This window comes from Photinus pyralis, unplaced genomic scaffold (assembly GCF_008802855.1).
Source record: "Photinus pyralis isolate 1611_PpyrPB1 unplaced genomic scaffold, Ppyr1.3 Ppyr1.4_LG10, whole genome shotgun sequence".
In the NCBI taxonomy this organism is placed as follows: Eukaryota; Metazoa; Arthropoda; class Insecta; order Coleoptera; family Lampyridae; genus Photinus; species Photinus pyralis.
This window is the reverse complement of record NW_022170250.1, coordinates 7,266,870-7,411,048: the sequence shown is the minus strand read 5'-3', so window position 1 is coordinate 7,411,048 and position 144,179 is coordinate 7,266,870. Positions and strand designations below refer to the sequence as shown.

Here is a 144,179-nt window from a genome sequence, read left to right as displayed (position 1 = left end):
ATTGACCTTTAGTGGCCACGTACATGTAACTTGAGGTCGCAATGCATGGATGGTATTGACCTTCTATGCCCTTGAAAAGGTAATTTGATACCGCAAAAATGGGTTTATTGACCTTGGATAACCTCAAGATTGTGATTAAACACCACATTAAAATGATGTCATTGTCCTCCTATGACCTTGAAAATACAATTTGACAACGTCGAGAATGTAATTTGACACTACAAGAGATAAGATTTATGACCTTGAAAATGTAATAAGACATCACAAAAAGTGGGCCCATTGTTCGAAAATTTGACACAACATAAAAATTCAGTAATCGACCTTGAAATTATAATTTAACACGACAATTGAACTTGAAAAACATTGAAAATGTATTTTGACGCCTCAATTAAAATCATCGACCTTAGATGACATTGAACATTTAATTTGACACCACAATTGAGGTAATTAACCTTGTATGTCCTCGAAAATGTCTTTTGACGTAGCAAACAGGGGGCCATTGTAGACACTATAACAATGAGGAAATTGACATTGCTTGACCTTAAAAATTTATTTAGACACCGCAAAAATGTGGTCTTGGCTGGCCTTGAGTGTAATTAGATACCACATAAAAGTGATATCATTGACCTTGTATGACCTCGAACAAATAATTTGACACCTCAAAAAAAAAGACCATAATAATTTAACACCACATCAATTATTGATTTCCAAGGACGCCGCTCACGTGGCACATAACTTTCCAAGGTCACCGCTTCGTGACCTTGACGTACTTTTTAAAACCTCTGGTTTTTAAAATACAATTAATGGATTTCAAAGCGTCCCCAAAGGCTTTAAAAGCTCATTCTGGGTTCCACATTCAGCGTTGTGGATTTTGGCTTTTGGATTATGAACTATTAATTATGTATTCCGGACTGTGGACTAGGGACCACTACGGCCTACGGTCTAGAGACTAAGGGCCGAGGATTGTGAACTGTGGAATATTGACCAGGGACGCCTGATGATGGTCCACGGATTACCGACCATGGACTAGGTGTTTTATAGATTATGGACGAACCACGGACTAGGGAGTGTGTGAACTGTAGGCAATCGACCATGAACGTTAGACCGCGGAAAACTGCTACTACGGACTGTAGATTGTAACACTCCAGACTGTGGACTGTCGACTAACAACTATGGACGATGGACCAGAGACCGTAGACCCTAGATTTCGTAGTCGATGTCGAACTCTGACCTTTTGCTCTGAGTAAATTGTGCAAAACTACAACAACAGTCTTTTGGGCTGAATGTGCTGAGGAAGAATGTAGCACCGGGAGATCTGGAGGTATATAGAACACAGAATCAATTACCTCTCATGGAAGAACGTTTTAATATCCTTCTATTATTTCGAACCACTCGCGTTCTGGTGGCCCAAAACTGAATGCCCAACCGATATTTCTCCTGGACGCGTCCTTACTCTTTTTAATTTTCTAACACGCCTACAAAATGACGTTAACAGCTTCAATCGACATTTTTAATCAAATTCATTCATTTTTCTTACTCCAATCAAATGCGTATAAAGACCATCTGTCAAAACTCAGGGTCGCTTACTGCAAATTCAGCACCGCACATGCTGCTCAATGAGATCACTACGAGTATTCAGATGTTTCGGTAACGTAAAAGACATTAAGATTGTGTTATCGCCCGTCAGACTAGTGTCGATTGTTTTTCCCAGGCGTAGATTGCAGAATAGGGATTCAGCCTGAGTTGTCTGAGAGTTGGGTTGGTGTTGCGTGCCAGAAAACTGTGTCGGCGTCATTGTCACGAGTGACATTTAATCTTGACAGTCTGAACAATGGATACCCGCCTTGAGTGTCTTGTTTTTAAGTGGAGAAGAACGTTTCAAAGCTATCACAAGAGAATAAAGAATTATAAAACAAAATCTGACTAGTGAATTACAAAGAAGTTACCTAGATGGCGCGGCGTAAAGATTTAAATAAAAGGTCGCATTCAAATGAAAGCACCGAGCAAGGGTTAACAAGCGAAATCCAGATCGACAAATCGTCACAAATCATATTAGGTTCCAAGTCTACCAAGTACTTCCAAACGTTCAAACCTTCGGCGCTGTAGGCTTGTAAATTTGAGGCTTCTGGTTCAAATATTGGACTACGACCTAGGCACGTGTCTATTGGGGAAGAATTTGCATGTTCACGTATGCACCTCAATAGTAAACGGGTTCATGAGGTCAATATAATTCTATAACGCCGTTTGTTTCAATGTTAGGCCATGGTCTGCTTTAATAAAGTACTCACCTTTTACGTCAAAATTGAACGTTCAGACACTTTTATCCCGAAAAGAAGCTTTTCGGCACCTCGTTTTCATTAAACCTTTTTTATCGGCAGGATGTCATGTGCTCCTAAGATGCTAGAGATTCTTTTGACGCATGGGTTGAATGCCGGACACTCGTCATCAATAATTGTGAATTCAATCGTGGAATCTAATTTTTATGCAAATGGAAACTCATTGTTATATTTGGGAAGTAATGGCCCGGTACTGTACTTAGTATCTAACCGGGAGTAGTTTTACCTCGACGTTGGGTGCACGAGACTGAAAGACCAAATTGCAATCATTCTTCGGTCTCTTTGGCTTTTATCGACATAGTTAAGTAGCATGGGATTCCAAACGGATAAACAACAAGGTTTCAAAAAGACCCAAGACTCAGATGATGAGTTGGTAATATCAGGTAATGTGATCTACATAATCTTCACGTTGGGCTAACCCTGCAACAGGTATGGCGGGGTGCTTCGCCGAATCCGCGAACGTCTACGAGTACAGGGATAACCTCGCGAACAAAGTCGACATGGTGACTTGCGATGAGAGACGTTGGGTGACGAACCATCCCGAAATACCCAAACGGGCCGGAAAGATGAACTTTATCGAAAAATTCGATTCGGGTTTCTTCGGTAAGTCAACCGGCGCGCGATTGGTTGGTATCTGAGTCGATCGGTTTACGCAGGGGTACACGGAGCGCAGGCGCACTCCATGGATCCAATGGCTCGGATGCAACTCGAAAGGACAATTGAAGCCATTTTGGACGCAGGATATCACCCCGAAGAGCTGAAAGGAACGCGGACTGGCGTTTTTATCGGCATGAGCGAGTCGGAGGCGGACGAGATGTTGTTCTACCCAAACTTGACGTCGCCCAATTTCGGAGGGACCGGGTAGGCTAAGTCGCAACGATGGAATTTAAAACCCAAACTTCTAGCTGCACCCGATCAATGCATTGCAGCTGGATCAGTCATATTTTGCACCTTGATGGGCCATCCGTTTCCATCGATAGCGCATGTAACAGCTCCCTAACTGCTATCGAGCACGCATTTTCCGCGATCCGACTGGGAAAATGTGACGCCGCCATTGTCGCAGCTGGACATCTCTGCTTGAAACCAAAGAAGACGTTAGAGTTCTCCAGGTTCGTATGCAGATGTTAATTGGCGGTAATGTAATCGGTGCTACTTGCAGATTGGGCGTACTAAGCGGCGATGGTCGCTGCAAATCCTTCGATCAATCGGCCAATGGATACGTACGATCCGAAGCAGTTGGCGCCCTATTCGTACAAAACGTAAAGGCGGCGAGGCGCATTTACGCCAAGGTTTCCTAAACTAAAGGCGCCACCTGTTCGTTGAATGTTGTTTTCAGATTATTAACGCGAAAACTAACTGTGACGGATACAAGGAGCAAGGCATTTCGGTTCCTGCCGAGAAAGGACAGAAAGCGCTGTTGATGGAATTCTATCGGGAATGCGGGGTTGAACCCTCCAGTATCGATTTCTTGGAAACGCATGGTCCAGGTAAGTTGACATCAGATTACGCCCAAAGTCGACTTTGCCGCCCCGCAAAACAAATTTTTCAATTCGGCATTTGTTTTGCTTTTGTTCGAGGTGCGTAGATACAAAATTTCATTTAAATACCTTAACCAATAAAAAACAACTGCGCATGCGCAAAACAAAATTTTCAATTAGGCATTTGTTTTAGTTTTATTCGAGGTACCTAGATACAAAATTTCATTCCAATATTTAACAAATAAAAAACCTACTGCGCATGCGCAAAACAAATTTTTCAATTCGGCATTTGTTTTGCTTTTGTTCGAGGTGCCTAGATACAAAATTTCATTTAAATACCTTAACCAATAAAAAACATCTGCGCATGCGCAAAACAAATTTTTCACTTCTGCATTTGTTTTGCTTTTGTTCGAGGTGCCTAGATACAAAATTTCATTTAAATACCTTAATCGATAAAAAAAAACAACTGCGCATGCGCAAAACGAATTTTTCACTTCGGCATTTGTTTTGCTTTTGTTCGAGGTGCCTAGATACAAAATTTCATTTAAATACCTTAACCAATAAAAAACATCTGCGCATGCTGCGCATGCGCAAAACAAATTTTTCAATTCGGCATTTGTTTTGCTTTTGTTCGAGGTTCCTAGATACAATATTTCATTTAAATACCTTAACCAAAAAAAAACTGCGCATGCGCAAAACAAAATTTTCAATTAGGCATTTGTTTTAGTTTTATTCGACGTACCTAGATACAAAATTTCATTCCAATATTTAACAAATAAAAAACCTACTGCGCATGCGCAAAACAAATTTTTCGATTCGGAATTTGTTTTACTTTTTTCGAGGTGCCTAGATACAAAATTTCATTTAAATACCTTAACCAATAAAAAACAACTGCGCATGCGCAAAACAAATTTTTCAATTCGGCATTTGTTTTGCTTTTGTTCGAGGTTCCTAGATACAATATTTCATTTAAATACCTTAACCAAAAAAAAACTGCGCATGCGCAAAACAAAATTTTCAATTAGGCATTTGTTTTAGTTTTATTCGACGTACCTAGATACAAAATTTCATTCCAATATTTAACAAATAAAAAACCTACTGCGCATGCGCAAAACAAATTTTTCGATTCGGAATTTGTTTTACTTTTTTCGAGGTGCCTAGATACAAAATTTCATTTAAATACCTTAATCGATAAAAAAAACAACTGCGCATGCGCAAAACGAATTTTTCATTTCGGCATTTGTTTTGCTTTTGTTCGAGGTGCCTAGATACAACATTTCATTTAAATACCTTAACCAATAAAAAAAACAACTGCGCATGCGCAAAACAAATTTTTCAATTCGGCATTTGTTTTGCTTTTGTTCGAGGTGCCTAGATACAAAATTTCATTTAAATACCTTAATCAATAAAAGAAACAACTGCGCAGGATCGTTAATGAATCCTACTGTTGAGGTGGTGGAGTTGTCGGTGTGGATAGAAAAGCGTCCAGTATGTCCACTGATCAGAAGTGCTTTTAACTATACACTTAATCACAGGACTATACAGGCTGATACAAATTCGAGGGCCACCACCAGGGGGATCTCGGGAGTTTAAATTTGGTAAAGTTTTACTACTATCCGGAAAAACTGATATTTCGCAAAATCGTTTTTTTTACTGAAGTTATTAAAAACATTTTTTAAAATAAATAACACATTATTATGGCGCCACTTTTTTCCCTCTACAAGATGCTAGATTTAAATTTCAAATGCGACGTTTCGTTACCGGTTAATCATCATCAACTTTATTTTTTCTTATGGAAGTCATTTTTACTTTTTGTGTCATTTGATAGAGAATTTTTTTCTGATTTCAAAAATGTAAACATAACTATTTATTAGATATTGTTTAAATATCTTCTTTTTTGCTTAGAAAATTTTGCATAATCTAAAACTTTCGGTCCAAAGGATGCGCATTGATCTTACTAAAGGATTCACCCTAAGTACATGTACCGGGTGACCCACTAAGACTGTTCCTCGGCCATATCTCGGGAATCGTTCGTCGTATGACCTAGGGGTAATAAAAATTATTGGGTAAATTGGTCATGAAGAATCGCTGGAAAATATTTTCAAGTTCTAAGAATGACCACCAGAGGGCGTAACTGTCATCTTAAATTTTAAAATTGCATTTTCTTTAAATTTCGCATAATAAACTAAAAAAAAAATTTTTTACATTTTTAAAGAGAATCATTTTCGTAAAAACAAAAACTCAGTTATTTCGAAAACAAAGATGGCGTGGGGCGTTCAATTGTTTTTGCAGTAACCTGCTTTAACTTCTTAACCGTTTGACCGATTGTAACAAATTTGGTATGGTTGAAAGGAGCATTCCTTGGGCAATGAGAATCAACCAAAATATAGTTAATTTAGTTGAATCCTTTTCCTCCAGGGGGCTAGCTTTGACACTATGACCCAAAATCCTAAAAAATCAAAAAAATGAAATGGAGTTATATGACTTTTTCTTTATGAAAAAGTAGCCAAATAACATCCAAAGAGGCCAGTGAAAACCGTTTTTCAAAATCTCGTTCCTAACCTAAAATATTGGGAAAATGAGATTAATTAATTAATTAATTAATTAAAATGCTTAAATTGTATCTTAAATTTACTTTTGACGTATTTCCGGTATTTGTCGATTTGTCGACGTTTCTTAGTAGGTGTTTATTCCTTGGTACGGGCCAATATTGGATCGCTATTGTCTTTTCCGGGTCAGCAGATACTCTGACACTGGTGCAATTTGTCCCAAATATCTCACGCGGGGTCTGAAGAGATTAGTCCCATTGGTCGGTAAAAAGTGACTGGCGCATTTCACAATCCGAATGGCGGTGAGTTGCCATAATCCTGGTCCAAGGGTAAAACCAGTCTTCTTCTTATCTTCTGAAGCTAACTCAATTTATCCATAGCCACTTTTTAAATCTAAGATTCCGAATACTCTTGATCCAGGAACAGTATCTAAAATGTCGGCAATTCGCGGTACCTCCCTTCCTATTCCTATTTTGGGTACTTCAGAACCTGACGACAAAGTTCCTGGAAAATGAATGTGACCAAAGCTGCCCAAATCAAGTCTAGTTTAATTGTAATTTCGCTAGTTGGCCATTAGTTATTCAGCGTAATGGAGAGGGGAAGCCCCAACATTGTCTGATTTGAGAACCGCTGGACTATATGCAATGCACTAGTATTTTACTACGCTCAACTGTTTATCTTTCTAGGTACCAAAATAGGAGACCGCGTAGAAATTTCGGTCACCGACTCCATGTTCTGCACCTCCCGCCAAAAGCCTCTCTATGTGGGTTCGGCCAAGTCCAACCATGGGCACGCCGAGGGAGCGTCGGGATTTTGTGCGGTTGCAAAGGTGAGACGAGCAATGGTTCGAGCTAACGTTGACGTATTTGGGGTAGGTACTTCTGAGTATGGAGGGAGACATTCTTCTGCCGAATATTAACTTTTCGAAAACCAACTACGAAGCGTTCGTGGCGGGTCGAATGGCCGTCGTGACCGACGTGATGCCGTGGCCCGAGAAACGGACGGGTCTGGTGGCCGTTAACAACTTTGGATTTGGAGGTGCCAATGCTCACCTTCTCTTGGAGCGGCATACTAAGGTCAAGGTCAATGGGGGAATTCCCGAGGATGATTTGTCGCGGTTGGTGTGCTTTAGTGGGCGTACCGGGGAGGCCGTCGACGCGTTCATTGCCGATTTGGAGCGAAGGGAACTGGATGCGGAGTTTGTACGGTTGTTGCACGAAATTTTTAGGTAATGCTCAGTGGGTAACGTCTCCATTAAGAACTAATCTTCCAGTAAGCCAATGGATGGCCACCTGCATCGAGGGTTTGTTATAGTGACAAAGTCAGCGATTATGGAACGATCAAGGAGCTACAACGGTATGCAAAGAGCTCCCCTCTGCTTACTATTTGGTGGCCCTAACTCAACATTGGTCAAACACAGTCAGTCACTTCTGAAATTTCCAATCGGCGCCTTGACACTAAAACGGTAGGCTGACAAGTTTCGTCCATATTCCTTTATACTCCTCATAGGATTCAAACTGAGTTGAATTCTTCTATACCCGAACTAACCGACTTTTTGAACAAAGGATGGCAAAATTCCCAAGCCGACTTCGTACTTGGAACGGTACTGAGTCAGTTGATTTTGGCAGAACTTTTGAAGTGCCTGAAGTTGGACGTGGCCCACGTCGTAGGGTATTCCACCGGAGAGATAGCCGCAGGTTACATGACTCATTCCTTGAGCTTGGAAGAAGCCGTCGCTCTTGGTTTTCACTTAGCCGAAAGCCTTAGAACGTTCGACAACAACGGCCAGACGTATTTGAAAGAAAATGTAAATTTGCTACCTTACACCACAGATTGCTTTATCGAAAAGTTCTTCAGATACCCGCCATACCATCAGCTAATGGTCACCAAGACTTGAATATTGAAAAGATGGGCGACAATTCCGTCACCCTCCTCAAACACCAACAGAAGTTAGGTGAGTCCAATGAAAATTACTGGGAAATTGTACGCGTTTGTGTCAGTTTCAGACTTGAAGAGCCGTCTAAAGCCGTCGGTGCGTTTTCCCAAAAAAAGTTCGGCTCATAATGGAGCAAACAGGAAATTTTCCCCAGAGGTTTTAATTTCCTCCATGTTTACTCCCTGCCGAGATCTACACCCAAAGCTGAATCTTTTCTTTTTGCACGCCGAAGAAGACTTATCTCATTTTGGAAACGTTTCGACAGAGATGCAGTTAAGAATGGAACCAGATCAACATTTCCTCGTCACTTTGGGAAAACTCTACGAGCGTGGGTATAACGCGACACTCTCCGAATTATATCCCCCGATTTCTTGGCCAATCAGCGCACGTACTCCATCCATTTCGCCATTGATTAAGTGGAACCATGAAGACGATTGGTTTGTGGCACTCTCTAGCGTCAAGGAAAACGCGCACGCCAACGGATGCCCGGTTGTTGTGAAAGCTAAAAATAAAAATTGGCAGTTTATAACTGGACACCTCATTGATGGTATGTGCCTTATTTTATTTCTTCTTAAAAACCGTGGCATTTAGGTCGCTGCTTGATACCGGCGACTGCATACCTGAAGATGGTTTGGGATATCTACGTGGAAGTGCAGAAGGAAGGAACGTTAGATTTGCGTATAGTCTTTGAAGACGTCCAATTTAAAAAGGCGACATATTTCTCGGAAGAAGACGAAGTGAAATTATTTGTGTCGGTCCACAAGACAACTGGAGCATTTGAGGTAATTACAAAACTCCAAAGGTGGCCTCTCAGCGTTATTTGCAATATTTATTACTCGAAGCCATTCCTAAAGGCTTTTGATTTAACATGATGAGAACAATAGACAGGTTAAGAAAAAATAATGCTTTGGTTCAAGAATCCCACCTTTGTTTACGTTTTTATGTTCTTAACGTCCCTGAAGTTCTTCCTTCTTGTTCTTCACGTTTTTCGGGCATGTCGAATTCACATGGTTCACATTCTTTACGTTCCTCCCGTGCTTAGCGTTCTTCGCGTTCTTCGCGTTCTTCCCATTCTTCACATTCTTGACATTCTTGGCATTCTTGACATTTTTGTCATTTTTGACATTTTTGACATTCTTGACATTCTTCACATTCTTCACATTCTTCACATTCTTCACATTCTTCACATTCTTCACATTGTTCACATTCTTCACATCCTTCACATTCGTCACATTCTTCAAATTCTTCACACTCTTCACATCATTTCCTTCATTTCTTCTACCCGTTGCCTTGACCACTGCGTCGTCCACGTATGTCAGGGACCATATCTTTCTTCTTCTCACTACTATCCCCCCCACCTTGGCCCCATCCTAATACTCCAAAACACACAAACTCCTTCCCTTTTATTCTTACCCTCAATCTTGCCTCTTCATATGGTTCCTTGATTCTGTCCATCATCTTCCATCCGTTTTCCCTTTCACTTTCCAAACGCCGCCTTTAAGTCCATGAAAAACGCACACACCTTTCCGCCCTTTTTTCTAATTCCTTTTCCACCAGTCAATCGTTCCCCTCCCTTTTCTGATGCCCGTTTGTGTTTCCCCCACCCCATTTCCCTTTCCATTTTTTCGTTCAGTGTCATTGAATAGATTCTACACGCGGTAGTCATTACAGTAATTCGTTTCCCACACAATCCTTGTTCCCTCCTTTGAAGATACACATCATCACCCCTTTCCTTCCCTTCTTCGGGTAAACCTTATCCTTTCCATGCCTACCTTATTTACTAGACGTCTCATCCTATCCTTAACCTTATCAGTGGCAAAAATCCAAGCCCCATTACCTATCTCGCTTCTCTCTGTCGCCTTCTCTTTCTTTAGTATTTTCTTGTAGTAACTTTTCTCTTTTCCTTTGTTTATCACCTTCCAAAAATTCTTTTCTGTTTTTATTTCCTTGATGAGGGGTATGCCTTTTGTGAGAGAACGTCTCTCTCTCTCTCTCTCTCTCTCTCTCTCTCTCTCTCTCTCTCTCTCTCTCCTCTCTCTCTCTCTCTCTCTCTCTCTCTCTCTCTCTCTTCTCTCTCTCTCTCTCTCTCTCTCTCTCTCTCTCTCTCTCTCTCTCTCTCTCTCTCTCTCTCTCTCTCTCTCTCTCTCTCTCTCTCTCTCTCTCTCTCTCTCTCTCTCTCTCTCTCTCTCTCTCTCTCTCTCTCTCTCTCTCTCTCTCTCTCTCTCTCTCTCTCTCTCTCTCTCTCTCTCTCTCTCTCTCTCTCTCTCTCTCTCTCTCTCTCTCTCTCTCTCTCTCTCTCTCTCTCTCTCTCTCTCTCTCTCTCTTCTCTCTCTCTCTCTCTCTCTCTCTCTCTCTCTCTCTCTTCTCTCTCTCTCTCTCTCTCTCTCTCTCTCTCTCTCTCTCTCTCTCCTCTCTCTCTCTCTCTCTCTCTCTCTCTCTCTCTCTCTCTCTCTCTCTCTCTCTCTCTCGCTTCATACCAACTTGCCTTCTTCGGACCAGGATTGCGACCGTGACCCCCCCCCCCCCTTTTACCCTGATGATTTTAACAGTTTTGTACTCACAGGTAGCGGAATCGGGCGTTGTAGTTGTGACCGGCAGGATGCGCACGGTAAGCAAAAGTGATTCTCCCATGTTGTGCGCTCCAATCACCGGAAGAAACGAGCTACGATTGGACAAAACTGATATTTACAAGGAACTCAAACTGCGAGGTTACAACTACAGGTAAGTTACGTATCATCTTTGTATCTTAAATCAAACGAGGGTTTCCGAACACCGACTGTGTGGCGTTGGGCTACATAGCCGGAGGTCGGGTGTTCGAACCTGGTCTGAGGTAAAAATTTTTCATCTGTGGCAGAGATGGGAATCTTTTAGACCAGAATTCTGCCGGCTACTCCGAATTAAGTTTTCCTGCAGTTTTTCTAATTCGTAAAGTAAATACGGGAGTAGTATAGACCGACTTAAGACCTTCTGCAGGGGCACTTCTAAATAAGAATTATGCGGGGCACTCTGGATGAGTGAATGAGTGAATGAGGGAATGAGTGATTGAGTGAATGAGTGAATGACTGAATTAGTGAATGAGTGAATGAGCGAATGAGCAAATGAGCGAATGAGTGAATGAGTGAATAAGCGAATGAGTGATGAGTGAATGAGCAAATGAGTGAATAAGCGAATGAGTGAATGAGAGAATGAGAGAATGAGTGAATGAGTGAATGAGTGAATGAGTGAATGAGTGAATGAGTGAATGAGTGAATGAGTGAATGAGTGAATAAGTGAATGAGTGAATGAGTGAATGAGTGAATGAGTGAATGAGTCAATGAGTCAATGAGTGAATGAGTCAATGAGTGAATGAGTCAATGAGTCAATGAGCCAATGAGCCAATGAGTCAATGAGTGAATGAGTCAATGAGTGAATGAGTGTGTAGTGTGGTCACTATTCCAGCGGTTATTACCTGGATAATATTCACACTAATTTTATAATATAATTAATTACCACTAATAGCATTTGTTTAATAATTGATTGACATTTTCTGATCATCACTATGTAAACTCAACTGTTCCAAATCCACCCATGGATCGCCACAAGTGAATGAGTGAATGAGTGAATGAGTGAATGAGTGAATGAGTGAATAAGTGAATGAGTGAATGAGTGAACGAGCGAATAAGTGAATGAGCAAACGAGCTAATGAGGGAATGAGCGAACGAGCTAATGAGTGAATGAGCGAACGAGCTAATGGGAGAATGAGCGAACGAGCTAATGAGTGAATGAGCGAACGAGTGAATGAAGAATGAGTGAATGAGGGAATGAGTGAGCGAATGAATGTAAAAACGTAAAACGTAGAAATATCCAGAATGTCCTCAAAAGCACTTAACTTTTTGAAAATTCTGTTGTTTAGCTTTCGAGAAACCTATATGCTCTTTCCAGAACTTGACAGATCATTGATACAGATCAGATAGATCTGGAAAGCTGTGGAGTGAGCCTAGAAAGTCAAAGAGTTCGTAGTAGCTTTACGGATTTACCAAATGTTTACGTTTCAGCGGTTTATTCCGCGGTGTAGATTCATGTGCCTTGGACGTAACTGATGGTTCGATCGAATGGGCCGATAACTGGACCACGTTCATGGATAACATGCTTCAGATGAAGATACTCCACAAGGACACGAGAAGCCTGTATGTTCCGACCTACATCGAGCGGGTGATCATCGATCAGGATCTGCACCGGAGGTGTCTATACGATGGCAAGCTACCAGTGCGCTTATGCGCCCATTCCGATACCGTTAGGTGAGAGATGCTCACGTGGAATTTCCACCTAGCGCTCTTCTTTTTAATTCAGAGCTGGGGGCGTCGAAATAAAAGGACTCGGGACAAGCGCCATTTCAAAACGAAAAATATTGGACGAGCCGGTTTTGGAAGCGTACAAATTTGTACCTTTCGAGGGGCGTCTAAATTTGGTCGATGCAGTGAGGGTGAATACTCAAATTGTCATTGAAAACTCGAGACAACTCACATTTAATTGCGTGGAAGTGGTGGACGACTCTCGGTCTTCGGAACCGATTACTCCGATACTTCAACAGGCACTCGGAGAGGAACCGCTCATTCAACCCAATTTGGTTGTACTCTCCAGTCGAGACCTCGCATTTGATGCAATCGACGTAAGAGACCAGAAACTCGCGGAGGGGCCCGGCGATCACTTGCTGGTGATAGTGGCAAATGCACTTCGAAGCCCTCAGGTACCATTTCAGTAAACTACAGGGGTACTGTAACGCGATCCTTTTTAGCTTCTTGAGGAGGCGTTGATGGTTTTAAAGGACGGCGGCTTTGTATTATCAAGGGAAGATGTAGGTTTCCACCAGGATCCCGACGGTGTACCAGACGTTGAGATGATAAGCGTCTATGAGACGGAAGCCGAAACCTTGGTCTTATTGCAAAAGCGGAAGCCAACCGGGAGTCTCACAATCGTCGACTTAGACAATGTTGCCAATTTCACCTGGTTGCCAGCTCTGCAAGCGCTCGTCAAATACAACAAGAACGTCATGCTAGTCGCTCAAAACGACTCGACCACCGGAGTACTGGGGCTATTCAATTGTCTAAAAATGGAACCTTATACGGAAAAAGTGCGCTGCATGTATATTGCAGACGAGTCGCCCAAATTTGACGTGAACACCCCGTTGTACGCCACCCAATTGAAAATGGGCTTAACTGTGAACGTCTACAAGGGTGGGAGGTGGGGCACTTACCGCCATCTACCGTTGGCAAGATCACAGCCGGTTCCGCGCGAACACATCTTTAGCCATGCGTTGACTGTGGGCGATCTTTCTAGTTTGGTATGGTCCGAAGGACCCTTGAAGAGGAATGATGCGCTTCCACCGGGTGAAAGTTTGGTTAACGTAAGTCGGACGTTGTTGCGCGACGGTTTTGTAACGTTTGTGCGTAGGTCGATTACTCCGCGCTCAATTTCCGCGACGTGTTGACGGCATCGGGGCGAATCAGTGCTGACGTCTACACTGCGGATCGTTTGGAGCATCAAATAGTGCAAGGCGTGGAATTTTCAGGAAGGCTCTCTAGGTTAGTGTTAACTCTTGGTGGGCTGCGAGCTTGATGAGGTGTTGTAGTGGCGAACGTGTGTTTGGAATGGTTCGAGATGGAGCGTTGTCGACTTTGGTATTGGCTAATCCCTCCATGATGGTAACTGTACCAGACGATTGGTCCGTAGAAGACGCGGCTACTGTCACTGTTGCATATGCAACCGTGTTACTGTGCTTAGAACATGTGAGTACCTTTTCTGATATATTTTTTTGTGGATTCAGTGGAGCATTTTTTTATATCTGTTCCAATTCCCCAAATATTGTAGTATTTTTCACGGTTGGAGAACCAAAAAAACACATAGCAAAGTTAAATTGTATTGCAGGAAGCCCGCATTAAAAAAGGTCAAAGTATTTTGATACACTCCGGAACTGGAGGCGTAGGGCAAGCGGCCATAAACGTCGCCGTCCATTACGAGTGCGACATTTTCGTAACCGTCGGAACCGAGGAGAAACGCAACTACCTTCGGCAACGCTTCCCACAGATACCAGGTGAAATCCACTCCTCGAGGATAGACCTAAAACTGCACTTTTAAGATCGCCACATCGGAAGCTCGCGCAGCACCACATTCGAGCAAATGATTCTGAAGGAGACGAGGGGACGCGGCGTAGACTTGGTCCTCAACTCCCTATCGGAGGACAAGCTCCAGGCCTCGCTCCGCTGCCTCGCGCGCGGGGGGAAGTTTCTAGAGATTGGAAAGTTCTACATGCAGAACAACTCGCGGATGAAGTGTGAAACGATCCGTAACGGCTGCAGTTTTCACTCGGTAATGCTGGACATGTTCTTCGGTGAAATTCCATCGCGCCAAAAGTTCGTCTTTGATCTTCTGAGGAGAGGCATCGAGAAAGGGGCGGTGAAACCCTTACCGCGCGTCGTATTCAAAAAGGAACAAGTTGAGGAAGCCTTTCGTTTCATGGCCGGCGGTAAGCATATGGGAAAAATTCTGTTGAAAATTTCGGACGACGGAAAATCGCCGTTGTTCTATGGAGTACCGAGGTAAGCACATTACTTCTCAGAGCAAACTGATTAAAATTGCATCTAGGGCCGCTAAAACCCTTGAAAAGTATATAAAATCGAAATGTTTAAACGTCTTCAAATTTTTTTCATTCTGGTTCTGCAGTCATGCCATCGGAATTACATTCTTCTTGAGGCGCTACTCCTACTGCAGATCTTCTCCACCATTACGGACTTCTGGAGGTCTTCAAATTTGGATATCTCCATTAACAGGATGCCTCTTATTCTTTGAATTCTCCTGACTTCTCGGATTCCTCCAACTATTTTGAATTGCTATTTCGCTGTTTTGTATTTTCTAACCTGTTTTGATTCTTTGCTTAATTTTATTACTGTTCTCGTACATAGGGAATAAGACACTAACCCCCCCCCCCCCCGCAACAATAATATGTGCTCTGTCATCCTCCTGCAATGCGTTAACCTTGAAACCTCCCCAACACAAACAAAAATCTCAGTTCCTGAATCGGCTCCCGTTACGGTACCCCCTCCGACTTATTTTTTTAACAAAAATAAAAATGTTCTACTAACAGCCTCTTTATTCATTATCTCTTTTTTTTTAGATAATGATGAATTATTTCTCATTATGAAAGAAAACTTGACTACTTGTTGACAATCACACCTAACCTTCGAACACTTAATTCCTAGTTTCGTATAAAAACAGTTACTCATTTTTGGATATTATTCGGCACATACGTTAGATCAATATCCTTTTCCGGTTTACAGTTCAAGTGATTCCAACTCCGAAGCTTTAAGTTGGTTTCACGCGTCGACATTTTGATATCTTGGGCATTAAAAACGATTCGAAACTGCGAATAGTTTCGATTTTAAAGGCACGGATTCTAATGGTTTTTCCGTAGGCTTCGGGTTTCAGGTTTACAACCTTTTTCCTTTCTGGTTTACGGTTCAGGTGGTTTCGTCAAAATCTTGAGAATCTAAGAGGGGACCACTTTCCAAATTGTGAAAAGTTTAGGTTTAAAGACTCGAATGCTCGGGGTTACAGTGATACGACGTAGGTTTTGGGGTTCAGGTGGATCAGCGTGAGGTTTCAGAATGGAAGCGTGATCGATTTTAATGTTTGTAGTCCCGAGATTTGCATGTTTCAGAACACAACCAAGTAGTAACCTTGGACCTTGCCCCTGAAACCTCAATCAAGGTGCATTAACGCTAGCGAAAAAATCTTTCTTAGATTCAATCGGAAAGTGCGTAATGGCCGATTCATTAACTGTTCTTCAAAGCGCACATTTTGATGAGACTGTAATCAAGTCCGACATTCTTACCTGGATAGCAGTGTTTCGGGGAGATAAAGGCTGTCGTTCTTGAGATTTATCATGAAATAAGTCTACTGCATTAAACACCTTGTATTAGTTTAAACGACACTCACTTTACAAATCAGAAGGTCCTAGAAGCTCGTCTCGAAACCAGAATTTTGCTTCTGGAGGCTCATCAAGAGGGTGGCCGTGTCATTCAAAGGCACGGTCATGAAGCTGAGTATTGTTGGAAAATATTTGTTGTTAGCGTTGGGATTCGAACCAACGATACCTGACATATGCACTGCATGCGCCAAGTTCAAGGACTGTTTTAACGCCATTGACCATTGAACCAGTCTGCAACAATGATATGCGCTCTGTCATCCTCCTGCAATGCGTTAACCTTGAAACCACCCCCACACAAAGAAAAAATTTCAGTTCTTGAATCGGCTCCCATTACAGTACCCCCTCCTATTTAATTTTTTCACAAAAACAAAAATGTTTGTTCTACAAACTGCCTCTTTAAATTCCTTATCATTCTTTTTCTTAAATAATGATGAATTAATTCTCATTATAAATAAAACTTGTTGACAATCACACCTAGCCTTCAAACACCTAATTCCTAGTTTCGTATAAAAATAGTTACCCATTTTTGGATAGTATTAGGCACATACGTTAGATCAATATCCTTTTCCGGTTTACAGTTCAAGTGATTCCAATTCCGAAGCTTTAAGTTGGTTTCACGCGTCGAAATTTTGATATCTTGGCATTAAAAACGATTCGAAACTGCGAATAGTTTCGGTTTTAAAGACACGGATTCTAATGGTTTTTCCGTAGGCTTCGGGTTTCAGGTTTACAACCTTTTTCCTTTCTGGTTTACGGTTCAGGTGGTTTCGTCAAAATCTTGAGGTTCTAAGAGGGCGTCACTTTCCAAAGTACGAAAAGTTTAAGGTTAAAAACTCGAATGCTCGGGGTTACAGTGAGACGACGTAGGTTTTGGGGTTCAGGTATTCAACCTAACAACTGAGGGCCGAGACGGTGATTAGCGTGAGGTTTCAGAATGGAAGCGTGATCGATCTTAATGTTTGTAGTCCCGAGATTTGCATGTTTCAGAACACAACAAAGTAGTGACCTTGGACTTTGCCCCTGAAACCGTTAACCTCAATCAAGGTGCATTAACGCTAGCGAAAAAATGTTTCTTAGATTCAATCGGAAAATGCGTAATGGCCGATTCATTAACAGTTTTTCAAAGCGCACATTTTGATGAGACTGTAATCAAGTCCGACATTCTTACCTGGACAGCAGTGTTTGGGTGAGATAATGATTGTCGAAGACAATGGTTTCTTTAGATTTATTACGAAATAAGTCTACTGCATTCAACACCTTGTATTAGATTAAACGACACTGACTTTACAAATCAAAACCCACATAGCAGACCTATATACATTGCATATACCATGTACATTCTACATGGGATATTGTATATCCATAGAATGTATATCCGTAGAATGTGCATGGGATATAAGTTTGGCAGACTTCACATAGTATATACGTTTTGGATGTCTTATGTATATGCTTCAGACATGCTGTATATATTGGTATACTGACTGGATATACCATGAATATTCCTGTAATATGCAAAGATGTTCAAGAGGATATTCTATGTATATTGTATACATTCAGAATGCATGTTCTATAGAGATTCCTCTAACATTCGGGAAATTTACTAGCATCTATACCTACATAAATAAATTCTTTTCACTGAGTGAAGCTTTTTGTTTATTAAGTTTACTAGTATACAATGGAAAATGTGCTTTCATAGAAAATGAGACGCTAACGTTTGTAACGTCGGTAATACAGAAAACGCATGTATCAAATCCAAAACGTATATACAAAACATATAATCCCATGTATATACATAGGACATCCAAAATGTATATTTATAGAATATCCATACAAATACATACAGGGTGATTCCTATAGTACCTGCCACCGTTTGGGAGCGTGTAGGTGGTGCGTAGGGGAGTATTTTGATATAGGACACTTGGGGTCGGAAATCTAAAATAAGGTGCCAGAGCCAAATTTACCTTCTGGAATTTCGCGCCTGTAGGTAGTCAACCCAACCGGCCGGCGGTGCACACGGAGCGATCTCAGGCGGCGATGTGTGGCTGACACTTGATCAGAATTTTGTTTAAACCCACGAAATCCCGTCTGCAACGACGCGAAATAGGAGGAGGTCGGACCGTCGGTGTAAACAAACAAACTTTTCGAAATGGGTGCTTAAATGACCCAAGTATCGATGTGCATCACGAATCTATGTGTAAAGTTAAGCCTCCGTCAGCTTACCTGCAATTGCCCTGTCTCGCACAGTCGGAAGTGAACTTCTTGAAAGACCTGTCTGCAGGGTAACTGACGGTTTGGATACCGCTCAGCGTACCCTCGTCGTGCAGCTCGTGCGTTACCATTTGCCAATCCGTACATGAAGTGCATGTCCGCGTATTCCGTGTTAGTAAAACGTGCCATAGTGTTTATTCACTTAATACGCGTCGTTGCAGACGGGATTTCGTGGGTTTAAACAAAATTCTGATCAAGTGTCAGCCACACATCGCCGCCTGAGATCGCCCCGTGTGCACCGCCGGCCGGTTGGGTTGCCTACCTACAGGCGCGAAATTCCAGAAGGTAAATTTGGCTCTGGCACCCTTATTTTAGATATCCGACCCCAAGTGTCCTATATCAAAATACTCCCCTACGCACCACCTACACGCTCCCAAACGGTGGCAGGTACTATAGGAATCACCCTGTATGTCTACATTATGGATTTAAAATGTATATGCATAAGATATCGAATGCTATGTGGGAAGCTCGTCTCTAAACCAGGCTTTTGCCTCTGGAGGCTCACCAAGATGGTGGCCGTGTGATTCGAAGGCACGGTCATGAAGCTGGGCACCTCAGAGATGTGGCATGCTAAGACCTGATAAGCGGGACGATCCTCTCCAACCAGTCCAAGGTCCACTGGTCCTCACATTTGGTCACTGTTGCTTTTTACGGATTCCAGCCTAGTGAGAGGTTCTGAATAGCGTCAACGACGACGCAGCGACTGGCCCATAGGTTATTAGAGACCCGCGAATTTGGTTGCTCTGAGCCAGACCCCGGAGTGCTCCCCTCCGACCTAAAATGTCACCCATCGCGAACGATCTACGTGATCTAGCCGACGTCTCCTGGCCGTAGCTTTCTGTGCGCTAATCTCAGACGTTGTGCCCCTCCATCCCATCAGGTCATGCGTTGGAGCTGTTCCGTTTTTCGAGAAGGTCGCTCCGTTGTCAACCCGTTTTGAAAGCTCAGCCGATAGCTCCCCTTTGACATCTTCGATCTTAGATTTTGTTTACACCGAGAATCAAATGCAAGTAGTAGTGGGGAAGTTTTTGGACCACGAGACAATACTTGGGCTGTTGGCCCGGGTCAAATTTTGACAGTTGGCCCGGGGTGCAAGATCATATTTTGGCAGTTGGCCCACCATCTTGGACCCTCCACCTTGCTCCTCTGTATCTGTGATTGTTGGAGAATACTTTTTGTTGTCGTTGGGATTCGAAAGGACTGCTTTAACGTCATTGACCATTGAACCAGATCACTAATCTCAGTGGTAGAGCGTTCGGCTGCATAGCCTGAGGCCAAAGCATTTAAGGTCATCCCACCGTGTCGTTCCGAGATCTGCATGTTTCGCAAAAAAACCAAATAGTGATCTTCTACCCCGCGCCTGAAAACATTTCCCTCAATCAAAGTGCATTAACGCTAGCGAAAAAATACTTCTTGGAATCAATCGGAAGGAACGATTTTTAAAACGCACAATTTGACGAGACTGTAATCAAGTCCGAAATTCATACCTGGACAGCAGTGTTTTGGGGAGATAATGATTGTCGGAAACAATGGTCTCTTGAGGTTTAATATGAAATAACTCTGGTGCGTTAAACACCTTGTATTAGTTCAAACGACACTCCCTCTACAAATCAGAACGTCCTCCAGAGGCTCATCCTGAAACCGGGATTTTTCCTCTGTCATCCGAGGGCATGTTTAGAACGGCATTAAATCTGATTACCCTAGGGACGTGTTTCTGACAATTCAGGGACCCGCCATACTAAGACCTAATAAGTGGGACTATCCCCTTCAGCCAGTCCAAGATCTACTGATGCCCGCATTTGGTCACTATTGCCCTTTGCGGATTCTAACGAAACGCCTTCAGTCTAGAGAGCAGCAACGACTGCATGCAGTGCAGCTATGACGAATTTGGACTGGGACTCAGTTATCAGTGTACCTTTAGCTGTGACCAACAGAATGATCATTCTGAGCTCCGCCGCAGCGACTAGCCCATAGGTCCGTGGCGCACTCGCAAATTTGGTTGCTCAGAACCAGACCCTGGACTGCACCTCTCCGATCTAAAGCTCCCTCACCAAACGTTCCCGTGGCCGTGGTCTTCTTAGCGCCAGTATTATGAAGGCGAGGTGGCCCACCACCAAACCCTTGAATGAAACCTTACGTCGGAGTCTGTACCCAATGCAAGGCAGCAGGTATTTATACTATAAATGTGCGGCAGTCGACCAGCAGGTTTCAGAGCAAAACCAATTAGTAATCGTTAAACGTCTTTTAAAACGCACATTTTGATGAGACTGTAATCAAGTCCTGGCCCGGGTCAAATTTTGGCAATTGGCCCGGGATGCGAGATTTCGGCAGTTCTCCACTGTGATTGCTGGAGAATATTTTCTGTTGGCGTTGGGATTTGAACCAGCGATACCTGACAAATTCACTGCATGCGCCATGTTCAAGGACTGTTTAAACGTTATTGACCACTGAACCAGACACTAATCTGAACACAATTTTAACGGAAACAGGTCAGTTGAACAGAAACAGACCTATTTCTCACTAAAACAATCTTTTTTATGAACAGACTTTATTTAGGTGATCAGATCTGTTTCTCTTAAACTGACCTGCTTCCGTTGAATTTGTGTGCAGGTTAGGGACCTGATTCCGCATTTATAAAGGTCAGTAACCCTTTAGCGTGGGTGTCGGATCAGCCTTACAGGGGGGTCCGTTAACTTGGCCCCCCCACTGAGAGATTTGATAGTCGCATTATTTTGAAATGAATGCGCTCGGTATGCGCCCATATGCGCCACCGATAATAACTCTTGCGCCATTATCGTTTTTTAGAAATCCGAAAAAACATTTGGGGGGGGCCAAGTGAACGTAGCCCCCCCCCCCAGTACGTATTTTGTCCCTTGTAACTAGGTCACCTGATACATTTGGTTATGCGCTCAATTGCGCCACTTGAATTAAAGCTAGCGCCATTACGGTTAAGCCGTGACAAATTTTCAAAAAGTGGGGGGCCAACTTAACGTTTTTAAAAGTTACTTTTTTTAACATCTTTTCATACGAAATTGTACTCTCAGGTATGCGCTGAAATGCGCCGTAAAAAGATATCTTTGCGCCATTATTGTTTTTTGGTTATCCTTAAATATATTTGGGAGGGGCCCAGTGAACGGAACCCCCCATAACGCATTTTGCTACCGGTATTTCTGCCACTCGATACATCTGGTTATGCGCTCAATTGCGCCACTTGAATTAAAGCTAGCGCCATTACGGTTAAGCCATAAAAAATTTTTAAAAAGGGGGGGGCTAACTTAACGTTTTCAAAAGTTACGTTTTTTAACATGTTTTTTCTACTACATCGTACCTTTCATCATGCGCTAAAATGCGCCGTAAACAAAAAACTTGGCGCCATTATAGTGTTTCAGAAACACTATACAGGGTGTTTTTTTGGGAGCTTTAGTTAAACGATTCTGAGAAAGTAAAATAGGTAGGTTTTTAGAAATTTGTATTTAGGAGTTACTCCGAAGGCCGAATCGATGTAAAATATTTTCAAAATGGACGCACTTCCGGAAATAACTTTTGAAAACGCTAAGTTAGACCATCCACTTTTTAAAAATTTTTTATGGCTGAACCCTAATGGCGCTAGCTTTAATTCAAGTGGCGCAATTGAGCTCATAACCAGATGTATCAAGTGGCACAAATACCGGTAGCAAAATGCGTTATGGGGGATTCCGTTCACTTGCCCCCCCCCCTCAAATATATTTAAGGATAACCAAAAAACAATAATGGCGCAAAGATATCTTTTTACGGCGCATTTGAGCGCATACCTGAGAGTACAATTTCGTATGAAAAGATGTTAAAAAAAAGTAACTTTTAAAAACGTTAAGTTGGCCCCCCCACTTTTTGAAAATTTGTCACGGCTTAACCGTAATGGCGCTAGCTTTAATTCAAGTGGCGCAATTGAGCGCATAACCAAATGTATCAGGTGACCTAGTTACAAGGAACAAAATACGTACTGGGGAGGGGGGGGGCTACGTTCACTTGCCCCCCCCAAATGTTTTTTCGATTTTTCTAAAAAACGATAATGGCGCAAGAGTTATTATCGGTGGCGCATATGAGCGCATAACGAGCGCATTCATTTCAAAATAATACGACTATGAAATCTCTCAGTGGGGGGGCCAAGTTAACGGACCCCTTACAGGGTCAGGTCGTAAAAGCCTCTAATATTTTTAAAACCACTTTCTAAATTTTCCGAATATTTTGAGGTGCCTAAAAGGTCTTTAAAGTGCTCAAAGCCTTTACGGTAGTAACGTTTGTAAAATACCTAAACTGCCACACCCTTTTAGATTCTACGGAAACTTCGAAAACTGCTCGATAATCGTTGGTGGACTAGGCGGGTTTGGTTTGGAGTTGGCGGAATGGTTGGTGCTGAGAGGCGTGAAGAAGTTGGTTTTGGTGTCCAGGGCCGGTGTCAGGAACGGTTACCAGGCGGCCAAAATTAAAAATTGGGAAAGATGCGGTGTGACCACCTTGGTTTCGACGGAAAACGTCGCCACCAGAGAAGGGTGTGTAGAGCTGCTCAGAAGAGGAAACCAGCTGGGACCGGTCGAGTCTATTTTTAATTTGGCGGTTATCCTGAAGGACGCCATTTTGGAAAACCAAACCGTGGAAATGTTCGAAGAAGCGTTTCGTCCAAAGGCGGTTGTCACCAAGTTTTTAGATGAGATGTCAAGAGAGATGTGCCCTAAATTACGGTAATCCGTTCGTATCTCGGCACCTACACATCTTTTAATTCTAGGCAGTTTGTTGTGTTCTCATCGGTGATCTGTGGAAGGGGAAACGCCGGACAGGCCAACTACGCTATGGCAAATTCAGTTATGGAAAGAATATGTGAGCGAAGAAAAAGGGACGGGTACCCGGGTTTAGCGATTCAGTGGGGGGCGATTGGAGAGGTACGTGAGGTGGAAAAAGATTTTGATTGAGATTGGCGCTAGGTGGGGTTGGTCGCGGAGAGGGAAGGTTCTATTCGAGGTACTCTACCGCAAAAGGTCTCGTCGTGCCTAGGCGTTTTGGACACGTTCCTGAGCCAAGACGAGCCTGTAGTTTCCAGCATAGTAGTAGCCGAAAAAACGAGAGACTGCAGGGGTTCCCAGAAAATTGTTGACTCCATTATGAGGATCATGGGTTTGTACAAAGGTTGCTCATGGTCATCACGTGACATTTGCTCTACAGGCATCAAGGATTTGAAGAGTGCTGGGATGCACAAGTCATTTTCCCACATGGGATTGGACTCAATTATTGCTGTTGAACTCAAACAAACTTTAGTGCGCGAATTCAACGCTGACTTTAGCGATCAAGAAGTGCGTGACCTGACATTTGCAAGGTAACGGATCGATTGGTCCATAAATGTTAACATAATTTGCAGATTACAAGCAATGGAAAGTGGAAAAGCTGTAGATTTTAAAAATTCGAGCGTTATGGCGAGAGTAATTAGCGAAATGTACATGCTACTTCCGAACGTAGATGAAAACATGGAGGAATCTTCATTTATCGTTAAGCAAAAGAGTTTGGTGAGCGAAGCCAACAACGCACCGTCTGTCTTTCTTCTTCCTGGCTTAAACGGTGTGTGCACAATTATGGAGATGTTATCTGCAAACCTAAACTGCCACGCCTACTGTTTACGATACGATGAATCCGCCACTATGATTGAGGAGCTCTCTCAGCAAGCTCTCCTGGTAGGTCGTGAACACCCACATCTAAAGCACTACTGTTCGATTGCAGCACTTACCTTCCGCCAAAGAACCGTTTACTGTAATTGCCTACTCCTTCGGCTGCATAGTCGCCTTGCACCTAGTCTCTCAGCTCGAAACTAAAGGCTACAGAGGACAGCTGATTCTGATAGATGGATCTCACTCCGTTTTCAAAAGGCGAATAGCTGCCTTGATTCCCAACGTACAGGATGAGACATTCCTGCAGACTTATATTCTTGCAGCGCTCGCAAAGTCGTTTGTGCCCTTAGACCGCCTATTAAGGGTGGAGGTAGTCGATCACTGAACCGCCGATTTCCAGCTCTCACCGGAAACTTTTTAGGAGACGCTGCTACGCTGTCAAGCCTTGGAGGACCGAATCGATGTGCTACTACGCCTTTCCGACGAAACAGAATTGGTGAAAAAACGTCGAGGAGAAATTGTGAAATCGTTCTATGGACGGGTTAAGAGCGGCATTGAATTCGAACCGAAATTTGAGAAGATAAAGTCGTCGATAACGCTGTGTAAGCCGACCGAGTCCATCTTTCCAGGGAGTAGCGAAGATTACGACGTGGAAGAATTGTGCGAGGGTTCGGTTTCGGTCCATACTTTCAGTGGAAATCACTTTACCATCCTGAAGAATACATGTATGGCAAATGAAATTAATAAGATAATTAGTAATAGATAAAGTAAGTAGTGGTAATCATTTACAATGTAATAAATGGAGGTATTTCAAGTCATTTGATTACATTTCAACCTTACCGATTGCAGGGGAGTCTTATCCATTGCCTTTCATAAATGATAGGCTAGATACGCTTACTGGCTTTAAATACCTTAGATAGAAAAAGCGGTTACTGGCAAGTTGATTTGGATCCCGAACATCGCGAGAAGACCGCCTTTAACATATGGCCGGATTTATGGCAATATTTTCAAGTTATAAAAATGACCAACAGAGGGCGTAACTCCCATCATAAATTTTCAAATTGCATTTTCCTTAAATTTCGCATAATAAACTAAACATTCTTTTTTCATATTTTTTAAGAGAACCATTTTATCTATCATTTTCGTAAAAACAAAAACTCAGTATTTCAAAAACAAAGATGGCGTAGGGCGTTCAATTGTTTTTGCAATAACCTGTTTAACTTCTTAACCGTTTGACCGATTGTAACAAATTTGGTATCGTTGAAAAGAGCATTCCTTGGGCAACAAAAATATAGTTGATTTAGTTGAATCCTTCTCCACCAGGGGGCTAGTTTTGAAACCATGACCCAAAATCCTAAACAAAATAAAAAAAATCAAATGGTATGATATGACTTTTTCTTTATGAAAAAGTAGCCAAATAACATCCAAAGAGGCGAGTGAAAACCGTTTTTCAAAATCTCGTTCCTAACCTCAAATGTTGGGAGAATGGAGTTTAATAAATAATTAATATCTTAAATTTACCTTTTACGTATTTCCGGTATTTGTCGATGGCGCGAAAGGAAAGCACCCTACACTTTTAGGTAGGCCTTGGAAAATTAAACAAATGAAACACGATGCATTATAAAATAATAACAGCCGTAATTTGTAAATTATTCTGCTGTGTTTACATTCAGAAAGTGCAGTTTTTTTGAATTTGTAATCTTTTCTAAAATGCCGATTTTTAACCAAGAAGCATTTAATATTCGCGCCATCGACAAATACCGGAAATACGTTACGTAAAAAGTAAGTTTAAGATACAATTTAAGCATTTTGTTAATTAATTAATTAATCTCATTTTCCCAATATTTGAGGTTAGGAACGAGATTTTGAAAAACGGTTTTCACTCGCGTCTTTGGGTGTTATTTGGCTACTTTTCATAAAGAAAAAGTCATATCATTTCGTTTGATTTTTTTGATTTTTATAGGATTTTGGATCATGGTGTCAAAGCTAGCCCCCTGACGGAGAAGGATTCAACTAAATTAACATATTATGGCTGATTTCTTATTGCCCAAGGAATGCTCTTTTCAACGATACCAAATTTGTTACAATCGGTCAAACGGTTAAGAAGTTAAACAGGTTATTGCAAAAACAATTGAACGCCCTACGCCATCTTTGTTTTTGAAATAACTGAGTTTTTATTTTTACAAAAATGATAGACTGGTTCTTTTTAAAAATGTAAAAAAAAATGTTTATTATGCGAAATTTAAAGAAAATGCAATTTTAAATTTTAAGATGGCAGTTACTCCCGCTGGTGGTCATTTTTAGAACTTGAAAATATTTTCCAGCGATCCTTCATAACCGATTTACCCAATAATATTTTTTACCCCTAAGTCATACGACGAACAGTTCCCCAGATATGGCCGAGGAACAATCTTATTGGGTCACCCAGTACATTTTTGTAAAGTACTACCCTAGCACATAGCACCCTCTTCACCCGGAAAACAACTATCACCCTACCCATATTGTCAGTTGGATTTCTCCTTTGGACGGCAGCAGCAATTTGGAAAATTGAATAGTGGAACGTCTGAGGCAATACGAATGGACCTCCCGTATTACCAGTTGCATTGGGTTGCCTGTTGAAAATTAATTTCGAAAGATAATTGACTCAATTTTGATTCATGAGTAAACCGTGCTGCAGACTTACTTTCATTTAATTAGATGAGCTTTGAGTTACTCACCGATGTATCCGCAATGTCAAAAATGTGCCCCCGCAACTTAGGGTTTTAAGAGCAAACAAAGCTTGAGTTAATTGTCTTCAACCTTTTTACCCGCAACCGCTTCCTTCGTAAATTTGTTGCACTTCATATAAATAAATTGGATCCACAACTTTGATTAATAATTTTTTACGTGATGATTTCCAAAATGCACGTTTGAAAATTATAGCAGCCATCTCTCCCGTAACGAAGTGCTCTTTCTGCATACACCAGCCACGTATTAACTTACTTCTGCCGGCAAAAAAGTAGTAGCACCCGACCGGCACAGATTCTCTTCGAAAATTTCAGTAAGCATTCCGCTCTCCCATCAGATTTTTACTTAAATAGTAACGTAACGGCTGCACTGTAGCGGTGTTGGTTTCGATGCACCTGCCGCGATCTTCGCACGTGGATCCACGTTCGCCACTCTTCCGGTCTGGTCAGGTCGTAACCCAAGAAGGCCTTGCTTCGGGTGACGGCCGTGGCTGCGAACGGCATTACTTAAAACTGTTAGCAGCTCTCCGTAGCTCCTGAAGTGTCTAGGATCGCCTCGTTGCGAAGCAGCCAGTTCTGAAACAGGAAGGTGGGTGTTGCGAGATCGTTGACAACCAGGAAGGTTCCTTGTTGCCTAACTCCCATGGATAGTAGGATGCTGCCAAGAATGTCGAGGGTCTTGCCGGCGGCGGTGGATAGGTGTGCTGTCGTGGGCTTGGTACCTTCGTGGATGTGGTTGGAGAACAGACGATCGACAAATTTGTGAGAAGCCTCAGTGTCTAAGAGGGCGAGGCGATGTAGGCCCCCGAGCTCTACAGCCATATTTGGCAGCCCGATTTGTGATGGCTCGTGTATCTAGTGGATGATAGCCGTGGAAAAGGCGGCACCCCGGCCGCCTAGGCGGTTCCTTGTCTTGGTGGACAGTCGCGATGGACAGTAATAGCAGGAAGACAGGGAAACTTCCTGTAAGGGCTAGCGTCTGGTGGTCTGGTGATTTCTTCGATAACCTCCAAAGACTGCAGCATCTCGATCGCATTCTGGGAGAACGCAGACACCCTAGGTCCGAGGGAAGTGGTATGTTTCGTTGATGTTGACGTAGCTGGGTATACCGCTGGAGGAAGAGCAAGCCGAATTCGTTCTTCTGATCAGCCTGGATTTGATAGTCGGCTGTCGTAGTGCTCCGTAACCCACCACTGTCTCACTTAGGGGTAAGTCATGGGGAGGTAGGTGTGCTGCGTCCGTCAGCTGGCGGCCGCCTTCTGGGGTTGCTGTTCAGTCAGGGCGCGCTGGGCACTCGATGAAGCGGCGGTTTTGGCGAAGTACTTCTCCAGGTCGTCTTCAGAAGGAAACGTGGTCTTCGGGCGGGTCCTCGATGAGGTTTAGGAGGCCGGTTGTGGTGCTCTTCAATGATTGGAGTAGAGTCAACGTGATTAAGATCGATTGCTCTGCGATCGCGCTGGTAATAACAGCCGATGGCGACGAAATTGCTGTAGGAGTCGGAGAGGTGCTGGTGGAAGTGGGAGTCCTGCTCTATTTAGTAGCGTTTTTTTATGTGCCGTGCACAAAAAAAAACAAAAGTTGGAAATTGTTGGTTTCAACAGGACGGCGCACCCGCCCACAACGCCATAATCATGCGAAATTTTCCACTTTCCGGGAAATCTCGTATTCGTAATAAGAAAAAAATGCTACTCAGTACAGTATGTTCTTTATTTATGGGTAATAACATAAATTTGATGATGACCGGCTGCAGGATGGCGCGGCGGTGAGGTGGTCTCGAAATCAAAATGGCGGATCCAAATCCGACGTAGGTATTTATTAAAAGATGCCAAAGTAGATAGTGATGTACAGGTACAAAAACAAAGAAAAAAACAGGAAGAACCAAAAGGGTAGTAAGCAAATCACAAAGAAAATTAAATCCTTCAAGTAAAAAAATGGTGCGCTATGTCTTTTACAAGTAAATCGTATAACTACTTTTCCTCTTCTGAAGGTAAACGGGATTGTTCTGCGCAACGAAAAATGGAATAGTAAGGGAAATTATTATTTTAAAAAAAATGCTACTATGCATGACCTCTATTGGAAGAATAGGAAACTACGAAATGAAATCGATTGCAACTTACACGAACTTACAAAAGAAATACACAGATGGCGTAAGGAGTGACTGATTTAAAGTTTAAAGTTGACGGGTGAAAAAATGGATTATTGGGCAAAGTTACAAAAACAGAAGATGCGAATCCCTGCGAAACAATTGCGCAATGTGGCAAGGATTTTTAAAAATCAGTTTTCTGAGGTAGTGGGGAGGTTATTTAAGAATGTAACAGTAATCGATTGTGTGGCATAAAATTATGTTCGACAATAAATAGAATATTACTGTTTAAACATTAATGAACTGCTGTTTTGAATACACACCTGACCTATACCCGCATAGTTTATTCCATTATTTGACCATTGATCACAAATTTCCTTTATCGTCTGCCAAAGCATGCCCATTAAATAATCATGATGGAATATTTGCATGAGAAATTTAAAAAAAACCTTACGTGCTCTATGAAGAGCCGGAAATATCTTTATTGATGACAATCTCGCAGTTGTTCGGCAGATTTTTCGTATAATTACTTACCATCGTTTCTGAGCAAGGTTTATTTGGACTGGAATTTGGGGATAATTATCGAGCAGTTGTTTTTTTCCACAGGTTCAGGAGATCAATGTCGTTATCTACGGCGCCTTTGTTAATACCTAAGCCAAGGTCTACGTCAATAATCATATTTAACGCACAATCGAGTACACGTGTGTACCAAAAACTACGTATCCTATGCGAGATATGTCGCTATTGTGTAGTGTATATTAATTTGTTTACTATAATAATGACCAGCGCTACGCAAAACGTATCCATGCTGGCAGAATTCACAAACCTGCATTAAATAGGCAAAAATCTTGCCCCTAATCATCTAGTTCTGAGAAAATGCTCACTTATACTGCGAACCACGTATTGTTGAATATGACTCATTTCTAAAGTCGAGTAGTTTTACAATTCCATTATTCCACATATCTGAAAACACGCATTAGACTTGGAAATAGACTGGCATAGTTGTACTCTAATTCAGAATAAATGAGGTAAAGTCTGTAAACTTGCTGCAGTTCTTGAATAGTATAGAAAAATACTCAATTAAAATCAAATCCGGGTGTTGACCGACATTAAAATAGAAAACTTGTTTAAATCGAGAGCACGAAGCGATTCGCAGCTTTAGCCACCTCTCCACAAGTCCAAATAATTTAATTAAAGCACTAACGGAAAAATTTGCCATGAAAACTCAGATCTTGGGTCGTAATTTGGCCTCCATTAAATACACAGCTTATCATTTGCACAGTGCAGAAATTTATTCGACAAAAACCAATCGATAATGCTGTAAAAACGCGCACTCAGAGCCTACAAAAAATGCGATCGATTCAAACACACTGACAAAAACAGGCTGGATTTGTTGTAATTTAAAATGTAAAAGTGGCTTTTTGGTGGTGGATAACTTTATCGGGTACATGGAAAAACCTTTAAAAAACGGCGCACCTATGCGATTACTGCTCAGTGGGCACAATGCTTGAGCTTAACTCGATCTACAACGTTCACTTTTAAACCGGTAGTACGACCAAACTTTGAGCTTTGAACAACTGCCAAGCTTTGGACTTTGAACGGTGAGCAACATTCGGACTTTAGGCGGCGATCAACCTTTGAACTTGACACTGACTTAGTTTTAAAGATCACCAGATTATTAACCTTTGAGACCTCTAATTAGTTTTGAAAGTCTTCGTCAGGAGGCGACCGAGATAACATTTGACGGCACCCAAACATGGAGTTGGGTTAGGATATCTCTATTGTCCCTCTATGGCCATCGCTTGCTTTGGTGACGAGTGGTAAACATACGCTATCAATGGCGATCAAATACACCACACACTCCCTTCTAAGACCTCGCCGCATCTTCCACAAATCGGTCGTTTATTTGGTTTTCAATGTCGTAGGGTCGTTAACCATTATGACCTTTATTTAGTTTTAAAGTCAAATGACCTTGACACTAGAAAATTGCCTTTTGGGAGTTCAGATAGAATCAGCACTTTTCGGAGCTACCGCTTGGTACTCGAGTATTTACATAAAGTGCTCGGCGCTCGAGCGGTTTTTTCAGTCCTTGAGCGGTTTTTCCGCTCATAAGCGTTTATTTCCGCTCGCGAGCGTTTTTTCCTTTAGCGAGCGCTTTTTCCGCTCCTGAGCGTTTTTTTCGTTCGTGAGCGCTTTTAACCGCCCTCAAGCGCTGAAGGATTAAGCACCGCTCGCGAGCGTTCTTCCGCTCCTGAGCGCTTTTTCCGCTCTTGAACTTTTTTCCGCTCACGAGCACTCCCACGAGCACTTTTAGGAGTGCTCGGAACTCGCAAGCGGTTTTGCGAGCATTTTTGAGACAATTAGAGCGCTCGTCGCTCGTCGATCGAGCGGTTTTTTAGAACGCTCGACCCAACTCTGCGCCGAAGCAACTCCAAGGATACGTTCAGACACGGCGATAATCGCGCGGTTCGACTGGGACCTTATTTATGTCCATGAACCTAGCAGAGCAGATCAGAAGAAGACCATCAAACATATTGCATAATTAGGTGCTGATTAAGTGCCCTATTCCCGAATTAAATGCACCTTTTTTTTAAAATTAGTACATGTTCTGCCAGCTGCATATGAGGTCAGCAGAACACTACCTCAAAAATCCAAGAAAATGAAAAGTGAACTAACTATAATTAGGTGCTAATTAGGTGCTAATTAAGCGCCCTATTCGCAAATTAAATGCTCCTTTCTTTTTTTAAATTATTACATGTTCTGTCAGGTGCATATGAATTTATCAGACCACAACCTTCAAAAATTAAGAAAATGAAAAGTTAACTAACTATAATTAGGTGCTAATTAGGTGCTAATTAAGTGCCCTATCCCCGAATTATATGCTCCTTTTTTTAAATTATTACATGTTCTGCCAGGTTCATATGAACTCAGCAGAACACTACCTTTAAAACCCAAGAAAATGAAAAGTGAACTAACTATAATTAGGTGCTAATTAGGTGTTAATTAAGTGCCCTATCCCCGAATCATATGCTCCCTTTTTTTAAATTATTACATGTCCTGCCAGGTGCATATGAACTCGGCAGAACACTACCTCAAAAATTCAAGAAAATGAAAAGTGAACTAACTATAATTAGGTGCTAATTAGGTGCTAATTAAGTGCCCTATCCCCGAATTATATGCTCCTTTTTTTTCAAATTATTACATGTTCTGCCAGGTTCATATGAACTCAGCAGAACACTACCTTTAAAACCCAAGAAAATGAAAAGTGAACTAACTATAATTAGGTGCTAATTAGGTGCTAATTAAGTGCCCTATCCCCGAATCATATGCTCCCTTTTTTTAAATTATTACATGTTCTGCCAGGTTCATATGAACTCAGCAGAACACTACCTCTAAAACCCAAGAAAATGGAAAGTGAACTAACTATAATTAGGTGCTAATTTGGTGCTAATTAAGTGCCCTATCCACGAATTAAATGCTGCTTTTTTTAAATTATTACATGTTCTGCCAGAGGTTCAAAATTAAAAAAAAGGAGCATTTAATTGGGGAATAGGACACTTAATTAGCACCTAATTATAGTTAGTTCACTTTTCATTTTATTGGGTTTTTAAGGTAGTTGTTTGATTGCGTTTTGCTGACCTTGCTCTGCTAGGTTAATGGACATACCTCTTATTTACATGGAAATGTTCCAAATCGTTTAGACGCAACGGCCTGAGACCCACGTGAGAATCGGGCGATTATCGCCGTGTCCGAACGCAGCTTAAACTGTAAAGTACATAACGTCCCAAGATCACTATTTAAAGGGCAATATTGAACTCATTTTTGGGGGTGAACGACCAAACGGCTACTCTCCACCTTTCCACGACCGATCTAACGGGTCTTTGACTCATTTTCCCAGGAGTCCTAAAGTCACCTCTAAGAGGCGAATGACCTTTGAATTTCACTTTGAGCTATTCTCCCAGTTCACCATCAGGTGGTGATTTACCTTGAACTGGTTCAGAACCGACCCTACATGACTACACATAACGACGAGTTAAAATCTCCTAGAACACCGCGTTTAATCTACCAAAACTTTACAACCACCATGACCGACTGTCTTTCACCAAGAAGTCATTTTTAACGTCCGATACGCCTCTTTAAAACATTCTTTTCTTCTATTCCTCCCTAACTTACTTCTTTAGCACACCATGCTGCATGGGGGCGGCACGGACACCTTCTCGAGTACTTGCAAACAACTGATTCCTCCTTTGAGTGTCTGATGAGTCGTCGCTTTCGGACCACAGGCCAGCTTTGGCCATTGAGGCATTTTTGGGACTAGTGCCTTTACACTTAGTTGTGGAGGCAGAGGCTCGGAAGGGTTACATACGGCTAAACGATTGGGACGAGTGGAAGGATCGAGGCAGCTTTTGGGCACGGGCGGATCTGAGAGGAAACCCTCAGATCCGATATCCTCCTCGCAAGAAGGCATGTGATCCGGGATGTCTTCCTAAGACCAAAGAGTTATAAAACCACTCTCTCGAACATGGACCAGTGACTGAACTCCCTAACGGAAAGGGGAACGAGCACGGGTATACAGGGTGATTAAAAATTGAGTTCGAAGATTTTAAGGGCGTATTTCCCAACCAAAAGTAAAAATTGTTTCATATAATCGTATGTCCTAACTTGCATCGTTTTCTAGATACAGGCTGTAAAAGTTTTGTTTTTTTAAGTCGATTTTTATTTACTTTATTTCTACCAAAGGAAGGCCCTTATGACGATAAATAACTATACCAAATTTTATTTAAATCGGCTGAAATGTTTTTAAATAATGGATAAAAAACCGATTTTTTTACACCCTGTATCTAGAAAACGAAGCAAGTTAGGACATACGTTTGTACAGGGTGTTTCGAAATTCGCGCACACGGACTGTGGGATGGTGTTATACAACGAAAACTGAATAAAAAGTTCCTCTACCAGTTTTTGATCAGACCGGCACTTTTTTTTCGACGTGCTGAATCTTGTTTACTAGCAGACGGCGGACATTTTGAACAACTGTTGTAATTACGTACTCGTCATAATTATAGTTTATTTTGAACCTTCTTTTGTTTTTAAAAATGTGTTATTATTATGTTTAACCAGTGGCGCAGCGTAGGGGGGGGGCCGAGATTTTTAAAACCGCGGTTGCTCGAAAAATAGGTAAAACTGGTAGAGGAACTTTTTGTTCAATGTTTGTCGTACACCATGCCATAGTCCGTGTGCGCGAATTTCGAAAAACCCTGTATGACAACATTTTTTAATTTTTGGCTTACGCTTTTCAAATCTTTGCACTCACCTTGATCGACTGAGAGCTGACATCAGCTTCTTTCTTGGTCATCGTATGACCAGTGCACAGGAGAACCTCCGTAGAGGTTACCGTAATAAGCATATACAGAGTCGCTGATAAGTTTGTAAACGGTCGATTATCGAGGAATATATACAAGATATGGAGAAAAGTTCTATGAAAAAGGTTTGGGGTTTTTTAATACCTACTAGGTAATAATAATTTTAATTATGCAGGGTTGGTCACACCAAAATTGCATTTTGTGTTGCCCCGATAATCGATTTAACAGCGTTTATTTTTAAAACTCGATAACCCGTTAACGATTGAACTTAGGTATATGTTTCTTACAAATTTTGCTTAAAATTGAAAGAAGAATTGAAATATCGAATGATATATAGGGAATTCCATTTGAAAAAGCTGTTTTGGTTGTGCCACGCCTTTATGACCAACCCTGTATAACTAAACTAGTTGTGCGCGTTTACAAGAGCTTTCCAACGACACCAATCTGAAAGCAATCGAACCAAAACTGTAGAAGCAAATAGGAAAAAACTGAAAAATCTTCAGGTTAATACGGGCCCGCATTTACTGCCATCCAGTCAGCCAGGCAGCCAGCCAGAGCGAGATTAAAAGCTACCTTTATAAGGCATTTTTGCAAATCTATTTGTAAAAAGGTAGCTTTTAATCCCATTTTGACTGGCTGGCGTAAATGCGTCGGCGACATCTGGGCGCCATCCCCGAGCGTGTTATACCAAGCTGGAGACTTTTCAGTTCTTTTCTATCTTCTTCTACAGTTTTTCTCCGATTATTTTCAAATAGGCGTCTCCGAAAGATCTTGTCAACGCGCACAACTCCTGCGTGGCGGAATTTTGTTTCGCTTCGAGGGGTATTCGACTTTGGGGGCCCAAAAGTTTCTTAGATCTCATATCACTGTCTCTCGTCGCAACAGAAGCTCGAGCTATGAGAAGTATCCAAAAATTGGGTACTATTTTGTGCCGGCTTTTTAGCGAAATCCGCCAAAATTGCAAGTGAACGGGACGTCGGAAGTGGGTACCGACAAAGTGAATGTGGTAACCTTCGACAAGATCTTATTGATAGTCGAGTCAACACTGGCTAATAAAACACTGACCTGCCACACAAAAATGCGCTAAAGTCCCTTTGATCTCACACAAGGACTTTGATAGGTTTTTTTATCTTATTTTTTTTCCTCGATAATCGATTGTTTCCAGACATATCAGCGACCCAATACATATGCAGTTATAGTCAGGCGGCGCGGAGAGCCCTATCAGCAGACAGGTTCCGATAGGCTAAGACGTATCAGACGTTAAAAATAGCTTCTTGGTGAAAGACAGTCTGTCATGGTGGTTGTAAAGTTCTGGTAGATTAAACGGTATTCTAAGAGATTTAATTCGTCGTTATAGATAGTCGTGTAGGGTCGGTTCTCAACCAGATCACCACCTGGAAGAATAGCTCAAAGTGAAGTTCAAAGGTCATTCGCCTCTTAGAGGCGACCTTAGAACGTAGGTCCCGTTTCACTCCTCGGAAAATGAGTCCAAGGCTCTTTCGATCGGTCGTGGAAAGTGGTTGTTCACCTCCAAAAATGGGTTCAATAGTGACCTTGGGGCCTTATGTACTTTACACTTTAAGCTGCATTCGGACACGGCGATAATCGCGCGATTCTCACGCAAGTCTGAACGATTTGGAACATTTTCATGTAAATAAGATCCCAGTCGAATCACGAGATTATCGCTGTGTCCGCACGTAGCCTTAGGGTTGCTTTCGCGCTTTTGAAAAGCCTGACCTGACCCTACGACATTGAAAACCAAATAAACGACCGATTTGTGGAAGAGGCGGTGAGGTCTTAGACTGAGTATGTTTTGCACTCGTCACCAAAGCAAGCGATGGCCATAGAAAGACAGTAGAGATATGCTATCCCACCTCCATGTTTGAGTGCCGTCAAATGTTATGTCGCGCGCCTCCTGACTTTCAAAACTAATTAGAGGTCTCAAAGGTTAATGATATGGTGATCTTTAAAATTAAGTCAGTGAGTTCAAAGGTGGGTCGCCGCTCAAAGTCCGAAGTTTGCTCGCCGTTCAAAGTCCAAGGGTTGGTTGTTGTTCAAAGCTCAAAGGTTGGTCGTACTACCGGTTTAAAAGTGAATGTTGTAGATCGAGTTAAGCTCAAGCATTAGGTCAAGTTTGAGTAATCGCATAAGTGCCGCCGTTTTTTAAAGGTTTTTCCATGTACCCGATAAAGTCAGCCACCACCAAGAAGCCACTTTTACATTTTAAATTACAATAAATCCAGTTTGTTTTTGTCAGTTTCAATCGATCGAATTTCTTTGTAGGCTCTGGCTGCTTTTTTTTACAGCAATGCAATATCGATTGGTTATTGTCGAATAAACTTCTGCACTGTGTAACCGATAAGCTGTGTATTTAATGGAGGCCAAATTACGACCCAGTATATGAGTTTTCATGGCGAGTTGTTTCGTTAGTGCTTAGGGTTACGCCAGTTCTTTAATTAAATTATTTGGACTTGTGTAGAGGTGGCTAAAGCTGAGATTCGCTTAGTGCTCTCGATTTTAACAAGTTTTCTGTGTTAATGTCGGTCAACGCCCGGATTTGATTTTAATAATTGAGTATTTCTCTGTACTATTCAAGAACTGACGCAAGTTTACAGACTTTACGTCATTTATTCTGAATTAGAGTGCAACTACGCCAGTCTATTACCAAGTCTAATGTGTGTTTTCAGATATTTGAAATAATATTTGGGAATGTTGAAAATTTGGGTAAATCAGTATTAATCTTACTTGGAGATACGTTGCGTAGTTGTAGGTACCGGGTGACCAAATAAGATTGTTCCTCGGCCATATCTCGAGAGCCGTTCGTCATATGACTTAGGGGTAAAGAAAATTATTGGGTAAATCGGTCATGAAGAATCGCTGGAAAATATTATCAAGTTCTAAAAATGACCAACAGAGGGCGTAACTGCCATCTTAAATTTTAAAATTGCATTTTCTTTAAATTTCGCCTAATAAACTAAAAAACATTGTTTCACGTTTACAAGTTTATCTATCATTTTCATTAAAAAAAACTCAGCTATTTCAAAAACAAAGATGGCGTGGGGCGTTCAATTGTTTTTGCAATAACCTGCTTTAACTTCTTAACCGTTTGACCGATTGTAACAAATTTGGTAGGGTTGAAAAGAGCATTCCTTGGGCAATGAGAATCAACCAAAATATAGTCAATTTAGTTGAAGCCTTCTGCGCCAGGGGGCTAGTTTTGACACTATGATCCAAAATCCTAAAAAAAATCACAAAAATCAAATGGAATGATAATGACTCTTTCTTTATGAAAAAGTAGCCAAATAACATCCAAAGAGACTAGTGAAAACCGTTTTTCAAAATCTCGTTCCTAACCTCAAATATTGGGAAAATGAGATTAATTAATTAATTAATTAAAATGCTTGAATTGTATCTTAGTTGACGTATTTTCGGTATTTGTCGAAGGCGCGAAAGATTGTTTGGAAAAGCACCCTACACTTTTAGGTAGGCCTTGGAAAATTAAACAAATGAAAACGATGCATTATAAAAAAATAACAGCCGTAATTTGTAAATTATTCTGCTGCTGCGACCATCGCTGCCCGCATCTTCTATTTGCGTTACCCGAATCAACCACGAACCGTCGCCGCCAGCATATTAAATGCTTCTTGGTTAGAAATTGGCATTTTATGAACATGCTCTGACCGTGACTTGACCGATAATGTAAATCGGTTTTAAGAAATAGACACTTTAATAATTTACCGCACCGTGATCTGACCGTGACGTGACCGATAATGCGAATCGGGCGTGACGCAACTTAAGGCTGAACAGGGTCCTATCCCTCATTGAAAGGAACGGGGTCTGAGGCTAGTTGCGAAACAAAGGGGATAGGCACAATGGGCCCGTTAAGAAGATTGATGCCGACGTCAGCCTTTCCACTTGGGACACCCTGCACGTAAGAAGAACCCGCAATGAAAATATTAGCCGTCCAACTCCAACTTCTCCCTTGGGTTGGGGAGGGTAGTGCACGTGCCGTTTTAACCCACGGTTCTGCTGACGCGGACGTTAATAGCCAGACGTGCGCCTACGAAATTAAAAAGGATGATGTCATCTTACACGCACTACAGGTAAAAAGGAGCTTCTTCGCAGTAGTTTGTTCTCGAGGTCAAGGTTTAACTTAAGCTGACCTCTCACCTACACTTGTGAATTCAATCGTATTTGTAAGTTCGCAAATTTTGCCAATGAAAACGTTCCCCTAATATTTATGCAAATGTAAACTCATTGTTATATTTAGGAAAAAAACCCAGTGCTCTACTTAGTATCTCACTGGTAACAGTTTGACGTAGTTGAGTGAATTGGGTGCTGAATAAACTACGACATTCTTTTGTCAATCAATTTGAAAGCCCAAAGCAAAAAAATACCTTGAAATTTATTGGATTATTCAGCAGTATGGGTTTCCAAACGGATGAAGAACAAGATGAATTGGTAGTATCAGGTAATGTGATCTACATAATCTTCCCGTTGGGCTAACCCTCCAATAGGTATGGCGGGGTGCTTCGCCGAATCTGCAAACATCTACGAATACAGGGCTAACCTCGCGAACAAAGTCGACATGGTGACTTGCGATGGGAGACGTTGGGTGACGAACCATCCCGAAATACCCAAACGGAGCGGAAAGATTAACTTTATCGAAAAATTCGATTCGGGTTTCTTCGGTAAGTCAACCGGCGCGCGATTGGTTGGTATCTGAGTCGATCGGTTTACGCAGGGGTACACGGAGCGCAGGCGCACTCCATGGATCCATTGGCTCGGATGCTACTCGAAAGGACAATTGAAGCTGTTTTGGACGCCGGATATCATCCCGAAGAGCTGAAAGGAACGCGGACTGGCGTTTTCGTCGGAATGAGCGAGTCGGAGGCGGACGAGTTGTTGATTGGTCCAAACTTGACGTCGCCCAATTTCGTAGGGACAGGGTATAGGCTAAGTCGTAACGATGGAATTTAAAACCCAAACTTCTAGTTGCACCCGATCGATGCATTGTAGCTGGATCAGCCATATTTTGCAACTCGAGGGGCCATCCGTTTCCATCGATAGCGCGTGTAGCAGCTCCCTAACGGCCATCGAGCACGCATTTGCCGCGATCCGACTGGGGAAATGTGACGCGGCGATTGTCGCAGCTGGACATCTCTGCCTGAAACCAAAGAATACGTTAGAGTTCTCCAGGTTCGTATGCAGACGTTAATTGGCGGTCATGTAATTGGTGCTACTTGCAGATTGGGGGTACTGAACGGAGACGGCCGTTGCAAGTCGTTTGATGAAGCTGCAAATGGATACGTACGATCCGAAGCGGTTGGTACCCTATTCGTACAAAATTTAAAGGCGGCGAGACGCGTTTATGCCAAGGTTTTCCAATTTAAAAACGTGACCAGTGCGTGTAACTTTGGTTTCAGATAATTAACGCAAAAGCGAACTGTGACGGGCACAAAGAGCAGGGAATTTCGGTTCCTTCGGGGGACGAACAAAAAGCACTGTTGGTAGCATTGTATCGCGAATGTGGGATTCAACCCTCAAGTGTCGATTTCGTGGAAGCGCATGCTCCAGGTAAGCTGAAGGTGAATCTAATTTGAATGGCCGTCAGATGTCTCTTTAATCGGAGCCGTAACAATCTTCCTTTGCTAAAGTGGAACACGTTTCGGTCCCAGTTCATATGCTGATGCGGGTGTCTTATTTGAGCGGCCTCTTCTCCGAATGGGTAGTGTGAATGGAGTTGATTGGTCTCCTGATCCATGGAAGGGAGTTAATGTCGGGTCCGTGAAGTTAGAGTGCCGACTTGAAAGGAATTAAGTTCCAAGTATCTCATAATTTTGTGCTTATTTTGTGCTAATTTGTACTGCTAATTAAAAATTTTGTACTCATCAGATTAAGGAGTAATTCAACTTTTTCTGATGACCACTCCAACTTCAAGCTATAGTATTCTGGAAGTGGTTTTATATTACTTTAAATCGTTTAATTATTAACGAAATGAGTATACGGACAAATTTCCCATTTCACTTTCATATTAATAGGTAAAATATTTTACTGTACAGGGTGGCCAAATAAGAATGCGAGGTACTGTATCTGGGAACCTGTCCATCGTAGAGGCTTGCGGTAAAAAAATTTATTACTAAAATGGCCACGAGAAAAACCAGGAAAATATAAAAAGTTTTTGCAATGGCCGCTAGGGGGCGTAACTGCAATCTGGAATCTAAAAAAGTGATGTTTCTGTGAATTCCGCTATATTAACCTAACAAAAAAATGTCCGGTCTTTGAAGTCGAAGTTTTTGTTTGACAATTTTTCCTGTATCTCTAAAAATGAAATAGAGGGGGGTATTCAAAAGTTTCCGTAAAGAACACCTTGTATCTTCGAAACGGTTCAGCCGATTTTAACAAACTCGGGTTAATTGAAAAGAGTTATTCTTCGGCTACAAGCTCGCGAAAACCGCATCTCGATATCTTGTTCCTAACCTAAAATTTAGGGCAAAGAAAATTTTATACCCTCAAAATTTTATTTTTTTAAGCTAATTTTTCAGTCTCTGTCGGAATGTCGAAAAAAGCCCTCCAGCAGTGATATGTAAAATTAACAAAACTTCAAATAGTATAATATTTGTAGCTGAAGAATAGCTCTTTTGAACTAACCCGAGTTTGTTTAAATCGGCTCAGCCGTTTCGAAGATACAGGGTGTTCTTTACGGAAACCTTTGAATACCCCCCACCACTTCATTTTTAGAGATACAGGAAAAATTGTCAAAACAAAAATTGTTCAGATTATCGTCAACTTCAAAAACCGGACATTTTTTTGTTAGGTTAATAACAGAAACATCACTTTTTTAGATTCCAGATTGCAGTTACGCCCCCTAGCGGTCATTTCAGAAACTTAAAAATATTTTCCAGGTTTTGCTCGTGGCCGTTTTAGTAATAAATTTTTTTACCGCAAGCCTCTACGATGGATAGATTCTCAGATACAGTACCTCGCATTCTTAGTTGGCCACCCTGTACAATGCATATTAACGAAGGTATAAGGTATATTCCATACTTTTGACTAACCCTGTATATAATATACTCCAGCGTGAAGTTGGAGTGTTCTCTGAAAAAGTCGAATTGCTCATTAACCTGATGAGCACACAATTTTTAATTAGCAGTACAAATTAGCACAAAATGAGCACAAAATTATAGTAAAAGAAAATTTTGAAAATATCGAGGTTGACACTCCAGCGTGAAGTTGGAGTCATCAGAAAAAGTCGAATTGCTCATGAACCTGATGAGCACACAATTTTTAATTAGCAGCACAAATTAGCACAAAATGAGCACAAAATTATAGTAAAAGGAAATTTTGAAAATATCGAGGTTGACACTCCAGCGTGAAGTTGGAGTGTCATCAGAAAAAGTCGAATTGCTCATTAACCTGATGAGCACCCAATTTTTAATTATCAGCACAAATTAGCACAAAATGAGCACAAAATTTACGTAAAAGAAAGTTTTGAAAATATCGAGGTTGACACTCCAGCGTGAAGTTGGAGTGTCATCTGAAAAGTTGAATTACTCATTAACCTGATGAGCACACAATTTTTAATTAGCGGCACAAATTAGCACAAAATGAGCACAAAATTATAGTAAAAGAAAGTTTTGAAAATATCGAGGTTGACACTCCAGCGTGAAGTTGGAGTGTCATCTGAAAAAATTGAATTACTCATTAACCTGATAAGAACACAATTTCTAACTAGCAGCACAAATTAGCACAAAATTATAGTAAAAGAAAATCTTTAAAATATCAAGGTTGACACTCCAGCGTGAAAGCGTGAAGTTGGAGTGTCATCTGAGAAAGTTGAATTATTCATTAACCTGATAAGCACACAATTTTTAATTAGCAGCACAAATTAGCACAAAATGAGCACAAAATTATAGTAAAAGAAAATTTTGAAAATATTGATGTTGACACTCCAGCGTGAAGTGGGAGTGTCACCTGAAAAAGTTGAATTACTCATTAACCTGATGAGCACACAATTTTTAATTAGCAGCACAAATTAGCACAAAATGAGCACAAAATTATAGTAAAAAAAAGTTTTCAAAATATCGAGGTTCACACTCCAGCGTGAAGTTGGAGTGTCATCAGAAAGAGTTGAATTACTCATTAACCTGATGAGCACACTATTTTTAATTAGCAGCACAAATTAGCACAAAATGAGCACAAAGTTATAGTAAACGAAAATTTTGAAAATATCGATGTTGACACTTCAGCGTGAAGTTGGAGTGTCATCGGAAAAAGTTGAATTACTCATTAACCTGATGAGCACACAATTTTTAATTAGCACCACAAATTAGCACAAAATGATCACAAAATTATAGTAAAAGAAAGTTTTCAAAATATCGAGGTTCACACTCCAGCGTGAAGTTGAGGTGTCTTCAGAAAGAGTTGAATTACTCATTAACCTGATGAGCACAAAGTTTTAAATTAGCCTTGCAGAAGAAACAACGCGTGTTCTTGCGGGGCTTCCGGAACCTTGGGTGTCGCAGGAAAACCATCGTTTTCGATCTTTCCAAGCTCGCGACGGCCCATCCTCTTTCTGATCCGTCGGTGTAGCAAGCCGTACACCACATCGCGTCGGACTGCTTTCTTGAAATGAACCATTCGGTCGGGCTGCTGGGGCCCTGTTCCCGTTTCCGTCTCAAATAGCCCTCGAAGTACCTTGTGGGGCAGTTTCTATAGTCCATAGGTCTTCTGTAGAAGAGTGGCGCCGTCGTTCCACGATGTGACTGTGCTTGTCCTTGTCATCAGATCAGCAGGTTCGACATAGCTCTTAGAGTGAAGTCAACGTGAAGGCTGTGCCTGTGCGTCGTCTTCCCGGCACCGAATGAATGTCCCTCTCCCTTCATTTCTTACTGATTAATGAACTCCTACAAAATAACTTCTTATTAATAAATCGGACATCTTTAGTCATTGATTCGCTACGAATCAAATAAGAGATAGGGCCGGAAATCAAATTCCACCTACTTCTGAAATTGCTTAGTCAGTAGTTTGGAGTGGATAAAGCCAATTAAGACACCCACCCTAGTCTCCAGACATCCACTATGAAAGCAATGCTTTACAGAAATTAAAAGATGCCGGAAAGACAATTTCCATTTCCACCAAATGCTTACAGATTTAGTCTTAAGATGTCACTAGCCACGTAAATAAATAAATACTGACACCCTGTAAATTGTCTAAGATATTTAATGCTCTAACTCTTGAATCTCCACAAAATTTCAACTTGACCTATCTCTCTAAATGTCAAAAAAATTAATCCAAATTTAGAACTACCAATTAATTAACGGTAAGTACAAAGGGGGTGTGTCCCTTACAATTTTGGATGTAGGATGCTGAACACTTCTCATTATAAAACGAAGATCATTATCTGGGATCCCCAAGTGCTTTTAATTAATTAAAAATTACCGCAAATAAATTCCAATGTATTTAAGAACCGTGATTATTCGGTATTTCATTAATTAGACTGCTGATTAATTGACTTTAATTAATGAAACATAAAGTCTAATTAAGAAAAAAAATTTCCAAAACTCCAAGTACGGCAAACATGTGTTAATTAATTAAAATTGCCCAACAGCGTACACTAGTTCATGCTGTAGGCATGCTTGAACTGTCAAAAATTAGGTCATGCTCGAATTGAATGCCCCGAACCCAACATTGTTATAAATGTGGAGCTACGGGGTGTGCAGTGAGGGTTTGTCCAAAAACCAATATGATGAAGCTTGCAATTCAGGGATCTTTCTGCCAATATAGCTCCCAATTTTTCCGTACCTGCGTTTATGCGGCTAGCTCGGATAAAAGGGTTCAAAATAGGAAATTATCCTCCTATTTTTCTTGTAGTACATAGACTCTCCACTGTTTATAGGTACAAAAGTAGGAGACCCCGTAGAAATTTCCGTCATTGACTCCATGTTTTGCACCTCACGCCAAAGGCCTCTTCATGTGGGTTCTGTCAAGTCCAACAATGGGCACACTGAGGGAGCGTCAGGTTTTTGTGCCGTCGCCAAGGTGAGACCAGCAATGGTTCGAATAGACAATAACGTCCTTTGCCTAGATACTTTTGAGCATGGAAGCGGACAGTTTTCTGCCAAACATTAACTTTTCGAAAACCAACTACGAAGCGTTCGTGGCGGGTCGAATGGCCGTCGCGACCGACGTGATGCCCTGGCCCGAGGATGGGACGGGATTGGCGGCCGTTAACAACTTTGGATTTGGGGGTGCCAACGCTCACGTTCTCTTGGAGCGTCATACGAAGGTGAAGGTCAATGGCGGAATTCCCGAGGATGATTTGCCTAGGCTGGTGTGCTTCAGTGGACGTACCGGGGAGGGCGTCGACGCGTTCATTGCCGATTTGGAGCGAAGGGAACTGGATGCGGAGTTTGTACGATTGTTGCACGAAATCTTTAGGTAATGCTCAGTGGGGAAACGCCTCCATTAAGAACTATCTTCCAGTAAACCAATGGATGGCCACCTGCATCGAGGGTTTGCAATAGTGACAAAGTCAGCGATTATGGAACGATCAAGGAGCTACAACGGTATGAAAAAAGCTCCCCTCTGCTTACTATTTGGTGGCCCTAACTCAACATTGCTCCAACATTGTCAGTCACTTCTGAAATTTCCAATCGGCGCTTTGACACTAAAACGGTAGGCTGACAAGTTTCGTCCATATTCCTCTATACTCCTCATAGGATTCAAGCCGAGTTGAATTTTTCTACACCTGAACTAACCGACTTTTTGGACAACGGATGGAACGATTCCCAAGCTGATTTGGTACTTGGAACGGTGCTGAGTCAGTTGATTTTGGCAGAACTTTTGAGGTGCCTGAAGTTGGACGTGGCCCACGTCGTAGGGTATTCTACCGGGGAGATTGCCGCAGGTTACATGACCGATTCCTTGAGCTTGGAAGAAGCGGTCGCTCTTGGTTTTCACTTAGCCGAAAGCCTTAGAAAGTTCGCTAACAACAACGAAAATGTAAATTTGTTTCACTAATCGCATTTTACTTAAACGCAAGTTTTTCAGACACCTGCAATACTCCCCAATGGTTTAAAAAACATCGAACACCCTTGTAAAAAATCAGGCTTAACAGAAAAGGTGCGTGAAAAGCGAAGCATGAATATTGAAGAGGTGGGCGACAATTCCATCGCCCTGGTCAAAAACCAACAGATGTTAAGTGAGTCCGATCGAAATTACTGGAAAGTTGTACGCGTTTGTTTCAGTTTCAAACTTGAAGAACAGTCTAAAGCCGTTGGTACGCTTTCCCAAGAAAAGATCGTCGAAATGGATTGCGGCTCACAACGAATCCAACAGGAATTTCTCTCCAGAGTCCTTAATTTCTTCTATGTTCACTCCCGTTCAAAATCTCACCTCGAAGCTTGACGGTTTCATTTTGCACGCCGAGAAAAACCATTTCGGACACGTTTCGACAGAGATGCAGTTAAGAATGGAACCAGATCAACATTTTCTCGTCACTTTGGGAAAACTCTACGAGCGTGGGTATAACGCGAAAATATCCGAATTGTATCCCCCGATTTCTTGGCCAATCAGCGCGCGTACTCCGTCAATTTCGCCATTGATTAAGTGGAACCATGAAGACGATTGGTTTGTGGCGCTCTCTAGCCCCAAGGAAAACGCGCACGCCAACGGATGCCCGGTTGTTGTGAAAGCTAAAAATAAAAATTGGCAGTTTATAACTGGACACCTCATTGATGGTACGTGCCTTATTTTATTTCCTCTTAAAAACCATGGCATTTAGGTCGTTACCTCATACCGGCGACCGCGTACCTGAAGATGGTTTGGGATATCTACGTCGAATTGCAGAAGCGAGGAACGCTAGATTTGCGTATAGTCTTTGAAGATGTCCATTTTCAAAGGGCGACACAGTTTTCGGAGGAGGACGGAGTAAAATTGTTTGTGTCACTTCAGAAATCAACTGGGGATTTTGAGGTGATTACCAAACCGTGTCTAAACGTCACCTTTCCACGTTACGAACTCAATATTTACATAAGTCAGGAAAATGACACATTACTGGCCCTTGGGGGCCGAGTACTTTAATCTTCGAGAATTTATTGATTGATTTTACTTTCAACTCGCAGGTATCGCAATCGGATCGTGTCCTTATGACCGGCAGGATTCGTACGTTAAGCGAAATTGATCCTCCCATGTCATGCGCTCCAATCTCGATCACCGTAAAGAACGAACTACGATTGGACAAAAATGATATTTATAAGGAACTCCAACTGAGAGGTTACAATTTCAGGTAATTAACGTATTGTAATTTATTTACAATTAACTATAACTCAGTAATAATTATTTATCACTTACAATTTATAACATAACTGAAGCGCATCGATGTTGGAACTGACTCGAAACACAATTCGATTTGCTTATATAGCAAACTTCGGTCTTTTTCGTAGTCTTCGTCGCATGTTCTTCATTTTCATGTCTTCCATTGCCACTATCGTATCTTTTTTTCCTTCGTGGTTCTCCTCGTTCTCCCCATTTTCATCGTTTGCGTCGTCTTCCTTGCCTTTCGTGTACTTCACTGTCTTCTCCTTGACTTCTTTGTAATATTTTTTATTCTCGTACCTTTTTTTATTCTTTGTCTGTTTCGCCTTATTCGTTTTCACCTCTTTTGCTTTGTCTTTTTCTCGTTTTTTTTTCTTCGTCTTTTTCGCTTCATCGAAACTTTTTTCTCATATTTCCTGTGCTCTCTCTCATTTTTTGCCTTACCATTTTAGTCAGCTCATCATAATCGGTTCTCCTTCATTGCCATCTCCGTCTTCTTCTCTTTTTGTTTGTTTCCCGTCTTTCCCCTCCTTTACTTCTTTCTCTCCTATATTGTCCTTTCATTGACTTTTCCTTCGTTCTCTTTTTCGTTTTCTCGATTTCTCACTTCTTTGTCTTTTTCCTTTTTTATATATTTTTCATCGTCTCCTTGCTCGTCTTTTAATTAGACTACTTTCACTATTTTTACTTCCTTTTTATTCGCCTCCTTTATCCTTCTCTATCTGATTTTTCATACCAATAATCTTTATCGTCTTTGTGGTACACCCCACCCCATTCACCCCATTCGTGTATCCTTCTCTTTTGCCCTTATAACCTACTCCTTTTGAGCATTTCTTCCCCTTCATTGACATTGTATTCTTCAGCTTTCCAGCCTCCTTGTCCCGTTGCTCGCCTTCACCTTTTTCACCTCGTTTACTACCTACTTTACATATCGTTCGTATAAAGTCTTCTTGTTCTAGGGGGTATTCCACACCCCCCAGACCCCCCCCGTTGGTAGCGTTTTACTTAAAACTGTAATGAGAGTGGTCAGGAAGGTGGTTTTGTGGGAGTCTTTTTTGTAATTTTACTTTTTTCAACTTTTTCGCTTACCCGGTCTCCTTCATCCCCTTTGTCTCCTTCGTTTCCTTTCCCGTCTGCCTTGTCTGCCATGTTTTTCGTTTATTCGCGCCTTTTCCTTCGTCTTCTTTCTCGCTTTTTCTTCGCAATTTGCTCGTCTTTTTTCTCGCCTTTTCATCCTCTTCATTGTCTTTTTTCCTTTTTCTTCTTTATCTTTTTGGTAGTTTCATCTTCATTGTGCCTTCTTCTTCGTCTTTGTTTTCTGGCTAGTATACTTTGTTTCCATTATCGCCTTTTCGTATGCTTTATCATGTCTTCTCTTAGCGTTCTTTGCCTTTTTCCCTTCTTCCCCGTTTTTCGGTTCTATTCTTTGTTATTCTAGGAATTTTTTTGTTTTGATGTACAGGGTGTCCCATTTTCGACACTTTTGTAGGCGTTATCTGCCGTTTTCAAAATAAATATACAGCATTGGGTAAAAAAGTTATCGAATCTAACCTCATTTTTTTAATGGCACATCCTGTATATTTTAATCTAAAAATAGCATATTAAATTCTTTTTCAAAAATATAGCATTGGAAAACTATCGATTCAAAAAGGGTAGAAAGGATTTCTTAAAAAGTCCAAAAATTTCTATTTGGAATTTTACATAGTCTTTGATGTACAGGGTGTCCCATTTTCGACACTTTTACAGGCGTTTCTACCGTTTCCAACTAAATATACAGCATCGGGTAAAAAAGTTATTGGACCCAACCTCATTTTTTTAAGCGCACACCCTGTATATTTTAATCTAAAAATAGCATATTACATTCTCTTTTCTAAAATATTACACTGGAAAAATATCGATTCAAAAAGGTTCAAAAAGGATTTCTTAAACATTCAAAAAATTTCATTTTGGAACCTTACAATAGTCTTTAATGTACAGGGTGTCCCATTTTTAACACTTACAGGCGTTATCTGCCGTTTTCAAAATAAATATACAGCACCGAGTAAAAAAGTTATTGGATCTAACCTCATTTTTTTTTAATAGCACGCTTTGTATATTTTAATCTAAAAACAGCGTATTAAATTTTCTTTTCAAAAATATAACACTGGAATAATATCGATTCAAAAAGGTTCAAAACGGATTTCTTAAAGATTCAAAAAATTCCATTTTGGAATTTTACATAGTCGTTGATGTACAGGGTGTCCCATTTTTGACACTTTGCAGGCGTTATCTGCCGTTTCCTAATAAATATACAGCATCGGGTAAAAAAAAGGTATTGGATACAACCTCATTGTTTTTAAATAACACGCCCTGTATATTTTAATCTAAAAATAGCATATTAAGTTCTCTTCAAAAATACAACACTGGAAAAATATCGATTCAAAAAGGTTCAAATAGGATTTCTTAAAAATTCAAAAAATTTCATTTTGGAATCTTACAATACTCTTTGATGTACAGGGTGTCCCATTTTTGACTTTTACAGGAGTTATTTGCCGTTTTCAAAATAAATATACAGCACCGAGTAAAAAAGTTATTGGATCTAACCTCATTTTTTTTAATAGCACGCTTTGTATATTTTAATCTAAAAACAGCGTATTAAATTTTCTTTTCAAAAATATAACACTGGAATAATATCGATTCAAAAAGGTTCAAAACGGATTTCTTAAAGATTCAAAAAATTCCATTTTGGAATTTTACATAGTCGTTGATGCACAGGGTGTCCCATTTTTGACACTTTGCAGGCGTTATCTGCCGTTTCCTAATAAATATACAGCATCGGGTAAAAAAGGTATTGGATCCAACCTCATTGTTTTTAAATAACACGCCCTGTATATTTTAATCTAAAAATGAGCATATTAAAGTTCTCTTTCAAAAAATACAACATCTGGAAAAAATATCGAATTCAAAAAAGGTTCAAAAATGATTCTTAGAAATTCAAAAAATTGATTAGTGGAATTTTACAGTCTTGGATGTAGCAGGGTCTCCCATTTCGACACTTTTAATAGGCCGTTATAATGCCGTTTCGCACATAAAATATCAGTGTCGGGTAAAAAAGTTATTGGATTAACCTCATTTTTTAAATTGCCACACCTTGTATATTGTTAATCTAAAAATATCATATTTACAATTCTCTTTTCAAAAATATACCACTGGAAAAAATTCGTATTCAAAAGGTTCAAAAAGGATTTTTTTAAAAAATTTCAAACAACTTTCATTTTGGAATTTTTACGATAGTCTTTTAATTGTTCCCATTTCGAAACTTTTATAGGCGTTATCTGCCATTTTCAAAATAAAAATTTAGGTACAGCATGGGTAAAAATGTTATTGGATTCTAACCTGCATTTTTTCTAATGCACATCCTGTATATTTACTCTAAAAATGGCATATTGTATTCCTCTTTTCAAAAAATTATAGCAACTGGAAAATGTCGATTCAAAAAGGGTTCAAAAAAGATTCTCTTAAAAAATTCAAAAAATTTCGACTTTGGAATTTTACAATAGTTCTGGATGTAACAGGGTGCCTCAATTTTTGAACTTTTAAGGCGTTATCTACCGTTTTCAAATTAAATATACAGCATCGGGTTAAAAACGTTATTGGGATCCAACCCTCATTTATTTAAATAGCACACCCTATATAATTTTTAATCTAAAAAAAGCATATTGATTCTTTCAAAAATTAACGCTGGAAAAATAATCGATTCAAAAATGTTCAAAAAAGGATTTTCTTAGATTCAAAAAATTGCATTTATTTTGAATTTTACATGTTCTTTGATGTACAAGGTGTCCCATTTTTCCGGACACTTTTACCAGCTTTCTGCCGTTTCCTAATAAATATACAGCATCGGGTAAAAAAAAGGTATTGGATACAACCTCATTGTTTTTAAATAACACGCCCTGTATATTTTAATCTAAAAATAGCATATTAAGTTCTCTTCAAAAATACAACACTGGAAAAATATCGATTCAAAAAGGTTCAAATAGGATTTCTTAAAAATTCAAAAAATTTCATTTTGGAATCTTACAATACTCTTTGATGTACAGGGTGTCCCATTTTTGACTTTTACAGGAGTTATTTGCCGTTTTCAAAATAAATATACAGCACCGAGTAAAAAAGTTATTGGATCTAACCTCATTTTTTTTAATAGCACGCTTTGTATATTTTAATCTAAAAACAGCGTATTAAATTTTCTTTTCAAAAATATAACACTGGAATAATATCGATTCAAAAAGGTTCAAAACGGATTTCTTAAAGATTCAAAAAATTCCATTTTGGAATTTTACATAGTCGTTGATGCACAGGGTGTCCCATTTTTGACACTTTGCAGGCGTTATCTGCCGTTTCCTAATAAATATACAGCATCGGGTAAAAAAGGTATTGGATCCAACCTCATTGTTTTTAAATAACACGCCCTGTATATTTTAATCTAAAAATAGCATATTAAGTTCTCTTCAAAAATACAACACTGGAAAAATATCGATTCAAAAAGGTTCAAAAATGATTTCTTAGAAATTCAAAAAATTGCATTGTGGAATTTTACAGTCTTTGATGTACAGGGTCTCCCATTTTCGACACTTTTATAGGCGTTATATGCCGTTTCGCAAATAAATATACAGTGTCGGGTAAAAAAGTTATTGGATCTAACCTCATTTTTTTTAAATTGCACACCTTGTATATTTTAATCTAAAAATATCATATTACATTCTCTTTTCAAAAATATAACACTGGAAAAATGTCGATTCAAAAAGGTTCAAAAAGGATTTTTTAAAAATTCAACAAATTTCATTTTGGAATTTTACATAGTCTTTTATTGTCCCATTTTCGACACTTTTATAGGCGTTATCTGCCATTTTCAAAATAAATATAGGTACAGCATCGGGTAAAAATGTTATTGGATCTAACCTCATTTTTTCTAATGGCACATCCTGTATATTTTACTCTAAAAATAGCATATTGTATTCTCTTTTCAAAAATATAGCACTGGAAAAATGTCGATTCAAAAGGGTTCAAAAAAGATTTCTTAAAAATTCAAAAAATTTCACTTTGGAATTTTACAATAGTCTCTGATGTACAGGGTGCCTCATTTTTGACACTTTTACAGGCGTTATCTACCGTTTTCAAATTAAATATACAGCATCGGGTAAAAACGTTATTGGATCCAACCTCATTTATTTAAATAGCACACCCTATATATTTTAATCTAAAAATAGCATATTGAGTTCTCTTCAAAAATATAACGCTGGAAAAATATCGATTCAAAAATGTTCAAAAAGGATTTCTTAAAGATTCAAAAAATTGCATTTTTGAATTTTACATAGTCTTTGATGTACAAGGTGTCCCATTTTCGACACTTTTACAGGCGTTTCTACCGTTTCCAACTAAATATACAGCATCGGGTAAAAAAGTTATTGGACCCAACCTCATTTTTTTAAGCGCACACCCTGTATATTTTAATCTAAAAATAGCATATTACATTCTCTTTTCTAAAATATTACACTGGAAAAATATCGATTCAAAAAGGTTCAAAAAGGATTTCTTAAACATTCAAAAAATTTCATTTTGGAACCTTACAATAGTCTTTAATGTACAGGGTGTCCCATTTTCGACACTTTTACAGGCGTTATCTACCGTTTTCAAATTAAATATACAGCATCGGGTAAAAACGTTATTGGATCCAACCTCATTTATTTAAATAGCACACCCTATATATTTTAATCTAAAGATAACATATTAAATCCTCTTTTCAAAAATATAACACTGGAAAAATATCGATTCAAGAAGGTTCTAAAAGGTTTTGTTAAAAATCCAGCTGAGGGTGGTTCGATTATTCTTTGACTGTCCATGCCGCTGATGATCTTCATAGTTTCGTCGTGTTTGACCCATGGCAGTCCTCTTAATAAGTTGAACATTGTCCGTATTGATATTATCTGTTGCTTTCGTTCGACGGGTCTCTTCTCTGAATGGAACACGTCTTGGTAGCGGCAAATTAACCTTTTAGCTTGGTCCTCTTGGTTGAATTCACACAACGCGTAACTATAGCGCACACGTCCCAATCTCAGTGTCCTTCTTTAACTTGCTCAAGTTAATCCACCGGAACAGGCGTTACTTGTTTAACATTTACTAGCATTTTCATTTCATTGTAAAGTACGAAGAGCCACAACGTCCTTAGTGCTTTTAGTAACTGTGCTGTACAACTTTAAGGGTCTAGCAAATGTGTACGTTTCAGCGGATTATTCCGCTGTGTAGATTCATGCGCCTTGGACTTAACTAATGGACTGATCGAATGGGCGGATAATTGGACCACTTTCATGGACAATATGCTGCAGGTCAAGATACTCGAGAAGGACACAAGAAGTCTTTATGTTCCGACCTACATCGAACGGATAATCATCAATCAGGACCTGCACCAGAGGTTTCTATCCGACGGAAAGGTACCGGTGTACCTATGCGCCCAATCCAATACCGTTAGGTGAGTGCTGCTCTCGTAGAGTTTCCACCTAGCGCTCTTCTTTTTCAGAGCCGGAGGCGTCGAAATAAAAGGACTGAGAACAAGCCCCATCACCAAACGAAAGGTATTGGACGAGCCGGTTTTGGAAACGTACAAATTTGTACCTTTCAAAGGGAGTTTAAATTTGGTCGAAGCAGTGAGGGTGAATACTCAAATTGTCATTGAAAACTCGAGACAACTCACATTTAATTGCGTGGAAGTGGTGGAGGACTCTCGGTCTTCGGAACCGATTACTCCGATTCTTCAACAGGTACTCGGAGACGAACCGCTTATTCAACCCAATTTGGTTGTACTCTCAAGTCGAGATCTCGCATTTGATGCAATCGACGTGAGAGACCAGAAACTCGCGGAAGGGCCCAACGATCACTTGCTGGTGATAGTAGCAAACGCACTTCGAAGCCCTCAGGTACCATTTTAGTAAACCACAGGGGTACTGTAACGTGATTCTTTTTAGCTTCTTGAAGAGGCGTTGATGGCGTTAAAGGGCGGCGGCTTTGTATTATCAAGGGAAGGTGTAGGTTTCCACCAGGATCCCGACGGTGTACCAGACGTTGAGATGATAAGCGTCTATGAGACGGAAGCCGAAACCTTGGTCTTACTGCAAAAGCGGAAGCCAACCGGAAGTCTCACAATCGTCGACTTAGACAACGTTGCCAATTTCACCTGGTTGCCAACTCTGCAAGGGCTCGTCAAAGACAACAAGAACGTCATGCTAGTCGCTCAAAACGACTCGACCACCGGAGTACTGGGCCTATTCAATTGTCTAAAAATGGAACCTCACCCCGAAAAAGTGCGTTGCATGTATATCGCGGACGATACGCCCAAATTTGACGTGAACGACCCGTTTTACGTCACGCAATTAAAAAAGGGCTTAACTGTGAACGTCTACAAGGGCGGGAGGTGGGGTACTTACCGCCATCTGCCAGTAACAAGCCCTAAGCCGATTCTGCGCGAACACGTATTTACCCACGCGCTCACAGTGGGCGACCTTTCCAGCCTGATATGGTCCGAAGGGCCCCTGAAGGGCAACGATCCGCTTCCAGCCGGTCACCATTTGGTTAACGTAAGTGGGACGTCGTCGCGCAACGGTTTTGTAACATTAAGTTTAGGTCGATTACGCCGCGCTAAATTTCCGTGACATTTTGACGGCATCGGGACGAATCAGCGCCGACGTCTACTCCACGGATCGTTTGGCGCAGCAAATAGTGCAGGGTGTGGAATTTTCAGGAAGGCTTTCTAGGTTAGTTTTAACGCTTGGTGGGGCGCGAGCTTGATGACGTGTTGTAGTGGCGAACGTGTGTTTGGAATGGTTCGAGATGGAGCGTTTTCGACTTTGGTATTGGCCAATCCTTCCATGATGGTAACTGTACCAGACGATTGGTCCGTGGAAGACGCGGCAACTGTCACTGTTGCATATACAACCGTATTGCTATGCTTAGAACATGTGAGTGCCTTTTTCTCTTATATTCGTCTATCGTTATGAATTAAGTGGAGTGTTTTCAATTTCCCAAAGATTCTGTTTCTGTTCATTACTTCCAGAACTAGTATTTGAGTTATTAGTGGAAGATCAATGTATGTTCTAGACCAGAAAGTGACGTCACGCTAATCCGAGACGAGATCGTGACGTCACAGTCGTAGCCCTCCTACGCCACGCCCTTTCTGGTTCGTGAAGCGGCCCAACAGATTTTTCAACTGACCCAAAAGCTTCGTAATGCGATCCAACAGCTTTTCCAACAGGTTCAACAGCTGTTTGGACTGGCACCGGTTCTCAAATCTGTTGGACCGCTTCACGAATCTGAAAGGGCGTGGCCCGGGAGGGCTGTGGCTGTGACGTTACGACCTCGTCTCTGATTGGTGTGACGACACTTCCTGGCCCAAAACATACATTGGTCTTCTACACTTTTACACGGTCCCTGACCCTTTCCATGTTCTTATGTACCTACCCTATCGTGATATATATATATTCATCATCACCTGCGATGCGCTCTCCAAGTTTTCATCTAAACTTGAGGTCAGGAATCCACCGGATTATGGGTGCAATGGAGGTGTCTTGGAACAACAAGATTTCTGCCCTCTAAATCGACGAATCCATCCCCTCATAAAAACCTCCTCAACGGTGGCCAAGCGTATATCTCTACCGATTTGCAAAACTAGTCCATCACAACCGTAATGTACTTGTTTCCTCCGTCACTTTCTGGGAATGTTCCAGCTATGAATTCTCTTAACCCCGTCCCATCTTGTAGCTCCCTCAACACTTCTGTAACTTTCTTTCTAGGAACCAAGAGCTGTTTTCTTTCCCCTTGTCTCTAATAATAGAATCCCATTGCGGCCAATAAGATTTGAGATACGATGTTTTCAAATCCATTTGCAGGCCAATCTTGGATCTCTACTGTCTTTTCCGGACCAACTGGATACAATCACAGCTTTAAATGTAGGTACTACAGATGGATCAGCCCATGTTAAATTTGGGTCCGTTACCTCTCCCCCCGCCACTGAGAGATTTGATAATCGTATTATTTGAAAATGATTGCGCTCGTTATGCCCTCATATGCGCCACCGATAATAACTCTTGCGCCATTATCGTTTTTTAGAAATCCGAAAAAACATTGGGGGGGGGGGGGGGGGGGGAGGGGAGGGGGCCCCCCCCCCCCCAGTACGTATTTTGTCGCTTGTAACTAGGTCACCTGATACATTTGGTTATGCGCTCAATTGAGCCACTTGAATTAAAGCTAGCGCCATTACGGTTAAGCCATAAAAAAATTTTTAAAAACTGGAGGGGTTAACTTAGCGTTTTCAAAAGTTACGTTTTTAACATGTTTTTTTGTACTACCTTGTACCTTTCACCATGCGTTTAAATCCGCCGTAAACAGAAATGTTTGCGCCTTTTAGGACCCCTTTGCAGTACCTATACACTGTGCCCAAGATATACTTACACATCCAAAATTATACAAGATATGACGATGGTCAAATTAAATTCCGATTATTTCCGATGACATGTCACAAAAACCGAGATATGGCCAGTTTCTCCGTCCGTCCGTCTATCCAAGGCCTTAACTACTACAGTTTTCAAGATATTTGGTTTGTTCCTTTTGCATTCGGTAGCTAATAGCTTTGGCACCTCAACCAAGAAAAATCTTGACGATTAATCTGCGCATGCGCAATGGATAGAAAATCAGATATGCGCATGCGTAAACGGTGCAATGTCAATTTTCTTATTTATAGAGATATTTCTTTGAAAGTTTAAGCACAGATAGTTCTAGTAAAGCCCAGCATAGTGTATATTGTCAAAATCAGATGGGCGCATGCGCGAACTGCGCAATGTCAACTTACATTTATAGATATTTTTTTAAATTTTAACCGAAGATTCTTCTATTAAAGGCGAACATATCGCATACTTTAACCATCAAAGATTTTTGTTTACGGCACATTTTAACGCATGATAAAAGGTACGATGTAGTAGAAAAAATATGTTAAAAAACGTAACTTTTGAAAACGTTAAGTTGGCCCCCTCCCCACTTTTTAAAAAATTTTTATGGCGCAATTCAGCGCATATCCAAAATGTATCACCAGGTGACCTAGTTACAAGCGACAAAATGCGTATTGGGGGGTACGTTCACTTGCCCCCGCCCCCCATGTTTTTTCGGATTTCTAAACAACGATAATGGCGTAAGAGTTATTATCGGTGGCGCATAGGAGCGCATAGGAGCGCATTCATTTTAAAATAATACGACTATCAAATCTCTCAGTGGGAGGGGGGGGGGCAAGTAAACGGTTCCCTTATACAGTGAGTTTTTTTAAATGCGAACATAGGAGTTTGCATGCAATGTAATTTCCCTATGTTCGATTTTAAAAAAAAACACATCAATCTATGAGGTGTGCGCGGTTCACATTCCCAAATCGCGCAACTTGTGTGACTATGAACAGCGACTCTATAGTCTTTATGATGAAGAGCACTCGGTAAGATTTTTTTTAAGAAGCCATGTGAGGCCATAGCAACATTAGGAAACATTTTTCTTAAACTTACGATAACTTGACCTCACAGGCCACGCACTGACACCACAACTCATTGTGAACCAACCTTCAATTATTTGTAGGTCATGTGCACCTGGTATTGTACTAATTTGATATATTCAATACATAAACGAAGAAAATAAGAAAATAAATAGCGAAAACAACTACAATAAATGTTCAAAGTGTCCTCTTTGACATTCTAAGCAATAACTTAACCGATTTCGTAATTAAATTGGACGGCGGTATTTTTAAAAATGTGACAGCCGTCAATCATTGTATCTACTACTCATTTGAACTACTCAATAGATTGATGTGTTTTTTTTTAAATCGAACATAGGGAAATTACATTGCATGCAAACTCCTATGTTCGCATTTAAAAAAAATTCACTGTATANCCAAGATTTTTGTTTACGGCGCATTTTAGCGCATGATGAAAGGTACGATGTAGTAGAAAAAACATGTTAAAAAACGTAACTTTTGAAAACGTTAAGTTAGCCCCCCCACTTTTTAAAAAATTTTTATGGCTTAACCGTAATGGCGCTAGCTTTAATTCAAGTGGCGCAATTGAGCGCATAACCAAATGTATCAGGTGACCTAGTTACAAGGGACAAAATACGTACTGGGGGGCTACGTTCCTTGCCCCCCCCCCAAATGTTTTTCGGATTTCTAAAAAACGATAATGGCGCAAGAGTTATTATCGGTGGCGCATATGAGCGCATAACGAGCGCATTCATTTTAAAATAATACGACTATCAAATCTCTCAGTGGGAGGGGGGGGGGCAAGAAAACGGTTCCCTTATATATGCTGGTTGTTCACGACAATCACAAAAGACCAAAAGGGTTTTATTTCTAAAACACATATGGTTTTCTGAAAAAATGCGGTATATTGATGGATGATGGATTTCAAAAATATTGCAACAAATGGACTGAGTGAGATGCCTCAAAGCAGGGCTCTACAAAATAGTTTCTTGTCTTCGTCGATTATTTTTTACCACAGAAGGACGCGTTTTAGAAAATTGCCATGGCATCGCAGATTATTGAAAAAGATGCGGGATTTATTTTTCCAATTTTCCGTCTTTATATGAAAAATATTGAAAACTAATACCGTTAATTGGCGTAAAAAAATTCTACAAAAAACTTTAATACATTTTTGCTCTAAAATGATTTGGGGAGCCAATAATCGCATGTTATGAATTTTACATTGAAATCTCTATGATGCGTTACGCAAGTTACCACCCTGTATATATTTTTATATCGTGATGGCCAGCATTTCAAGCATTTACGGCGACATTAAAAGCTTCCTTTTTTAAATCGATCCACCTTAGGGCCACAAATTATATAATAAAGATAAATCCGGAAAAATTAAAAAAAAAAAATTTTTGAGGGTATAAAATTTTCTTTGGCCTAAATTTTAGGTTAGGAACAAGATATCGAGATGCGGTTTTCGCGAGCTTGTTGAGGCATTTAGCTACTTTTTCATGAAAAAAAAATCAAACCAACGCATTTAATTTTTTTGAGAAAATTAACCATTTCTGTCGGAATGTCGAAAAAAGCCCTCAAGCGGCGATATGTGAAACTAACAAAACTTCAAATATTATCGTACATCTTCAAACATTCGCGCCACTTATTGTCCGGTCCAGAACTGCAGTTACAATTCAAATTTTCAAAAACTAACTTTTGTTTCGTTATTTTTCTCCTAAAAGAGACGCAGATACCAAATTTCTGTGAGACCGAAAATGTCGCAGCCCTGTTGAGACCCTATATTGGGAAAGTACCGCAGCAGACCCCCACGATATGAACGTGGAACCATTCTGTTCTTGGTATAGTCATGAATTTCTAAGGTTGCATGATAATGCGGAACAAAATAGTGAAAAAAGTACTGAGATCCCCCAACCTTAGCAACGTCCTGGGAATATGATTGTCGATACGAAGCACCCTAAACATCATGTTAGTTACACAAGCTGCCAACCGAAATCTGGTGGGATTACAGAAAATGGAAAGAGAGCAATGGAATTTCTTGGAAGACCACATGTGTTTACCATTTCAAACACCTGCAGTCCAGTTTTTTTCCTAGAAATGCGTCAAATGCAGGGAATGGGCGATTTTCGGGTGGTTTTTAGGGGTGTTAAGAGATCAAATTACAGAGTCTCTTGGGGCAGTCAATAAATACGATTTAACATGTGTGTTCAGGGTCTTTTTCTTGTAACCGGCTTAAGTGTAAAGCACGGCTTATCTTGAAATATTTTGCTATACCTTAATCATTGCTGTGTGCTTTTGCTTTTTATATCAGGTGAGGTATTTGCTTTATTCAATTAATCTATAAATGTGTGTAACTTGAATGCAGATTGTAACCCTTTACTTATGTACTTACTGGACTCGATCACTTGTACCTCTTAATGTGTAACCTTTGTTGGTATTGGCAATCATATTTCATTGTCGGGAGGGCTGTATCTCTGCTGTACATACTTGCATGTGTACATATATTTTGTGTATTGTGCTTTTTAGTCACTCTCGATTATTTCATTGCATTTCATTATATTTGCTTATTTGGGGCTGTGAGTAATCAAGAGGGAAGTGTGCTTGTTTAGAGGGGATCGAGTTATTCAAGCTTATACGGGCCTTGGTGAACCTAACACTAACATTTTCACTCGTTCCGAAACCCAACAACTTTAGCCCACGTCTACACGCACCCCACTGGGCCTGGGTAATCCTACCGTCCGGCGAGGCATATTTAATATCTCTTAGTTTTGTCTAATGTATGCGTTGTAATACCTGGGGAATGGCTCGATTCCATTTTGGTTACTCATAGCGTGTAGGTATGTAGTATTTACCCCGGTTTCGAGAGGGCTCAAAAGTGCTGTACATTAGATGTTAGCTGTAGGCTTTGTTCAGGACTACTCCGAATTAGGTTTTCCTGAAGTTTTCCTAATTCGTAAGGTAAATGCCGGAGTAATATAGAACCCCTTAAGACCCTCTGCAGGGGCGCCGTATTGGTATTAGCTTCAATATAATCTTAATCAGCTATTGCTTTTGGTGTTCCCCTTAAACCCCCTCAGTGCCTGCTGAGAACCCAATTATTACACAACGTAAGTGTCCTACATGACGATCAGGATCTTAGTGCACTCGGAATGGCCCCCGAGTGACAGATTCTTGCGGGAAACTTAAGCGAGAATATTCAAATAGGCAGCCATGTTAGTTTGGCATTCCCGCTACTACAGAATATGGTTCAATATTCCGGCGTGACGAAGTTGGCGTTAAGACCGCCAAGATAGTAGGGGGCTAAGATCATTACGGTACTTAAGCGCGGGGTCATTAGCACATTTTTATCTTCTTAGTCTGAGCTAGGTGGCTATATTGCGATTAACGTTTTTGGACGTATCAAAATTTCATCAAACGTCAACGTTTTAGATCATTTTAAGTAACTTTTAAAGAATACAAATTTTTACCGTCTGTTTTAACGCGTATGAACGTAGGTTGGCCAATATTTTTTGTCGGCAAAACAGTTTCCTACTTTGATTTTGCAAATGCAGATTAGGTATAAAGGATGTAAAACTCTCAAACACTTTTTTTTTCTATGAGTTTTTAGCGCCGTGCCGTCATACTATGTTTTTAAATAGCAATAACGTAAAATTTTTATCAAATTATTCGAAAGACTTTCTTTTTCTGTGTACAACCTACACAAATTATGCTAGGTTTTATTACAAATAAACTTTTTTTTTCAAATACAATACAAAAAGCTGTCCTGCAAGAATTTGACACCTGGTTTCAATTTCATTTGGCGATGCCTTGAATGAACGTATAGACATCAAAACTTTCGATTCATAGTAATTGATTACAGAATGTTAATTTTCAGGCTGAAACTGAAACTACCATTCTATAGAAAAAAGTCCGTAACTGTTCTTGGATTTTATTAATTTAAATTAAAGGAGAGAGAACGGCCACAGATACGCCCCACGCAAGGTCGTAATTGAACACAAACACACAATACAAAGACCCATTGTTTTAATTACGAGGAGAAAATTCATATTACATTTCAGCACCATCAATAGTAAAAACCTTGTCCTCGTTATACAGACTTCTGTTGATTATTTTAAGCTGAGACGCAAACCTTTCGATTTAATAAAATGCATATAGGTACCAGCTGGAGCGTTTTAAAGTCACTAAATATAGAAAGTACCGCAATCCATTGGGCTCGTGTGTTAGAAAGAGAACGCATGATTTTTGCCCAAAAATGGCGGAAGTTACCAGATTCTAGTAACTTTAATGTTAGGGATTGTTCCACCTGTTTGGAGATATCTGTATATATTTTTATAAAACATGGCAGTACGATGAAGTTAGGTTATAGAAAATTACAGCTATTCAGATTTTATTTGTCAATTTTTTTAAGTTGGCAGCACATTTGCCCAAAAATGGCGGATGATTGCGGTACTTTCTATATCTAGTGACTTTAGAACGTTTGCTATGTTTCCACAATCGCGTATCTCATGATCAATCTGTAGTAAGTATATTTTAAGCTTCAAATATTACACGTTGCGTCGGAAGAAATTGCACTTTTTGGGACTCCAAATAAACCAGGCAAGTCTTCCATGATAATCCCTTAAAGATCGATTCCATTAGTCGCCCAAAAGTGGCTGGTGCATTGCACAGTCCAAACGGCATGACGGTGAATTGCCATAATCCTGGTACCGGGATAAAAACCGTCTTTTTCTCATCACCTGCCAATAGCCACTTTTTAAATATGACAATAAGGTGTCGTCAATTCTCGGTAACCGACAGCTTATTTTCTTAGGGCCGATTCTACACTATACCAAGTTTATCATCTTCACATTTTTCCCATCCGTCTCTTGGAAAATCTTCTCCGTCTCCCTTTCAGCTAACGGCCGTCTGATAGGTGACATTGAGAGGATTTATTGCAAGCACTTTTCAAAGGCCCGATTCTCCGCAGCTCCAACATCGAGGGCCACTCTTTTCACGCTTTTCTAGATTGTCTATCTTCCTCAATGTCTCTTTAATTGTGGTCTGGAAATCAGTTTCTTCCGTCGCGGTTTCAATTTATAGTGCTTCTAAGCTTGAGGATTCAATAATTTGAAAATATCAGTGTCAATAACTTAGAACAGCAGCATGGCCTTCTAAAATCTCGCACGATTACAATTTTAGGATAATTTAAGTGTTGGAAAACCAGAAAGCAAGCACAGCAAAGGTTAAACTCTATTACAGGAAGCCCGCATAAAAAAAGGTCAGAGCATTTTGATACACTCCGGAACCGGAGGCGTGGGGCAAGCGGCCATAAACGTCGCCATCCATTACGAATGCGACATCTTCGTAACCGCCGGAACCGAGGAGAAACGAGACTACCTTCGGCAAAACTTCCCGAAAATACCAGGTGAGGCGGACTCGTCGAGGAGACGCCTAAAACTCAACTTTTTAAGGTCGCCGCATTGGAGACTCGCGCAGTACCACATTCGAGCAAATGATTCTGAGGGAGACGAAGGGACGAGGCGTCGACTTGGTCCTCAACTCCTTATCGGATGATAAATTCCAGGCGTCGCTCCGCTGCCTGGCGCGCGGCGGAAAGTTTCTAGAGATTGGAAAGTTCTACATGCAGAGCAACTTTCGGATGGAGTGCGAAACTATCGGTAAACGCTGCAGTTTTCACGCGATAATGCTGGACATGTTCTTCGGCGAAATTCCATCGCGCCAAAAGCTCGCCTTTGATCTTTTGAGGAGAGGTATCGAGAGAGGTGTGGTGAAACCCTTACCGCGCGTCGTGTTCAGAAAAAAACACGTCGAGGAAGCGTTTCGTTTCATGGCCGGCGGTAAGCATATGGGAAAAATTCTGTTGAAAGTTTCGGACGACAGAAACTCGCCATTGTTCTATGGAGTACCGAGGTAAGCATATCACTTTTTAAAATAATTTTAATATAATGTTTCGTGCTCTGCCCCAAAAGCCAACACGGAATTCTCATAAGAAGTCACTCCACCAATGACATACGCCCCATAATCTCCTACAAACATATCTCTTGAAACCACTCAAAAATGGGAAATAGGAAAATCGCAATTCTTAAATGGACTCCTGTTACAATACCCCCCTTTAATTTTTCATTTTTTGTGAAAATCAAAATTTTTATAAATTTCAATTTCAATAAAAGATAAGACCCTGTTTAGCCTAAGTTGGTTCACCCTCCCCGGTTTCAAACAACTGTCACCAAGGAGCTCATAACTGTATCTGACCAAGCAGCTGATAATTGACCATCCAGTATTCTGCATTCTGCTGATTAGGAGAGAAACTCTCGGTCGAGCACCGTATACACCCTCCTCTTGTTAAAGGCCCATCTCTATACCAAACAAGCCTCCCACCCTCCAGGTTTGAGAAATGGGCGATTAGCTTAACCACTGTCACTTGCCCGGGAGAGTGACTTTATAACCTTTTTTTTCCTATACTGGTTGTGACCTTCATAATTATGATCTTTTTAATTCTTTTAATCTTTCTGAAATTTCCAGATTCTCTGTGTCCTTATCATGATGGGTCTGATTCCTTGAATTTTTCTGGTTTCTCGGATTGCTCCAATTATCTCGTCATTTGCGGAAGCTTGTTTTCACCCTTTGGTCTCTGTTGGTTTTTTGCATACCTCTCTCGTTATTCTGAATTTTTTAGCATTCCTTCTTCAAAGGACGTTTCGTATTCTATTCCAAAAGCTAACACGGCAATTCTCATAAGAAGTCAATCTACCTCTTTATAATCTCCGACAAACCTATCTCTTAAAACCACTCTCACACAAAAATAGAAAAATGGCAATTCTTGAACGGGCTCCCGTTACAGTACCCCCTTATTTTCATTTTTTGTGAAAATCAAAATTACTGAGGCTCTCAATAAAAGATAAAACCCTGTTTAGCCTTAGTTGGCCCCCCCCCCGCCGGTCACAAATAACTGTCGCCAAAGTGCTCATGTCTGTATCTGAGGCGTCACAGTGGGCTCGTAGGGCATTCAAGCCCAATTTTGTGTAGCTGATAGTTCACCACCGAGTATTCTGCATTCTCCTGATCAAGGGAGGAGCTCTCGGGCGAGCACCATATACACCCTCCTCTCGTTAGCGGCCCATCTCTATACCAAACGAAACCTCCACCCTACATCATGTGAGGGGAGGGGCCCTTGGTCAGATCGATAACGCACTGCAGAAAGGCTACCTCGTCTATCAATCCTTATGCCCCCCCCCCTGTCTTCTGCTAACGTCCCCCTGTCAGAGGTAAGAATAGCCACAGGACCTAAGCTAGTCGAGAACCCGACCTCTTTTCGGGGTTAACAGCGAAGGATTGGCCTTCCTAGGTACCGCTGCACAGGTGTAGCCCTCGCCCCGTTGTCGTCATGCCGGAAGGCAATGAGGACCCCGCCAGGCTCCTACTGGAATCCATCGGAAAGTGCCTAATGGCAGGCGATTTTTAACACGCACATTTTGATGAGACTGCAATCGAGTCCGACATTCATACTTGGACAGCAGCGTTTTGGGGAGATAAAGATTGTTGATTGGTTTCTTGGGTTCTTTATTATGAAATAATTCTGTTACATTCACGCTACAAATCAGAAGGTCCTCCAGATGCTCGTCCTGAAACCGGGATTTTGCCTCTGGAGGCACTTCAAGATGGTGTTCGTGTCACCCGGTGCATGTATACCACGGCCATCACCTTGATTACCATAGAGATAAAAGGGACGATTCTCCCCAGCCAGTCCGTGGTCCACTTGTGACCAAAATAAAATTGCACCTTGCGGATTCCAGCGGAACTGTTCCAAAAGCCAACACGGAATTCTCATAAAAAGAAGAACCTATCTCTTGAAACCACTCCCACACAAAAATAGGAAAATCCCAATTGTTAAACGGGCTCCCGTGTCAGTACCCCCTTTTATTTTTCATTTTTGGTGAAAATCAAACCACGCAGGCTTTCAATAAAGGATAAGACCCTGTTTAGCCTAAGTTGGTTCACCCTCCTCGGTTTCGAACAACTGTCGCCAAGGAGCTCATAACTGTATCTGACCAAGCAGCTGATAGTTGACCACCCAGTATTCTGCATTCTACTGATTAAGGGAGGAACTCTCGGTCGAGCACCGTATACACCCTCCTCTTGTTAAAGACCCATCTGTATACCAAACAAGCCTCCCACCCTCCAGGTTTAAGAAACGGCTCCTTGCCCGGAAGGGTAACTTTATAACCTTTTTTGCCTATTCTAGTTCTAGCCTTCATACGATCTGTTGGATTCCTTTAATCTTTCTGAAATTTCCAGATTCTCTGTCTCCTTGTATCATGATGGGTCCGCTTCCTTGAATTTTTCTGGTTTCTCGGATTCCTCCAATTATCCCGTCATTTGCGGAAGTTTGTTTTCACCCTTTGGTATCTGTTAGTTTTTTGCATACCTCTCTCGTTATTCTCAATTTTTTGGCATTCCTTCTTCAAAGAATGTTTCGTTAATGTTCCAAAAGCTAACAGGGCAATTCTCATAAGAAGTCTACCCCTTTATAATCTCCTACAAACCTATCTCTTAAAACCACTCTCACACAAAAATAGAAAAATCGCAATTCTGGAACGGGCTCCCGTTACAGTACCCCCTCTTTTGAATTTTTTGAGAAAATCAAAATTACTAAAGCTCTCAATAAAAGATAGCACCCTGTTTAACCTTAATTGATCCCCCCCCGGTTCCAAATAACTGTCGCCAAAGAGCTCATGTCTGTATGTGATCAAGGCGTCACAGTGGGCTTGTAGGGCATTCAAGCACCATATACACCCTCCTTTTGTTAGGGGCCCATCTCTATACCAATCAATCGGAAAGTGCCTAATAGCAGGCGATTTTTAAAACGCACAATTTGATGAGACTGCAATCAAGTCCGACATTCATATTTGGACAGCAGCGTTTTCTTGGGTTCTTTATTATGAAATAATGCTGTCACATTCACGCTACAAATCAGAAGGTCCTCCAGAGGCTCGCCCTGAAACCGGGATTTTGCCTCTGGAGGAACTCTGGAGGAAAGACTCAGAGCCTTTGAGGTGGTAATTTTTAAGTTCTACGCCCTTTTAGATTCTACGCTAATCCACAAAACTGCTCGATAATCGTTGGTGGATTAGGTGGGCTCGGTCTGGAGTTAGCCGATTGGTTAGTGCTGAGGGGTGTGAAGAGGTTGGTTTTGGTGTCCAGGGCCGGTATCAAGAACGGATACCAGGCGACTAAGATTAGAAATTGGGCGCGGTACGGTGTGACCACCTTGGTTTCGAGGGAGAACGTCGTCACAAGGGAGGGGTGCGTGGAGCTGCTCAGAAGAGGAAACCAGCTGGGACCGGTAGAGTCGATTTTTAATCTGGCGGGTATCCTGAAGGACGCCATTTTGGAAAACCAAACCGTGGAAACGTTCGAAGAAGCGTTTCGTCCAAAGGCGGTTGTCACCAGGTTTTTGGATGAGGTGTCACGGGAGATGTGCCCCGAATTGCGGTAATCCGTTCGTCTTTCGGCACTTAGCAATCTTTTAATTGTAGGCAGTTCGTTGTATTTTCTTCGATGATGTGTGGAAGGGGAAATTCTGGACAGTGCAATTACGGTATGGCAAATTCCGTTATGGAAAGGATATGCGAGCGGCGAAAAAGGGACGGGTGCCCAGGTTTAGCGATTCAGTGGGGCCCGATTGGCGAGGTACGTGACGTGGAAAGATATTTTGACTGATATTGGCGGTTAGGTGGGGTTGGTCGCGGAGCGGAAAAATCCGGTTCGAGGTACTCTACCGCAGAAGGTTTCGTCGTGCCTAGGCGTTTTGGACACGTTGTTGAGCCAAGACGAACCCGTAGTTTGCAGCATGGTTATAGCCGAGAAAAGGAGAAACTGCAGTGGTTCCCAGAATATTATTGATACCATTATGAGGATCATGGGTTTGTCCAAACTTTGCTCAATGGCATCTCTAATGACGTTTGTTCTACAGGCGTCAAGGACTTGAAGACTGCTGGGATGCACACGTCATTTTTGCTTATGGGAATGGACTCGATTATTGCTGTCGAAATTAAACAAATTTTAGTGCGCGAATTCAACGTTGACTTCAGCGATAAGGACATGCGCGAACTGACATTTGCAAGGTAACAAAACGATTAGTCCATAAATTTTAACATAATTTGCAGGTTACAAGCGATGAAAAGTGAAAGAAGTGGGGAAGATTCTGGAAATCCGAGCCTTATGACGAAAGTAATTAGCGAGTTATACATGCTACTTCCGGTCGTAGCGGAAAACACGGAGGAATCTTCATATATCATTAAACAAAAGAGCTTGGTGAGCGACGCCGACAACGCCCCCTGTGCCTTTCTTCTTCCCGGAATAAGCGGCACGTGCACACTTATGGAAAATTTAGCTCGCAATTTAAACTGCCACGTCTACTGTCTACAGTACGAAGAATCTACCACAATGATCGAAGAGCTGTCTCAGCAAGCTCTCCTGGTAGGTCGTGAACACCCACATCTAAAGCACTAATTTTCGATTGCAGCACTTACCTTCCGCCAAAGAACCGTTCACTGTAATTGCCTACTCCTTTGGCTGCATAGTCGCCTTGCACCTAGTCTCTCAGCTCGAAAGTAAAGGCTACAGAGGGCAGCTGATTTTAATAGATGGATCGCACACTATTTTCAAATGGCGAGTAGCTGCTTTAATTCCTAACGTACAGAATGAGAGATACGTGCAGACTTACATTCTTGCCGGGCTCGCGAAGTCGTTTGTGCCCCTAGATCGCCTATTAAGGGTGGAGGTAGTCGATCACTAAACCGCTGATTTTCAGCTCTCATTGAAAACATTTTAGGAGACGCTGCTACGCTGTCAAGGCTTGAAGGAACGAATCGACGTGTTACTACGCCTTTGCAACGATGCAGAATTGGTGAAAGAGCGTCGAGGGGAAATTGTGAAGTCGCTCTATGGACGAGTTAAAAGCTTCATGGAATTCGAACCGAAATTTGAGAAGATAAAGTCATCGGTGACGCTATATAAGCCGACCGAGTCTCTCTTTCAAGGGAGCAGCGAAGATTACGACGTGGAAGACTTGTGCGAGGGTTCGGTTTCGGTACATACTGTCAGTGGAAATCACCTCACCATCCTGAAAAATACAAGTATGGCTAATGAAATTAATAAGATAGTAATAAATAATAACAATCATTTACATTGTAGCAGATGAATGCGCTTTTACTTGTTCAATTACACTCAATAAAATTAAGGTAGTCATGTTCAATTAATTAATTAAATTTACCTTCAAACGAAACAATTCTTCCTTAAGATTCTTTATTCCCTTGACTTTGGAATTGTCCAGATTGAAACTGACTGAAATTTGGCCCTCTCAATAGGCGTGTAGTGAACGTATAGGGGCCCAAAACCGAATGCCTCAATCCTCCCTTCTCTGGACCCGTCCCTACCCTTCACAAGACCTCGCACAAAATGGCGCTAATAGTTTAACGCGGACATCTTAAATCGTTAGGTAATCTGATTCGTTTAGACGCGCGCTCTAGGGCACCAAATCAAACCCACACCCGATTTTAGAACTGCAACCCTCGATCTTATTTATGGGTTATCCTTACTGAGAGGTTTTGTCCACGTAACCCCGTTTAAGGTGGCATTATCTCTTACTAACAGACTAACACCCGACGGTCTGTCGCTAGTAACTTGTACAGGGTGGCCAAATAAGAATGAGAAGTACTGTATCTGGGAACCTGTCCATCGTAGAGGCTTGCGGTAAAAAAGTTATTACTACAACGGCCACGGGAAAAACCTGGAAAATATTTTTAAGTTTCTGAAATGGCCGCTAGGGGGCGTAACTGCAATCTGGAATCTAAAAAAGTTATTTTTCTGTGAATTCCGCTATATTAACCTAACAAAAAATGTCCGGCCTTTGAAGACGACGATAATCTGAACCTTTTTTTTTGACAATTTTTCCTGTATCTCTAAAAACGGGGTGGTGGGGGGTATTCAAATGTTTCCGTAAAGAACACCCTGTATCTTCGAAACGACTGAGCCGATTTTAACAAACTCGGGTTAATTGAAAAGAATTATTCTTCGGCTACAAATATTATAATATTTGAAGTTTTGTTAGTTTCACATATCGCCGCTTGAGGGCTTTTTTCGACATTCCGACAGAAATGGTTAATTTTCTCAAAAAAATTAAATGCGTTGGTTTGATTTTTTTTCATGAAAAAATAGCTAAATGATGCCTAAACAAGCTCGCGAAAACCGCATCTCGATATCTTGTTCCTAACCTAAAATTTAGGCCAAAGAAAATTTTATACTCTCAAGATTTCATTTTTTTAAGCTAATTTTTCCGGAATTATTTTTATTATATAAAAGCCCTAAGGTGGATCGATTTAAAAAACGAAGCTTTTAATGCCGCCGTAAATGCTCGAAATGCTGGCCACCACGATAGATATATATATCGAGATGCTGTCTTCGCGAGGTTGTTTAGGCATCATTTAGCTACTTTTTCATGAAAAAAAATCGAACCAATGCATTTAATTTTTTTCAGAAAATTAACCATTTCTGTCGGAATGTCGAAAAAAGCCCTCAAGCGGTGATATGTGAAAGTAACAACATTTCAAATAGTATGCTATTTGTAGCTGAAGAATAGCTCTTTTGAACTAACCCGAGTTTGTTTAAATCGGCTGAGCCGTTTCGAAGATACAGGGTGTTCTTTACGGAAACCTTTGAATAACTCCCCACCACTTCATTTTATAGTTACAGGAAAAATGGTCAAACAAAAATTGTTCAGATTGTTGTCAACGTCAAAGACCGGACATTTTTTTTTGTTAGGTTAATATAGCGGAATTCACAGAAACATCACTTTTTTAGATTCCAGATTGCAGTCACGCCCCCTAGCGGCCATTTCATAAAATTAAAAATATTTTCCAGGTTTTGCTCGTGGCCGTTTTAGTAACAAATTTTTTTACCGCAAGCCTCTACGATGGATAGATTCTCAGATACAGTACTTCGCATTCTTAGTTGGCCACCCTGTACAAGCTATTACCCGGTCACTACGATACCGGAAGCGAGTGAGTGACCCATACAATTATAGATAGACCAATTCATTCGCCTTCTAAAACTTTAAACACGAGAACATTTTGAAATAAACGGTTGATATCTCTAAGACATCACAGAGCCACGTTTTTCTGTAACTAATTTTATAAACCTTTGTAAGGAAAATTGGTAACATGGAAATAAGTGTCGTAAAATTCCTCCGGTAGATGCCGCCTATTATCGTCCCCATTCTTTGGAATCAAATCCCTTTTTAGTTCCCCATCTGTTTGTGCTCCTCCTTGTCCCTATAAATGGAGAATCTTGTATTTCGCAAAAAAGGTTTTTTCCACGACCTTTACCAGAGCTCACTAACCAACCAGATCCTAATTCACAACCGTATTCTGTGTATTCCAGATCTTTATTAATTATTCCTGGACATTCTCGACCAGAATCACTTTTCCGTTTCTTTTCCAATCGCCCGATGGCTTTTCGTTTCCTTTGCCCATCTTACATGCGTTGCTATAGCCGTAACGACAATTTGGGTAGGGCGCCGATTTCCGTTACCTAGTATTGCGCGGATCTCGAACTCGAACACGAAGGCGGAAAGATTCAACTTGCTTATAATCAGGGTTATTTGAATCGCTCGGAAGAATCCTTTTAAGGGACACATTCCCCTTCAAATAAGTGTCGTAAAATTCCTCCGTTAGATGCCGCCTGCTGTCGTCCCTATTCTTTGGAATCAAATCCCTTTTTAGTTCTCCACCTGTTTGTGCTTCTCCTTGTCCCTATACAGGCAGGATCTTGTATTTCACAAAAAAGTCTTTTTCCGAGACCTTTACCAAAGCGCCCAGATACTAATTCAGAACCGTAATTCGTGATTTCCAGATCATTTATCAATTATTCCTGGACATTCCCGACAGGTACCAGAATTACTTTTCCGTTTCTTTTCCAATCGCCCGATGGCTTTTAGTTTCCTTTGCCCATTTTACTTGCGTTGCTATAGGTAACGACAATTTGGGTAGAGAACCGATTTCCGTTACCTAGTATTACGCGGATCTCGAACTCGAACACGATTGACACAGGCGGAAAGATTCAACTGGCTTATAATTAGGGTTATTTGAATCGCTCGGAAGAATCCTTTTAAGGGACACATTTCCCTTCAAATAAGTGCCGTAAAATTCCACCGTTAGATGCCACCTGCTGTCGTCCCTATTCTTTGGAATCAAATTCCTTTTTGGTTCCCCATCTGTTTGTGCTCCTCCTTGTCCCTATAAAGGCAGAACCGTGTATTTCGCAAAAAAGACTTTTTTACCAGAGCTCACTAACCAACCAGATCCTAATTCACAACCGTATTCCGTGTATTCCAGATCATTTATTAATTATTCCTGGGCATTCCCGACAGATACCAGAATTACTTTTCCGTTTATTTTCCAATCACCCGATAGCTTTTCGTTTCCTTTGCCCATCTTACTTGCGTTGCTATAGCCGTAACGACAATTTGGGTAGGGCGCCGATTTCCGTTACCTAGAATTGCGCGGATCTCGAACTCGAACACGATTGACACAGGCAGAAAGATTCAACTGGCTTATAATCAGGGTTATTTGAATCGCTCGGAAGAATCCTTTTAAGGGACACATTCCCTTTCAAATAAGTGTCGTAAAATTCCTCCGTTAGATGCCGCCTGCTGTCGTCCCCTTTCTTTGGAATCAAATTCCTTTTTAGTTCTCCTCCTGTTTGTGCTTCTCCTTGCCCCTATACGGGCCTATCCGACCTGATTCACGCAGATGGCCATCTTTAATCGTTAGTTCGTTTGTTTATTTCCCGCCCTACGAATCAAACCAAATCCAGGGCAAATCATCCCCAAATACGACCAAAACATGCTTCGTTACAGTTTCCACGATGCTGAAATGAACTCATGGCGAGTGCGTAGTTGTCATAAAATCAACTCCCCGACATCTCGTCACCAGACATCCAAAATGCTCTATTAGTAATTTCAACGCATTTTTCATGCATTGTTCAGTACTTCCATAGTCCGTCCATAGGTAGGTGAGCTATGTTTTTCTTTACTAGAATCATCTATAGTTGAAAGGAAGTTGGTATTGGGCAGTTTCCACATGCGCATATCTGATTTCTTAGAATATGCGAGGTTTGCCTTTACTAGAAACATCTGTGGTTAAAATTTCTAAAAAATATTTATAAAAAAAGATGCGTACATTGCGCAGTCTGCGCTTGCGCATACCTGATTTTTACTATATGCGATATGTTTGCCTTTACTATAAGCATCTGTGGTGAAAATTTCAACAAAATATATTAATAAATAAAAAAAATGATATTGCGTAACCTGCGCATGCGCACACTTATCGTCAAGATTTTTCTTGTCTGAGGTGCCAGAGTTACCGAATTCAAGAAGAACGAACTAAGTACGAGCGGTACGAGTATATTGAAAACTGTAGGAGCAATAGAGATGGCAATATCCACCTAGCTAAAGCGAACAATTTCAAATGCCCATTGATGGGACGAGCACGGGATGACTTTAAATTAGCAGGATAATTTAGCACAAAATGAGGCCAAATTAATGCAATAAACAATTTTGAAAATACCAATGTTGACACTACCGCATGAAGTGAGTATCATCAGAAAAAGTTGAATTTCTCATTAACCTGATGAGCACAAAATTTTAAATTAGTAGCACAAATTAGCACAAAATTATGAGATACTTGGAATTTAATTCCTTTCAAGTCGACACTCCAACTTCACGGACCCGCTGACATCTTTACTTAGGAGGTTAGCCCACGGCGACGATCTTCGTCTGGGTTTGAGCCCCCACGAGCCAGTTATAATCGTCACTACCTACACCCCAGCGCGAGTTACGTTACGGTCTGTAAGGTGTGTGGGTACGCGCCCGGTGGGTACCTCCACCCCAAAGACAAGTTAGGTGAAAGGTATCTTAAAACGCACAAATGTTGAAAATTTTATTCATTAGTATTGACATTAGCATATTATCCTGGGCGAAATTGACTCAGTTGTAAGGGAAGCCTGGTGGTTTTTTTTTAGATCTTTTATTGATATTTTGTTGTATGTTCTTCTGGCGTTGAGTAGCAGGAAATAATTACTCTATCGTAGAAGGCACTGTGTGTCTTAGAAGGAACAAGTTATTCTGTAACGGGTGATCGATTTGCAGTTTACATTTTTTATACCGCTTCATATGAAACGTGAATGAAAATATGTTTGGAGATAAAAGCTTTAGCAGGTTTCGTTTTCAGATTTTCCAGCTGACAACTAGGTGTTACCAACGAAACAGAAAAGTCGACATTTGCAGCTTGACTTCGACCGTAAAAACGTACAATTTTGTGCGTTTGCGGTAGCTGTGAGAGAATTTTTAGCTGGCTTAGGTGACCTCACTTCGAATCGCATTGTGCTATAAATAGAACGCCGTTATCAACGGCATGTGGTAAAATCTTAGATAATTTGTAACACAACAAAACCCAATTAACGCACGGGCTCAATTAATATTCAGTGGAGTGGAAATTTAGTTTTTTATTCCTGTGCATAAACAAGATCTCGATTATACTAATTTTCCATTCCATGAGAAGCAGGTATTACCGGGGCTGTATCAGAAACCCAGCTGTGCCTTCACAAAGCGATATTTCTAAATTGAAGCTGTCTTTCCTAAGGGAGCATAGTATTAATCATAACCTGAAGAGAACACCCGTTTTCTACGATCCTGTTGAATTAAATGCATAGGTACGTCATCAGAAAGTCGTGGAAGATCTTGCTGAGCCAGACCCGCTCGTATTAGTGCGCTGTATGGCGTAGGTTTGGCTGAGTCGATGTGAAATTAGTCAACGTGCCCTTGGGTTTCTAGAGATTTCATTGGTTGAAAGGCGCTAACTGGTTGATAGGACAAAAAGGAGAGTCGTAAATGTGGAAATTGTGTTATTCCCTTCTCGACCACCAGTAAACATCTTTCTGCCAAAAAGTTGCGTGCGCCACCAGTAGTAAATGACCGTCAAGCAAACACGTAAGGTCCTAGACGGTAAAGCGTCAATCAAACATGATATTAATTAAAGTTTAATCAGTGCGCATTGGGAATTATGGCGAAATACCGCCAGCACAAGTGTTAAACACGCACAAATCAAATTAAATCAGTGGCATTTTCTCAAGGTGAACGGCCTTGATGTAATCGTCGCCTGCAGTAATCGATTTGATCGCAGATGATATTGTCACTTACCGACGGATTGCGTAATCTTGAGTCATCGAGTGGGAATTTGAAAATTAGAGCCATTTTATTGTATTTAAATTGGGATCATTTCCTTTAAGAGTATTGAACAAAGTAAAATTTACATTAGGGTTGTTTTGCTATTAACATGATGAGGGATGTAAATGAAAATTTAATAATACGAGCAGGCATTTTCAGTCCTGAATTTGTGACTGTCCTCTACACAGTAGGTATCCCAACTACGTTGTACAGGTCATTCGGGCTAAATAAACCATCTGGGTACTGCAAGATCGGAATCGTTCCATTGGTCATCGCAGAACGGCAATGTTGCCAAGCAGATCTATTTAGGAATGCTTAATATTTTTATCGAGCGCCTGTTTATTCAGCGAACCACCCCAAAACGGTGCAAAAATGTCCCCTTCGATTTTCAACGCATCCGCATAACTGTAATCGTGCGCGTTCGACACTATGGTCTTGAATGCTCTAGTTATCTGATGTGGTAAGGATAATCTGGCTGTAAGCCAATCCCGGGCTTTTAATAAGCTCGCCCGAGACGACACGACGTGGTCAACCAATCCGACATTTACACATTCTTCCGCGTCCATTACTTTAGATGTGAGCAAAACCTCAAGCGCCCTCTTATGGCCAATCTTCTGAACCAACCTGAAGAAACGCCTCTCCGGTAAATTGAAGCGGAAGAAATACTCACCGAGTGCCCGCGCCCCACGCGGTGACTATGCCCATCTTTCCTTGAACGAATCCAAATCTCACATCGTCCGCTGCGATGAGATAGTCGCAGAAGACGGCCAGTTCGGCACCTCCACCGAAACAAGGACCGTGAACTAAACACACGCTAACCAGTGGTAACCTTTGCAATCTCACCAGCGCGTCTCGCATCCACTCGCTCATCTCCAAGCCATCTCGAGCCGTCGACGCCTTCGCAAATTTCAGATCTGCGCCCGAACAGAAATTGCACCCGTTTCCCCTCAGAATTACTCCCTTTCCTTCGTGCCAATTCTCCAACTCCTCAACACGATCCCGAAATTCCACCATCATTTTGCCTTAAAAATTCGGCGCTTACTAAGAGACACCTACAGAGTTTGATGGTGCGAACCGCTCATGGCGTTCCTCTTCTCCGGACGATCCAAAACTAGTTCGGCAATTCCCGAGTGCTCATCTTTGGCGAGCGAGACGTTTCCTCCGGGAAATTCCGACAGTTTCGCGCGGATCTTGGAGAAATCGTTCTGTTGCTGCTTTTCGCAAGACATACTCACTAAAAATACACTGCTCGTGTGAGAAAGTATCACGAACTGATTGGACTTTATCATCTCATGGCCAAGACTGGATGTAAATTATTTCTAATTTCTGATAAGATTATTTTATTATCTACTTTTTACGACATATTTAACAAACAGTTCCGGGTACGGTGACGACCTTGCGGATTGTTTAAATATTCAAATGCCCGAAGCCCCATTTCTTTATTTTTACATTTTTTGAAACCATAACCTCAAATCTTTCCAATTTATGAAAGGAAATGAGGAATTTGGAAGATTTAAAATTGAGAACCCCATAAAAGGTCTCTAAATATATGCGCCCTCAATGGTAAAACAGTTTTAAATTCAAGTGTTTTGACCTCCAAAGACATAAATGTGCTAAATATTAAAGATTCAGATTTTAGAAGCTCCAATCCTGCATTCTTAAATCCGTTTTTACCATAACCTCATGATTTTTCAAATTTGCGACGGAAATAGTCGACTTAAACATTTAAAATCCTAAAGGCTTTAAAAGATCTAATAAACCATCCATCAATACAAAATTTTTTGCTCAAAATTTGAAAACTTTAACACCCTTAAGGTTTTAAAAGGTCTAATATGTCCATTCTCAATGATATAATCCTTTATTTGAAGATTGTTGGCTCAAAAAGGTCCTAAATGGGCTAAAAAATGTAAAGATTCAGATTTTAGAAGCCCCAATCCTGCATTCTTAAACCCTTTTTTACCATAACCGCATGATTTTTCAAATTTGCGACGGAAATAGTTGAATTAAACATTTAAAATCCTAAAGGCTTTAAAGGATCTAATAAACCATCGGTAAATTCAAGATTTTTGGCTCCAAATTTGGAAGCTTTAACACCCTAAATGTTTTAAAGGTCTAATATGTCCATTCTCAATGATAAAATCCTTTATTTGAAGATTGTTGGCTCAAAAATATCCTAAATTAGCTAAACAATTGAAAGATTCAGATTTAAGAAGCCCAAATCCTGCATTCTTAAACCCTTTTTTACCATAACCGTATGGTTCTTTAAATTTGCGACGGAAATAGTAGAATTAAATATTTAAAATCATAAAGGCTTTAAAAGATCTAAAAACCATCCATAAATTCAAGATTTTTGACTCAAAATTTGGAAGCTTTAACACCCTAAAGATTTTAAAAGGTCTAATCTGTCCATTCGCAATAATAAATCTTTTATTTGAAGATTGTTGGCCCAAAAAGGTCCTAAATTGGCTAAAAAATTTAGAGATTCAGATTTTAGAAGCCCCAATCCGGCATTCTTAAATCCATTTTTTACCATAACCGCATGAATTTTGCGACGGAAATAGTTTCATTAAACATTTAAAATCTTAAAGGTTTTAAAAGATCTAATAAAGCATCCATCAATACAAGGTTTTTTGCTCAAAATTTGAAAGCTTTAACACCATAAAGGTTTTAAAAGGTCTAATATGTCCATTCTCAATGATAAAATCATTTATTTGTAGATTGTTGGCTCAAAAAGGTCCTAAATTAGCTAAAAAATGTAAAGATTCAGATTTTAGAAGCCCCAATCCTGCATTCTTAAACCCTTTTTTACCATAACCGCATGATTTTTCAAATTTGCGACGAAAATAGTCGAATTAAACATTTAAAATCCTAAAGGCTTTAAAAGATCTAATAAACCATTCATAAATTCAAGATTTTGGCTCAAAATTTGGAAGCTTTAGCACCTTAAAGGTTTTAAAAGGTGTAATATGTCCAATCTCAATGATAAAATCCCTTATTTGAAGATTGTTGGCTCAAAAATATCCTAAATTAGCTAAACAATTGAAAGATTCAGATTTAAGAAGCCCCAATCCTGCATTCTTAAACCCTTTTTTACCATAACCGTATGGTTCTTTAAATTTGCGACGGAAATAGTAGAATTAAATATTTAAAATCATAAAGGCTTTAAAAGATCTAATAAACCATTCATAAATTCAAGATTTTGGGCTCAAAATTTGGATGCTTTGACACCCTAAAGGTTTTAAAGGTCTAATATGCCCATTCTCAATTATAAAATCCTTTATGTGAAGATTGTTGGCTCAAAAATATCCTAAATTAGCTAAAAAATTTAAAGATTCAGATTTTAGAAGCCCAAATCCTGCATTCTTAAATCCTTTTTTACCGTAACCGCACGATTTTCCAAATTTGCGACGGAAATAGTCGAATTATACGCAATTAACTGCATTCTTAAATTTTTTTTACCATAACCGCATGATCTTATAAATTTGCACTGGAAATAGTTGCATTAAACATTTAAAATCCTAAAGAATTTAAAAGATCTAATAAACCATCAATAAACTCAAAATTTTTGGCTCAAAATTTGGAAGCTTTAACACCCTAAAGGATTTAAATGGTCTAATATGTCCATTCTCAATGATAAAATCCTTTATTTGAAGATTGTTGGCTCAAAAAGGTCCTAAATTTGCTAAAAAATTTAAAGATTCAGATGCCCCAATCCTACATTCTTAAATCCTGTTGTATCATAACCGCATGATTTTTCAAATTTGTAGCGGAAATAGTCGAATAAAACTTTTAAAATCCTAAATTCCTTAAAAGATCTAATAAACCATCGATTAATTCAAGATTTTTGGCTCAAAATTTGAAAGCTTTAACACCCTAAGGGTTTTAAAAGCTCTAATATGTCCATTCTCAATGATAAAATCCTTTATTTGAAGATCATTGGCTCTAAAAGGTCTTAAATTTGCTATAAAATTTAAAGATTCAGATGCCCCAATCCTACATTCTTAAATCCTGTTGTATCATAACCGCATGATTTTCCGAATTTGCGACGGAAATAGTCGAATTAAACATTTACAATCCGAAAGGCTTTAAAATTCCTAATAAAGCATCCATAAATTTTTGGCTCAAAATTTGGAACCCTAAAGGTTCTAAAAGGTCTAATATGTCCATTCTCACTGATAAAATCCTTTATTTGAAGATTGTTGGCTCAAAAAGGTCCTAATTAGCTAGAAAATTTTAAGATTCAGATTTTAGAAGCCCCAATCCTGCATTCTTAAATCCTTTTTTACCATAACCGTATGGTTTTTTAAATTTGCGACGGAAATAGTCGAATTAAACATTTAAAATCCTAAAGGCTTTAAAAGATCCAATAAACCATTCATAAATTCAAGATTTTGGGCTCAAAATTTGGATGCTTTGACACCCTAAAGGTTTTAAAGGTCTAATATGCCCATTCTCAATTATAAAATCCTTTATGTGAAGATTGTTGGCTCAAAAATATCCTAAATTAGCTAAAAAATTTAAAGATTCAGATTTTAGAAGCCCAAATCCTGCATTCTTAAATCCTTTTTTACCGTAACCGCACGATTTTCCAAATTTGCGACGGAAATAGTCGAATTAAACGTTTAAAATCCTAAAGGCTTTAAAAGATCTAATAAACCATCCATAAATTCAAGATTTTTGACTCAAAATTTGGAAGCTTTAACACCCTAAAGATTTTAAAAGGTCTAATCTGTCCATTCGCAATAATAAATCTTTTATTTGAAGATTGTTGGCCCAAAAAGGTCCTAAATTGGCTAAAAAATTTAGAAATTCAGATTTTAGAAGCCCCAATCCGGCATTCTTAAATCCATTTTTTACCATAACCGCATGAATTTTGCGACGGAAATAGTTTCATTAAACATTTAAAATCTTAAAGGTTTTAAAAGATCTAATAAAGCATCCATCAATACAAGGTTTTTTGCTCAAAATTTGAAAGCTTTAACACCATAAAGGTTTTAAAAGGTCTAATATGTCCATTCTCAATGATAAAATCATTTATTTGTAGATTGTTGGCTCAAAAAGGTCCTAAATTAGCTAAAAAATGTAAAGATTCAGATTTTAGAAGCCCCAATCCTGCATTCTTAAACCCTTTTTTACCATAACCGCATGATTTTTCAAATTTGCGACGAAAATAGTCGAATTAAACATTTAAAATCCTAAAGGCTTTAAAAGATCTAATAAACCATTCATAAATTCAAGATTTTGGCTCAAAATTTGGAAGCTTTAGCACCTTAAAGGTTTTAAAAGGTGTAATATGTCCAATCTCAATGATAAAATCCCTTATTTGAAGATTGTTGGCTCAAAAAGTTCCTAAATTAGCTAAAAAATTTAAAGATCCAGATTTTAGAAGCCCCAATCCTGCATTCTTAAATCCTTTTTTACTATAACCTCACGATTTTTCAAATTTGCGGCGGAAATAGTCGAATTAAACATTTAAAATCCTAAAGGATTTAAAAGATATAATAAAGCATCCATAAATTCAAGATTTTTGACTCAAAATTTGGAAGCTTTAACACCCTAAAGATTTTAAAAGTCTAATCTGTCCATTCGCAATGATAAAACTTTTATTTGAAGATTGTTGGCCCAAAAAGGTCCTAAATTGGCTAAAAAATTTAGAGATTCAGATTTTAGAAGCCCCAATCCGGCATTCTTAAATCCCTTTTTTACCGTAACCGCATGAATTTTGCGACGGAAATAGTTGCATTAAACATTTAAAATCTTAAAGGTTTTAAAAGATCTAATAAAGCATCCATAAATTCAAGATTTTTGGCTCAAAATTTGGAAGCTTTAACACCCTAAAGGTTTTAAAAGGTCTAATATGTCCATTCTCAATGATAAAATCCTTTATTTGAAGATTGTTGGCTCAAAAATATCCTAAATTAGCTAAAAAATTTAAAGATTCAGATTTTAGAAGCCCCAATCCTGCATTCTTAAATCCTTTTTGACCATAACCGCATGATTTTTCAAATTTGCGGCGGAAATAATCGAATTAAACATTTAAAATCCTAAAGGATTTAAAAGATCTAATAAAGCATCCACAAATTCAAGATTTTTGGTTCAAAATTTGGAAGCTTTAACACCCTAAAGGTTTTAAAAGGTCTAATATGTCCATTCTCAATGATAAAATCCTTTATTTGAAGATTGTTGGCTCAAAAGGTTTAAATTAGCTAAAAATTTAAAGATTCAGATTTTTCTTAAATCCTGATCATAACCGCATGATTTTCCGAATTTGCGACGGAAATAGTCGAATTAAACATTTACAATCCGAAAGGCTTTAAAATTCCTAATAAAGCATCCATAAATTTTTGGCTCAAAATTTGGAACCCTAAAGGTTCTAAAAGGTCTAATATGTCCATTCTCACTGATAAAATCCTTTATTTGAAGATTGTTGGCTCAAAAAGGTCCTAATTAGCTAGAAAATTTTAAGATTCAGATTTTAGAAGCCCCAATCCTGCATTCTTAAATCCTTTTTTACCATAACCGTATGGTTTTTTAAATTTGCGACGGAAATAGTCGAATTAAACATTTAAAATCCTAAAGGCTTTAAAAGATCTAATAAACCATTCATAAATTCAAGATTTTGGGCTCAAAATTTGGATGCTTTGACACCCTAAAGGTTTTAAAGGTCTAATATGTCCATTCTCAATGATAAAATCCTTTATTTGAAGATTGTTGGCTCAAAAATATCCTAAATTAGCTAAAAAATTTAAAGATTCAGATTTTAGAAGCTCAAATCCTGCATTCTTAAATCCTTTTTTACCGTAACCGCACGATTTTTCAAATTTGCGACGGAAATAGTTGAATTAAACATTTAAAATCCTAAAGCCTTTAAAGGATCTAATTAACCATCGGTAAATTCAAGATTTTTGGCTCCAAATTTGGAAGCTTTAACACCCTAAATGTTTTAAAGGTCTAATATGTCCATTCTCAATTTAAAAATCCTTTATTTGAAGATTGTTGGCTCAAAACGGTTCTAAATTAGCTAAAAAATTTATAAATTCAGTTTTTAGAAGCCATAACCGCATGATTTTTCAAATTTGCGACGGAAATGGTCGAATGAAACATTTACAATCCGAAAGGCTTTAAAATATCTAATGAACCATTCCTAAATTCAAGATTTTTGGCTCAAAATTTGGAACCCTAAAGGTTCTAAAAGGTCTAATATGTCCATTCTCACTGATAAAATCCTTTATTTGAAGATTGTTGGCTCAAAAAGGTCCTAATTAGCTAGAAAATTTTAAGATTCAGATATTAGAAGCCCCAATCCTGCATTCTTAAATCCTTTTTTACCATAACCGTATGGTTTTTTAAATTTGCGACGGAAATAGTCGAATTAAACATTAAAAATCCTAAAGGCTTTAAAAGATCTAATAAACCATTCATAAATTCAAGATTTTGGGCTCAAAATTTGGATGCTTTGACACCCTAAAGGTTTTAAAGGTCTAATATGTCCATTCTCAATGATAAAATCCTTTATTTGAAAATTGTTGGCTTTAAGATTCAAAATTCAGAAGCCCATTTAAAAATTCTTCAATTTTTGTATTAACCCCTTGATATGTTCTTTTGGCGTGTAGTAGCAGGGAGGAATAACTTTACCGTAGAGGACACTGCGTGACTTGGAAGAAACAACAGCAAGTTATTCTGTAACGGGTGATCACCAGTTTAATTTATTTTATACCGCTTCATATTAAATGTGAATGAAAATATGTTCGGAGATAAAGGCGATAAACGGTGCGAATTAAATGTTGACTGGGTTAAGTAGACAAGCGCAGGATCTTAATAACCGCTGTGACGGAGAGAGAAAGAGGGACTTTAAAATATATAGAGATGTGCGTAGAAAGACACCGGCTTCACCAGGTTCCGTTTTCAGTTTTTCCAGCCGACAACTAGATGTTACCAACCCTGCCGAGAACGTACTACCGGGGGGTATAGTATAATAGAATGAAACCCTGGTATACAAGGTGCACTTAAAACTAGGTACATAAAACATTGGTGTAATTTATTAGGCACAAAAACGATCCGTAGTGGAGGTAATTAGATTCTGTTTCAAAAAATATTAATTACAAGTTGAAGTACAAGCACAAAGTACCTACTTAGAGTGTTTAATGTTGCGGTTCAGGGCCTCCTTGTTCATGGCCCCGCCCCAAAATGGCGCAAATGTCTCACTCTCAGCGTTCAGGGCATCCTCCTGACTATTCATGTGGTTACTCGAGACTATGGTTTTGAAAGCACGAGTGATCTGGGATGGCAAAGTAAGTCGTAGTTTTAACCAGTTAGTCACTTTGGACAGATCGACGGGAGACGCCACCACGGCTTCGGCCAACCCAATTTCGACGCACTCCTCGGCGCTCATCACTCTAGCGGTGAGGAACAGATCGAGCGCCCTCGCGCGACCGATTCGTTGAACCAACCTGCAAAACGGCCCAGTTTTGGCGTACGTTTCAAAATTGTACCAACCGACTGTGTACCGCCGCCCCACGCCGTAACTATTCCCATCTTTCCGTGAACGAATCCGTACTGAACATCCTCGGCCGCCAAAATATAGTCACAAAAAACGGCCATCTCGGCGCCTCCGCCCAAACAGGGCCCGTGCACTAGACACACGCTAACCAGTGGCAGTCTCTGCAATCGGGTCAACGTGTCCCGCATCCAAACGCTCATTGCCAAACCCTCCTCGGCCGTGGAGCTCTTGGCGAAGTTCAGATCGCCGCCCGAACAGAAATTCCCACCCTTCCCTCGCAAAATTAATCCCTTGCCGCTCGTCCAATTCTCCAGCTGCAAGACGCGCTCGCGGAGTTCCACCATCATCACCCCTGCAACACGAAATTGATCGAAACCGGTGGCGAATTTACATATTTACCGCTCATTCCGTTGCGTATTTCGGGATAATCCAGAACGATTTCCGCAATTCCGCTTCGCTCATCTTTAATTAGCGAAACACCTCCTCCCGGGAATTTTACCAGCATTTTTCGTATCCGGCTGAAACTGCGAGGCTGCTGGACGCTGTCCGCCATGCCTGCTTAAACGAAATGGAAACGTGACTGTTTTGATTCATAATTAAGCGACTGTGAACAATGACGGTGTAGTTTTTAATGCGTACCTGCCGGATTGAAGAACTTAACGAAACTTAAGTCGATCATGTCAGGCGTTTTGGATAAAAAGGCAACTCTAGGGGATTAAAACTTATAACAGGGATTAGTGATAAGGATATTGCGTCATGCTATACAATTATGTGTTCTTAATTGTTGTGTTTTCCGCAAAATTGAGGCCTGCATATAGAATTAAAGGTGTAATATGAGAATGCGTCAAACATTGCGTAAACCTGTCAAGAATTGCAAATTTGCTACTGTGTCATCATCGTCTCCTCTTAACTAACGCGTAGTAGAACCTCAGATCCTTCTTCTAGAACGAGCACGAACATCCTTCTCTTGAAGAGAACCTGAGATCCGCCGTATAACTGAGCCTGTAGCCGTTCTTAAATAAGAATTCAACGTGTATGGTTAGAGTAAGCAGTAAGCTATGCCAGGAAGTCCGCGCACAGTCGGTTGCTTTAAATTAAAACGGAAAATCAGGAATAAAGAAGAAAAAAAATAATAATTAGCTGTGTCTACGGAAAATCAAATGCAGGAAAGCGAAACTGTGAAACAATATCCTCCCTTATAACTAATGGCACAGAAAGTGGCAAAAAGCTGTAATGATCCTAGGGGTCTATGAAGCCGACACTGAAAACGTTGACTTACCCTATCTTACCGTTAGCAACTCTGGGAAAAAGCACAAGCAAAGCCACCTTCCTTTCAAGTCGAAACGATGGACGTTTTGCGGCACTTTTGAATTTGATGGCAGTCGGCTCGATATGGGTGGCACAAATGAACTCCTACGTTGTGTAATTGGTTCTTGTGTGTGTGTGTGTTGGGATGTGAGACATAATCGGGAAGGGTGTTAAATAAAAGACAGAACATTTGTGCGTAAGAAATGACAAGAACAAATAAATATATTACGCACACAACAAGACCATGCCATGGAAACCTTCTACGGAACAAAAACCCCGGCATAGGTCACACAAATACCTGAAATAAATCACCTACAGCAATAAAATGCAAGAGAAAATACACATAAATAAAACATCTCAAATTGTATGATAAAAATCAGATAATCAAATCAAATGCAACTAAAGAAGTTCAAAAAAACAAAATACACAAGACATCATAAATGCAGTGGAAAACCTGATAAATCAATTCAGGTCAAAAACACATCAAAATACCTGTACGATCAATTGAGCTAACACAACTTGTAAAATAATAAATGGCATTACATAGGAAACATCAAAATGGTGTGGCTCTACTCCAGCCTTCATTGAAATAATTTTTTTTTCATTAAAGGCCCTAACGGGATCAAGCCCATGATAGCCCTACCTGTTTAACAATAAGGAGATAACACTGGCCACATAGACTTCACGCAAAGGGGCCTGTGAATGCGACTTACACAGACAACACAATGCACTAGACCACGGTTCGGTAATTAGGTACTATAACAAAGGACAAGACAAGAGGAGCGAAAAAATTAGGAGTTGTAAATTAAATATTTATCTGAGTTTGTCTCAAGAAGTGTATTATACCATCGAACACATTTTTGTCATTGGCAGCCAAAAGACTAACGATGTCGGTGGGTAGTTGGAGTCCCATTCTCACCAGTTTTGCAATCAGTATGTCTGTCTGCATTTGGTTAAGTTGACATCCAAAAAATATATGATTGAGATCCGCCATCTCACTCCCGCACCTACATGCAGGTGACTCTATAATACCTACCTATTTTATATAAATGGGCAGGGCAAAGACCGTGACCGAACTTGAGCCTAGCGATGGTAGAAAAATACTGGCGACCTACAGAAAAATCCCGAGCCCAGTGTCTTTTTATTAATGCGGGTTGAATTTTGGCATATTGAGTAGTATGTGTGCGATAAGAATTAATCCATTGCAGTTCCCATTTTTATTTTATCAGAGAGTTTTTAATTACCAGGTACAGATCTCGTTTGGTTAGTTTGTTATTGAGAATATCCTTCCTTTCAAGTCCTAATTTGGCCAACCTGTCTGCTTCTTCATTTCCTGCAATGTTGCTGTGGCTCTTCGCCCACTGCAGCTCAACATTTATAGATTTGGCTATATCTTTGCATTTATTATTTAACACGAAAAGTACATGGGAGAAGGCCAATAGCAAGTATTCATGTGAAAATCGATTATCGCTCAAGCAGAACATATTTTAAATAGAGGAAATGTTAATGAAAGGGCCCCTAAATATCTCGCATTGCTAAGATGCTAAGAACTGCAATCCGCACGAGACGAGTAGGCAACAGATACAGAGAACGAAGGAACTGTATTAGGTACCTGCTCCACGGAGACAGAACGAACCACTCGCACACACACAAACATCGAAACATCAAATAAGAGAGCCCCCCCTTCGTATAGCCAACGCACAAGAACTGCAGTGCGCCGCGAATCAGAAAGTAACAGATACAATGGACAATAAAACTGTATTAGGCACTTTCACAGAATAGTTACGAATCAATCGAACAGAGCAACATCGCACTGATAATCAATTCGTGAATACAGAAATAAATACTTAATAAAACAAAATAATGGCATAATCACCTGTACAGTATAACAAACACGATTCATCTAACGGTACTCAAAAATAAAAGCATGGAGTACGCCATATTTAGATATCGGCATTTTATGCAAAATCAGCAAAATGTGGCAAGAAATTCAATGATTAGTTAGTACAAAATAGAATAAAATTGTTAGGTACTACCTGTAAATTACACCTTCAAAACACCAGAAACTAAATAATCAAAAAGAAAACCCCGGAAAACGCGATGCCCTCCATCGACCCCGTCGCCATCTTCTTCACTCTGCCACGCTCCTTTTCCCCTAGCTTCGTTACTAAAATACCCTAGTATTTGGCATCTGCGCAAAACGGTCGATTGGTTATATACAGAGCATATAATATTTTTGTTTCAGATGTAAAGGTGTGTTGCCTAACCATAAGGGTGGATTATCACATGTTCATTTATAATAGTATACAATAAATACAATGGAGGTACGTCACTAGTCAAGAAATGCAAATAGCTGATGGAATAAAGAAAAAATAAACACATTTCTGTGCACCGAGAATATGGCCGCCACACGGCAATTTGATTCAACACGCAGCATTGCTCTTGATAAGATATCAGTCCCTTTCTTCCATAGTCTAAGGGAAATATGAGGTAACAGAACCTCACATTTCAACGAAATTAACTGAAGTAGGTGTTATTAAATTAAGTGCAAAATTTGGAGCTTTCCGCAATTTTTTTTTGTTGAAAAGGGTCAGTGGCGGGGTAACTACCGTTGGTGCCCGGTGTGGCCCACCAAAATGGTGCCCTCATGAATCCCTCCTATTTCTCCCATTCACCACCAAATTAACAGCTTGGTAGGTGGAATGAAAACAGATATGTACAGGGTGTTCCAAATTGCTCGTTTGCGATGTTTTTCGGTGATATTTTGAGAACTAAAACAAATAGAGTGATGCAGTTTGCACTTCTCGTAGCTACTTTTCAAAGCTGATGCATAGATAGACGATGTCAATTATGACGTATGACTTGCGCGAACGTGGCAACAGTGCAAAAGTCCAAAAAATCTGGTATTTGTGGGAATAATGAAAAAGTATAAAAAACAAACTTGGTTTTTAAGATACACCACCAAAGAATGTATAATATTTTTTGCACCAATAAATTCCTTATTTTTTCTACTTAGAAAAATGTATATTTAACAGTATGTTTGATAAGAAAAAAATTGAGATAAATAGAGAAAACCTTTATTCACTCTTGAATATTTGAAAAAACAAACTTTTGTCCCCTTACTAATTAACTATTTTGCCATAACGTTTTTTTTGCAAATTATTTCATATTTTCACAAATAATGAGATAAAACAAAAACTGCTTATTACATTTTTGAATTTTTGCGCTGTTGCAACGTTCGCGCAAAAGTCATACGTCATAATTGGCATCGTCGATCTATACAGTTGAGAGGTTCCACCTCTTGTATATACAAGCATTGTATTTATAAACGAAAATACAATGATACAACTTTCGACGACGCACACATTTTTGAGAGTTGGCAACCACGCAATTTTTAGGAGGGGAAAAGCAGTCTACGCCATCTGGAGAGCACGAACGTTGGTTACGTTTGGCATCCGTTTTTGAATGGCGATGGCGGAAGCATCGCTCCGTAAATTTCGTTGGTATTTTTGTGTTATTTAATGCAAGTAGTAATCTTTGCATTTCTTTATATCGCATTTGTGTATGCAGCATTCTACATTTTTTGCGTGTTTCAGTCTTTTGTTTTTGAAATGTACTTGATTATGATTTAATCATAATGCAGAATCACGTGTTATCCCGTTATCCCTTTGTTTGTAACTGTTTACATTTTTGACGTAATGCTATGTTTATCTGTTGATTACTTGGTCTTGTCCCAGAAGTTACATTCATAAAAATTTTGATCTTTTTATTTCAATATGTAGAGTTGTTTGTGTGTGCACTGACTTAATTGTTGTTTGTAACTAACATTTTCTCGGTGAATAAAGCAGTCACGGGACTGAAAACTGTCATTAATTTGAGTTACCACAGGTAATTCCGTGATTGTCTTCGACATTCAACTGTAAACTCGAACCCCGAAACTAGGGGCGACTCATCTATCTTGGGGGCAAGATTACACTAATCAAAAACTCTTCGGTTTAGATTCTATGTACAATAAAGGAATTGCGATTCGCTAATTTCCACATATCTGGTCGTTATAGTGATGTTTCTGTGAATTCCACTATATTAACGTAATAGAAAAATACCGTCTTTGAAGTCAACGATAATTTGAACCTTTTTTGTTTGACAATTATTGCTGTATCTCTAAAAATGAAGTGGTGGGGGGTGTTCAAAAAGTTTTCGTAAAGAACACACTGTATCTTCGAAACGGCTGAGTCGATTTTAACAAACTCGGGTTAATTGAAGAGTTGTTGCAAATATTGTAATATTTGAAGTTTTGTTAGTATCACATATCGCCGCTTGAGGGCTTTTTTCGTCATTCCGACAGAAATGGTTAATTTTCTCAAAAAAATTAAATGCATTGGCTCGATTTTGAAAATGTTGAAAAAGTAGCTAAATGATGCCTAAACAAGCTCGCGAAAACTCTAGCCCTGCCTTAGATATTTGATCACGCGCCACATCAAATTTAACAGGGATTTTGTTTAGTTTTGGAGGGAATAGTTATTCCGTTGGCCATTTTTATACGTTGCCGGGTTGACCTTATTTCTGTGTTCTTGTAGTGTGAAGTTAGCGTAAAACCTGGGGCAGAGCTGGGTAATGCGTGCTAAAAAAAACCGCTGGAGCGACAAGCGCTCTAATTGTCTTAAAAGCGAAACCGCTTCCGAGTTCCGAGCAGTGCTCGTGAGCAGAAAAAAAGCTCATGAGCGGGAAAACCGCTCGCGGGCAGAAAAAAGCGCTCGAGCGCCGAGCACTTTAAGTAAACGCTCCAGTGTCGAGACCGAGCGGCCGCTCCGAAAAGTGCGCTCTTTCCGCTTAGAGCGCTTTTTCGAGAGAAACGCTCGCTAGTAGTGCCCATCTCTGACCTGGGGGTTAAGTACACCACATAGTTTTGAAAAGTAACTACGAGAAGTGCAAACCGCATCACGCTATATTTTTTAGTACCTAGAAAGATTGAAAACCAGCAGTTTGGAACACTCTGTACACATTGCAACGTGCCCTTATTTCACTAAATTTGTCTACTACATCAACATAATTTTCAAGAAGCGCTCCCAGAAGTGACAGCGCCATGGATGAACCGCCGATCGTAGCTTGGGATCTGACTAAATGCACCCAGTTTCTGTGAAGCGTCAACTGTCAAAATGGAATAATTAATAATTATGGCACGGAATGTATCGCGTCGTTTTGCAGACTTTCTATTGGCCAGCCTGAATTATTTCAAAATTAGTTCGCATATTTTCCGGGGCTTTTCTGAGCATGGTGGTACTGTAAACAAAAAGTTGATATTTCCAATTGGTATAATGCCGATAACAGTTAAAGGAGCTTAGGAGATTTATTTTCTGTGAAGCTAAAACAACAATATTCAAATTAATAATTAATATGACAGCCAGATCATTGAATAATAAATCAATGGCCAGATCTTTATTTGTTTCAAGACGTTATTTTGGTTGCATAAAATTAGGCGTCTTTCGGGAGACTTTAACATGTAAAAGTAGACTTAGAAAATTCTTATAGGAAATCCTTATGTCTACTTCTACATGAATATCACTGTATATCAATGATGGCTCTAAGTATAATAGTTCAGGAAATATGTATAAACATTTTGAAACCCGATGAATTATTTATGATGACCCTGTATTACAGAAATAAACGAGTTTCACTCTGTATAACATTTTGAAACCCGATGAATTATTTATGATGACCCTGTATTACAGAAATAAACGAGTTTCACATCACGTTGAACGCTGCCAACTCATCCAAGTTGCAAACCAATTAAAGTCCAGTTATTGACAAACAGAAAGCGAGTCAGACATTTTGTACATGCGTTTCGTAATCATTGCTCATTACAACAAAGGGAAACGTACATAAAACGTTTTGAAATAAGTAACATGGGTTCAAATAAAAGTGATACAGTGGCAGTAATAGTGAAAAACAATACAAAACCATACGGAAAAATAGTGCTATCCCTTAAAAACCAACTACTACCCGACGATAAGCTAGAAACCACGCCATCACAGACCGACGGCTTAGAGAATGATATCGAAACCGATTTGCGAATTTACGGATGCGAGCTCATACAGACCGCCGGAATTCTACTTAAATTACCTCAGGTAAATATAACCTTATAATTTTGACCCAATGAATTTCACGATTATTAACTTACTAATTGGTGTGGCCAATATTTGCAGGTAGCAATGGCTACTGGGCAGGTTTTACTGCAACGTTTCTATTATTCAAAAAGTCTAGTGCGTCATCCTGTTGAACAAACAGCGATGGCCTGTATTTGTCTAGCGTCTAAAATCGAAGAGGCGCCACGACGCGTTCGAGACGTTATCAACGTCTTTACTCACATCCGTCAAGTCACATCGAACAAGTGAGTATCAAATTTATTTTTTAACGTTACTCTAGTTTCGTTCACATTGCGAGCATAACTTTTAGCATTTATTTTATCAATTCACGCATACTCTTATAGACAGGTCCGCAGGGTTTATACTGTTGTTCACTAGGTAACTAACTCGCGAACGAGATCTATTCACGTCGAGGAATAAATCTCGTTCTTTGCTCAGTCGAGTGCAGATTCAAATTTGTTGTAAGAAAGTGCAAATAGGTTTCGTTTCTTATGTGTAAGAGTGAACTCAAATGTTGTTGTTAATTTACAGAGGCTCCATGGGCAACACAGGGCCTCTGTCCCACTTACTTAAAATGGAGATACTTATGGTGGATGCCCTGATACTGAGCTGAGTCTATACATTCTATAGACTTTAGCTGCCGGTTAAAGGTAACCGTAATACATGGCGGCGAGATTTTATGGAACCGATACGTTGAAGGTTTGTAGTATATTTTTATCGCCTCGTTGTAGGTACGGCGATGGTACGTCGCTGCTAATCGAAGCCGAATATAGTTTTGTATTGGAGCACCTCAGGTATTAATAGTAGGGTAGTGTTTCGGACGCACAGAGGAAAAATTCACGCAGTCTGGTACTGTTGATTTTTGCTTTGTGGGTAGTGAACAAAAAAAAAACCCCTCCGTGAGTCCACCCTCAAATTTTGAAAAGCTGAATAAACTGATTTTCCGCACAACGGGATAATTTCACTAATTCCAACTCTCATTTTGAGTAAAACTGCGTAATGGCTTGTGTCCGGGGAAAAAAATTTTCCTTGCAGTGTTGCACAATGTAAAGTAGGCCCTGCAAAACACAGTCCAAGATGGCGGCCGAACTTTGACAAATAATTAAAAAAAGTTACAGCGTGATTGGATGAAAAATCCGTACAGGGTTGGTAAGAGGGATATTCCTCTTAAATCTCATTCACAGTTTTTAGAGATGTGCATATTGTGATTTTGTGTAGTCATTTAGGTAGTTTTTGTATTGGCGGTGGTTCTGAAGCCGGTGTTATGTAACTTAAAAATTGTTTGTAAAGGTCCTAAAGTAAACAGTAAACCAACATTGCTTTTGTTGGTTTCAAAAGTTCTATCGCTGGAACTGTACATTTTGTAGTTGTATGCCACGGTTGCTTAAGCTTCCGGCATACTCCAACATGTATTTTTGTTATTTAGGTATAGGTACAAGGGGTTCACTATTGGAATTCTTGTAACAGTGAGAGCTACAGTGTAAGTTAAATGGGGGCAGAGTTTCCTCCTTTTCTCACTAAAAAAACGCCTTTGCAATTTTTGAAAATAACTAAAATATCACCCAAAATGTCAGATTTCGTTTTCATTTTCCCTAACTTGAATGATCGGAAGTGGACGGTTCCCATTAGCACCTTCACTTTTTTTCTGAGAATCTGTTACCAGAATTTCCACAGCACGCTAAATGTAGAAGCTACAGGCTTTCTTAGTTCCTATGGCCGCCACATTGCATTTTTAATGAATGAGATAGAGGATTGTTATTTACAAATAAAAATGATATGATATGACAAAAATAGTTATTTGTTTCATTAGTACAAAAAATGTCAGTTTTCGGGACGAGGAAGATAGTTGCTGGACGACGCGTCAGCGGAGTCCAGCAACCTTCCGAGTCCCGAAAACGCATTTTTTGTACGAATAAAACATAAAATTTTTTCTCCAACCCCCTTTACTTCAAATTATATTCGAATTTAGATTCAGTCACAGTTTCACTACTAGTATAAGAACATCTGCTTTCTTGTTCTCACGTGTCATGCCACTCTAGTTTTTAGGTTAACTTATAACCTATTCGTTCTTACTTCTCACCTCTCGTGACTTTGTAGGGAGCAAATCTTGAGGTAGCATGTTCTGCCGTTTCTATAATCTCTGGCGGAGTGCAATCCATGTCGCTATCAGTTTCAGTCATTTCTAATGCATACACAATTAATATTGTTATATTTTGTATTGAAATAAAAAACTTACCATACAGTTTTTTAATTAAAATTAATTGCAATTAACTTTTTCAAATTTTGAATTCAAAATGACAGATAATAGTGCAATGTGTCTTAAGTAGATGGCGTTACGCGCGACGGCGGGTTGTATACGTATTAAAATTACGTTCACCGAATATGTAAATTACGTTACACATGGTTTAAATAAAAATAGCGAGCGTAAATCATTTTCAATACATGTACATACGTATAGGTAACAGCATTATTTGCATTGAATATGCAAAAATATTTGATTTGTATGTATAGAAATATCTTACAACCTGCAATGTAAACCGATGTCAATGTGACATATCTCCGTGATTGTAATTTTTTAATTGGTCAACTTTCAAGGTCAATTTCTTTTTGGTACTAGGACCAAAAGTATCCACTTTTTGTACAGTTGCCATGGTGAAAGCGATTAATCCGCAAAACGTCAATTTTACGTACCGAACACCGTCACAAAATAGCGTCTTATTCAGGTGGTTGGAGAAAAAAGAAATTCATTTTGAATACATCGCCATGTTGATTTAGCATGATCTAGTTACGCATGGATGTTTTGTTGGGAAATAATAATAATAATAATAGAGATTTATTGCCCAACAGAACAGAATATAAAACATTTGATTTTGAGAGTGTGACACGCATTCTTTTTCTTTTTTTGTCCTCTATCTCATTCCATAAAAATCCAATGTGGCGCCCATAAGAACTAAGAAAGTACTAACCTATAGCTTCTACATCTAGCATGCTATGGAAATTCTGATAACAGATTCATAGCGTTTTCGATTGGCAAAACTCGTACTGCAAGAGTGTTGCACGAGAAACTGAAGAAATCCATGTTAAAATTGTTCTCAATGGAACATAAATATTTGTTGTCATTTGTCCATAACCTCATTTTAGATTTAGGTAATCGACAAATCTCTATTCTAAAAAATTACAAACGATTTCAGTATTATTTATGATAAACGATGAGGAATATAAATTTGAAATTCCTGTAAAGGACCAATTTTTGGCGTTCAGTTTAATGAGTAAGTGCAACTTTTTGTAAAATAGAAGTTATGGCTAATTCATCGATCTTCGCTATCGCTAAATGACGACAAAAAACTCTCCCAACGCAAGAAACAAATTCAAATTGTCGCACGTTTGTTTTGAAAATTTGTTAACTAGCAGCTCCACGAGCTCTCGGGCCTCGTGCGTCGAAATTTGCACTGAGTGCGTAATTGTTGCATCACATTTGCCAATGGAACACAGAAAATTGCCCTAAAATTACCAATAGAACGTAAAAATTGCACTCGTGCAGCACGAGTTTTGTCAATCGAAAACACTATCAGATTCTTCGAAAAAAGTGGCCATAAAAGATGGTATAAAGATGATATAAAGAATTTATCTGGATGATTGGAGTCGGCGAAATATGTGTCATTTTTGCGCAATGAGCTTTATGTTCTTTAATTGGTTTTGGCGTCTAGATAACGGGCGTTTTAAGTTACATTTCGTAATTCCTGCACCAAAGTCAGTGTGCAGGTTCTGAAAAGAGATGGAATTTATTAACATCCGTTCGGGGTTGGTAGAGATTCAATAGAAAATTTAGACGCCGCCATTTTTAGGAACAAACCTCCTTCTGGGCGTTTAAAAATTTACTCAGTAATTAAGAGTGGGATTGGTTTGGGAGGGTTCGGTTTTTTTAAAATTAAAGGTGATCAGTACGGTCGCACAGTGGGGTATTTGAATTAATTAGCTGGCCAAAATTCAAAATATTGACTGATTTCAATAAAAGTCGCAGAATATCTTTTTCTTACAATGAAAATAACAAAAAAAAATTTTAACTCCAAGATGGTGGCCGGAAATGGCAAAATTGTATATCTTGCTTGTATACAGGGTGATTCCTATAGTACCTGCCACCGTTTGGGAGCGTGTAGGTGGTGCGTAGGAGAGTATTTTGATATAGGACACTTGGGGTCGGAAATCTAAAATAAGGGTGCCAGAGCCAAATTTACCTTCTGGAATTTCACGCCTGTATGTAGGCAACCCAACCGACCGACGTTTCGCGCGGAGCGATGCAGAGCGAGTTAGCGTGAGGAAGCGACATGGGAGGGAAGGAGGGAAAACGACAGTCAAAAGCAATAACGTTTACAAGTGTTCAACGTGGCCACCGTTGTTCTCAATGCACTTCCTACATCTAGCCAACCACTCCCCTCGAACTCGCGTGAAGACTCCTATGTCCTGGCGAACAGCCCCTCCGGCCATGACGACGCGCGCAATTAAGTCCTCTTCGGATTCGACGGGAGTCTCGTAGACGTGCGCTTCCATCACACCCCACAAGTAAAAATCTAATGGGGTGATGTCGGGCGAGCGGGCAGGCCACTCCACCGCACATCCACGGCCGATCCATCTGTCCGGATAGGTTTGGTCCAAGTGTTCCCTCACCTGCCGCCCGTAGTGAGCAGGGCACCCATCGTGCTGGAACCAGTGGTCCCAGTACAAGTTCACTGGAACATCCATTAAAAGTTCTAGTAGCACCTCGCGCAGGAAAATCAGGTAATTATGGGCATTTAGACGCGGAGGGAGGATGTAAGGCCCCAGTAGGTTGTCCCCCAGGATGCCAGCCCAAACGTTTAAAGAAAAAAACACCGCCGGCCGGTTGGGTTGCCTACCTACAGGCGCGAAATTCCAGAAGGTAAATTTGGCTCTGGCACCCTTATTTTAGATTTCCGACCCCAAGTGTCCTATACGAGGTCCTATATCAAAATACTCCCCTACGCACCACCTACACGCTCCCAAACGGTGGCAGGTACTATAGGAATCACCCTGTATGTACCGAATTCAGCCCGTGCTAAGGTATGAATGAGAAGTATCGACAAAAAAAAATAAGATATGGGATAATAGGAAATTCATGGGGAAAATGTTGTAGGTTACGATCAGTGGTTCTCAACCAGTGGGTCGCAACGGGATCGCAGAATGTGTCCGAGGGGAAAAATTAAAAACAATTATTCTTTTTATAAAACAATTGACTGTAAAATTCACTGAATTTATTACTTGTCTTATCTATTGTGGTCTGTAATAAAGTTTATTAATAAGTTAAACTTTACGATTTAAAAAATTACAAATCGGCAAAATACTCAACCTAAAAAGTCGTGGTGTCTAAAAGGTTAGGAACCACTGCACTACTTTGCTAAAATACATGCACTGTCTTAGACTACCATGATAATAATATTATTCAGATGAATATTGTGATTCATATGAGGAACTGCTGCAGCTGCTACTGTGTTCCTCTACTTTAAGATCAAAAATACACATGTTAAGGCTTTTGTTGCTTTTTTGTTGATAGAAGGTCCTAAAGTTAGAAACTATTTTCACCTTTAGATATTGTTATGCGAAAATATAACATTTTTACCGAGTAAAATGTTCATTCTGATGTGCAAACCAGGGCTGAAGTATACCACATGCATTTAAAAGTATGACAATGTGAATAATCCACACCATTATCACATGAAAGTTTGGGTGCCGATTTCTCAAAAACGCGCAAAGTTTTTTTTTAAATACTAAAAGAGCATAGTGTTAGCTTGCTTAAAACATATTTCAATCAACCGGATCGAGATCGGAACATATACTTAATGTCTCCACTTTAGTGCCAACAATTCCCTTTTTTAAGAAACAATAGGCAACTTTGATTGATGACATAAGAAAAAAATATCGGAATTTTGATCGATGTAACTTCAGAAATAATGACGACTTACCTGGCACATTATTGCCCATAGCACACAACATCAGAAAACTTGTAATAAAATTAGTAATAAAAAATTGAAATTCTCTTGACGCGTGCTCTTGGAATTTTGAAAAAATGTTCATTCAAAGGCCAACTTTGGAATGGCACTGGCAAAAAACCGGTCGCACCCTTAGCGACAAAACTATATATAGTTCGTGGACACCTTGGCTTTGCATCGGAACTAATTTTGCGTGAATTTTTTAACTTTGGCAAATTGACATTTTGGCCAGCTAATTAATTCAAATACCCCACTGTGGGTCGTCTAAGAGTAGCGTATTAATCGTTGGGGTGACCAGATAGTTTAATGTGGTGTCAAAAAAATTTGGAAAAAAGAGTTGGAGAGTTCATTGAGTTCTTAAAGGAAAAAAATTGTAATGAATTGGAGTTGGTTTTAACAATAATTTTGCGTGAATATCACGTCAGCATTCAGTTAAGAAAGGGGAAATTAAGGTCAAAACACGAACTAAGAGACACCTTGTGAAATAGGCTTTTCAAGTCCTTCCAGAACTTGTTAATGGCTGAATCATCTATCCCGCTACTTACACGGCGCATATGAGCATCTATGGTTTTTGGCGTGTGCTATGAACTGTTATTTCCTCTTCTCCCGCTAAGGTCTCTTTTTGCCCTTCTGATTCACGTAAATGCTCAGTTGCTTTATGTTCTACTGTATGGGTCGGAGCTCCTTCCAGATCCTTATTATAATCTGATATGTCGGATATTTTCAAAAGCGTTTTTTTTTCACTGCCGCCGTTGCGGAGATCCCAATGGTGGTTCTTGATAAATCTTCAAAAGTTCTGAGAATTAAGTCATAAAAAATCAATTTTTGAAATGTGGGGTGAACCCCATTGCATCAAAAACGAAAAATCGTTGTAAAAGACCTTGTCGAATGTTCTGAAACAAAACATCGAATATTGAAGTTTACAGAAAACCCTTGAAAGAGTTGTATAACTTGTGTAGTGTAATACAAAAACTGGCCAGAACTGCAAAATTACACCACAAAGTATTCTAAACTATATTTCTTATAGAGATATTCGTGTGAAATAATTGAATATAATATACAAAGTGTGTCTTTTAGCGTTAAATGCGAAACTTCATTGTAAAACCTTTTTTGAAGGGCTATACGACACTGTACAGAGCTTTCAAATTTTACCAAAAATACGAAGTACAGGATTATTCCGTATATTTAGACACCGCATTTATGGGAAGAGGTAGAAAAAACCTTTAAATACAAGAGTTTGGGAGTTTATCATAAATCGCCAGATCATGTAAAGTAAAAAACAAATGAATATCGCAAAATTAGTAAAAATTGTTAATGAATGCACTGTGTATTTTTCAAAAATGGAATAGATCTTTTCTTTCGGATTTCAAAAATAAATAATATATTGACGAAGCACTTACTTTCCGCCTTGAAGTTTACCTACTTTCATGACCACCCAGTACGTGAACATTAGGTATGTAGAGTCGCTTTGTTACGAAAAGTATCGTACCGAAAGTATTTGTGTTGGTTCTAGGAATTGAATATAGAAGGTAAAGGTAATTGGTTTAATTTGTAGAGTTGCAATTAATTCGCCGTTTGTAATCGTTCCCATCAAGATGTTTTTGTGTACATTTTCCACACTTTTATAGAGTATCTCCGTGTGCTATCAAAGAAGTTAAGCGTCATGCGCTCTGTTTGAGTCACACTTAAAAGGGAAAAATCAACATTTGGGGGGGGGGGGATAAGAAAATTGTTTTAAATGGAACACACTGTATCTAAAAAGACAGCATATTATATTCCTTTTTCAAAAATAGATTACACCAGGGATGACATTCATAAAAGATCTAAAAAAGTTTCCAGCTAGAAATTGTATCCCGTTTATGATCTTGAAGTTTTGCAATGAAAACTTAAAATTATGCGATTAAAAATCCCCAGAAAAGTTGCCACTTTCACCTTTGGATAGGTAGAACAGTATTGTCTTTCAGAATTAATCAATCACTCAATTCCCGGAGGCACTTTTCTTTCCTCAAGAAGTCCCACTCCCAGGAAAAAGCAGCGACCCGGCACAGGGTAAGTAGAACCCAAGTTCAAACATTTTGTGGAATTCCCATGATAGATATCCTTATCTTGGACAGGATGTATATTATTAAATAATAATAATAATAATAATAATTTTTTTTTTTATAATTTTTTTTATTGGACCTATTCAATTTACATTGTTTGTCACGTCAAAATGGTATATGAGATATAAACGAGTATAGGTATATATAAATATTTCACACATTAAAAATATCACAGTATGTTAGGAACTACAAGACTAGATTCGCGTGCATTAAGGAGTATTCAAATATTCTGCGATACTGTAAAAACAATTTTGCAACAAGAGTTTTTTAACATTAATTTTAAATTTAGGCAATGACATTAGTTTTAATTGACTATCCAATTTGTTGTAGAGTTAGGCATTAGGGCATTATCAGCTACTAACACCTTTATTTACATGGTATAGTGACACATTTTTTTTTAAAAGTGCTTGGTACATTTTTTTTGCGTATTCTAGCAAATTTTAGATCCAGACATGTAGACATCAGTCTAAATTGTTAGTACATTATGACATTTTGGTAAAGAATGTGTTTTTCCAGCAAGACGGTGCCCCTGCCCATAACGCCAATATTAGTACAAAGTATTTGAGCAGAACTCTGGCCATTTTTTTACTGCTACTTTTTGGATTAAAATTGTTAATTTCATTACCTTATATTTTCTTAGTTAAAAGAGAAACAGAAAAATTGTTGATTCTCAAGGTTTTAAATGGAATATGGAATGTAGATTATAAAAAGAGAACATATTAAATACTTTTTTTAATGTAGGCAACACGCCATGGATGATACTCAAAAAAGATTCAAGTGATACAAAACAATTTTAAAAATCCAAAAAAAATTTTGAATTTTTTTACCTTTTTAAATCTTGTTTTGGAATTTTTTTTAAAGAGAATTTAGGAAAATGAGGTTAGGTACGGTAACTTTTTTTACCTGACCCTGTATACTATATTATTCAACAATTTCAAATTCTTTTATTTTACCATTTTAGGTTTGACCCAAAAAGACCACATGACGCCTGCATTACTTTTTCATAGTACTAACAATTCTGGAGATATTCTATATAAGTGTCGAAAATGGGACACCCTGTGCAGCGTTTCGACCTAGGTCGAAAGCACAGGCGGCTGCTTTCTATCAAGATGGTGTTTGGTATCACGCTATGACAAACGTCTAAGGGCCGGTTTTACAATTACACCTATTCGCAGAATAAGATATTCTTGGAATACTTGCCATAGTAACAAGTATCCCATTGGTTGACGCAATGGTAACCAACGCAACCGTCGACGTTTATTCGAGGTATAGCTTATTCTCAGTATATCCCTACATTGTAGAATTGGCCCTAAATCTAATGTAAATGAGGTACCCATTACCCGTACGTAATGGAAAAAAAATTGGAATAAATTATGTACGTTTGGAAGTGATAATTATCTACAAATGCCAAAACTGTCAACAGACGTCATTTTGTGTTTTGCCTTATTTTCATTTCGAAATTCACAGAGGTCGTAAGGTTCAGTTGTAATTTGCGTATTACAAGTTCGTAGAATTACCGCACGATGCTGCATAGGCACCTGTAACACGCACTATTACAACTTTATGACGTAATATACTATTCCAGCAATTTTAATATGTAAACACACACATTGCAAATGGGTTGCCTAAAAAAATTAAGTCGAGACTACCCTTAATTAAAATTTCTGTCTGCTTTTATAACATGGAGATGATGCGCACGCTCTTACATTCGACACGTACACCACAAGCAGCTATGCTCTTCTTTTCAGTTAAGATGGTGACAACTGTAGTGTTCCGTGTGAAAGAGGACAACCCATTTGCAATGTGTTTGTTTACAAATTAAGATTGATAAAAAATGTATTTCACTCTGAAACAGACTGTCAGTGGGCTCCAAAATGGCAGACGAATCTGCTACGTTAATCAAGTACTGTAGAATTGGCGGTTGCGTTCGATCGAGGTTATCGCTTTTTAATACCCGCAAGTTGGAAGTGACAGAAAATTGATGTCATTAAGATATGTCGAGTCGCTTGATGTTTGTCACATGTCACTCGTACACCTAACCTGAAAATCAATGAAGGTTGACACTTCAATGTTGCAGGTCCCAATTTTACGTCGGAATAATTTCATCTTTGCCTTTGGTATAAAGATAGAGAGAGAAAACCGACGTCGGACATTTAAACTGAATGCACACCAGGAAAGTCAAATAACAAAATTAATCAATATGTGACGTACCTTAATTCTAACGAAACGTAAAACAGATGCCAGATCACTATAAAATTTTCAATACTACCAACCAAAAAAATGACCCCTAAACGTCACATGCGTCAAGGCCACCTAATGATCATCCCACTCTCGTACTTTTAATAGGTGCCCATTGCCCTCCACCTGTTTTAACACCAAAACTACAAAAATCCGTGTACATGGGATCTGAATCTTATAGAAGTTTGTCGGGCCTTTTTAACTTTGGAGGTCTGCAATTTTCTGGAAGTGTTCGGGGAGTTAAAAGTGTGGTTAAATATGGCATAGCAAATTAATAAATATAATTGAATATCTCTAAAGGGCTTGAAGTAGGCGGAACACTTTTTCTACAAAGTTTGCCCTTATTTGTGCTTATTAAGAAAATTACTGAATGAATTGTAAATGACTACAATGTACAGGGTGTTCTATTTAAACAAATTAATTTAAGCGTCATACCTCGTACTTGAGTACCTATATCAAATTTGTGATAATAATAATAATAGTTTAATGTCCAACAGACTTACATCCAATTACAGGACACAAAAATAACTATCGTGCAGTGTGGTAAATTATATAAGAAAAAAAAACAATTTATGTTAGAAAACAAAACAAAATGATAATTAAAATAAAGGTAGGTACTCCTAGAGACGTTATCATGCTATTATGATTAATATGACATTCGCATTTTTGGAAGAGCTAAAAGATGACAGAAAAATATACAGGATGTTCCATTTAAAAAAAGTCAGATTTTCTAATATGAAGTTTTGAACTTTGGACCAACCAAAAAAACACCCTGTAAGCTATTTTTTTAATGTTAGATGTATTTATTTGACTTTTACTTAACCCAGGATAAAATATATAAAACCTGGAATCAAAATTTAAGTAATAATTTTGACAATATACTCGTACTGGCGCTTGCAAATGCCCAATTTTTCTTAAAAATCAAATTATCTTTAAAACAACTAGTTTTCGGATATTAATATAATAAAAAAAGACGTACAATTACACGTAGAATTCAAAAATGCATTCAAATACAGGGGGTTCTATTTAAAAAAATGTACCATTTTGGCGCCCTACTTTTTGGGCTCGCCCTGTATAATTCCAAATATTTTTAAAATGTGGAGAATATTCAACCATATCATAATACAGAAGCACTCCACCGAAAAATCTTAACTTCAAGTTATTCCACGCAATTGTTGACTCACCCTGTATGTTCTGGGCCAGGAAGTGACGTCACACCAATCAAGACAAGCTCGGGACTTCAGAGACGAGCACGGCATCCTTCGGTCCTCCCTTTCGGGTTCGTAAAGCTGACCAACAACTTTTTCGACTGGTTCAACAGGTTCGTGAAGCAGTCCAGCAGATTTTTCAATCGGCTCATCTGCTTTTCCCCATGGTTCAACAGCTATTTGGCCTGCCTGGTAGTGGTTCCCAAACAAGTTGAACCGTTTCATGGACCAGTTGAAAATGCTGTTAGACCGTTTCATGAACCTGAGAGGAGGTGTGCTCGTCTCTAATTAGTGTGCCGTCACTTCCTGGCCCAGAACATACATTGGTTCTTCTACGCCACATGGCGGATCCTAGATGGCGCTTCAGTGTAAATAAAAAAATTTGAGAAACGGGATTCGTTCCATTTTTACGAGTTTTTCAACATATGTGACTAGCACTATGCTCCATACCCAGCTATTATTACCCCAAAGATGAACTCCAAGCACCGAATTTTGGAGGCGAAGTAGGCTCCACAAGCAAGAAAACGTCCAATTGTATGAAAGGCATTGAGAATTTCTATTATTTGAAGTTTTGTTAGTTTCACATATTACCGCTTGAGGGCTTTTTTCGACATTCCGACAGAAATCGTTAATTTTCTCAAAAAAATTAAATGCATTGGTTCGATTTTTTTTTCATGAAAAAGTAGCTAAATGATGCCTAAACAAGCTCGCGAAAACAGCATCTTGAGATATTGACATTGATAGATATAATATCGTGATGGTCAGCATTTCGAGCATTTACGGCGGCATTAAAAACTTCTTTTTTTAAATCGATCCACCTTAGGGCCACAAATTATATTAAAAAAATAATTCCGCAAAAATTAACTTAAAAAAATAAAATTTTGAGGGTATAAAATTTTCTTTGGCCTAAATTTTAAATTAGGATCAAGATATTGAGATGCGGTTTTCGCGAGCTTGTTTAGGCATCATTTAGCTACTTTTTCATTGAAAAAAAATCAAACCAACGCATTTAATTTTTTTGAGAAAATTAACCATTTCTGTCGGAACGTCGAAAAAAGCCCTCAAGCGGCGATATGTAAAACTAACACAACTTCAAATTATATAATAATTGTAGCCGAAGCTCTTTTCAATTAACCCAAGTTTGTTAAAATCGGCTCAGCCGTTTCGAAGATACAGGGTGTTCTTTACGGAAACCTTTGAATACCTCCCACCATTTCATTTTTAGAGATACAGGAAAAATTGTCAAACAAAAAAAGGTTCAGATTATCGTCGACTTCAAAGACCGGACATTTTTTTGTTAGGTTAATATAACGGAATTCACAGAAACATACCTTTTGTAGATTCCAGATTGCAGTTACGCCCCATAGCGGCCATTTCAGAAACTTAAAAATATTTTCCAGGTTTTTCTCGTGTCCGTTTTAGTAATAACCTTTTTTACCGCAAGCCTCTATGATGGACAGGTTCCCAGACAGTACCTCGCATTCTTATTTGGCCACCCTGTATGTGCGGACTGTTTCAGGTGGGCTAAAAATTCGTCACTTACCTAGCTAAGATTCTTGTTTTGTATCGAAATGTTCATTTTTCAAGGGGTACTGCCTATACAACCTCACTCGATCTGCGATACCCTGTATATAAATTTTTCAAATACTTTAAGATTTCTACTTTTGGAATGGGAGGATACCAAAGACACAAACTGTCAATTTTTGAGTTTTTCCAACAAATATTTAAACCAAATTTTGGTATTGAGAGCTGCCAGAAATAAAATGTAAAGAAAAACCAATTACGAGAATTTTAAGAGTTATATAGATAAATTGGGGTTGCAGTGGACATTTGAAACTGGGGAGGTGAGCTGCGATTAAAAACCATTCATACAATTATTTAAAAAAAAAAAAATGGCGCACAGTCGCCATCTTGGATTAGAACTGTCAAGTTTATATGGAGCGTAGTACTTTATACCAGTGTTTTTTGTGAAATTTTCAGCTGAACATTTAACTTAAAGGGTGTTCCGTTCAAAACTATACGGCATAAACGTACGAGTATTTATTCGCTTGTAATACAAACATGGCCGTGTCATCACGTATAATTTCGCGCCATGCATTGCGTTACCCTTAAATCCAAAAACCGACTCGAGCGAGCTAACGGCCCGAAGACTCGTCGGGAGGAAACCAAAAATCCTTCGAAAATACTTAATTAATAATTGTAGAAAAGTGTTGTAGGTTATCGAGTGATAAAAAAAATATATAGGACGAGATCAGGTAACCTTCGAAAAAATGGTGGTTTCAGTTTAAAGTTAAAATAAAGGCTAAAGTTATGCTTAAAGAAAAAAAAAACTTTAACTTTGTAATTTCGCTTAAACTTTGACCACCATTTTAAACTTAAAGCAGTCGATGGCAATTTTAAAGTTTTTTTTTTGCGATGTAAGCAAGACTACTCGGAGATGGGTCGGTCGATCTGCCGTCTGCAATAATCTTTATTTTTGTATAGGACGCTTACGCCAGTTATTTTGGATAACAATTACATACAACTTAAAAATCAAGTAATTAAAGCCGAACGGAGAGTTTTAAAGGAGTTGGGGTTTTGCGTCCACATCAAGCATCCGCATAAGGTACAGCGGTCCCGCGAGTATTTCGCGAGCTGATCGAATTTGCTTGCAGATCATTGTGATGTACCTTCAGGTGTTGGGCTACGAGAAGCATCAGCAGCTGATGCAATATTCCTGGAATTACATGAACGACTCCCTTAGGACGGACGTTTTCGTTCGCTACCAGCCGGAAACGGTCGCGTGCGCCTGCATTTACCTAACCGCTCGTAAACTTAAGCTACCTCTGCCCAAAAATCCCGCCTGGTTTTCGCTGTTTGGCGTCACCGAGCAAGAAATACGAGATGTCAGCCTGCGAATTTTGAGACTATACGCAAGATCAAAAGTAAGCATCAATTATGCGAGAATTTTCCATCACTAGGCAATGTTTCAGATTAACGTCGACACATTGGAGAAGAAAATCGAGGAGTTGTGTAAAAAGTATCAGGACGCCAAGATAAAGTTGAGGGGGAACTCGGGTAACAACACGCCAAATAATAACAGTCCGTCTAGTCCGAGCGCGCAAAAATCGTCGGGGGCGCACAACGCCTGGGGCGGTTTTATCAGCCGATCGGGCAGTCACATCGTGCCGGCCGCCGAAAAGCGCTCGCGATCCAAGTCGCCTAGTCACTCGCCCGTCAGTAAACACCACAAACGATCGAAGAAGCACGCGCGATCGAGAAGTCGGACGCCGAGCAGAAATCACAAGAAAGGTCACAAGCGAAGGTCGAGCTATTCGAGGTCGCGCAGTAACTCGCCACACAATAAAGTTGCAAGGAAGACTAGGTAGGTATGGGGAATTGAAGGCATCATTGTTAATAAAATATACCTGTCTTGTTTCTTCTAATTTTTTGAAATATTCAAAAACTTTGATTCGTTTGAATTTCCATGATTTTAAAGATTTTTACAATTTGGATATTTTCGTTAGGTACCAAAAATTCAAAAAAGAATAGCAATTCTTACATTTTTTCAAAATTAAAAATTGCCTTATTCTTAGAGTTTTAAAATATTGAAAGAAAATATTAGATAAAATCAATTTCTTGAATCTTGAAAACTGTATTATCGTCAGGACAGACGAACAGAGAATAGTTTTCTTATAATATTGCTTTCACAAAAATGCAAGTTTCAAAGAATTAAAATTTTGGGCCCAAAAATACAAAAAATAAATTTTCGAAATTTTGAAAATGTGAAATTTAATAAATTTTTGAATCTTTTTGGATTTAAGTTTCCAATTCTAATTTTGACTGGTCAATTTCAAGATCCAGATTAATAACTACATTTACATTTTTTGATCCAAAAAGACAAAATGTTGAGGTTTAAAGATTTTTGGAATTTTTGTTTTTAACATTCTGGAGAATTTCTAACAGTGTAAATAAATATTTTTTTTAATTTCAAAAACATTCGGAATTTCATTTTTTTTTTTCATTTCGAATACAAAAAGGTACATATAATGCGCACAAGAGTTTTACTAGAGGTTCAAAATATTTCTAAAAATCGATCTCAGGTTTTTTTGCAAGTGTAACATAAACATTTTTTCAGCATTTTTGGAATTCTAAAATTACATTGAAATTGTATCGTAATATCCAAAAAATCTGATTAAGTTTAGTTTTTTTGTTCCAAAATTAATTACAATTTCTGTAATCAAGATCATTAATTTTTTGGACTTTTTTAAATTTTGATTACACAAACGCTAACATCCGATTCGCGCAAGAATTTTACCAGAATATTCAAATATTCCCAAAAAGACAGTCGCTTCAAATTGTTTACCTATACTTTTAAGACAATAACCCAGTTTTGTATTCTGACTTTACACGAAAACTGTACTGTACCAACAGAGAATTCAAAAAATCTTATTCGTTTGAATTTTACATATTTTTTTTTAATTTTGAAACAATCTTTTCTCCAATTTGGGAATTTTGAAATTACGTAACATCACAAATTTAAAAAAATATTCAGAATATTTAATTTGTTTGATTCCAAAAATAATTATAAATTCCAATAATTAAGAGCATTAATTTTTTGGTTGGAATTTTATAAATTTTTAAAAAATTGTGGATACTATAGTATTACGAACAGGGAAAACATTTTTTCCCAATTTTCAAATTCGGAAATTGTATCGTAACAACAAAAAATTTAAACTATCCGGTTCGGAATTTTATGTGTTTTATTTCAAAAATAATCAATTCCAATATAATTAAGATCATTATTTTTTTTAATTTTATACATTTTTTTTAATTTTGAATATTGTGGTGTTTTTATATTCTTGATTTTCTTCGTCTTTTTTTTTATACTTTTTCTTTTGTTTTTTTTCTGTTCTCTCAACTCCATCTCATTTTTTCCCTCCCCTGCCCCCTCCACCTGTTCTTTCTCGCATCATTGTTTTGTATCTGATTTTCTCTTCTTACACTCTCTGTTCTACCACTTCTATTATCCCTCTCTTCCTCTTTATTTACCTGTTGCCACGCCATTGCCTTTTCAATAATCGTCATATTTTAGTTCACATGTGAAATTGAATCTTGCTTCTGGCTATGTCTGTAAATTAATTGTGAAATTATAACACCCTGTAGATCGGTAACGAAATTTTTGCAAACCTATCTTAATATTGACAATTAATGTGCACATGCGCAATGTCAACTTCTTATTTATAGAGATGTTTTTTTTAAATTTTAGCCACAGATGTTTCTAAATTCTAGTAAAGACAAGCATATTGTAACAAGTACAAATTGTGCACAACCCTTGTACAGGTAAAGCGCATTTTTTTTTAAACACCCCTACGAAATTTCTTCCATAAATAAGAAAGTTGGCACTGCACATCCTACACAAAACCAAATTTGGAAAATGGCGCTACATTTGCTTTTCTTCCAAGTGGCTATGTATCAAATTTCATTAAAATCCCTCCATAAATAAGAAAGTTGGCACTGCGCATGCGCAAAACGAAATTTTGAAACTGGCGTTAAATTTTCCTTTATTCCAAGTGGCTATGTATCAAATTTTATTTAAATGCCTCCATAAATAAGAAAGTTGGCACTGCGCATGCGCAAAACCAAATTTGGAAAATGGCGCGTACTTTCCTTTGACAATTCACTCTTAAGATATAAGGAATTATAACCGATCACGATAAGGGATCGAGGAGGAAGACTATGGTTAGTATACATTTCTGTCGTTGAGACCTTTCATTAGAGTACCATGAAGGATAAAACTAGTTGCACTCCCCCCCTTCTCCTTCCACCCCGTACTTTGGGCAGTAGTTTGTAGAAAACTGTACCTTTCGTTGAGACCTTTAATTAGAATACAATGAGATATAAAATTAATTTTTAACCTCCCCCCCCCCCCTCAGGCGCCATCGCTCACTGACCTCGAAAAAGAGTCCCACGGGAAAGTTATAGTTTGTGCAAAGCAATTTATTCGATGAGACCTTTCATTAGAATACCGTGAAGGGTAGAACATATGCTTACTCCCCCCCCCTTCCCCCCCATTTTCTAAAGTTTAACTTGGCACCACTAAAGGTATGCGTGTGCAAAATCTGAAACCAATTAGTTGTCGTATGTAAAAGTTATGCACGTTTTACTTTCAAAAACAGCATCTCAGGAAATAATTCGAGGGGGGGGGGGCCTTTTAGACAGCGAAATTTGATGGCCGTCTGGCACACCTTCAAGGTATAGGCTACCTACTGCACAAAATTCCAGGACTCTAGGACCATTCCCCTAGCTAGAAGTAGTTCAAAACGGCAGAAGTGGGTCCGAACGGACGGACAAAACGCAAACAATAGCACATTTTTTTTAATTCTTAAAAAGATGCGCTAAAAATCAGACGTGCATATGCGCAAACTGCACAATGCAAACTTTCTTATTTATGCAAATGTTTCTTTGACATTCTGCTAGTAAAGACAAGCACATTGCATATTGTAAAAGTCAAATGTGCGCATGCGCAAACTCCGCAATGTCAACTTTCTTATTATGGAGATATTTCTCTGAAATCTTAACCACAGATGGGTCTATTAAAGACGAGCATATCGCATGCTGTAAAAATCAGACGTGCGCAGTGTGAAATTTATCAGTTATAGATTTTTTTGGAAATTTTAACCATGGATTCTTATATTAAAGGCAAATATGGCTAATTTTTGAAAATTACCAAGGTTTTTGACTTTGTTGTCAAAAGAATATTAAATTCTGTGTGAAATTTTAAAAAACCAGTTTCGAATTAGGGATTTTTTTAATGCACAATTCTGCTGAAATTTCAAAATTTGAAATTGCAACATTTCAAAGGTAGCTGTCAATTTGTTTGAAGTTTAAATTTTTACACTTACTTAACCTTCAAACAGGAATCTATTTCTTTTTTCATTTTGACACCTTAAAAATTACGCCCTTCTAATAACAAATTGTCTTGTCTTGCAGGGATAAACGAAGATCGAGATCCATAAGCAATGACAAAGAGGTAAAGAACGACAGGTACATAGATCGTTATGATAAGCATGAAAAAAACGATCGTTACGAGAAGGACAAGTATAGCAAAGAGGATAGGTATAGCAGCGGTAACAAGGAGGAGCGCGACAGAGATAGATACATCGATAAGGATAGGTACGACGAGAAGGTCGAACGTAAAGATAGGCACGAAAAGAACGATAAGAAGTACGAACGCGAGTACAGGGAGGACAGGTATAAGGAAGATAGGCATTCGAATCGCGACGAAAAGGATAGGTATAAGAAGACGAAACACAGAGAGGAAGATAAAGAGAGGGATCGTTCGAAGGACAAGCGAAGATAATGTAGATAATTCGGGAGGGAGGACGTTTTATAGATCTCGTTCTGAGAAATTTTTTTAATCGCAATTATAATCATCTCGGTGTACAATTTTAATGAGAGAGTTGATGGTTTAATTGTAAGATAATGTATTTTTCCATTTTGTTCATTTTTACGTGTACATATTTGCATAACATAAATAATTCATTTTAAATAAACAATATATTTTAGTATCTATTATTTTTATTATGAACAACTGAAAACAATAAAAGAATGTAATTGGCCTAGTTAGTTTGTTAGGGAATCATCGAATTCTGATGGTACTGTATGTCATTCTTTGCTATATCCATGCGTAAATGATATTTTACCAGATGACCTGTAAAGAACCAATACAAGGGCCTGAAGGCTATGATTTAGCTTTTTGCAGCGAGGCCTTATATCGCTGGCACGTTCCAGTGGTCGACTGCTTGTATTCCCACTGATTTATGATTTACTTTTTATGGATTAATAAGTCATTCGCACAGCCGCCATGTTGCATCGAAAATTCATTATAGTGCACTTAGGCAACACACAATACACGTATGACATGTGTTACGTACATTACAATACATGATTGGAAATCTGGACAACAGAACGATGCAACATGGCCGCCGATTTCAACAATCAATCAAAAATTAGACACTTGTCGTCAGGATACGTAATAAGAAAATATTTATTGGAGTTTTGCAGAAAAATAAAGATAATAAGAGAAATCAATTGATAACGTTGAGGTGGACGGTAATCTTTTTACTAGTAAAGGAACTACAAGGAGAACATAATACATTTCATTGAATAATAAGAGGTGTTGCCATCTGTAGGCAACACCGTAAACTCCTTTGAGTGCATTTCCTGACTAAAATCATGGCATTTCACTGCGCATTTTGCAAACTAATCTTATTATATTTCACATCCAAACAAGTAGCGTTCAATTACGACATAACTCGTACAGCGTACTGGTTTAATTTGTTATCGCGCACGCAGTGTTATAAATCTAATTTTCCTAACGATATTGCATGGATTGTTCTTTGTGATCATAATACAAACGCACTGCAACAACATCATATAGCAAAATGATAATCTGAAACAAATTTACTCCAAGAAACCGGCAACATCTACAGCTATTACGCCAAAAACAAATAGACTGAAACAATATAGACCCATTGGGTGCATCCCGTCTTCATTTTTTATTTCTGATCTACAATAAGTACAATAAAAATAAAATCACCCGTGTGTCCTCAATTTTTATTTGCGAGTAAAATAAACCCAAAATAAATTATTGAAAAGCTGTGTTTTTAGTCCGAATTTGAAACGCTGCAGTCTAAATACGTCACAAACCTACAACCAATCACGTAGAAGTGAGCCGGCAACCTTGTGCGAGGGTCTGACGTTTGTCGGATTTGACGTTTTAAGAGGCATCTAACGTGAAAGTGAACGACAAGTGACAAGTACCTGTGACAGGTGACGCACGTTACAAATGACATTCTCCTGCAATATTGCCAAGTCGTATGCCATGTGAATGGTTCTAGCAGCTCATTGGCCGGGCTTATTACGTCACAGAGCCCGCCACAATTAGCTCGTTTTGAATAAACCCCTAATACCGCACATCATTTTTTTTTCGAATCAGCCACTATCTTTAAATAAACTTTTACTGTCCAAAAAATTGTTTCATGGTTTCAGGTATACGCTTATTAAATTAGAACTACGGAATTCAACTATACTGTAAACCCCTATTCAATGAAAATCTTCAACGTTATTTACTGTTTTACCACCCCGCACCGTTAGTAAGAGAAGTATTGCGTTAGGGGAGCTCCCCCCCCCCATTTTTTTACGGAAATACACGTTTTGAAGCACCAGGAATCCGGAGTCGGTCTGTCTGTACTCTCATTTCCGGCTAAATGACTGAACCGATTGGAACCAAATTTGGTACACAATTCTTAGACAACAAAGGGCAGAATCGCGCATGCGCTGGTGTGCGGGTAGCATCTGTGCTGGCCACAACAAATTTGTTGGTTAGGGTTTATTTCGCACGATCGCGAAATCTCAGTATCCGACGCGACGATTTGTAAGTTGCTTAAGAAGCCTAATTTTGACACAGAATATACAGTACTCTATATATTCTATGGTTTTATCTCGCACGTGACATCACACTAGATACTCAAGAACTTGCCACAACTTCGCTCGATCGACGCATGCACGCATAGGAATTTGACAGTGCGGCCACTAAACCAAACAGAAATTCCCCGCGACTCCCAGACTTTTCCCGCCTTCTACACGGATTAAAAAAATTGTGCAATATTTATGAGACGGTACTCGTAATTAATCCCAAATAAGAGATGGATTGAGCACTGATTTTCTGTATGCCGCAAACAGCAAATACGCTTGGCACCAGATCAATTGTTGCACCTTTTTTGCCATATCAAAGTTTTTGCACATGCTATGATGCAGAGGTTTATACCCTTGAGCTTGAAAGGTCATGGGATTTTACCCAGGAGTTCATAGGTACAGCCACCCATGTATTGATCGGTACTTCCCAAAAGGCCACAGCGATGTGCGCTGTTTTTCCTCACTAGAAGCATCTACGGTTAAAATTTCAAAAAAATGCATCGATAAATAAGAAAGTTGGCATTGGGCAATCTGCGCATGCGCACAGCTTATTTTTACAATATGCGATAAATGAAGCAGACGGGTGGACAGGGAAAGTGACTGCAGTAGCGCACCCAACTTCGTTAAAAATTCGCTGGTTGCGCAGTTCACGCATGCGCATGTTTTATATATGCTATATCACTATATGCGATATGTTGGTTTTTACTACAAGCATCTATGGTTAAAATTTTAAAGAGATGTTCATACGTAAAAAAAGTTAGCATTATGCAGTCTGCGCATGCGCGCATTTGATTTTTACTATGTGCGATGTGTTTGCCTTTGATTCGATTTTTACGACATGTTATATGTTGAAGTTGGCACTGCGCATACACACATCTAATGTTTACAATATGTTTGTCTTTAACAAAACCATCTATGATTAGAGTTTCATCAAAAAGATATCTCGATAAATTAGACAGTTGATATTGCGCATCGTGCGCATGCGCAAGTTAATATTATATTTACACAACATGCGATACGTTTGCTTTTACTAAAGGCATCTATGGTTAAAATTTCAAAGAAATATCTCTATAAATAAGAAAGTTGGCATTGCGTAGTCTGATTTTTACCGTATGCGATATATTGCCCTTTACTAGAAGTATCTGTGGTTAAAATTTCAACAATCGCGCAATTTGGCGAGCGCTCGCCACCCGTCGTACTCCAAATAAAATCACGATTCCCCATCCCCTCGCCAAAAGGCCGTCGCCAAACATCGCGTGCGATCGCCAGCCGTCGTGCAACCAATGAAATTGCGCGCCTCCAATGGTTATATAAGGAAAGGCATTTCGTGGAAGAGATCTAGAGATCAGTCTGAAAAGACCTAGTAGAGCTTTCAAGCCTACACGCATCGTTTTTCAGCGTTTTTTAACCTAAAGATTATATGTAATTAATGCCGCTGAAACGTCCTTTGGAACTTACTGAAACGATCGCCCGTTCCAGCGTGGCTGAGCCTTTTACCACCGTCACCGATCAAAGTAAGCCGTCTGTCGCCCGTTCCAGCTTCCCGCGTGGAAGTTGATTAAGCTCGACACACGACCACATCCATATAAATATTATAGATCCGGCATCAATCTCCCCCGTAAACAGTCCTAATCGAGTTATCGTACTCGCTGTAAATTTAATTTGTGTTTCCTTGTGCATTTTTTGTTATGAAAATATCCGATACCATCAATACCGAACGATCCTCGAGATCTTCACACATGCATCATTTTTACAATACGCCTTAAGGGGTTGATTCTGTCCCAACAGATCAGCATGGCTTGTAAAACGAACTTTTGAATCGGCATTAGTTTACATGCGCAAAACAAATTTTTTGATTCGGCTCTAGTTTTACTTTTATTTGAGGTGCCTACATACAAAATTTCATGCAATTCAGTTCACAACTAACGGAGATTTAAAAAATCAAATTGCGCATGCGCAAAACAAATTTTTTGATCGGTATCAGTTTTCCTTTTATTCGAGGTGCTTACATACAAAATTTCATTTAAATATCTTAACAAATAAAAAAAACCGACTGCGCATGCGCAAACAAATTTTTTGATTCGGCTCTAGTTTTACTTTTATTCGAGGTGCCGACATACACAATTTCCATTAAATATCGTAACAAATAAAAAATTGGGATTGCGCAAATATAAAAGTTATAATGCGCATGCGCAATATTTTTTGCATCTGCATAGTTGCCTGAAGTTTAAGAAATATTTACTAACACAGAAAACCAGACATTCATATGTTCTTTGTAACAAGAGTTATAAGAGAAACCCTTTTTGGAGGTTTAGGCAGTTTTTTGGTGGTAACTTTTTGGCCCGTTAGTCTACGTAGCCAAAAAACAATAGCGACCTTTCATATATCTCGAAGAATATGTGTATCAATTTGCAAAGCGATCGGACGTTTCTACACAAAGTTATCGTGAACACGGACAGACAGACGGACGAACAGACAGACGCATAGACAGGCAGCAATACAAAATTATAAACGATCTCGAGGATCGTTAATAATAAATAGAGCCGAAAACACCGAATAGGCATTAATAAATAAGAAAGATGATATTGCGCAGCTTGCGCACATTAATCGTCAAGATTTTCTTGGCTCAGCGTGCTATCAGAGATATAAGCTACCGAATTTTAAAAAAAACGAACTAAATAAGTTGAAAACGGTGGGAGTAGTTAAGGCATCGGGCGGACGGATAGAGAAAGTATGACTGCCATAGCGCACTAAACTTCGTTGGAAAATGCTCTAAACGTATGAGATTTTCTACAATAATTATAGTCTTCACAATAGACGAATCGTAAAAGTGTAGACGATTTTTAAGAGTACATATTTGGTTACGAAAATGAAATAGAAAAAAAAATTATTTGTAAAAAAAATATAAATGTACAGTTAAATTTGGATAATAATTTGATGGGCTTCCTTTTTTTGAATAAGACCTGCCACTCCTGCTACTTTATCATGGCTGTGGGCTTGATGGTCACAGAACATTTAGTAAAAATGAACACAATTGGTATACCAATTTTTGCCGGACATCCTGTATACGGAGAAGATTCGTCGAGCTGAACGTCGCCACGGGACGTTCCGAGCATGCGATAGATGCCACTGTATCTAAATGGCTGTTCTGACGTCATAAAAACGGGGCCTACAATCGTTATCGCAAGGACACCGGCGATCTCGCGCACCGCACCCAGTGAATATTGCGGATAGTAAAGTGTAGGAAAAAAAAACAAATTTTCGGCGTGAAGAAGGTGCGGGAGTGATCAATTGGGATAATAAGACCTTTTTTTAAGACTTCTCACATGTTTTTAAAGTGTGCAAGAGTGAATTTGTATGGATGTGAACGGATGTATTCGTGATTTAATCATCGGATTTACTAGATAGTAGTCTGGCGCGGATAGGAAGGAGTTTTTCTTTTAGAGAAGGTAACTTTGGCGTTCCGCTTTCACCACGTTCCGCGACTTAGCCCTCCGTTAAATAGTCACTAATTCATCGCGCTTAGAAAAAAGTTGAATGCTAAAAGCAGGTGTAAGAACTGTCATGGCGTCGCTACACTTATTTGTATTTTGCATTTATAACCGCCTTTTTAACGCGATTCCGGCTTTATTCCGCTCGCATCTTAACCGTGCGTCATTAATTACCGTTAAATACTCATTTATTAACCCGCCCGACCTGCCCTAATGAATTCGTAATGCATTTATAAATGTAGGTGTGTCCAATAATTTTCTATTTTTAAATTATTGATGGGAAACCAGCATTCGGGCCGCCCTATTAGTACCAATTTTTTCGCGTACAAATACTTTAATTGACGACGACTTTATTAGTCGCGAGGGTGGGCGAGGGGGGATGGTACCAAGTTAATAATTTCCCGCCGCCAATTAACAGCAACTGTTGCAGGTGGTCGAGATTTTTCGAAAACGGGGCCCCCCGCGACTGACTCATCGCGAACTGTTAGAAAAGTAGGAATTCTCGTGCATTACGCACCGAAACGGGCTTATCTGCCCACTTCCTCTTCCCGATGCGCTTCGGTTTCGTTCTTATCGTCCGATAATGGGACTTACTGATATTATTATTTTGTTTCGGCGACGTTTCGTTATCTGATTGTGTGTACATCTCGTTTGTTTTGCAGGTGTTCGGCGATAGCTAGAGGAGGACAGTATGAACGAATTGGACTCTCTAAGACAAGAAGCGGAAACTCTTAAAAATGCTATTAGAGTAAGTATTCGATGTTCATATTTTAAGTATTTTCAACGGTAAGTATACGTTTATTGTTCATTTCTAAACAATCGATACTGTGTTGTTTTGTTTTTTGGAACGTACACTAGTTGAATGGTAACCAATTGTTGCACCAATTGTTTTCCTCAATACTAGAAGCACATGATTTTTGTACGGGTGTACCTTTCTGTTCCAACATGGCTGTGAATGCTTACCCACAATTGAGAAAGTATCCTCCATATTCGTTTCCCTTGACTTTTGTAACACCCCATGAACCTGCCAAAAGACCAGGGCTCACCACAGATCATTATCTTAAGCCACACTTTATTTTTATACAGGGTGTCCCACAACGAACACTGGCTGTCTCTCAAACTGTATATCTAGAGACAGAGATCTAGAAACACTAAAAATTTGACAGTGTGTAATGTCAACAAGAGGAATGCATTGCAATTTTTTCAAGTTGGTGGCACTTGCTGTAATACCAAGGCCAACTTTTTTATTTTAAATGAAACACCCTATATACTATTTAATTTTTAAATTGTATGTACCTAATATATATCTTTTTGGAATAGATTATACAAAGTTACTCTTATTTTTTGAATTTAGCCACGTCATAAAAATAGTGGGTTTCCATTAAAAAAAAAACTTGCTTCAATTTTTTCCCTCCCTTGATTTACAATCAAACTATCAACCCACTCCACCAAGTGGTAACATACTCTGATCTTCCCACCCCCGCAGGTCGCGTAATGTGTAATTTTATTAATATGTGCTGTGTTCTAAATTGGTTTGAGTTACAAGCTGAAATTTCACTTTTAATTTTTTACCGCCAAATGACGCACTATCAAAAAAGTTCATACCACGAAATTAATGTATATTATCGATTACTATAATAAACTATTTTTATATATTTCGTATTTGAGTGTTATTAGAAGCATCTGCGGTTAAAGAAAATCTGTATTGTTGGTATTTCTAGATTTCTAGAAAAATCACGAACATTGTAGAAGTCAGCATATCACATTTCATAGAATTATCGCCAGTTACTAATCTTTTATCGACTTGATGGCGCCCCAATGTCTCTGGATTTCTAGAACATTCGTTACAGTACCGTGTGTTTGTGTTTTCTAGAAGTGTGTATGGTTAAAATTCAAAGAAATGCCTTCATAAGTAAGAAAGTTAGCATTGCGCATGTGCACATATGATTTTTACTATTTGCAATGTTTGCCTTTACTAGAATCATTTATAGCTCTTTCAAAAAAATATATATCTAGAAGAAAGTTGACATTGCGCAATCTGGGCATGCGCTCATTTGAATTTTACTACCCCTGCGTTAAGTAGTTAGAGAGGTATTGAATTGGGATAAAAATGGCCTCCCATTTTTTTACGGAAATCACGTGTTCAGGCACCAGTAATCCGCATCAAACAAAATCTCGATGATGTCGATTTTTCTGTCTGTACTCATTTCCGGCTGAACCAAATTTGGTACACATTCTTGCACATAAACCATGCGCAGGTGTGCGCGTGGTATTTCGGCTGGTCACTATTTGCGATGTTTGCCTTTACTAGAAGCAAAAATTACCGATTTTTGGGGTTTCAGTTTTTTACTTAACCAGGAAACAAGAAATTTGGGTAGCTGGCACTGCTCAGTGCAATTAATTTCAAACACAATGTAATAAGAAAGTAATATAGAGTGGTTTAGCATGAAACCATAATTAACGCACGTTCTTATTGTGTGTAGCTGGCATCCGCACAAAGTATCCATTTAATTAACAAGTAGGAAATAGAGCAATTAATGTCAAACTTGCAATTTAATAAGCAATTAATATAGAGTGGTTTAGCCTGAAAACCATAGAAGCAATAAATTTAATTAACGCACGTAGAGGTGGCTAATCTCTGGAGTTCCCCCTTACTTCCCCGAGCCCTTGTGTTGATAAGGTTCCCCTCATCACCTTTAACCGAGCTGCGGTCGAGTTCGATTTCTCGAAACCAGTCCCGTATCGACAAATGGAAATTCGACGTTTAACCAGAAAAGCCTGGAATCACGATGGCGACCAAATGTCGTCACCTTACGCCTCAGGAGTCAAACGTATGGGCGAATTCAACATTAAAGAAGCACTCATGTTGATAAAATTTCTTCTATAACGTTTGACGAGTAATTGTCTCGGTAATCGTGGAGGTCCTTTTAAGACCGCATCGCAAATTGAAGGGTATCCTGCTCGTTTCCCAGTGTAGACTGGTGGACAATTAATTTCAAACTTGCAATTTAATAAGCAATTAATATACATGGTGAATCAAATTCGTGGGTCACCATTCGGATCTCCGAAACGGTGAGAGATGCATCGTAGGTTAGGTGAAATTTTTAAAAAATCTTTGAAGTTTTCTCGTCTTTCGTTTTCATTTTCCCTAGCTGTAACGGTCGGAAATGGACGGTTCTCGTTAGCACCTTTTATGGGCACATTTTTTTTTGGAGAATCTGAATCTGTTAGAGAGAGAGTATCCATAGCATGCTAGATGTAGAAACTACAGCCTACTACTTTCTTAGTTGTTATGGGCGCCAAATTGAATGTATTACTGGATCTAGTTACCCATGGATGTTTTGTTGAGAAATGAATGTAAATTTTTTTTGTAAATTTGTGAACGTCATTATTTTTTTGTCCTCTCTTATTCCGTAAAAATCCAAAATGGCGCCCTTAAGAAAAAAGAAAGTAGTAGTGTGTAGCTTCTACATCTAATTGATATGGAAGTTCTGATAAAAGCAAAAAGATGCAAATTCATAGCGCGTTTTCCTATTTATCCAAACGCCCATTTCGGGTAGGGAGTGACTGAAATTTCCATTTCGTACCCGTATACCTTCGATACGTCCAACTAAATTAAGCGGTTTTTAATTACTTCTTTCCACGTTATCGGAAAAATATGGGACCGATGTCAGACTTCAAATTTTTTAAGAGCACTTCTTTTGATGCCCAGCTCAATTGGACGGGTTCTTCTGCAACTCATTTAAGTGTCAATGATGATTATACTTATCCAATTAGTCGGAATGAAATCTCCAAATTCGGTATTCCAATTACCATCCCTTGTTAATTGGAAAACGCAGGCCAATCGGCGAGTTCATCGATACCACCTGGTACCTTCGAAAGCTTTTCTTTTTTTTTTCTTGCCGTTCCAATGCTAAATTTACCATAGAAAACAAGTTTTTAAAATTTATGTAATATACAATAATATGTGTACCAAATTTGGTTCCAACCGGTTCAGACCTTTAGCCGGAAATGAGAGTACAGACAGACAGACAGACCAACCGACATAATCGACGTTTTGTTTGATTCGGATTCCTGGTGCTCTAAAACGTGCATTTCCGTCAAAAAAGTGAGAGGTCATTTTTTACCCCAATACAGTACCTCCCTTACTCACTTGCGGGTGGTAAAAATGTCGTCTACAGAACAATTCTCACGCACCCCTAATGCCTGCTAAACATTTTCAATCGCCGACTTCTCGTCTGACGGGGTGAAATCTACCCCCAAGGCCCAAAGTATAAAAAATCCATATGCACGGCACTAAAAACTCGACCTTGCACCAAAATCTAAAGCCATCACCAAGATCACGATCTTGCTTTATGGACCAAGACCACGATCTTGTAACGTCACAAAAGGTGTTGGGGTGAGGTTATCCTCTGCCCTTCTCTTTAGGTCGTCAACCAATTTTCTTCTTCTTTCTCCTCGAACATTTATCCCTCGATGAACTTAAAACGGAAATTCGTTTACTTTCTGGTGTTAAACCTTACTCAAATAAACAAAGAAGTTTTTTTCGGATCGCTAACAGTAACGGCTGGTTAAACGCGAGTTGACTGAGGTCATTGGACAGCGCCTTGTGCAATAAATAAAATTATGTATAGAACGGCATAGGGCAGAGAGTTTAAAGACAATTAATCGGTGCATTTTGCCTGCCACAAAACCTTGTTAATAAATTAGTGAAAATTAATATCAACACAGCGGAACATTGGCTTATTATTCCTGTGCATAATCACGATCTTGAGTATTACTTTCGCGAAATTGAAGCCGGTTGGCTTGGAAGCAATCTGTTTTCATATTTCCAAAGGAAGCGATGTTTTCTAACGAGATAACTAAGTTAGTTTTTTATTTGTATAAAGTAGTGGTGGGTTATTTTTAGGAATGTGCGTGCATAAGGAATATTGTTTGGCATAATTTTAATATTCCTAAAGAAATCGACCACCCGTGAAAGTTATTGACGCAGTTCAGTTAAAGCTGAACTGTGCTGCTAAGGGTCCCTGGTTCGAATCCGAGTTCGGGCATGGATATTTGTAAATGTATAGTGGGTTGGGTTGGTAGAGCAGCCCAAACCCCGCCCACTCAAAAATAAAGGCAAAATAAAAGAAAAAATAAAATATCACTCCAGCATGAACTTAAAACGGCCGATGTAAATAGGGACGGGGGTAAGTCTCTATTGGTCGGCGAGGTTGGCCTGTGGTGGAATGAATGCAATGGTAGATCCAAGCGAAAGTTGGAGACCCAACAAAAGAGGAAATGATCGAATTTACCCGAAAAAACACTACAATTCTTCGTGAGGTTGGGGAAACGGGTGTATAAGGCTCAACGGCTGGTGGCTAAGTATTCAAACTTCACAACTTATGGTGACGAAATTCAGGAGATGATTACAAAGGTCGCCAAAGAAATGACCACGAGCGGCGCTACACTGTGCCAGAAGTGCAAGGTTGCCATCAGCTCCTCTTTTTCAACAAGTCTGTGTAGTACAACACCAAAAATACTGACGGGACATCCTGTAAATGATAACTATTTCAATTTATGAAGTAAATCTGGGGATTATTACCGAAATAAGAACAGAGTTGATTTGTTTCATTTAAATTTGTATTCAGTGTTTGTTTTTCTTTTAAGATTTGTTTGTAAATGCGCAATTCTTCTTTAAATATTATCGCTTTGTAATTATTCGATTTATATAAGGTACTAGAAGTAAGAGACATGGCCAAATTTGCGTGTTTTATAAAAGGTTACATCTGGTCGTTTGCCATAAGAAGTTTTATTGCTAGACGAAATCTAATTAGCGCAGGTGTTCTGGTGCTGATAACGAAGGTGCAGGTGTTTTTCACGTTGGAGACGTTTGGTGCGTTCCATCGTGATTAGCGATTTATTTGAAAATTCTTAAAGAAGTTTTATTTTATGGTGGAGGTGGTGTTTCTTTAAAGACTGAAGACAAGAAGACGAAATTGCTAGTTTCGCGACGGTTAAAGAGCGTGTACATTTGTTGACGGTAAATTCTCGGGCAGTCGGCAAACACGCAGTTCGTCATTTTTTATAATAAATTTGTGCAGAAGCCAGTTAACCAAAGCGGTGTGTTCCGATTACGGAAAAAGTTTTGTCAAGTTGAAAAAGCAAGCAGTTCGGGGGGATTTTGATCCGGGGTTATTGTCCTCTACCGTCTTTCGTTCATCCCCTTCCTATACTTTTCCACATCGCTTTTATTTTTTATTAACTTAATGCGTTCTTTCTGTACTCTGATTTCCGGCTAACAGGTTGAACCGATGTAAACCAAATTTCGAGCCACACATATTCTTGAACATAAAATGGCAGAATCGCCCATGCGCTGGTGTGCGGGTGGTATCTGTACGAGCCACAACAAATTCATCATCAGTGTCATGTCAATTTTTCTTTCCAAATTACAGCCGAACTTAATATAATAGCAAAATGTTTATTTTCAAAACCAATTACCGGAAAAGCGGCAAATTAAGCACCACTTACTTCTCCGATATAATTATTTTTTCTAGTGGTGTTCTAGTCCGTTTTCGAGAAACGTATGAGAGCGGCAAAATTTTTATTTCCACAACTAATTAACGGCAAAATGCTAGTTGTCTTGCTAAGTTGATGGACATGAGTGGAGATGGTGAGGTGGTAACAGGAGATCAAGGAGTGCTCAGCCATAGCTCAGGGCGTGAAGCTCCCCCGGTGCCAATGATCGCGGATAAGAAGAAACGCAAGACACCCAGTCGGACTGAAAGCTGCATTTCAACCCTTCAATAATTGAGAATTGGGCAACAATTAGCCACTTCCACTAGTAAAAAAAAAACAGAGAACTTAGGAAAGGTCAGTTGAAGGTGACGGGTGCGAGTTTAATGAACTTCTCTATCGAGACTTCGAAAAATCGTCAGCAATTGCTAACGGGGAAATACCGCAATTAGCGCCAGTTTAAAATGTACGCAAACTTTTAATGGCACACGCAAATATCCAACGCATGTGCAACAAACGTATGGCGCCTGGAAAGCAACAAGCTGTACGTGTATTGAGCTATTGATCGGTTAAAGTACTTTAACAATGCGGACTCATTCTTTGTGCACACTGTGCATTAGATTTCATTTCAAGTAACAGTAATGAACGGAGGAGCCTCCGCCCACGCGTCGTCATTCGCTTAATTTTTCGTGAAACTTATGTAACGTCTAAATTTAGCTGACCCGCTTTATCTCTCGATCGCGAAAAAAAAACAAATAATCTATTCGCCTCGGAGATTCAAATCAAAAATAGAACATCCATCAGTCTCTTTCAATACCATTAATTAGAGAGACGGGATTCGAGGGTACGCGCTCTAATGAACGAAATACGATTTTATATCGAATAAATTGGGCGGGGGGAATCAGACGGAATCGTTCTCGATTTTTCCGGAAGCGAGCGTCCGTCGCCGGTCACTCGCAGATAGTCCCTTCCGGATTTCGCCAATCGAACGAAAACCGACATGTCGCAATAATGGAAATGGGAAAATGGAGAACGAAGGCCGTACGCCCAATTCTGGAAATGTAATAAACGATTTAATGACGTACTTAACGCCGCAATCATAACTATACATTTAATAGGGTTCGTTACGATTTAATCGTGCCTCGCTTACAGTTAAAAATTTAGGCTACTGTTCGTGTGTTGACCGTTTTTGGTATAATTTGGGTTAATATCCATTTGTAATATACAGGGCGGCCACCGAAATTAACTCGGAAATTAATAACAATTTGACATTTTTGGTAATCGAAAATGCGACATCCATCTTGTAGTGTACTTAACCCCCCAGGTTCTACACTAACTTAACACTTCCAGAACACGGAAATAAAGTCAACCCGGCAACGTTTAAAAATGGCCTCCCGAATAACTATTCCCTCCAAAACTAAACAAGATTCCGCTTAAATTTGAAAAGGGGCACGTGATCAAACATCTAAGACAGGACCCCCCTTACCTTAGTTGTAGGCAACGCTTTAACATGAAGGACAGTAGGGAAGGAACGTAAAATAAAACACTCAAATTGTGAAAAGTTTGTTTAATAATGATCGCAATAATAATTGATTGTAAAAGCTCGGAAATTTAAGTCAAAATAAATTACATTGCAAAAATAAACTTTGAAAATTGTAGTTCACCGAATAAAAATAGAAATAGGCTTGGAAAAAAAGAACTTACCAATAAAAAAACCAGCCCTCAAATTAATATCAAATTGTGTTGTAAAATTAATTGTTTGTAATGATGCGAATGCGTAACATAAAATTATAACATCGAAAAAAGTAGCAGGTAGACTTCAAGAGGTAACATATAGGTTAAAAACAAGCTTTGGGAATTATGGGTCAGGTAAGCAGATACCAAGGTTCAAAGAAAGGGTGAAATACACTGGATGTGACTCATCTTTGGTGCAATAAAGTCCTGTTGTTAAAAACAAGATGGAAAATTTCATGGCCTTGTAGGCAAATTTAACTAAAAACAAGATAATTATGTGAAAATTACGAATCGTAACTCATTTATCGCACATAGATTCTAAACTGAAGAGCTTTGATTAGCGTAATCCCGCTCCTGCAAGATGGGTAGCCCGCCCCTGGTTTCGGGGTTTCGAGCCTACAGTGAATGTCAGACAATCACGGAAATCGGTTGTCGAACTTCAAATGGTTACAGTTTTTACCACCCCCGTGACTGCTTCATTGACGAAGAAAATTGTTAGTAAAAAACAATAAGTCAGTACATACATCAAACGAATCGGTAATTTCCACATATTAAAATGATCAAAACTTATATGAGTGTTACTTCAGAGACAAGACCAAGTAATGCACATGAATAAACATAAATTAAGCAAGCATTACACCAAAAACGTAAACAAAGTTCCAAACAATAGCATAACGGTATCACACATGTCATTCTGCATTACGGTTAAACCAAGTAAATTTCAAAAACAAAGATTCAAACCCACACAAAATATAAAATGCGGCATACAAAACACAAATACGATATAAAGAAATGCAAAAATTACTACCTGCATTAAATAACACAAAATAACAACAAACATTTATGGAGCAACGCGTTCACGACCGCCATTTAAGACAAGATGCCAAACGTAACCCCGTGCTTTTTAGATGGCGCGGGCAGCTTTTTCCCACCTAGAAATTGCATGGTTGCCAACTCTCAAAAATGTGTGTATCGTCGTAAGTTATATATACAGGGTGGAAATCTTGACGTTTTCCCACCGAAATGGGGCTATAAACATCAATCGATATGCTTTGGCCAGATGTTCCAATAACCCTTTGTGAGTACCCTCCTTAGACATTCCATTTTTGCCAAGTTTTGACATCATCAATAGATATGTCTGGTCCAGACGTCCTTTTTAGCGCATTTTCCAACGAAGATTGCAATGTAGTAGATATGGGGCCAATTGTTACAGTCCTCGTTTTTTGAACAAATTACCTCGCAACGTAGTAAGGCTACCATCCAAAACTTTCAAAATTAAAATTAAGACATTTTTAAAAAAACAAAGTTTTTACGACATTAACGAATTCTTGAACTGCCAATGGTCCTCATCCGATTTCAATGTAAGTTAGTCATTAAATGTTTTTGTCCCTTGTTTTTTATCCTTTTCAGAATTGACGTTTGTAAACAAAAAATTTTTGTGTTAACAACAATAAAGATTATTATTATTATTATTATAAGGAAAATCTTGACGATTGAACTGCGCATGCGCAGGCTGTGCAATGTTAAACTTTTTTATTTATTAATATATTTTGTTGAAATTTTAATCACAGATACTTGTAGTAAAGGCAAATATATCGCATATAGTAAAAATCAGATGTGCGCATGCGCAGACTGCGCAAATGCCAACTTTCTTGTTTATGAAGATATTTCTTAAAAATTTTAACCATATATGCCTCTAGTAATGAAAAACATAGCGCACCTAGGTATGGCCTTTGGGGAAGTATTGATCAATTTATGGAAAACGCGCTGAAGTTTTCTCGCCTTAGGGCGAAAACCTTTTTACTTGTTTGCCTTTGTGTGTACACTCGCCCAACATTCTATTCTCGAGAAATGAGGAATTATAACTTATCTCGCAAAGATGTTGGAGAGGGGGGCAGTGGGAACGAATTCCTGGCGTTGAGACTTTTCATTCGAATACCATGAAGGATAATACCCCCCCCCCCCCCATCATTATCCCTCACCGAGACGAACATGGAAACCAGACCTTCGTATGCTGGGGCTATTCCATACTCCCGATGCCGTTGCCTCACCCCTTTCATTACAGGTTTCGGAAAGACGCTATCGAGTTTAACACCGGCGGGTCTGTATGGTATGGATAACCCCCTAGAAACGCTTTCCAATGGAAGATTTCTTTCAATTAGCGTAAGACCTTCGTATACTGGGGGGTATTTCATACCCCCCAGACCCCCCGGTGGTACGTACAATAGCGTCTTGCCGAAGAGGGTTGAGCTAGACCGTTTTGGGAGAGAATGTATCTTTGGGGGGTATGGAATATTCCTCAGGAACATGTTCCAGGGAACATTCAATGTTCCTTTTAATTATTGTGAGATCTTCGTATACTGGGGTCTGGAATCCCCCTCCCCTATTATATTCCCTCCCGAATCCGTCTAGCTCGTCCCTTTCGTTGCCGTTTGTGGCAGGCCGCAATTGAACTTACCTCTGGAGATATCGAATAACCTCCTCCCCTCTCTCCCGAACATGTTCCAGGGAAGATTCAACATTCCTTTCGATTAGCGTAAGACCGTATACTGGGGCTATTTCATACTCCCAGTACCGTCTAGCTCACTTTCTTTATTACAGTTTTCGGCAAGACGCTATCAAACTTACATGAGAAGGGGGAGGGGGGCTTCCAGGAACATGCTCCAGGGAAGATTCAATGGTCATTTCAGTTAGTGGAAGACCTTTGTATACTGGAACTCCCAATATCGTCTGGCTCACCCCTTTATTACCGTTTTTGGCAAGACGCTATCAAACTTACCTGGGGGGGGGGGGCTCCCAGGAATATCCAGGGAAGATTCAATGTTCCTTTTAATTAGCGTAAGACTTAGTGTACTTGGGCCATTCCATATCCCCAATACCGTCCGGCTACCCGTTCATTATCCTAACTGAGGGTATTCCATATACCCCCCCCCCCCCCAAGCCCCGATGTTACATTCTTTCCCAAAACTGTCTGGCTCACCTATGCCATTACCGTTTTTGGGAAGACCCTGTCGAACTTACCTCCCCCCCCCCCCCCCCCTTCGAACAAATTCCAAGGGAAATTCAATTACTGTAAGACTTTCGAATACGGAGGGGGGGTATTCCCAGTGTTACATTCTTTCCAAAAACGTCTCGGCACTTTCATTGCAGTTTTCTGCAAGACGCTATCGTACAAGCGGGGGTCACACATTCTCAATGTTCTTTTCATTTAGTGTACCGGGCGACCCAATAAGACTGTTCCTCGGTAGGGGTTAGGGGTAAAAAAATTATTGGGTAAATCGGTTATGAAGAATTGCTGGAAAATATTTTCAAGTTCTAAAAATGACCACCAGAGGGCGTAATAGTGTCAGAACTAGCCCCCTAGCGAAGGATTTAGCTAAATTTAAGATGGCACTTACGCCCTCTGTTGGTCATTTTTAGAACTTTGCTAGTTTTGTTAAATCTTAGACACAGATCTACGTAGTTTCTGGTCAGTGGCGCATAGTCAAAGGGGGCCTATTTTTAGCCTCCTAGCTCGAGTTAGGTGGCCATTACGATTGCAATTTTTTGGATATGTCAATTTGATCAACTTCCGAAAATTCCAAATTACACAAATTTTGATTCGGCACCAATAGAAAAATTTGACACGCAAACTCCATCTGGGTCGCACTTCGGATTCGAATAAACACACAACTAATTGATTGAAAATGACAAAAATTTACTCAGAAACACATGAAAGAATTGAAACAAATTCAAGAAAAGCGTAGAAATCCTTTTTGGACATATTACCCCGCACACAGGCGGTCGACAATTAAAATAAAAAATGTTGAATTGCAGTTTTTTTTCTTAATAATCCAAATAATAATGTGGTGGGTTGCGATACTAGGCGCAATTCACTTTGCTTTATAACACAATGACAATCAATACTGGCTTGATGAATAAGATGACAAATTTTCGGTGGCTGTTCGGACGGTACACACTTTTAACTTTTAATAAGAAGAGAATCTAAGCGAAAGGCCTTTACTACAACTGCTTGCTTTTTTAAAACAAACGGACAAACGCGGGTTAAACTTCTGACACAACTTTAGTTAACTTGCTTCTGCACAAATGTATGATAAAAATGACGAAGTGCGTCTTCAACTAAACAAATAGGACTGATAAAATGTAATAAGATGTACACACGCTCCTTAACCGTCGCGAAACCAGCAGCCTGCAACCTCGTATTCTCCTTGTCTGCAGTATTTAAGGAAGCATCACTTCCACTATAAAACAAATTCCTTCGTGAATTTTCAAATAAATCGTCAATCACGACGGAACGCGTCAAACGTCAAACGGGGGGGGGGGGTCTACACCCCCCAAATTGCCGGTGGTAACACGTTTTCTCCTAACAACATTTGTGACCATCCAATCCTCAGTTCCAGATGAGTATCTCTTACCCCACAGGCTTCTGTGGGTTACGTTCGTTAGTCCCTTTCCAACAATTGTAGTGGCACTGAATATTGGTGGGGGGGGGGGGCGCTGAGTATTGCGAATATCTTACGATAATTGTAGGGAAATGAACATTGAATCCTTCCCTAGAACTATCGTAATATGGTCGTGATCCCAAAAGTCCATAGCTATGCGACCTATGTTTTTCTTTACTAGAAGGATTCTATGGTTAAAATTTCAAAGAAATGTCTATAAAGTTGGCATTGTCCGGTTTGCGCATGCGCACACCTGATTATTACTATATGCGATATTTGCCTTTACTATCTGTGCTTAAAATTTCAACAAAATACATTAATAAATAAGATAGTTGATATTACGCGGCAACACCCATTAGGGGGTTTTGATACATTTTTTGTATTGTAGCGAATATTTTAGAAATTTAGAGCGACATCGCGGCGCCATCAGATCGATAAAGGATTAGTCACCGGCGATAAAGCATGAAGGCGACTGTGAAGTATTCTTTCCTGGGAATATGATGTGTTTGTTCGAGAGCTTTCCAGAAGGTTTTTGTTGTGCTATATAAGCGGCTTGAATTGTGTTTGATTTATCTTCTTTGCATGGGTTTGCAAATTAATATGACAAAAGTGACCCAAACTCACTTCCTTGAGGCACACTCAACTTTGAGTGTATTAAAATTGTATTTTTTTGCAGGATGCTCGTAAGGCAGCATGCGATACTTCCCTTGTACAGGCGACGGCCAGCCTGGAACCAATCGGTCGAGTTCAAATGCGCACGCGCCGCACACTCAGGGGGCACCTCGCGAAGATATACGCAATGCATTGGGGCTCGGACTCGCGCAACTTAGTATCGGCTTCCCAAGACGGCAAGTTAATCGTATGGGACAGTCACACGACCAATAAGGTGAGTTTTCGTCGCCGGACGCCGGCGATATACTAACGGCGCCCTCTGTCTGTAGGTACACGCGATTCCCTTGAGGTCGTCATGGGTGATGACGTGCGCGTACGCGCCGTCCGGTAGCTACGTAGCCTGCGGCGGTTTAGATAACATCTGTTCAATATACAGTCTTAAAACTAGAGAGGGAAATGTGCGAGTTAGTCGAGAACTTCCCGGACACACGGGCTACCTCTCCTGCTGTCGTTTCTTAGATGATAACCAAATTGTCACTAGTTCGGGGGATATGAGCTGCGCCCTGTGGGACATAGAAACGGGCCAGCAGGTCGGCTCCTTTTTGGGTCATACCGGCGATGTCATGTCGCTTTCACTCTCGCCGGACATGCGAACGTTCGTATCGGGCGCCTGTGATGCTTCGGCCAAGTTGTGGGATATTAGAGACGGCGGATGTAAACAGACCTTCCCTGGACACGAGTCTGACATTAACGCCGTTACGGTAAGTTTTGCGCACGAAATCGGTCCTAACGTCTCTCTCACGGTGTTCCGCTTTTAGTTCTTTCCAAATGGTCAAGCGTTCGCGACAGGCAGCGACGACGCGACTTGCCGACTATTTGATATACGCGCTGACCAAGAACTAGCCATGTATAGCCATGATAACATCATTTGTGGCATCACCAGTGTCGCCTTTAGCAAATCGGGCCGTCTTTTACTTGCAGGCTATGATGATTTCAACTGCAACGTATGGGATTCTATGAAAACAGAAAGAGCAGGTAAGTGCGCAGTGACTAAAATTTCAAAAAATCATTTTGATATTTTTCTGAAAATTGCAAAAATAAAAAAAAAGTATTTCGACGATCGACGAAATGGACGAATGAAAAAATTCAAAAAATCAAACTGCATTTTACTCGCAATATCATATTTCGAACATTTTTTTAAATTTTCAAAATTTAACATATCAAAAAGTGTTTTGACAAAGTGGACGAATCAAAAACTTTCAACAAATCAAATTATGTATTTTAGACATATTTCCATATTTTTTTTTAAATTTTAAAATTAAATATCAAAAAGTGTTTCATATTGAAGTGTTTTGACGAAGGGGACGAATCAAATTATGTATTTTAAAGTCGTATTTCGATGTATTTTCTAAAAATTTCAAAAATAAATATGAAAAAGTGTTTCGTATTGAAGTGTTTTGACAAGGTGGACGAATCAAAAAATGTCAAAAATCAAATTATGTATTTTAAAGTCATATTTCCATATTTTGTTCTAAATATTTCAACATTAAATATCCAAAACTGTTTCGTAAGTGAAATGAATGAAATTTCAAAAAATCAAATTATGTATTTTAAAGTCATATTTCCATATTTTTTCTAAAAATTTCAAAATTAAATATCAAAAAGTGTTTCGTATTGAAGTGTTTTGCCAAAGTGGACGGATCAAAAAATTTCAAAAAGTCAAATTATATATTTGAAATTCATATTTTCATATTTTTTCTAAAAATTTCAAAAATAAGTATCAAAAAGTGTTTCGTATTGAAATGTTTTGACGTAGTGGACGAATCAAAAAATCAAATTATGTATTCTAAAGTCGTATTTCGATGTATTAAAGCTTCAAACATATTAAAATTCTGAATATCAAGACTAAAATTTCAGAATTTCGCAAGATCAAAATTTTTGAAATTTTAAAACCTCAATTTTTGAAATTTTGAAAAATCACTTTAAAATTTCAAAACTTCATACATTCCACTATATTAGCTATATAGTAGTAAATTTTAAAAAGGTTTCCATATTTTCAATCAAAATTTTCAAATTCTCAAAAAAAGATAATTTGAAAATCCCAAAATGTACATTCTAATATGTAGTTTTAAAAGTTCACATTTCGAAAGATTCAAAAAGGTTTTTTAAGAGCCAAGGGGTCCGTGTTTCTAACTCGTCAGACTGCTTCCTATTCAGTTGAGGGGATTTTAAAATTTTCTTTTTTTAAGGTTCAAAAATGTTTCAAAATTTCTGATATTTGAAATGAAAGTGTGGGATTCAGCATTTTATCTTGAAATTTCGAAAATTTTTATTTTGAAATTTTAAAATTTTGACTGAAATTCTAAATTAAAATGGAATTTTGAAATTTGCTATTATAAAACCTTAAAATTTTGAGATGTTGAAGTTTTTAAATTCGAAAATTTCAAAGAAATTGCGAAATTCTGAAATTTTAAAATCTTGATAAGTAAATGTTTCAAACCGTGTCAATCGTTAACCTGCGAAACTAGAAATGAGGAATACTGACGAATCTCAGATTTTACAGTTTCAATCCCCTCCCTCCCCCTCCCCTTCACATCTACCAGTTCTTTTTACAAATTTATTGTAACGTGACGAATATCTCTTTACAAAAGAATGCAAAATCGTACCCCTCCTCCCGCCCTCCTATTGCATAGAAGGCAAAATTAAATACATTATTTATTTATTTATTTTCCCTCTTGTTCTAGGCCCTTAATATTGAATATTCAAAAATTATTCAAAATGTGGGCTACTATTTCTCCCAAGAATTCATGTTCAAAATTTCAGAACTAATTACAATAATTGAGTTTGCGAAGGTATAATTTTTTCTTTTGAGCTTTTGGAAGCTGTGAAATAACTGAAGTCTGTCATCGATTAGTGGTTTCCAAGAGATCCGATGCAATTCGTCTAATTCTGAAATTCTAGAATTTTGAAAGGGTGAAAATTTCGAAATTTTGGTATGTTAAAATAAAAAAAATTTCAAAACTTCAAAACTACAAAGTATTAGTTTTACAGTAGCAAATTTCAGAATTTTAGTTTAGAATTTCAGTTAAAAATTTTAAAAAGGTTTCCATATTTTCAAAATTTAAAAATTTTAAACTATCAAAAAAAGAATTTAAAAATCCCAAAATGTACATTCTAATAGTCTAAAAGTTCAAAAAGGATCAAGGGGTCCGTGTTTCTAACTCGTCGGACTGTTTCCTATTAAGTTTGGGAGGGGGGGGGGGGGGGGGATGATTTTATTTTTGAAATAAAAAACCAACTGCTAACTGCCTTTGAATTTTTGGCGAAAATATTTAACGTGCTCGTGGTAATAACGAATCAAAAATTGGTAACTTTCAATTGCTTAAAACGCGATTGTTTCGAATCTTCAATGATTTCATACTCCAAAAATATTAAACTTCACTATTCCATAATTTCAGCATCTCGAAAGGAGCCGGTTTGAAATTGAACATTTAATTTCAAGATTTTAAAGTTTCAAAACGTCAGCGCCTCAACATGTTAAAGTTTTGTAATAGCGTTGTATTTTAAAAACATTTTGAAACCTCGCGGGTTTGAAACTTTAAATTTTTCAAAATTTTGAAATTTGCATTACTAAAATCTGCATTTTCACATTTTAAAATTTTCTTTTTTTAATATTTAAAAATCTTGATGTTTTCAAAATTTTTGATATTTGAAATGAAAGTGTGGGATTCAGCATTTTATTTTGAAATTTTTAAAAATTTTTATTTTGGAATTTTGAAATGTGCAAACATTTTCGAAATTTTTAACTGAAATTCTAAATTAAAATTAGATTTTGAAATTTGCTATTATAAAACTTTTAAAATTTTGAGATATTGAACCTTGTAAGTTTCAAAATTTCAAAGAACTTTGGAAATTCTGAAATTTATATTATATTAAATTTTAAATTTCAAACCGTGTCAATCGTTAACTTGCGAAACTAGAAATGAGGAATACCGACAAATTTCGCATTTTTATAGTTTCAACCCCTCCCCCTTACATCTACGAATTAGTTCTTTTGACAAAATTATGGTAACGTGACGAAAATTTCAGAACTGATTACAATAATTGAATTTGCAAAAGTATAATTTTTTCTTTTGAGCTTTTGGAAGCTGTGAAATAACTAAAGTCTGTCATCGATTCGTGGTTTCCAAGAGAGCCGAAGCAATTCGTCGAATTCTGCAATTCTAGAAATTTGAAAGGGTGAAAAATTCAAAATTTTCGTATGTTAAAATTTTGAAATCTTGACATTTTTTGCATTTTGTTGACATTTCAAAAGCGTAATGGTAGAGATTTTAAATTTGAGATGTTGAAAATTTCAAATGTGATATTTCGGAATTTCAAAAACTGAGGTTTTTTCAATAGTTTGAAATTTTGAATTTTAGAATTTTTGTAGGTAATGTTAAATATGTTTCGAAACAAAAAATGAACATTAAAGACCATTTGATGCACCTTCTTTCGCCCATTAAAAAGTTTATAATTAATTATGACAATATAAGATCGCCTTTTTTAATTTATATTTTGGTAAAAATTTCAAATTTTTAAAATCTCATTTGAAGCTTCAAAAACCTGCGAGGTTTTGAAATTTTCCTTGATATACGTCAGAACCCTACAACATACCATACACTACACTCTTATGAAATCCAACAAAATTAATTATTAATATTAATTAATTAAGATATAACATTTTTGAAAAGGGAAGTAACTGTGGTACTTTCCATATATAGAGAGGGGCGGGGGGGGGGGGGGGGAGTTGCGTACATTTTCACAAATATAAAGTGCTTGAAAAATTTGTAACTGGTTAATGTGGTGCTTTCAGTTTACGTGGGTGGGGGATTAAGGAAATAATTTTTTGAAAATGCAAGTGGGGGAGGGAAATATGGTGCTTTAACTGCGCCTTTTTTCATAATAATAATACTAATAATCTTCCTAGAAATTGAAGGTTTCATGTTAGTAATACAAGACCAGGTCATTAACACGTGCATACTTAAAGACAAAAACCGACACATGATTCTTGGCGACTCTGTTCATAAACATCAGAAACAATCTAACATATAATATCGGCATGCACATGACATTACCTCTTAAACATAATCTCCTAACAGATAAGATACAATACTACTAATACACTCCACAAATAATACTTGAAAACAACACACATAAATTATATTGGGATAGGACATCCAAAAACGAATCTTGACTATCATTGCATGGAAATTCAATGTTTTGAGTTGTCGAAAATGTTCATGTGGGGATACTACTAATTAATTTAAAAAAAAAATAATAATAATAAATCATAATATTAAATAAATACAAAGAAAATCCACTTACTGAACACGAATTTTTTGAATTTTTGAATGTTTGTAAAAAATATATTGTAACTTCAATTCGTTTTCTTTCTGTTTGTAGGTATTCTCGCGGGACACGACAACCGCGTCAGCTGTTTAGGCGTAACCGAGAACGGCATGGCGGTAGGTACAGGTTCATGGGATAGCTTCTTACGTATATGGAACTAAGCAGTGTTGCCAAACTTTAGTGCTGTATCGAACTGACATCACGTTCTACTTATCCTCTTCTGTTCCCCTCCCCCGTTAGTGCTATTTTCTACTTTGTACATATTTGTGGGATTATATCATTTCTTAATTTTACGCTCCTAGTTTTATATTTATTGCATTTGCTTGCACTGGTGTATAAATGGAAAAAAACGAAACCGCTTCGACTACTTCAAAGTTTTTGAATCGTTCTGCAGATGAATTTGTTAATGAGATTTTTCCCGTTGTCGCTTGCAGTGTTGTATCAATTTTTTCCCCCTCCCGTTTATTTTTATTCCCGAATTATATATTAATGTAACAATGTTAGCAAATGCCGCCAAAGTGTTTGTTAGTTCATTTAAATCTAGATGTAAGTCTGATACAGAAATTTTTAAAAAAGACGTTCAAATCAAGAGGCCGCACTTTAAAAAAAAACAATATCAAAAAGGATTGGCAGAAGTACAAAAAAAAGCATAAGACCAATTTTAGAAATCTGCCCCGTACGTTTCGTTTTACTCCCCTCTTCCTCGATGGCACTAGTTTCAACTAGTCAAGGAACCAAAACACAGTTTTTAAAACAAATTTCAGTGCCATACTTAAAAAAATGTTAATAGTACAATTGCTAATCTTTATACCTGTTCGTGATCGTTGTTCTCCACTTGAACCAAAAATAGTGATAATCGATGTTGTACGAGACGAGACGAGGAGCGTCGACGAGCAGTTGAATACAACTTACTGCCTCAACTGTTTCTCCCCCCTTCCCTCACTTAGTTTTGCGTTTTTTCGCTTCGCGCCAGACGAATTCAGATACCATCACGACATACAATTCAAGTTTCGAATGACGATCCGATCAGTAGTACTAATAATAATAATAATAATTCGTCTGGCATGGGTGTTGTGGATTTGAGCAGTTGTTTTATATTTTTATAATAAACGACAGGGACGTCGTCGCCTTATTTTCTCATTTCGCAATTTACGTAGTGGTTCCAATTTCGTTCGGTGCGAAAACACACACACACAAACACGTTAAAGTAGTTCTCATTATTGTTGATAGGTGAAACTATTCGATGAGTAAAATAGCTTTTTGCTTGTAATGACGCGAGAAAGTGATCCATATTAATCACTCTTCTATAAATATTTTATATGCCAAAAATATCTCACTTGTGTTATTTTCGTGTGCACACTTTCTTAACGCGACTTCTTTTATATACATATATATACCGAGTATGTTTCCATTTATCATATATATAAAGGTTGCTATTTTTGATGCGATGTTTAGACGTGATGGTATCCTCTAAACGTTTTGAAACTGCCGAAAATTTTTCCCGTGTATACTTTCTAAATATCATGTCAAGAAATTGCTGTGTATATGTAAATGGCTGGCATATGAATTCTAAATAAACGTAGGTTTAATTTTTAAATTATTTATAAAGAGAGATGTGCATTTGGAGCGAATGTCTTTATGTGAATGAATGGGTCTACGGTGAGGGTCTCGAAGGTGCCGTTTCATTTTCCAATTACTTGTGTAGCGGTGACCAATTTGATTTTAAATAACGGGATGACAATCTTCCCGAACTAAGGGCTCACTAATTGGTCACAGTTATATAATGCGCGATTCGTACAGAGCGATGAATCGATTGGAAAATTTGGTGGCGCCTTTTATATCATTAGCCCCCAACCTTGAGGTCTCGCTTGACAGTAGATCTTACGGCTGGACGATTCGTAGGCGAGCGCGACTGTTTTTATATTAAAACTAAGTCATGTCACACACAATACAATTTCATTGATAACCAAAACAAATTTACAGTTTCCGCTATAATTTTTAAGGTATGGGCACAATATTGCGCAAAGTGTAGCATATTTCCGTTCTTTTAAGCTATCTAAATGCGGTCACTTTGACGCATCCGTTTTGTGAACCGTCTCCGATGTAACACAGAACGTTTGCGGATTGATTAGCACAATTTGAATAAACATTTTCGGTTTCGCATTATGCGTGCTGCTGTTTGTATGTGGTGTAAACACGATAGCAGGCGCGCAATTCAACTGTAGGGTAGATTGTCATTTTTTTTATTGTTAACTGATTTAAAAAGCGTATGGTGTACGACTTACTATAGCAAAATGTATGTTATAATACTGTATTGTATCTAATAAATAAATAAGGATAAAAATTGCTATTTGTTTTTTCAAACTGGCCATGTTCCTATATGGCGATCTGAAGGCCTATTGTACCCGCACTTAAATATTATCACTACAAGATGTGTTGCAGGTCGGAGTGAGAAATACAAATAAAACAAATACACGCTTTAAAAACGGAAATTTAATCAAAATAAATCGCATTGCAATATTAAATTTTGGAAATAGTAGTTTACCGAATACAACTAAAAAAAATAGGATAGGAAAAAAAGAACTGACCAAGAAAAAACCAGCTAACAAATTAATATTAAACTATAGCAAAATTAGTTGTTTGTAATAACATTGTTGAAATTGGCTAGGAGCTAGAAGAGCATTTTCTTCAGAAAGGATACCTCGGTGGATACGACAAAATAAGGAGTACAACGAGAACGCTACGCTTTTAGCAGATCCCTGTGCGAGTGAGGCCAGGCTTTGCTTCTGTACGACTAAGCAGGACCACAATTCTTTCATTCAAATATCTAGGGCCAGCCCAACCCACTAGTGATAAAATGCCAGGTTATAAAAAACGAACTCCAGGCTCTCGACCATGAGTAGTGACAGTAACCCGATCAAATTACAAATCATGACATACATACATGTATACAGGGTCATTCTTGACGAGCGTCAGAAAGATATGGAAAACCTTTGAAAATGAAGATAAACTGATAAAAGTTCTTTAAGGGTTATGGCACATGATGAATTGAACTAAAATATTTTCAAGATGGCGCCACTTCCGGAAATACCGGAAGTAGCCATCAACTTTGTTAATTTAAATAGGGACTCCCTATTTTTTCTAGATTTTCGGATTCTACGTGGGAGTACAACGATACCCCATAGTTGACCCTTTGCTCCAAGGGCTTCGCCGATATTCAAGTTTTTATGTCAAAAATTGTATTTGCAGGGGTAATTTAAAAAATTTATTCGAAAACGGTGAGAGATATTGCAACACAGTTTTCAGTGACTTAGGAAATGTGTATATGTTTACGGAAGTACGTTCTATGTAAATATAAATTCGCCGTTCCACAGTATTTAAAAAACGGCGTGCAATTATCAGTGGCGGACTAAGGGGGGGGGGGCGGCAGGGGCGGTCCGCCCCGAGCCCCGTCACTAGAGTAGGCCCCCGATGCGTTGCAACTGCAAAGAGAGAAAAAAAAGACCTAGTATTGGCTGGGGTGGCCGGAGGGGAGGCGAGCGGCGGTCGGCGACGGCGTCGGGTCGGTATTCAGCAGAATAAAAGCGCGGAAACATAAATTTTAAGATTTCATCATTTGTTATGTATCAATAAAACCTTATTCACATTCATAGCATTTTTCTATGCGTTTGTTGTGATTCATGGGTTAGAAAAGTAGGGCAGGTGGGGCCCCACTCTGAAAACCGCCCCAGGCCTCATAGACCCTTAATCCGCCACTGGCAATTATGAAGCATCCGCAATCCGATTTCAATAAGTGGGTATGTGGATATATAGACAGGTGGCTCAGGTAAGCCTTTTTTCAATTTTTAGTTGCTTATAATTAAATTTTCTTAGGGATACAAGGTGCTGTGTCCATGCGCGCATAATTTGCAGTTTAATGAAAAGCGTGACATTTTATTGTATATGGAACCCTTCTTTGGCGATCATTTTATATGGCTGTTAAGTAAAATTATTTTGTAATAAAAACCTTTTTAGACGATATCAAACTTCAATGGAGGATTGTCTTCATCATGGTTAAACGGCGTTCGGATTTATTATTATTATTAATATCTATACTTTACATTTATTGATGAGGAGTAGAGGATAATATACCTACAGTTGTGATAAATAAATGCGATAACATTGTGAAATATTACCTACTCGGTGCCGCCACCAAACGCCAGGGCGTAGTTGGCGTATAGGGAAATCCGCCGCAGGTGTAATCCTTTGAACCACCTGACACGAATTCTTCTTCAATCTCTCAGAACCTTCAGCTTCTAATTCAGCCGTCTAAAAATTTACCTGTTAGCGGATTGGGTTGTCCTTCCGCTGATATATAGATTACATATAGAGTCCGTGTCATAATACTGGACACGATCACCTATTGAAGATAATACACTTAGACGCATGAAAATGCTGTGATAAGCCAAGCTTCTAAATTCCAAACCAGGATAGAGATGAAGGCCTGCCGTATTCACTGTCAACAAGTGGTAAGAGGGCCCCATTCTAACCTATAATCTTGTTTACCATACATATTTCTAAGTAGGGCTCTACGTTCGCGTGCTGGGTGAGATGAGGTGCCTGAACACTTGTTTTACGGAAGAAATGATAATACCCTAATCACTACATCTTATATTATTTTAGGTAAGGGCTTAGTCAAAATGGAGTGGATAAGTAAAACAAAACAAAATTTAATGGGTTTATTAGTTCTGGAAAAAAATTCATTGAAGTATACATTATAATTGAAACGATAACCACTTAGATAGAACACCCAGTAGGTGTTTTCGAGTTCCAGGTCTTTGAACCTCCTGTTCATGTATATCCCATTTTCTAATTTTAAAATAGCAACATTTTCCTAAATAAGAGCTAATTAAAATACGGTATGATGCATGAAAAGTACTTACAGATGCATATTTTCGTTGTAGGTATAAACAATCGTAGCCCGTAGGTAGTTCTCGTTCTGCAAATATATGGTTAAACGTGTGATAGATATGTGGCGTATTTACCCATATATATAAGAGAAGTATATGGATAAACGAGTGGACACGCCTATCGCCAACGTTAGTGGATGGAAATATACTTCTGTCATTAGTTGGGAACTAGGCGCTAATGCGCTTGCCTGTTATTATGTAGTGTTATTTACCAAGCATTTACTCCAGTTTGACATAACGGATTGAGGTTAAATTGTTTGTTTTGTTTATGAGTTATTGAACTTTTGTTTAATTTTAATAGTAAAGAAGCCTTTCGTAGTTATATAATATAAATCAGTATACGTAAGTGATACACAATAATTGTAAAGGAATACCTAATGTTTGGCAATTTTAGTGTGTTCATTACTTAGAAATAAAGAAATGCAGGTACTTGTGGGAAAGTGGATTCTTCGGTTTCATGGCACAAGTAAGTTACAATGCAATTATCTGCAATCAATTCATTTATGCCATACTTGTTATTAGATTCCCAAGTGAAAAAAGCAACAAGAATCGGTGACTGCAAGCATGTGAACTATCGGAATTCGATGATGTAAAAACAAGGTTGTGTTCTCGTCATTTTAACCGCTATGACTGCATTGATTTGGATGCACGCAAGCATAATGGGGGCACGAAGTTATATGGGGATCACTTAACACCTAAAAGATTTCCAACTCGACAATGTTAATTTTATTTTAAAATCAGTAAATGTCTTTAATTTAATTGTGTTTCTTTGAACATTGGTAATGTATCACTTTATATTATAGCTGATGCGAACTTATCCAATTTCATGTTATATTCAAGATATAATCCCTATAGGTATATTATTTCAATTGCAATTTAAGTTTCTAAATCGTTACAAAGTTTGCCTTCGAAGTTGAAGGGTGTAACCGTAAACAAACTCCGCTGAGGAAGCTCGAAAGTTCTCCGTGAAAATGCTACAGTTTCCAAGAACGATACGGAGTACCTTGAACCAGAACTCACTGGGTGGCACGTGAGCGCTGATTTGAGTTGGCAGTGAAATCATTCAAGTAGGCCATTGACTGCAGGTCCCGAATCCTAGTGTGCCGAAAACAATGTTGAGGGCACAAAAAAGGGAAGATTCAAATTGTCGTCGCTGATCGGTGAAGATGCTAGTAGGGGAATCGAAGCGATATAGTCAAAAGGTAAGAAACGCTTCGGCGGCGATTGGTCTTGAGAGGGTGGGCCTCGGCCAGCTAGTATACTTACCTAAAGACATCACAGGATCAGACAATAGTGATAGGAGTCGGCAGGTGAAATAGGGAAAATGTGGTGAATATGAACCTGCATGAAGCGAATAGAAGTCTGGGTGAAGTTTCCGAATGGTGCCCGGTTGTGTTTACATATGGTAATTGCACACAATAATGGTTTAATAAAATTTTAACCCTATTTTCGAGTTATAGGTTATGAAATTTGAAATTGGCGCTACTTAAAAGTAGGCGGAGAGAAGTAAATATTTACTTGGGGAGTTTGCGCATAAATACAGAGTTGAGGACTACTTTTATGGCGAACAATTTGCACATTGCAATCATAGGCGGTTATCCATATACTTCTCTTATATACAGGGTGATTCCTATAGTACCTGCCACCGTTTGGGAGCGTATAGGGGGTGCCTAGGGGAAGTCTTTTCATATAGGACACTTGGGGTCGGAAATCCAAAATAAGGGCGCCAGAACCAAATTTATCTTCTGGAATTTCACGCCTGTATGTAGGCAACCCAACCGACCGACGTTTCGCGCGGAGCGATGCAGAGCGAGTTAGCGCGAGGAAGCGACATGGGAGGGAAGGAGGGAAAACGACAGTCAAAAGCAATAACGTTTACAAGTGTTCAACGTGGCCACCGTTGTTCTCAATGCACTTCCTACATCTAGCCAACCACTCCCCTCGAACTCGCGTGAAGACTCCTATGTCCTGGCGAACAGCCTCTCCGGCCATGACGACGCGCGCAATTAAGTCCTCTTCGGATTCGACGGGAGTCTCGTAGACGTGCGCTTCCATCACACCTCACAAGTAAAAATCTAATGGGGTGATGTCGGGCGAGCGGGCAGGCCACTCCACCGCACCTCCACGGCCGATCCATCTGTCCGGATAGGTTTGGTCCAAGTGTTCCCTCACCTGCCGCCCGTAGTGAGCAGGGCACCCATCGTGCTGGAACCAGTGGTCCCAGTACAAGTTCACTGGAACATCCATTAAAAGTTCTGGTAGCACCTCGCGCAGGAAAATCAGGTAATTATGGGCATTTAGACGCGGAGGGAGGATGTAAGGCCCCAGTAGGTTGTCCCCCAGGATGCCAGCCCAAACGTTTAAAGAAAACTTGTCCTGGTATCCTCGCGTAAACGTTTCATGAGGATTGTGCTCCGCCCAGTAGTGGCTGTTACGAGGATTGAAGGTCCCCTCTCTTGAGAATCCTTTCTCGTCAGTAACTAGCACGCTCCTCAGAAAGTTCGGATTAGCTTCTTCCTCCTGGACGACTAAGTTGCAGAATTCCAGCCTCCTTTCATGGTCACCCGGCCGTAACTCTTGCACTTTCTTAAACTTATAGGGGTGTAAGTTGTTGTTGTTGGCGATGTTCCACACTGTGTGTTGACTACAACCCACCTAATCTGCTACAAGTCGAGTGCTAGTACGCGGGTTTGCCTCGAAACGTTCCAACACATCCTCCTCTAAGGCATTTACCAACGGGCGATCGCGATCACGGGCGCTAGTGGGCTGCGAAATAGGTTGGGTTGCCTACCTACAGGCGCGAAATTCCAGAAGGTAAATTTGGCTCTGGCACCCTTATTTTAGATTTCCGACCCCAAGTGTCCTATATCAAAATACTCCCCTACGCACCACCTACACGCTCCCAAACGGTGGCAGGTACTATAGGAATCACCCTGTATATGTATTTACCATAGGCCGCCTGCAAAGAATTTGTACCATTGCTGTTTCTATTCTGATCTGAGAGCCTCCTGCAATGTTAGTAAACAACACAGAATACGGCCTTCTCAGTCTGAGAAGGCCGTATTCTGTGTTGTTTACTAACATTGCAGGAGGCTAAGTTGTCACATTTCACGAGATACTTTTTAAGGGAATAATAATAACATATGCGTCTGGAGTAATCTAAATGGATTTTTAGATGCTTATAAGAGTTCAGTAACTCAAACAATTTTAACTTACAATTAAACGGCGTAACAAGAAAAGTTATGGTGATTAGTGCACCACATCGGCAACGCTGTAACTTTGTTTTCCGTTGAGAAGTATTTTGTTTATTTCGTTAAAACGTGATTCCTTAATTTTTAGGCGTTTTTATAGTGCAAGACTTATTCGATTTATGGTGTATTAATTTATGGGAACGCTTTGAAATGGGGAAAAGCTGTATTATTTGTGGAATTATTGAATTACCTTACATAACCTTTCATCGGTATTTGTTTTGATGTCATAGACGTGCATACGGGAATTTTCACATTTTAATGTGTTTAGATTTCCTTCTAAGTTCCCACTTTGAAGTATCACCATACCTTATCATAGATCAATAGGGACCTTTCAAACACATACGGCTTTTGATCATAAATATTTAGTGATACGTTATTACGTTTGCACATTTAAACAAAACATAAACTTTGTTGCCCATAAAGATAAATAAACCCTACGCCACTGACTAATGTTTATTTTCGTCCTCTCAACGGTGAGATGTTGGTTCAAAACAAACGTTCACGTTATTTATAGCATACGCGTACTCTATCTTTATCCAAGATCATCAGCCCTCCCCAATTTTTTTTCCAGAGTTGCCAACGGTAAGTATAGGGTAAGTCAACGTTTTCAGTGTCGACTTGATAGACCCCTAGGACCATTACAATACGATATGCTCCAGTATATACCCGTCTTCGACCGTTCTGCGCAGATGCCGAGGACCGGGGGATTTTCACAATCGTTGGAAGAAGGTTAATGGCAGTTAACGGTATTCGAATGCGGAGCTGGGTTTGAGTAATGAGTTTTGAAAGTATATTATTACTACCTTTAAATTTTAAAGGTAGTAATCACTTTGTTCTTTCTTGTACTTAATCTTGGAATTCCATGTCAAAATTTGTTATATTTACATTTGCATAAAATACGGATAAAGAAGCGTGGTGTACTTCGAGCCGTTGTTCATGTACCGTTATCTAAGTTGTTTGTTATACTGAAAATTATATTTTTTATTAAGTATTTATTTATGTACTAGCTGACCTGACGGACATTGTCCTCTTTCTTAACTATGAATACCTATTCAATTTGGACTGAAATAAATAATAACAAAAAAATTTGTTGTGGCTAGCACAAGTACCACCCGCCCCACCTGTGCATGCACGATTCTGCCCTTTTATGTCTAAGAATATGTGTAGCAAATTTGGTTTAAATCGGTTCAACTGTTTCACCGGAAAAGAAATTTTGACACACTTGCCACAAAATCTCCCCATCTCTCCCCAATATAATAAAAAATAAACGCACTCACTTCCATAGTTGCTTTTGGTGATTCAGAGCGAGCAACGTACCTTTTTTTGCGCCAAATGCCGTAATTTGAAAGCAATTATTGTATTTCGGGATATGAGTAAAAAAATGTATAGAAACTGGCCCATTTCCGGAAACCAAGGATTGTAGTGGCTCTGGTGGCCGTACCTATGGCATCAATTTCACTTGGCCACTGGCGCAACATAATCCAGGGCCTTCAGTAGCCTTGCAATATGGACACACAAAGTTCTTTGGTCTAATAGCAACGATTTAATGTAAACTGTAATCGAAAGGGGAAAAATAAATTTCAACATTTCTGTTATTAGTAGCATTTCATAAAACAACAATAGTCATGGTTATTTTAAAATTTGCGGGTATACCAAAAGCTTAATAAAACATGTAAAAACAGTTTTGTATGCACCTTTTAATTCTGAACAACTTTAAACTCTACAGTTTTTTCTGTAAAATGTACAGGAGGGTAGGATAGTGCATAAAACTAATTTCCCATGTTAAATCCCTATGTTCCTATTTACCGAGCACCACCCGGTATATGTTTGACTTGTAGGATTACGAACGACCTAAGTTGGTACCATATGTTGGTACATCTAATAAATAGCATTTTAAAAAAATTAAAATTCAACTGAAAATAGAAATTGACTCCCTTATTAGTGTTTCTGTATAAACCACATGTTTAGTCTGTCAACGCTTACCAAAAATGGATATTAGGTATATCAAACTTTTAATATAAAAGGCGTGATTGCGGTGAAATAACTTTGAAACTTTTCAAAAAACTCACTGAAATCTGGATAAACTATCCGATCGAATTGACAGCACACTATGATATGAATTTTTTGACGGATATATTATGCCGATCCATTGCCGATCGATGTAGGTGTTAAAACAATTGCCATCGCACCGTCAAACGCGCGATGTTTAAATAGTCGTTAAGTTTTCTCCAATTTTCCAATTTTCTGAGCGATTTTCTTAGCTTTTCTTGCCGTAAGAACCTTCTACACAGTATTAGAAAACTTTAAAAAAAAAGATGAATGGAATCGGTCAAGTCGTTCTAAAGTTATTGCGTGACCAGAAGAAACCGGGGTTCATTTTTAT

At 39.1% G+C, this 144,179-nt stretch overlaps 6 protein-coding genes and 1 long non-coding RNA gene across 11 annotated transcripts; 5 read left to right on the top strand and 2 right to left on the bottom strand.

Moving 5' to 3' along the window:
* Window positions 1–2,561: 2,561 nt before the first annotated feature.
* On the top strand, window positions 2,562–24,963 carry LOC116161906 (fatty acid synthase-like). Of its 2 annotated transcripts, XM_031475401.1 has the most exons (28): window positions 2,562–2,719; window positions 2,766–2,939; window positions 2,993–3,197; window positions 3,242–3,445; window positions 3,496–3,625; window positions 3,673–3,823; window positions 7,050–7,192; window positions 7,239–7,591; window positions 7,637–7,828; window positions 7,873–8,170; window positions 8,221–8,317; window positions 8,364–8,846; window positions 8,891–9,081; window positions 10,863–11,020; window positions 12,334–12,576; window positions 12,629–13,025; window positions 13,074–13,682; window positions 13,730–13,860; window positions 13,908–14,064; window positions 14,204–14,369; window positions 14,415–14,874; window positions 22,841–23,248; window positions 23,293–23,446; window positions 23,489–23,678; window positions 23,727–23,877; window positions 23,920–24,229; window positions 24,276–24,533; window positions 24,585–24,963. In XM_031475401.1, the coding sequence occupies exons 1-28, from the start codon at window positions 2,647–2,649 to the stop codon at window positions 24,927–24,929; spliced, it is 6,831 nt and encodes a 2,276-aa protein (XP_031331261.1). In that variant the 5' UTR covers window positions 2,562–2,646; the 3' UTR covers window positions 24,930–24,963. The 2 variants fall into 2 exon arrangements, with proteins under 2 accessions (XP_031331261.1, XP_031331262.1); XM_031475402.1 differs by lacking the exons at window positions 23,489–23,678; window positions 23,727–23,877; window positions 23,920–24,229; window positions 24,276–24,533; window positions 24,585–24,963 and having other exon boundaries at window positions 23,297–23,442.
* A 13,686-nt stretch (window positions 24,964–38,649) lies between these two features.
* LOC116161905 (fatty acid synthase-like) lies at window positions 38,650–68,427 on the top strand. Its single transcript, XM_031475400.1, has 28 exons — window positions 38,650–38,803; window positions 38,850–39,023; window positions 39,077–39,281; window positions 39,328–39,531; window positions 39,582–39,711; window positions 39,759–39,909; window positions 44,231–44,373; window positions 44,420–44,772; window positions 44,818–45,009; window positions 45,054–45,336; window positions 45,385–45,535; window positions 45,582–46,073; window positions 46,118–46,308; window positions 46,458–46,621; window positions 52,913–53,155; window positions 53,204–53,600; window positions 53,649–54,257; window positions 54,304–54,434; window positions 54,482–54,638; window positions 62,423–62,588; window positions 62,635–63,094; window positions 66,269–66,676; window positions 66,721–66,874; window positions 66,918–67,107; window positions 67,158–67,308; window positions 67,351–67,663; window positions 67,710–67,967; window positions 68,019–68,427. The coding sequence occupies exons 1-28, from the start codon at window positions 38,758–38,760 to the stop codon at window positions 68,385–68,387; spliced, it is 6,885 nt and encodes a 2,294-aa protein (XP_031331260.1). The 5' UTR covers window positions 38,650–38,757; the 3' UTR covers window positions 68,388–68,427.
* Window positions 68,428–73,220: 4,793 nt separating this feature from the next.
* Window positions 73,221–75,755, bottom strand: LOC116162538 (ethylmalonyl-CoA decarboxylase-like). The gene is made up of 3 exons (XM_031476173.1): window positions 75,544–75,755; window positions 75,139–75,490; window positions 73,221–75,092 (listed from the first exon to the last, which is right to left on the bottom strand). The coding sequence occupies exons 1-3, from the start codon at window positions 75,695–75,697 to the stop codon at window positions 74,774–74,776; spliced, it is 825 nt and encodes a 274-aa protein (XP_031332033.1). The 5' UTR covers window positions 75,698–75,755; the 3' UTR covers window positions 73,221–74,773.
* A 6,718-nt stretch (window positions 75,756–82,473) lies between these two features.
* Window positions 82,474–86,329, bottom strand: LOC116161769 (ethylmalonyl-CoA decarboxylase-like). 3 transcript variants are annotated; one of them, XM_031475234.1, is made up of 5 exons: window positions 86,313–86,329; window positions 83,368–83,526; window positions 82,969–83,320; window positions 82,601–82,918; window positions 82,474–82,548 (listed from the first exon to the last, which is right to left on the bottom strand). In XM_031475234.1, the coding sequence occupies exons 2-5, from the start codon at window positions 83,519–83,521 to the stop codon at window positions 82,542–82,544; spliced, it is 831 nt and encodes a 276-aa protein (XP_031331094.1). In that variant the 5' UTR covers window positions 83,522–83,526; window positions 86,313–86,329; the 3' UTR covers window positions 82,474–82,541. The 3 variants fall into 3 exon arrangements, with proteins under 3 accessions (XP_031331094.1, XP_031331093.1, XP_031331092.1); XM_031475233.1 differs by lacking the exon at window positions 86,313–86,329 and adding an exon at window positions 83,608–83,699 and having other exon boundaries at window positions 83,368–83,523; XM_031475232.1 differs by lacking the exon at window positions 86,313–86,329 and adding an exon at window positions 83,608–83,682.
* Window positions 86,330–90,086: 3,757 nt separating this feature from the next.
* Window positions 90,087–109,518, top strand: LOC116162475 (cyclin-L2). Its single transcript, XM_031476097.1, has 6 exons — window positions 90,087–90,401; window positions 90,480–90,664; window positions 104,454–104,574; window positions 104,624–104,893; window positions 104,942–105,333; window positions 108,942–109,518. The coding sequence occupies exons 1-6, from the start codon at window positions 90,180–90,182 to the stop codon at window positions 109,309–109,311; spliced, it is 1,560 nt and encodes a 519-aa protein (XP_031331957.1). The 5' UTR covers window positions 90,087–90,179; the 3' UTR covers window positions 109,312–109,518.
* A 5,063-nt stretch (window positions 109,519–114,581) lies between these two features.
* On the top strand, window positions 114,582–135,943 carry LOC116161070 (guanine nucleotide-binding protein subunit beta-1). Its single transcript, XM_031474270.1, has 6 exons — window positions 114,582–114,877; window positions 115,582–115,667; window positions 128,270–128,479; window positions 128,535–128,966; window positions 129,024–129,240; window positions 133,651–135,943. Exons 2-6 carry the CDS (start codon window positions 115,611–115,613, stop codon window positions 133,755–133,757), a joined length of 1,023 nt encoding a protein of 340 aa, XP_031330130.1. The 5' UTR covers window positions 114,582–114,877; window positions 115,582–115,610; the 3' UTR covers window positions 133,758–135,943.
* A 1,127-nt stretch (window positions 135,944–137,070) lies between these two features.
* LOC116161855 lies at window positions 137,071–138,624 on the top strand. 2 transcript variants are annotated; one of them, XR_004143442.1, is made up of 5 exons: window positions 137,071–137,422; window positions 137,470–137,648; window positions 137,734–138,104; window positions 138,161–138,494; window positions 138,540–138,624. It is a non-coding gene; the product is annotated as an uncharacterized LOC116161855 (long non-coding RNA). The 2 variants fall into 2 exon arrangements; XR_004143441.1 differs by having other exon boundaries at window positions 137,470–138,104.
* The last annotated feature ends 5,555 nt before the right edge of the window (window positions 138,625–144,179 follow it).

Bases quoted from the DNA above. Each gene is read 5' to 3' on its own strand.
- LOC116161906 (XM_031475401.1), top strand. From the start codon at position 2,647: ATGGGATTCCAAACGGATAAACAACAAGGTTTCAAAAAGACCCAAGAC. The intron at 2,940-2,992 runs GTAAGTCAACCG...CGGTTTACGCAG, and splicing joins ATTCGATTCGGGTTTCTTCG to GGGTACACGGAGCGCAGGCG. The intron at 8,171-8,220 runs GTAAATTTGCTA...AAAGTTCTTCAG, and splicing joins AGACGTATTTGAAAGAAAAT to ATACCCGCCATACCATCAGC.
- LOC116161905 (XM_031475400.1), top strand. From the start codon at position 38,758: ATGGGTTTCCAAACGGATGAAGAACAAGATGAATTGGTAGTATCAG. The intron at 53,156-53,203 runs GTGAGTGCTGCT...CTTCTTTTTCAG, and splicing joins GCCCAATCCAATACCGTTAG to AGCCGGAGGCGTCGAAATAA. The intron at 54,435-54,481 runs GTTAGTTTTAAC...GACGTGTTGTAG, and splicing joins TTTTCAGGAAGGCTTTCTAG to TGGCGAACGTGTGTTTGGAA.
- LOC116162538 (XM_031476173.1), bottom strand. From the start codon at position 75,697: ATGTCTTGCGAAAAGCAGCAACAGAACGATTTCTCCAAGATCCGCGCG. The intron at 75,491-75,543 runs GTTCGCACCATC...CGAATTTTTAAG, and splicing joins GAAGAGGAACGCCATGAGCG to GCAAAATGATGGTGGAATTT. The intron at 75,093-75,138 runs GTGAGTATTTCT...GCGTTTCTTCAG, and splicing joins GCGTGGGGCGCGGGCACTCG to GTTGGTTCAGAAGATTGGCC.
- LOC116161769 (XM_031475232.1), bottom strand. From the start codon at position 83,647: ATGATCGACTTAAGTTTCGTTAAGTTCTTCAATCCGGCAG. The intron at 83,527-83,607 runs GTACGCATTAAA...ATTTCGTTTAAG, and splicing joins TAAGTTCTTCAATCCGGCAG to CAGGCATGGCGGACAGCGTC. The intron at 82,919-82,968 runs GTCGGTTGGTAC...GCCGTTTTGCAG, and splicing joins GCGTGGGGCGGCGGTACACA to GTTGGTTCAACGAATCGGTC.
- LOC116162475 (XM_031476097.1), top strand. From the start codon at position 90,180: ATGGGTTCAAATAAAAGTGATACAGTGGCAGTAATAGTGAAAAACAAT. The intron at 90,402-90,479 runs GTAAATATAACC...CAATATTTGCAG, and splicing joins TTCTACTTAAATTACCTCAG to GTAGCAATGGCTACTGGGCA. The intron at 90,665-104,453 runs GTGAGTATCAAA...ATTTTTGTATAG, and splicing joins CGTCAAGTCACATCGAACAA to GACGCTTACGCCAGTTATTT.
- LOC116161070 (XM_031474270.1), top strand. From the start codon at position 115,611: ATGAACGAATTGGACTCTCTAAGACAAGAAGCGGAAACTCTTAAAAAT. The intron at 115,668-128,269 runs GTAAGTATTCGA...ATTTTTTTGCAG, and splicing joins CTCTTAAAAATGCTATTAGA to GATGCTCGTAAGGCAGCATG. The intron at 128,480-128,534 runs GTGAGTTTTCGT...CTCTGTCTGTAG, and splicing joins ACAGTCACACGACCAATAAG to GTACACGCGATTCCCTTGAG.